Source organism: Microtus oregoni, unplaced genomic scaffold (assembly GCF_018167655.1).
Source record: "Microtus oregoni isolate MIOR12 unplaced genomic scaffold, Mior012 000092F_000, whole genome shotgun sequence".
NCBI classification, from domain to species: domain Eukaryota; kingdom Metazoa; phylum Chordata; class Mammalia; order Rodentia; family Cricetidae; genus Microtus; species Microtus oregoni.
Genome location: NW_024544601.1, coordinates 2,917,213 through 3,061,391, shown reverse-complemented (window position 1 = coordinate 3,061,391; position 144,179 = coordinate 2,917,213).

Below are 144,179 nucleotides of genomic sequence, written 5' to 3'. Positions count from 1 at the left end.
TTGTTGCTTTCATTGGTCTAATAAAGGGTTGAATGGCCAATAGCTGGGCAGGTAGAGGTTAGGCAGAACTTGTGGCCAAAAAGAGAGTCTGGGGAAGGACAGCAGAATTGCCAGCCAGATGTAGAGAAAGCAAGAAATGAATACGCTGTGCTGAAAAAAGGTACCTCCACATGGTAGAGAGCAGAGAAATATTATGGGTTATTTGAGTTGAAAGAGCTAGTTAGTAATAAGCCTAAGCTATTGGCCAAGCATTGATAATTAACAGTAAGCTTCTGTGTGGTTATTTGGGGAGCTGTCTGGCGGGACAAAAAAATTCCATCTGCAGCTGCTTGCATGGTTGGTACTGAAGTCTTCTAGGGGTTGCTTGAACTACTTGTAGATGTCCCACAGTGTCACTTCTACTATACTCTACAGGTTCTCTGAGTCCCTCAGGTCAGCCCAGGGTACAAAGAAAGTAGCTCTAGGTGACCTCTGACTCAAAGCATCTGAGAGGGCTCTAGGCAGGGGAATGACCTGATGGTTTAGGTTTGAGGAGCACTCTGTCTGTGTGTTTGCCTTCAAAAGGGACTCTGAACTACCCTGGAGCTTTTGTGACACAGTGCATTTTGGGGACTGTTGCTGTGTCCAACTGTTGACCCTACTTTGGCGAGAAGATCTTTTTCTTATCACAGGTGCTCATGTCAAACATTTCTGACAGAAACAGCTCACAACAAATACTTCCTAATCTAGGCATCCAGAAGGCAATCTTAGGACAAGCTACTTTGCTCAGGGATGGGCAGGGGTGGGGCCAGACTTCCAATTCTGCTCCCTGTTTCTGAAATTAGTACCTTGCTGTTGACTCTGGCTTGGGAGAGAATATCCACTATTCAACTGTTCCCAGGGTCTCCACTTCACTGCTCTGAGTTATGCTCACCCTTCCTTTGGCCCCCTACTACCTGCCCAGCCTCCACAGTCTTCCCTCCTGAAGCCCAATATTCTTTCTCTGCGCATAGCTCTGCTGTGATAATGAGATGTTCTCAGAGTCAAGGCTAGACTTCTCTAAGAATATTTATTTTTAATTTTCATTGGTACATATTCGTTATACATGATACTGGGTTACATAAAGCCATTTTCATACAAATATATACTGTATATTGAGCATATTCCCTGAATGCTCCCTATCTTCTCTGCTCCTATTAGTCATTTTTGTCCCCCCAGACAGTTTCATTTCTATTTTCATATCATACATACATTCATGATTTTATCTCTATAAAATCTAGGACCCACAAAGAAAGAAAGCATGCAACACTGAGGTTGCCTCTGTAACACACCTATTGTGAATAACACTGCATTCAACACTGATGAGCAAGTGTCTCTGTCACGGGTTGCCGTGGAGTCCTTCAGGGAATGCCCAGGAGTGGCACAGCTGGCTCATATGGTGTGTATATTCCTAGTTCTTTCTTTCTTTCTTTCTTTCTTTCTTTCTTTCTTTCTTTCTTTCTTTTTCTTTCTTTCTTTCTTTCTTTCTTTCTTTCTTTCTTTCTTTCTTTCTTTCTTTCTTTCTTTCTGTCAAGGCTAGCATCTTTCAAATGTCCTGGGATCCAGCCCCTGTGGTGATGCTGGTTTCATTCCTGTCCCCATGTTCCACTGTAGCCGTGCTGGCTTCCTTATGTGCCTGCCCACAGCGCTGCCTCAGGATCTTTGCGCTTGCTGCTCCCTCTGTGCTTCTGCTGCAGAGTCCAGTGAATGGAAGGCTTAGCTCCACCTCACCTCCCTCCCATTGTCTCATGATCTACTTTAATTTCCTATGCAGCACTCGCCCGCCCATATGTATTTCTTACTGTTCCTGTCTTCTTCATTCTGGGTGAAAAGAGGCCAGGTCTGTTGAACGACTGCATAGACTCCAGTCCTTAGTTGTTGTTTGTTTTCAGTTTAGTTTTATTTATTATTGTTGCGTATGGTGGATAGGCTCAAGAATAAGCATCAAGAAGTTGCTTAGTGCTCTCCTTCCATCCCCTTCCATCTGACCCTGGAACTTACCCACTCAGGCTTTTGAAACAAGTGCTTTTACTAGTAGTAAGCTGGCCCTGTGAGAGATGGTGTGTGTGTGTGTGTGTGTGTGTGTGTGTGTGTGTGTGTGTGTGTGTGTATGCATGTGTGTATGCACATGTCACAGCGCCAGGCCCTTGTGGAGGTCAGGGGACAGTTTTTGAAAGTCAATTGTCTTCTTCCATTGTGGGTCCCAGGGATTGAAGTCAGCTTGTCAGGTTTGAATAGTGAGTGTTTTTACCTGCTGAGCGATCTGGACGTTCCCCTCTGCACCCCCCCCCCCCCCCGCAGGCTTTTTTTGTTTGTTTGTTTGTTTTTTGAGACATAGTTGGCCTTGAACTCGCCGTGTAGCTCAGACTGGCCTTGTACTTACTATGTAATCCAATCTGTACCAAAACTTGAGATCCTCCTGCCTCAGCCTGTTGAATGTTGAGATTCCAAGCACATGTCATCTAGCTAATGAGGTCCTATGTTTTGAGGCAAGGGTTATCATAGCTCCTTGGCTTGTTTTGACAGGGCTCAGCCAGCTTTTTTGGCAGGAGGCCAGAGAACAAACAGGCTTGGTTGGCTTCATTGGTCATCAAGTTCTGTCACAGCTCCTTGACTTTGCCACAATCACTCGGCAGCAACTAGAATCAAACACACAGGTGTGGCTTCACTTCAGACAGGGAGCTATGTTTAACTCCTGAACCCATGACCAACACAGCTTTAGCTGTAAGCATGTTCTCAAATCCAAAGTGTGGGTTCAGCCCTTGGAGCACAGGGAAGTTGAGTAGTTGACCTGAGGCCATACAGCATGCTGAGAGCAAAAGTGGTCAGGAAACCCAGGTTTCCTGGTTTCCCACTCAGGACTCAGTTTACCTGAGTTGGTTCCCATGAACCATTTAGAAGCCCCGCACCCCTTCACCGAGAGGACTTTGTTAGCATAACAGAAAGGTTCATATTAAGTGCTAATTGCATTAGGTGCCAATTGCACACACACAGCCTTGGTGTGAAGAGATGGAAAGGGAAAGGAAGATGCTGAACGACTGGGAGAGAGGCCAGGAAGAAGCAGGCTTATGGCAGGATGGGCCTACTCCGTAGGATAGGCAGATTCTGAGAGGTCCCAGGGACTGAGCGAGGCACAAGTTGAGCCAGGCAGGCCTGGTGATAGCCTTGACCTCACACGGGGAGCCCCGAAGCAGGGGTTAGCCCCGAGGTGTGGACTGAGTTTTGCAGAGGCCAGGAGGCCTCCCCATCATCCCTGTCCCCCAGTTCAGTGCTTCATTTGGTCATCTACATTGACATCAATGGGAAGAAGCATAAGGTCAGGGGCAAGACCCTCAAGAAGACAGAATCCAAAAGCTACCTGCTGATGTCACGAACCACAGCTGGAAGAGCAAGCTCTTTATTTCTTAGGACTCCGCACTCTAGAATACAGAAGAGCTAGGAGGAGAACGGAGGACTGGTGGAACCTCCAAACTAACACTAGCTTATATGAAGCCGAAACCTAGTTCTCTGACCGTGAAGCAGGGCTCCGTTAAGTTGTTACACACCCAAGGCTACTTGCATCTCTTTGTTCCACCGTCTTCAGCGCAGTAGGTTCACATCTCAGTCCAGAATGGCTGCTGAATCTCCAGCCATCATCTCTGCGATCCAACCACCAGCCCAAAGGAGGCAAGGATAGTTCCTGGAAGTCACACCAAACATTCTGCTCTCGCTGGCTAGCGCCCTTAGTCATATGGTTACACAGAACTTCAAAGGAACCTGATAAATGTAGTTTTAGTCACTGCGTCCTTACATCTGGCTGAATGTTGAGAAGAAGGAGAGGACAGATGTTGGGGGCCATTAGCGATGTCTGACTCACCCTGACATATTCTTCACCTATGATGATCAGATTCTCAGGGAAACCCACGGGTTCCTCTTGTCCCAGCACATTGCTTAAGACACAGCTGGTGTTATTCTCTTAATTTCCTCAACGTGTTTGCACGTGTTTGCATGTCCATATCCAGTGTCCCCAAAGAGTGGGGAGCTGCCTGAGGGGGGACCTTGTGCTGCACCTCTCTCCTCAGCCCTCAGTGCTGAAATTCTTACATAACAGGAACTCAATAAATGCTTGCTGCACAAATTCTTGCAGCTCCCCACCATGCCCCTTCGGAATGTGCTGTATTTCACGCCTCTCTCCATTCCACAATAGCTTGCCTTTAAAGGTGCTAACTAATAACTTTCATCGGAATGCATATCTCACTGAGGAGTCCTTGTATTTTGAAAAGAAAAATGACAGCTGATTGGTGGTTATGGTTGGAAGAGCGTTTTCTCATTTTTATCAAAGCTTTGTTGAATGGGAAGGCGGCAGGAGAGTATAAATACGAGGCATTGTGCCTCATGTTGTCCATGGCCGGCCGACCCCTGAATGTAACCCAGAGCCCTTCTCTTGCTTGTATCAAAGAGGCACCAGGGAAACCTTGAGCTAATGACATTAGCATCTACATAGCTGCGGAAATGAGGCCCTTTATCCATCCCATTCCCATCCCATCCCCCATCCCATCCCTTGCCCCCATGGCTGCCCCATCCTGTGGCTTTCTCCTCTGAACATGCAGCCCGGTGGAAGAAACTCCAGCGCTTCCGCCCAGGGAGGCATGCTTTTGCTTGGAGATGTCTGCTGGGGGCTGTTTGCAGCGGTGTTGGCTGAGTATCTGGCCTCCCTCAGGTACTGGTGGCTTTTACCTCTCCAAGCAGCAGGCCTTGCCCTGTCAGCACCTTGTCCAGAGCCCCTTGGGCTGGCTGGTGCACCCATCTGTCTGGAGTGGGATGGGAGTTGGTGTGTCCTAGCTCCCAGTTGCCTCTGCCTCAGGGGATTGCCCTTCTTGGATGATTTCCACTTTATCTGGAGACAACTGAGAGATTACACCTTGGGCAGGGGGTGGTGGGTGGGTCTGGGCCAAAGACCTTTCCCTGAAGTATAGATATGGGGCCCCTTACTTGCTTCAAAGTGAAGGGGACAACCATGCAGTGCCTTTCACGCATCAGAGATAACCTGTGGGGTTGGGTTGAGGTGGGATGAACAACTTGTCTAGTCTTCCTGGACTTTCCATTTTAGGGCAAGCCTTCAGAACTGCTAGCCAGTCTATGACCGTCAACTTTAGCAGACCCTGTGTCTCCTTTTAAATTTGCGTAGTTCCCTGGCTGCCTCTTCTCACCAGGTGTATGTATTTTGGGATTCCCCCCATAAACCCTTTGCCCAGTGTGTCAGCTTTCTGTCACTGGAACAACAATCTGAGGAAGTCAAGGGAACGGAGTAGCAGACGGCTTCGCCCACTGCCTCACAGCTCCGGGCTCTGAGAGGCTGTGCTGAGGGGAGCGTGTGGTGATGGCTGCCCACCTCATGACTACTAGAAATGGAAATGATTTGGGTTCCCCAAGTGACCTAGTAACCCCACTTCTTCCCAATAGATTCCACCTCCTAAAACTTCCATCATCTCTTTATATGCTACAGGCTAGGAACCAAGCCTTTAATACACAAGAAAGCTACATACTTCATGGTGGTCAAGAAGCACACAGGGAGGAAAAGACCAAAGTTCCCTTGGAGAGCAAGGCCTCAGTGAGCCTTGAAGACCTTTCACAAGGCTCCACCTTTTAAAGATTCCACCCCCTCCAAGCCTTTAACATAGGGGCTTGTGACATAGGCATTTGTGTTAGCCCTGCTGCCAGGAACCCAAGTGAGGCACCCACCACCTACCCGAGACCATCCCTACCTGCCCCCGTCTCTGATTGGGCCCAGTTCACACCAGGTGCTTGACCACAAGCCAGAGGGTCTTATCTTTGCAAACAGGGATCTCTGTTAAAGCCAGATTTCCATTCTTCTATGCCGTATGACCATGCTTTGTGGGGCCCACAGTAGTTGCCCTGATACCCTAGGGAACAGGTCTGGACCAGGCTCTCCACCCTTGGTTGTGGTGGGGTAGGAGTTACAAGAGAAGTGACCTCTTCCATTTGAGCCCTTTTTTCTGGAGCCAAAGTCATGTCTCTCAGGTGGCTATGTCCAGTTTCTTCTCTCCGGAGAGAGAACACAAGCAGAAAAGAACTTGGATGGGCTCCTGGGGTGGGCTTCAAGCCCTGAACTTGTGTAGGTCAGGTTTCAGCACCTTAGAGAATTGGCTCATTGTGTTGTTAGGTAGGTCAGCAGTGGGTTAGGGATTATCCAGACCTGGTAGCGAGGAAAGTCACTGCTTCATGGCCTGTGATTTCAGTTTCCTCCCTGTGAGAAGAGATTGCAGGTCAGTAACCCCTAAGGCTGTGTTCTTTTCCATATATCAACAGTTCTTTTTGTGTTGGTTTTGTGTTTCCCAAGCTTCTTTGCCTGTTCAACCTTGCTGCTCACTTCTACATGTTGGAATTTTCTAGACGTTTGCTGCGTTTTGGGTCCTTCTTTCCCCTGTCTTGGACATTGCAGAGCCCTTAACTGAACCAATGATGCCAAATTTTCTCTGGTGTATCTTCCCCCCAAATGACACTCGCTTGTCTTCTCTCTCTTCAAGAACTTTCTCGGGCCTCCAATTAGGTACAAATCTAAGACTAAATATACTGGCAAGGTGCTCCCTCCATTGTAGAGCCAGCTCTGGCTGTGAAGATTTGACACAAGTCATGGTGTGATGGAATTTAGGGCCTTGTGTGATTTAGGGCCTTTTTAGTGAAGGTCTAAATGCAACATGAAGGAGCAGGTTTCAATTCTGAGTATTGGGGCAGAATATGCCTGGTAGTCAGCTGCTGGGGAGCAAGGCCTCTTTATCCATTCCATTTCAGTTATGTACTTACTTTGGGGACACTTAGGAGATAGAGATGGATGGATGGATAGATAGATAGATAGATAGATAGATAGATAGATAGATAGAGATAGATAGGAGAGAAGAGGAGAGGAGAAGAGAGGAGAGGAGAGGAGAGGAGAGGAGAGGAGAGGAGAGGAGAGGAGAGGAGAGGAGAGGAGAGGAGAGGAGAGGAGAGGAGAGGAGAGGAGAGGAGAGGAGAGGAGAGGAGAGGAGAGGAGAGAGTTTCCAGCTGAGGATTCATCTTCCAACCTCAGCAGAAATGCCTGGAGAGTTAGGTCTGAAATTGCAGACTGAAATGGAATGAAAACTTATGAAGTCCTTTGAAGCTTTTGTCAGGTCCTGTTCTGAGCTGTACTGGGGTGGAGCCGGAGCTGGAAGTGTCGAGGAGGATCCCTGAGGGGAATGGAGTGCTGAGTGGAGCAGGTGAGCTCGCTTTCACAGCAGCCATCTTAGGGATTGAGAGGCTCAGCACATCAGAGACGCAGTCGGCAGGGTTAAATGGGGGCTAACAGTGATGTGGTAAACACCGTTGTGTCCTCTCTGAGGAGAAGAGGGCCCTGTGTACCACTTCAGCCATGGGGGGAGGGGGCATCTGGAAAGTTGGATCTGAGCCACGGGATGCAGAGTTAGGCCTCCCTAGCTGGAGATGTGTTCAGAGATGGCTGGTTGTGGACATCTCTTCCTCTCGGCTCTTCAGCCTCAGGTAGCTTTAGAGACCCCTGGGGTTGGACAAGGGATTGAGAATGTGTATAGGCTAAAAAGGCCTACAGACCTCTTAAAGATACAAATGAGGGCTTTCTGTGCAGACAACACTCCCAAAGGGCACAGCTTCCCAACGGGCATGGTTGTCATATCGTTCACAGGAAGCCACCTCTGTTTTATGTCTGGTGCTTGGCTGTCCCTGGAGCTGAGAGATGGCAGCCTTCTCTACAAGCGAGTGTGGTGATGGCTGCCTGTAACTCGCTCCTGAGAAGAGCCAGAAGGTCTGCTCTGTTTTTCTCCCAAGACAGTGTTTCTCTGTGCATACCATGCTGGCCTTGAACTCACAGAGATCTGCCTGCCTCTGTCTCTTGAGTGCCTGGATTAAAAGCGTGCATCACCATGCCTGACTCAGAAGGTCTTCCCTTTGTATGTCACTTTTCAGAAAACATTCAACTACTGAGCTGCCTTCCCACACATCTGGTGCTCTTGCATGGCTGGAACAGACTCTCTTTGGTAGATCATCTTCTGAGCTTCCCAGAGAGGAAGAGAAGTGTGGAGGACTATGAGATTTCCTTGGGTCCTCTGGATCAGGATCCTTGATAGACTAGAGATGGGACATGGGAGGAAGACGGGTGCTCTCTGGAGGCTGCACTGCCGTGCTCTGCTTGCTTGTGTAAGGCTCTGCTCAAAGGTTCTTTGAGAGCCAGGCTCCCATGGGAGACACAGAAGGAAGTCTCTCTTTTTGAAGGCTCACCAGAAGGTGTTGGTCTTGAAATCCAGGAGTCACTTGGCTCCTAAGTGTGGTAGGCCCAACTGTTCAAGAGCAGGTCAGGGGAGTTTAATTTCCTTTGGAGTGAGATAAATCCTTTCCTCATGGGGCCTGGGCTACAAATGGACATTACCTTGGAGGGAGGCAGAGATGCAAGGCAACTTTGTATGAAATACCATTAACAGAGCCCCACAGGCCACCCCGACTGTGGCCACTTAGAGGCCATTCCAGCCTATCAGCTCATGTTCGCTATAGAGCATGTTACAACACTAGGGATCGATAGATGGATTCAAGCTGAGAAATTAAAGGCTGGGAATGGCTTCCGTGTAATAGCCCAGGCAGAGAGCATTCCAACTGATGTGCCTTCACTTTTACTTTTGGAAAAATTACTAATGTGAGCTATATCATCAGATAAAACACCCCAATGAAGAGTCCACGTGTCCCAAGTGCTCACTTTGTGACTTGTTACAAACTGAACACGCTCTTGGCACCGCATCTGGAGCAGGAAACATCCCATGGGCCACTGAAATGGCTCAGCAGGTAACGGGTACTTGCTGCTAAGCCCAAGAACCTGCATTCGATCCTATGACCCACATGGTAGAAGGAAAGAACTGACTCCCTGGGCTTGGCCTCTGAGCACCACACTCAGGCCACAGCGTGCATGCGTGTGTGCGAGTGTATGCGCACATACACATGTACACGCACATACAGATACACACACACAACACATCCCACATCAGGACCTTCTTCTACTCCCTATTACCTCAGAGATGAGCACTATCCTGACTTTGAACACCAGGATGTTCCAAATTTAACTGTTCTGACATTTTCTATCAAAGTAGATATGCGGTAGGCATGATTCTCTCCCTCCGCGTGATATGTATGTGAACTTCATCCAGTCTAATTCCTGTCCTCAGCACAATGTGTGTGAGCTCTAGCCAGTGTGTTTCTCAGCCTTGGGATTATGTGTGTAGGCTCTATACTGTTTGATTCCTCTCACTGCGGAATGCCGGGATTCCCTTACACATGTATACTTAAGGTCATCCATTCTCCCTGCTCACTGGTGTTTGGGTCAGCTGTTAGCCATCACCGACTGGACATTCTTTGTGTGGCTTTTTTTGTAAGTGCCCTCAAAGATTCCATGGAATGTGTCCTTCAGAGTAGAGTGACTAGGTCACAGGGTCTGCTGACACACAACTTCAGCTCAAGCTTTTGGAATAAAAACATCATTAAAACGTGATTTAGGACTAAGAAACAGTCCAAACAAAGAACATTACAAGAAGTAAGATGAATGCCCACAAACTTGCCACAGAGGTTATACAAATAACATTTTTGCCATCGTTCCTTCATTTCTTCCATATATTTAGAGAGTCTAGATTTACAAATGAAGCTAAGCCCCTTCACAATTCTTAGGTCAGCACTGGCCAAAGGCTTGTATATCATTGGATTCTACTTGCTAGGTGTATGTTTGCAGAAACTCATGCACCTCTGTCTGGAGTGCTTTTGCGTTCCACAAAGGCTGGACCATCCTGATGACATGGTTAGAACTTCTTTCTTTTCAACATATGTTTTCAGCAGCACAGCATGGAAATCCCACCATAGAAGGTTTATTCTTTTCACTGCAGGGATGGATACCTATTGATACAAGGGGATAAAACAGTGCATGCTGAAATATGTGTTTTTTCTGCCTTTTGGCTAGGTGAGAAAGGGATGTACATGTACCCTGGTACCTAGGTTCAGCAGGTCAGGCTGCTCTGATGAACCTGAAATGCCATGGATCTTAGAGACTGCTTGATAGCCAGAACAATGCCTACTCAATGAAGTACACAGCAAAAAGAAGGTTTGTGAAGGATCCAGAATGCAAGTCACATCAAACTCTGGGTCCCAGGAAGAGGCCCAAGGCCCAGCAACAAAGGTTCAGAAGATTGAATCTGGACCTGCCTCCAGTGTCCTGTGTCAGTAGACCCAGCATCTGTGCTTCTTCCTGGACCTAGAGGCACCTGAGACCCAGGCTCCTGGCTGTCTGCAGTTATTGAGGTGCTGGGGAACTACAATCAAAGCAGGCTTGTTTATAGAGTCTCACAGTTAGTCTCAGCTCAGGAACCAAATATGGTGTGTCCTCTGGTGTAGTTGGTTGGTTTTTTTATCTCTTTGGAGGCCTTACACCAAACTCCCAAATAAATACAAGAAGACTTATTTATGAATACCTGGCCTTAGCTTGGCTTGTTTCTAGCCAACTTTTCTAAGTTAAATTATCCCATATCTCTTTAACTACATTTTTCCTCTGGGCTTTTTACCTTTCTTTATTCTATATATCTTTCTTTCCATCTTATTCTGTAGCTGGCTGTGTAGCTGGGTGGCTGACCCCTGGCTTCCTCCTCTCCTTCTCCTTTTCTTGCTCCTTCCTCTTCTTCTCTAGATTTCTCCTCCTATTTATTCTCTCTGAATGATTGGCCCCGCCTATCCTTTCTTCTGTCTTGCTATTGCCCATTCAGCTCTTTCTTAGACCAATCAGGTGTTTTAGGTAGGCAAAGTAACACAGCTTCACAGAGTTAAGCAAATGTAACATAAAAGAATGCAACACATCCTTGCATCATTAAACAAATATTCCACGGCATACACAAATTAACACATCTTAAACTAATATTCCACAACACTCTGGGAACGATCCAGAAGGTATAACCACCATTGGTTTCTCTTTACCTCCTGGCCTGTGGTCATGCCATCTTACATACAGTATTTTGCTAAGCAATATTCAGGAGCCTAGATAATCTTGCCTTCCAAGGTTCAGTCCTTAAGTGTTTACATGGCTGATCTTCTACCTACCTATGTATGAGTTGACTTGACCAGACAGCCAGGTCCCATCCCTTCAGCCATGGCTAAGTTGTCTGGTGGGTGGAAACAGGCCATTACCAATTTCAAACTAGCATAACCGCACAGTCCCAAAGATTTGCATTCAGCCACAGATATGGAGCAAGAAGAGACTTCCAGCTTCAGGGACCTTTGCAGCCCCTAAAGTGCTGCCCCGAACATTGGCACCTCCCTAAGTACAGCAAACTGAAAGTGTCTAAGAGCTTTTTGTTCCCCCCTTCACCATTGCCTCCACCCTGAGGTATCCTAACTAGTGCCAAGTGTGCAGTAAACAAAACAAACACAACGCCCCCAGCTCGGGGCTGGGAGGATTGCCTAATCAAACGTGTCAGCTCCAAGTTTAGTGAGAGATCCAGTCTCAAAACTGAGATGGGGAGTGGTTGAGAAAGACACCGGCCACCTGCGATCCACATGTGTGTGCCTGTGCGGACACACACACACACACACACACACACACACACACACACCAATACAACAATAAAATATGGTGAAAAACAGGCCTAAGGCAGACAAACTCTGTGGTGTGCTTTGCCTTCTAGAGTCTCTCTTGTGGGATGAGGCTGAGGTGTGGCTTTGAGTTTGTACTCCATCCTGGCTTTCTTCAGTTTCCATTTTAGTGAGTGCATGCTTTATTGACTTCTCCCAGAAATGCTCTCGTAATTCCTGAATTCTTGCCTCAGCACTTTTCCAGGAGAGTTCCCAGCCTCTCTCATTTGCATGTATTCTTCCTTCCTTCCCCCACTTAATTGGGGTAGGGGAGCACACTATGACCAAGAGCCACCTGGAGACTTGGGTTCATCTTGCCACCACCTGTGAGATTTTCCTCATGTTTCTTAAGCCCTCTAAGATCCATGGTCCTCACGCGACTAAAATTGCTCACTGATGTGGGATTGGGGATGCAGTCATAAGGGGCAGCGTGGAGAGTGTCCCCAGCATGGCAACTGGGGATGTGAGGAGGGCACTTAGGAGCAGCCCATCCATTGCCCACCTGTCCCTGCCTTCCGGGGGCGGGGGGAGCAGCTCAGGAACTCATGGGCAATTTTCATGTGCTGATCAGCAGACATAGTGAAACTGCTTGTGCTGTAGCCATCTAAATGACAAAACAAGGGAAGGACAAATGCCAAGAAAATGAAATCTAGTGACCCTCCCCATAACTCACTTCTGGAAATGATTTTTTAATTTGTATTTTTCCCCAATAAAAGTTTTAATTAAAAACTATCTGAACCCTAGGGACTTACGATAAATCTGAATGCAAAGCTCCTAGGAGAACATGTCTTGGCAAAATACAAGAAACAGATTATTATTATTTATTATTATTTCCATTCCAAGAAATGGTGAACATTCTTCCACACTTTTCTTAGTGATTTGTGGCTTCAGCAACTCTGGTCTGCGTTATAGGGAGTGGAAAGCGATGCCATTTAGCTTTTAGAGATGCCCCGGGTTTGTGCTAATGGGGGGGAAGCAGGCCGTGCTGTGTCTGTGCAGATGTCTCAACTCCTCATTTATTACTTCAGTGCCCTGCCTTGCTGGGGCCTCTTCTGTTTCCAACCCAAATCAGGCAGATCCCATTGTTTACCTCAGCAGAAGGATCAAGGTTACACCCACAGTAACATGGAGAAAGGCGACCCTGGAGCTGGGCCCAGAGTCCAGCTCTGACTTTGGGGCTGCCTGCCAAATTATTCTCAGTCCTGGGAATTACCTTCCAGCCCTGGGAACTCGGGGCCTCTGTGCTGCCTGCAGAATGATTTATGTGCCTGAGGCATCCCTTGCGTCTTTTCCCAGGGCTTTGAGTCCAGGTTCCACGTGGTCAGACTGAGTCCCTGAACACTGGGGACAATGAGGTGAAGAATGGAGGGGGTGAAGAAAGATCAGAGGGGAATGGTAGTGAGGAGGGAGGAGAGAATGGAAAGATATCAAAGAAAGAGAGGAAGGGGAGGGGAAAGAGGAGGAGGAGGATGAAGAAGAGGAAGACAATAAGGAAAGAAGAGGCTAGGCAGTAACCACTTGCCTTTAATCCCAAGCATTCAGGAGGCAGAGACTGCAAGTTCGAGGCCAGCCTGGTATACAGAGTGAGTTTCAGGACAGTCATGGTTACACAGAAAAACCATGTATTACCCCACTCCCGCCAAAAAAAAGAGGGGAGAAGAGGAGAGAGGCCCTGGAGGGCTGTCAGAGACCACCTCTCGCTGCATGTCATCTCAACACCCACTCAAGTCAACACCTTAGAGGACCCTCTAGACTATCTGAGTGCTTTGGGTCTCTCAGGAAATTGGAAGATGGCTGGGCTTTGGGCTGCAGTTTAATTTTTTATTTATTGGGAGACTGGGCAGACCCCTGCAGGTCCAATGGCTTCTGGACACAGCCCAGCTCAATGTATTCTTACTTGCCTCCATGCTTAGAACTCAACTCCATTTAGGTTTATTTACTTATGTTCTTGTTATTTTAAAAATTCTTGCACTTATATATGTGTGGTATACAAGTAAGTATTTGTGTGAGCATCCATGTGTGCGCATGTGTGGAGGCCAGATGTAGACACTATTCTTTGACAGCTTTATATATTACATATTGAGACAGAGTCTCGCTTGAGCCCAGAGAGCCAGCTTTGGGTGGGTGGGGGTGAGGTGGGATCTTCTGTCTCCATCTCCCACAGGCTGGGAGTACAGGTGAGGAGCTGTAAACACAGCATTTTCATGGGTGTTGGGGATCTGAACCTAGGTCTTCATGCTTACAAATGCTTTGCCAACTGAGCTATTTCCCAGCCTTCATTCACTCACTCAGTCATTCACTCTTGGCACTGCTTTCCCTAAAGAGTTCTCTGAGGAATGCCAGTGCTGGGAAATGCTCCCTGGGCAGGACTGAGTCCGGGGATCAGGTGACTTTGGGAAATGTCAAAGGCTTTCTCATCTTTTGCATAGATGAGAAATAATACAGTACACACAAACTCCGTTAGGGCTTCTAGATGTCTGTCAGTGTTGAAACCTTTGGCTTTTGCCCTTCTGAACTTTGTCAAATGCAATGACCAGCACATCCCTCCCTGGAAGCTACATGTACTTCAGCTCTATGGAGCCAGTATTCCCTGAGGAACAGCCCAGAAAGGCTCAGGCTAGCATCCCTGTCACCATCATGTCCTAGCACTGCCTTTAGATTGTCACCTTATTGGAGAGGGGTGTTGTGGGAAGAATTTGGTGCCTGGAGATGGACTCATCTGAGGAGCCATTGATGGAACACAGATGTTTTACTCAGGGAATAGAGGGCCCGAGGAAGATGGACAGCTGCCTGCGAATGTTCAAAGAGGAAAGAGAGCACAGGAAGCTAAAATAGGGTGGGCCAGCTTCTTGCCCTGGGAAAAACTTGACCCAGGGGTTTCCAGGCCCATACTGTCTCTGATTGACCATGCGAGTCCTAAAGGCCTTGATCCCCAGTTAGATGGAGAGCTGCCTGAGCTGCCTGAGCCGTGAGCTGTACTCTGCACTTCCTGATAGTTCCCGCACTATCTGAACTGCTGCTGCTAGGCGCTAGGCAGGTCCCCAATAAAAACTTATCAGATGGCTGTGTACATGGATGAATGAATACACTGCCGGGCGGGTGGGGGGGGGGGGCTGCTGGCCAAGTTCCACTTTGGTACAGCTGAGGTGGAAGGCCATGCACTTCAACCCAAGCACCACACACTCAAGAGGCATGCTAGCCACAGGTCTGAATTTAGTAGTGTTTTCTTCCTAGTCACTGTGGGCTGCATGTGGTTAGGACCGTTTTCTTCAGGGAAAGACCAAAGCTTTGATGTCTCCGGACTGGTCAGTGGTGAGGCTGGGGTGGGTTCAGGAAAGCTATGCCGGAGACGCTCCACATGAATCCTTTGGGCCTGTAGCTCCTTTGGGGGGTTGTGTATGGAGAGGAGAGGAGAAAAGAGGAGAGAGAGAGAGAGAGATCGATGGTAGATAGTTATCTATGCAGATGACATACGGTGAGAAGGACAACACAACTTGGGGACAAAAGAGCTCCTAACCTGTGATGTTATTTTCCAGACCTGCATAGGTGAAGCTTTGTCCCCTCTAGTTACACAAAGAGAGGGGGCAGAGAGGAACTGAAGTTCTCTCTCTTTTGCTCTGTTTCTGTCCTTGTCTCTCTCTGTCTCTTTCTGTTTCTCTGTTCCTTCCCATCTGTCTCTGTGTGTCTCTCCGAGTGTCGCTCTGTGTGTACTTTTACATAGAGTGGCATGGTTTTCTGACCTTTACTGCATGGAGGCATCTGGACTGTCTGTATGCGCCTGTCACTTTTTGGGGATGCCCCTGTCACCATGAAAGGTTTGGGCCATGGCTCTCTTAGACTGCTTGAGAACATACTTCGGTAGGTTGCTCATTTCCTGCCCCTTGTCTAATCTAGAAGCTTTCCTGCATTCCCCAGTCATCCATGATAACCTTGGGCCTACATTAAAAATGATAACTAGAATACCACCCCCCCCATTGCATGTTGCTTCTCTCTTACTAATTGGTTTTATTTTTCATCAGGGTTTCATATGTCCCAGGTTTGCCTTGAACTCTATGTAGCTGAGAATGACCTTGAGTTTTTGATCCTCCTGCCTCCACCTCCTCAAATGCTAAGATTTCAGGTCTGTGTTACCACACTTGGTTTTTGCAGGGCTGGGGATTAAACCAAGGGTTTGGTATATGCTGGGCAATTGCTCTACCAACTGAGTTACCTCTTCTGCAGCTCCTCTGCTAACGTCTTGAAGAATCCCTGTAGTGGGTTGTTTCCCGTTACTCTTCCCTCCCTCTATGCTTACCCGTTGCCATGTCTCTCACCAGAGAGGTGTCTATTTTCCTTATCATTCTGCAGGGCTCTCCTGACCAACTTGATGTGGCCTGGAATGTAACAGCCTACCAGTTCATTCTAAGCCGAAGCTACAGACGTTTCCACTGGCTAGCCTACCCCAGGGAGCCAGTTGGTCTCAGAAAAGTTAGAAGACATTTCAGATTGGACTAACTGAGTTTCAGAAACAAAGCTGACCACCAGACCTGTGAGTCATGCTTAGGGTCATGCTTAGGGTCATACACTGCCGAACATTGGCCTGGTCTTCATTACTGGGAAGTGGCTGACTTAGTCAACTAGTGCCTACCTCTACTCTGCTCCTCGACATTTTGTCTCTGACATTACTTCTGGACATTTTGCCTGCAGAGCAACAGTCATTACAAAGAACAGGGGAAAGAAAAAGAAACAGAACATGGAAATATTAAGCCTACACCTTTCCTTCTGAACTTGCTTCTGCTAAATTCTCTAGTCTGTCCAGGAATGTTAGCTTAATTTCAGAGGTCATATTAATAACAGGCTCCCCGAGGAACATGTGTACCTTTAGTACAGGTGTGCCTCCAGTACAGGGGGGACCACACTGCCTAGGCTCAGCACCTCCTTTTGCCACTGATTTGTCTAGGTATGCTTGGAAAAATAACTTTTCTTTGCTAAACTCTTCAGTTTTTTTTAACTGAAAAATGGGTATTTTTTTCATAGCATCATCTGCAGGTTTATGTGAAAAAACTATGTCAAGTGTTTAATGCAGTGGCCAGCCATTAGCAAGTGTTTCTGGACCCTGTTAGCTGCTCTTATTTTTACATATTGTAACAGAAAAGGCATTGAGTGATTCTTTAAAGAGATGACTCATCCCCTCGTTCAAATTTCCATCCATTTTTCTCTATTATGCCTTTGCTAAAGAAGCCTCTCCAAATCATACTTTTGTGCAGAAAAATAATCATCTAGTAAGCTATGACCCTTGAATTGTGGCTCTGGTTCTTCCATTAGCTTGCCGAGTGACCTTGAAGAAGGCTTCCTCATTGTCTGGGTCTCGGGTCCCCTCTGGTGAGAGATCAGGGTTGAACTCATTTCCAAGGACTCTTGGCGTTCATCACTCTCCAAAGTTCCTTTGGAAAAGATCTGGAAGAGTTGAAAAGAGCTTTCACAAAGAAACCAATTATGGTTCTGGGATAATAAGGGAAGATGCTTTCTTCTCATAGAAGTCAGGTGTGGAATTGCCTCACAGAACGCTTGAACTGAAGGGACCTCAGAAAACTTCCGGTCCAATGATCTCACTTTACAGAAGAAAAAGTAATATTCCAGCATCACCAAATTGCTGATCACAAAGGCATTAGTATATTCAAAACATACTTGTTGAACATCTTGGACTTGGGGCGCTGATTAGGTCGAGTGCCTCTTCATAGCCACCATCCCTAGTTGGGGAAAACTGGTGAATATATGTTTGCCATACCTGTGCACACAAATGGTTGTGTTGGGTGCTAACGAGGAGCTGAGAGACATGCTTAATATGATCTTGGGTATGGGAAGGATATAACAAATAAGAGTTAGGTCCCCTTCATTGGAAGCCGGTCTTCTAACTCATCCAGTCCTCATAATGACCCTGTAAGTTCAGTACTCTCTTCACCATTCCCGTTGACTGGGGAAGGAACTGAGACCCAGAAAAGTTGTCTTCTTTCAGCTCCAGCAAGTGGCAAATGGGAAAACTGGACTGTGAGCTCCAGTCATGTGGGCACAGAATCTGTGTCCTCACCCCGTTATCCTGGCCTTCTAAAGACATCAACAGAGCTGTTACCTGCATGATAACTATCCAGGAGAGAAAACCGGGCCAGAGGAAATGCCACTGAAAGTGGAACCATCCTGAAGGGGAGCATGAGTGTCATGTGTCCCTTCAGCTACCCAATAGAAAGTGTGTGTGTGTGTGTCCATACTGGTAGGCCTGGGTATGGGTTAACCAACATGCTAGTGTGCATACTCATACGTGTGTGGTGTCTATGTATAGGGATGTATGTTTCTCTCACCATGCTTGTTTCAGTGTGTTCTGTGAGTGTGTCTGTTTGTATAGGTCTAGTGTGTTTGTTTCTATTCATGTATTGTCACATGTGAGTGTGTGGTAGTGATGGAGGTATAGATGGGACAGATAAGTGACCAAAACTCAGATTGTGGGGGCTCTCTATAACACAAAGTCCAGGTGAATCATTCAACTTATTGACACTATTTGCTCATTGATAACACTCATTGAGCACTTAGGTGTCAGGTACTGCTCCAGATGTCAGGGGTGAAACAGTGATCACAAACACTGTCCCTGTCCATAGGGAATTTACATTCTGGTGAGAAGAGCGATATATAACACCATGTAGAGATAAGCCCCTAAAGAAAAAATTCCATTCAGGGGAGAGATGATAGGGACGGCCATTTGGGCGGAGGCCTCCTCCATCATCTCCCCGGAAGTGAAATCATAAGCCTAGGGTATGAAAGAGGAGAACATTCCAAGGGGCGAAACAGCAGTGCAAAGGTCCTGAGGCGAATGTGAGCTTGGCCTACTTAAGGCCTGCACATTTGTCAAGAGCTCTGGGATGAGGTGGAGAAGGGCAGAGAGGAGGGTGCCGAAATTAGGGTCATAGCTGGAGCCCCTTCCTTTAAGGCTCTGCAGTCATGGCGAAGATTTTAGATTATGTCCCTTGGGCAATGGGGAGATACTGAAGAAACCACACTCCTGTGAAAAAAATTGGAAAGACTTTGGGCAGTTATACTTCTAAGATAACACCCCTTCCCTGCTTCCATTTAGAGAATGAAAATGAAGGTTGATTTTTCTTTCCAATGTCACATGCAATTCCTATTCCAAAAAAAGCAATCTGTTTTCATGACATTTTCACATACCAATTGATTATTCTTTTGTTTTAAAACCTTCCAATATAGTTAGGCTTGATCCCAATCAAGCAAGCCATTTCATAAAGCCCACTTAGGTGTTCGGTGGGAGGAGGCTATCACCATTTTATAGACTTAAGGAGCACACCCTACACGAACAGGTACGGTACAGTTTCTGGACAGCCGTGTCACTTGGCAAGCGTGCCTTATCATATCATTTAATCCATTCATGAGCTCTCTGAAAAATGTGCTAGGCATATTTTATTTATAGGGAGTATGAGACTTTGAAAGTTCACACAATTAGCCCAAAGTCACACAGCTACTTAGTGACATCTCAGCTCCAAAGCCAAAAGCAATTTCTAAAAGGAGTTCACGCTTTTGCTCACAAGTGCACACTCATGAGTGGTGCTCCTGAAATCAGTGGCTGGAGGAAGTCCACGGGAAGGTGGACTTGGGCAGACCATGGACAGTGCAGGTCGGGGGAGCGCTGAGCTAGAGTACTAAACAGTAGTGTCATGGTCTGTGTCGCCACTAATGTGCCATCTGTCTACAAGGCTAGGCTGGACTGGCCCCTGGGCTAGCCATTGTTGCTTCAGCAGTGTTCCTAGTGCGAGTGGACATGCAGCTGGGATCAGTCACAGGGAGACTCAAAACATCTGAGTATCCTCTTGAGAGGTCCCACTTACAGATATGAGTGCTGGAATGGTTAAGAGTTCTGAAGACCCTTGCTTCCCAGCCAACACCACTTTTGTAAGTTTCTGTGGACACTAAGATCTCTGTGAATGTGGTAAATTGGCTCTTGGCTATTAGTGGTTAGTGGGAGAAAAGAAGGCTGCCTCCTTGGCCGTGGGCCCTAGGGGGTTGGTCATGCCTTGAACTTCTTGTCAGAACAAAAGAGAAGGCCAGGTGGGATTTGAAGATAGCACTATCCCTTCAGACTGGCCTTTGGATTCTAACAGGCTGCTGTCATATCAGCTTCTTTGAAAGGATACCACTGACAATGCATTCATCAGGCATGCTTCTTTCAGGCCTGGGAGTCAGGTGATTGTATTAGGAAAGATGTGAAGAGTCATGATTATAAAACAGAAGAGAACTTTCCAGAGTTTTCCTCTCAGGGAGAAACCAAAATCAAACTTATTTAATCGAACCCAAATCAACCCTCTGTAATCCAATTAAATCTATTTTTTTAAAATTTCACTGTTTTTTATTGAGCTCTACATTTTTCTCTGTTCCCCTCCCTGCCTCTCCCTTCCCCCTTCAACCCTCTCCCATGGTCTCAATTTACTCAGAAGATCTTGTCTCTTTCTACTTCCCATGTAGATTAGATCTATATATGCCTGTCTTAGGGTCCTCATTGTTGTCTAAATTCTCTGGGATTGTGAATTGTAGGCTGGTTTTCTTTGCTTTATGTTTAAAAACCACTTATGAGTGAGTACATGTGATAATTGTCTTTCTCGGTCTGGGTTACTTCACTCAAAATAATGTTTTCTAGATCCACCCTTTTGCCTGCAAACTTCAAGATGCCGTTATTTTTTTCTGCTTTGTAGTACTCCATTGTGTGTACCATATTTTCATTATCCATTCTTTGGTTGAGGGGCATTTAGGTTGTTTCCAGGTTCTGGCTATGACAAACAATGATGCTATGAACATAGTTGAGCACATGCCCTTGTGGCATGATTGAGCATCCTTTGGATATATACTAAAAAGTGGTATTACTGGGTCTTGAGGAAGGTTGTTTCCTAATTTTCTGAGAAATAGCCACTCTGACATACAAAGGGGCTGTACCAGCTTGCACTCCCACCAGCAATGTAGGAATGTTCCCTTTACCCGACAACCTCTCCAGCATAAGTTGTCATCAGTGTCTTTGATCTTAGCCATTCTTACAGGTGTAAGATGGAATCTCAGAGATGTTTTGATTTGCATTTCTCTGATGACTAAGGATGTTGAACATTTCATTAAGTGTCTTTCAGCCATTTTATATTCTGCTGTTGGGAGTTCTCTGTTTAGGTCTGTACTCCATTTTTTAAATTGGGTTATTTGTTCTTTTGATGACCAATTTCTTGAGTTCTTTGTATATTTTGGAAATCAGTGCCGTGTCTGATATGGGGTTAGTGAAGATCTTTTCCCATTCTATAGGCTGTCGTTTCGTCTTGTTGACCGTCTCCTTTGTTTTACAAAGCTTTTCAGTTTCAGGAGGCCCAGTTTATTAATTGTTTCTCTCATTGTCTGTGCTACTGGGGTTATATTTAGGAAGTGGTCTCTTGTGCCAGTGTGTTTAAGTGTACTTCCCACTTTCTCTTCTATGAGGTTCAATGTGGCTGGCTTTATGTTGAGGTCTTTGATCCATTTTGACTTGAGTTTTGTGCATGGTCATAGATATGGGTCTATTTTCATTCTTCTACATATTGATATCCAGTTATGCCAACACCATTTGTTAAATATGTTTTCTTTTTCCATTTGATATATTTTGCTTCTTTGTCAAAAAATGAGGTGTTTGAAGGTGTGTGGATTAATATCAGGGTCTTCTATTCATTTCCATTGGTCCTCCTGTCTGTTCTTATGCCAATACCAGGCTGTTTTCAGTACTGTAGCTCTGTAGTAGAGTTTCAAGTCAGGGAATGTGTTGCCTCCAGAAGTTCTTTTCTTGTACAAGATTGTTTGGGCTATCCTGGGTTTTCTGCTTTTTCATATGAAGTTGAATATTGCTCTTTTGAGGTCTTTGAAGAATTTTGCTGGCATTACATTGAATCTCTAGATTGCTTTTGGTAAGATTGCCATTTTTACTATGTCAATTCTGCCTACCCAAGAGCATGGGAGATCTTTCCCCTTTCTGGTGTCTTCTTAAATTTCTTTCTTCAAAGATTTAAAGTTCTTGTCATACAAGCCTTCCTCTTGTTTGGTTAGTTACTCTGAGATAGTTTATGCTGTTTGTGGCTATTGTGAAGGGTGATGTTTCTCTGATTTCTTTCTCAGCCCATTTGTCATCTGTGTACAGGAAGGCTACTGGTTTTTTCTTTTTTTGAGTTAATTTTGTATCCTGTTGTATTACTGAAAGTGTTTATGAGTTATAGAAGTTCCTTGGTAGAATTTTTGGGGTCTCTTATGTAAACTATCATATCATCAGCAAATAGTGAGAGTTTGGCATCTTCTTTTCCAATTTGTATCCCCTTGATCTCTTTTTGTCGTCTTATTGCTCTAGCTAGGACCTCAAGAACTATATGGAGAGAGTGGCAAACCTTGTCTTGTTCCTGATTTCAGTGGGATCGCTGGGAGTTTCTCTCCATTTAGTTTGATGTTGGCTGTTGGCTTGCTATATATTGCCTTTATTATGCTTAGGCATGTTTCTTGTATCTCTGCTCTCTCCAAGACCTTTATCATGAAGGGATGGTATATTTTGTCAAAAGCTTTTTCAGCATCTAATGAGATGATCATGTGCTTTTTATTCTCAGTTTGTTTATATGGCGAATTACACTGACATATTTTCATATGTTGAACCATCCCTACATCTCTGGGATGAAGCCGATTTGATCATGGTGGATGATGGATCTGATGTGTTCTTGTATTTGATTTGCCAATATTTTATTGAGTATTTTTGCATCAATGTTCATGAGTGAGATTTATCTGTGATTCTCTTTCTTAGTAATGTCCTTCTGTGGTTTGGGTATCAGGGTAATTGTAGCCTCATAAAAGGAGTTTGGCCATGTTCATTCTATTTCTATTGTGTGGAACAATTTGAGGAGTATTGGTATTAGTTCTTCTTTGAAAATCTTGTAGAATTCTGAGCTGAAACCATCTGGTCCTGAGATATTTTTCTTTGGGAGACTTTTGATGACTGTTTCTATTTCTTCAGGAGTTATAGGTCTGTTCAATTTGCTTATCTGGTCTTGATTTAATTTTGGTAAGTGATATTTATCCAGAAAGTTGTTCATTTCCTTTAAGTTTTCCAATTTTGTGGAGTACAGGGTTTTGAAATATGACCTGATAGCTCTCTGTATTTCTTCCACATCTGTTGTTATGTCTCCTTTTTCATTTCTGATTTTGTTAATTTGGATATTCTTTCTCTGCCTTTTGGTTAGTTTAGATAAAGGTTTGTCTATTTTGTTGATTTTCTCGAAGAATCAACTCTTTGTCTGATTGATTCTTTGTATTGTTTTCTTTGTTTCTATTTTGTTGATTTCAGCTCTCAATTTGATTATTTCCTGCCTTCAAGTTCTCTTGGGTGAGTTTGCTTCTTTTTTGTTCTAAAGTTTTCAAATGTTCTGTTAATTCACTAGTATGGGATTTTTCCAGCTTCTCTATGTAGGCATTCGGTGCTATGAACTTTCCTCTGAACACTGCATTCCTTGTGTCCCATAAATTTGGGTATGTTGTGTGGTCATTTTCATTGAATTTTAGGAAGTCTTTAATTTCTCCCTTTATTTCTTCCTTGACTCATTTGATGATTCAGGTACGCATTGTTTAATTTCCATGTGTTTGTGGGCTTTATGGAATTAGTATTGCTGTTGAATTCTAGTTTTAAGCTATGGTGACCTGATAAGATAAATGGGGTTAGTCAATTTTTTTTTTGTATCTGTTGAGGTTTGTTTTGAGTATGTGGTCAATTATTGAGAAGGTTCTATGATGTGCTGACAAGAAGGTATATTCTTTTCTGTTTGGATGGAATATTATATCGATGTCTGTGAAATACATAGGAGTCATAGAATTTGTTAGTTCCCTTTTGCCTCTGTTAATTTTTAGTCTGACTGACCTGTCCAGTGGTGAGAGTGGAGTGTTGAAGTCTCCCATTATTAGTGTGTGGGATGTAATGTATGATTTAAGCTTTAGAAGTGTTTCTTTTATCTATGAGTGTGCACTTGTATTTGGGGCATAGATGTTCAGTATTGAGATTTCCTCTTGATGAATTTTTCCTGTGACTAATATGAAATGTCCTTCTTTGTCTCTTTTGATTGGTTTTAGTTCGAAGTCTATTTTGTTAGATATTAGGATAGCTACACCAGCTTGTTTCTTAGGTCTATTTGATTGGAATTTTTTTCCAACTATTTTGAGGCGATGTCTGACTTTGAGGTTGAGGTGTGTTTCTTGTATGCAGAAGGATGGATTCTGTTTTCATATCCAATCTGTTAGCCTGTGTCTTTCTATAGGTGAGTTGAGTCCATTTATATTAAGGGATATTAATGAATAGTGATTGCATTCTCCTGTTAATTTAATTTTCATTATTGGTGATGCCAATTTGTATGTTTTCCCCTTCTGTGGGATATGCTCCTGTGAGACCATCAATTGTCTGTGTTTTTGTTGCTGTAGCCAAATTCCTTGTGTTGGAGTTTTCCAGTAGGGCTGGGTATGTGGTTAGGTATTGGTTAAATCTGGTTTTATCATGGAATATCTTGTTTTGTCCTTCAATTGTGATGGAATGTTTTGATGGGTGTAATAGTCTGGGCTGGCATCTGTGGTCTCTTTATGTCTGTATAATGCTTGACCATTACCTTCTGGCTTTCATTGTCTTCAATGAGAAGTCAGATGTAATTCTGAAGGGTCTGCCTTTATATGTTACTTGACCTGTTTCCTTTGCAGCTCTTAGTATTATTTCTTTATTCTATATGTTTAGTGTTTTGATTATTATGTGGCAAGAGGACTTTTTTTTGAATCCAGTCATTTGGTGTTCTGTAAGCTTCTTATATCTTCATAGGCATATCTTTCTTTAGGTAGGGAAAGTTTTTGTCTATGATTTCATTAAATATATTTTCTGTGCTTTTGAGTTGAACTTTGTCTCCTTCTTCTATACCCATTATTATTAGGTTTGATCTTTTCATGGTGTCCCATTTTCCTGGTTATTTTGTGTTAAGCTTTTGTTAGATTTAATGTTTTCTCTGACTGACGAATCTATTTCCTCTATTGTATCTTCAATGCTTGAGATTCTCTCTTCCATCTCTTGTATTCTGCTGTTCATGCTTGCGTTTGTGGTTCCTGATCGTTTTCTCATGATTTCTGTTTCTCTAATTCCCTCAGCTTGTGTTTTCTTTATTGTCTCTATTTCAGTTTTCAATTCTTGAATAGTTTCTTTCATATATTTGATTGCTTTTTCTTGGTTTTCTTTAAGGGATTTGCTGATGTCTTCCATTTTTTTGTTTGTCTTTTCATTCATTTCTTTGAGGAAATTTCTCATTTCCTCTTTAAGAGTTTCAAACATTCTCCTGAAGTTATTTTTAGGTCATTTTCTTCTGCTTCATCTATATTTGGTTGTTCAAGTTTTGCTGTTGTAGGGTCTCTAGATTTTACTGGTATCATGTTGCTTTTTGTAGTGTTGCATGTATTCTTACCTTGTCTACCCATTTTTTCCTGTAATTGGTATGGTTGGGGCTGTCAGGGATTTTGGTGTTTAATCTTTTAGGTGCCAATGAATCCAAGGCTCAGATAGCTGTTTTTTGAGGTACAGTCAGTGCCACAGTTCTAGTTACCCCGTTGGTCACTCCATGTTCCTGGAGGTCACTCATTGCTCCCAGGCTTTGCTCTGTTCCCTTGGAGTTTACTGTTTTAGGCCTGCTCTGGCCTAGTTTGTCATCTCAGACCTGTTTCTGTAAATGTTCCTGTTCTGGATCCGCTCCTGCAGAGATCCCTGGTTTGGGGTTGGTCCTGCATAGGTCTCTGACTCTAATCTACTCTCTCGGAGTTCCCAGACTCAGATGTGTCCAGACCCACAGAGCACCTGGGTCAGGCCTACTCCCTCAGAGGTCCCAGACTCAGGCCTGAACCTGCAGAAGTTTCTGGTTCCTGCCTACTCCCTTTGTTGTCCCAGACTGACACCCAGACCCACAGAGGCCCTGGCTCAGGCCTGCTCCCTCAGAGGTCCCAGACTCACGCCTGGACCCACAGAGTTCTCCTATTCTTGCCTACTTCTTTGGAGGTCCCAGACTCATGTCCAGACATGCAGAGGTTCTAGCTCAGGCCTAGTTCCTCGGAGGTTCTAGGCTCATGCCTAGACCCACAGGTGTTCTGGCTCAGGTCTACTTCCTCAAAGGTCCCACATTCACATCTAGACCCACAGCAGTCTCTGGCTTTGGCCCACTCGCTCCGTGGTTGCTCCCCTGTACTTGCTCCTGTGGATTTCACTGTCTCAGGTCTGTTCTGGCCCAGGTCACTGGCTCAGTCTTGCCTCATCAAATTTCCCTGGACTAAATCTGCTCCTGATCCCATGGAGCTCACCATCTCAGGCCCACTCCGGCCTAGGTTGCTGACTCAATCCTGCTCCCATGGAGCTTACTGCCTCAGGCCTGCTCTGGCCTAGGTTGCTGGCCCAGTCCTGCTTCTGCAAATGACCCTGGTCTGGATCCACTCCTGCTCCTGTGGAGTTCACTGTTCCAGGCCCGCTCCAGCCCAGGTCATTGGCTCAGTCTTGCTTCTAAGGAGTTCCCCAATTAAATCTTACTTGAATCAACACAACTCTACCCAACTCAGCTGAATCCAACCCAACTCAGTACTAGAGATTTGAGAAGCTTAGTATTTAGCTACTATGGTTAACAGCAATTGATTGTGTGAATTATGGAAGTGCCAGATATGCTCCTTTGGGACCTGTGAGTGAGGTGACAGTGTTACGAAAAATGAAATGGGGAGGTCACAAATCTGACACAGTGGATATCTTCCTGGAATTGTTCTCTTTGGGACAGATCAGTATCAGCCCAACTTAACCCTACTCACTATGACTATCTCACGCATGCTTAGTGGATTAAAAAATTTTTTACACCCCATGCATGCAGAGGGCATGTCAGGATAGCTTGCTTTTGCACCCAATATCTGGATCTTTTATTGAAGGCTTTGAAATTTGGCATCTGGAATGTGGTTGTTTGAATGCAATTGTTCCCCATAAGCTCATAGGGAGTGGCATTATTAGGATGTGTGGCCTTGTTGGAGGAAGTATGTCACTATATGGGTAGACTTTGAGTTCTCCTATACTCAAGCTATGCCCAATGTCTCAGTTTATTTCCTGTTGCCTGAGGATCAAGATGCAGGACTGCCAGACCCTTTTCCAGCACCATTGTCTGCCTGTGCACTGCCATGTCTTGCCATGATGATAATAGACTGAACAGCTGAAACTGTAAGCCAGATGCTATTAAATGTTTCTCTTTAAAAGAGTTGCCTTGGTCATGGTGTCTCTTCACAGCAATAGAACAGTGACTAAGGCATGGGGATACCTGAAGGCAGATGCACTTACATCTTAGACAGTACATCCTGGCTAGTGATTGGGGCTTTGGCTCTTCTCTTCCTGTTGGACTCTCCATGGGCCATTTGGGTTTACTCACAGCATGGTGCTTGGGTTCTCAGAATAAGTTTTGGAGAAAGAGAGGAGCCAAATGGAAACTGGATCCTTTTTTATGACCTGGCTGGCCTTGGAAGACCCGTCACAGCATCTGCTCTATGATGTACAAGTCATAATAATTATCATCCCTATGTAGATTCCAGAGGAGGCTGTTTCTTTGAACAGAGCATCAGTCACGGTGCCAGACAAGCATAGAGGATGAGATATAAAAGTTTTCATGGTAACTACTAAAAAATACCATCTGCTACATGATCACAATCCGTTTGGGCTGCTGTAACAAAGTACCAGAAACTGTAAAGATTACGAATGATACAAATTTGTTTCCTATAATTCTGGAGGCTAAGGAGTCCAAGGCCAAAAGACCAGCAGCTTCAGTGTCTGGTAGAGGCCTGCTTTCTGTAGACACGGAAGCTGCTGCCACCTTGGTCCTGGCCTATTAGCCTCGAGAACTATAAGAAACCAATTTCTATCATTTCCACTGCCTCCTCCTCTTCTTTCTGTGTCTGTACATGGTAGATGTGGGTGATGCCACTCTACAGGGTTTCCCTTAGTAGGGCATTGTGATGATTGATTTTGGCCTGAACACTGACTCTATTCCTGTAGTTTTGCCATGAAGGGCTATGGCCCTAAGGTAACATTCCCTGCCTGAGAACTCTGGGTGGAAATAATCTAGTCCGTCAAAAGTGAGATGATGCCCCTCTTTAGCAGCCAATAAATAGCCTTTAGGAGCCTTATTCTCTGTGTCAACGAGTAGTATACAGCTTCTGCTGGAGGCCAGGTGAGGCTGTGATCTCACTAATGTCAGTCCCAGTCTTGTTGTTCACCTCTGACTGTGCTTGCTCGTCCTTCATTCTCTTTTTCTTTTTGTAGCAGTGAATTTTTGCCAAATCTCATAGTCCAATTACCTTTTGTCTAACAATTTTAAGTCAAGCTATCTAGAAGAAGGAAGCCATACCTTCCACATTTTGCTTAGAAATTACTCAAGCAAGTATCAAAGCCCATTATTCTCAAGTTCTGCTTCATACAAAACAAGAATGCGAACTCAGTTAGTTCCACCCCCCCCCCCCCCACCCCAACCCTTTGGGCCACTGTGTAACAGGGATTGCCCTTACTCCACCATCCAAGAATATGGCCCTTATTTCTGCCCATGACCTCAGGAGAATGGTATTCCCACTCGTATTTCTAACACTCTGTCTATGGTTGCCTAGGCATTCTCTACGGGGCCTCAAGCCTAACCTCCAGCTTGCTTCTTTTCCTCTGTGCTCTCGGCAGAGTAGCGCTAATCCTTAGGGCCCCACTTTTAGAAAAGTGGGCTTTTCCTAGAATGAACTACAAAAGCCTTTCAGTTCTAAAGATGCTGCCACCATCCAGCTCCCCATTTCTAGAGTCCCCATTTTTAACAGCAATATTACCACTTCTTGGTACCCCTCTGCTGTCTTGGTCCACAGCTGCCACACACTGGGTAACAAATGAACAAGAGAACTTCCTCTCAGTTCTGGGCAGTTCAAGGTCAATTTGCCGAGAGAGTTGCTGTCTGGATAGGCAGGCCTTACTTCCTGTTTCACAGGTGATGACTTCTTACTGTATCCTATGTCCTTCAGTAGTGGAAGTAGAGGGAGTTCTTCAGCCTTTTAAAATGTTTAAATTGTTGATTGATGTGTATTAATTACATATAGTAAAGAGATTTGGCGTGATATTTCAATACGTATAAATACTACATACTGATTAAATCCAGCCTCTTTTTACTCATTTCCTCTTTCCCAACCACTAGTAATCACTATTTTGCATTCAGATTTATTTTTAGCTTTCACATGAGAGAGCACATGTAATATTTATCTTGCTGTGCCTAGCTTGTTTCACTTCATAGAATCTCTCCCACTTCCATGCATTTTGCTGCAAATAACAGGGTCTTATTCTTCATGGATGAATAATATTCCAATATTTCTCTTTCTCTGTGTGTGTGTGTGTGCGCATGCGCACGTGCACACACATGCTCGTGCACATGCATATATGTATGAAAATTTTCTAATTAGTTCCTCCATGGCTGTGCACCTAGGTTGATAGGTCAATGCTATATCTTACCTATTGTGACTATTACCACAATACACATGGGCATATTGGTGTCATTGCATTGGATAGCCATGAAATGTTGGGAGTAGATGCTCATGCAGAGGCTATTGTGAATTTTGTGAGGAACCTCCACATTGCCTTTTTATAATGCTTGTTTTGATTTGCATTTCCACAAAAGGCACAAGAGGTTGAGTGGTCTTTTTCACATGGAGGCTTATCCCACTAGTGAGGGCAGAGCTTTTCTGGCTTGATCACCTCCCCAAAGCCCCACCCACTAATACTGTTACACCCTGAATTAGAGTTTCAACATAGAACATGGGGCGAGACAAATCCTCAGTATACAGCATACACCCTGAATGTAGTTAAGCAGGGTGAAGACTCTCCCAGGAGATGGCAGAGAGACAGTCCCTCATCCTTCAGGCAGCTCACTTACCTAATAGTAGGCCTCTTTTCTCTGGGTGAAATGAGGCTCTGTGGGCCCTAACTGTTCACACTGCAATAGGAGGAGAACCAGGAAGCCCGAAGTGGTCAAGTAATATGTTATGACCCCTGAAAGCTTGGCTGGGGGGAGTAGAGTACAGACTCGGTGACCTTCACAAAGACAGCTTGGGTGTCTGCAAGTGCTTCATCCTGAGGTCCAGTGGAAGCTTGCTGGAGGGAGAAGTGGAGAATTCCAAGAGCGCAGAGGGCCTGAGGATGATGGGCTGGGAGCTCATGACTAAGGAGTAATATACACTGTGACCAGGGTGGAAGATTACCAGGCATGCCAGACTCTGCCTCGTGTGAGTCCCTCCCTGGAATGACACTATCCCCAAAAGTCTTGAAGCAGGAATTGCATATCTAGCAATCCTTTCTCCTCTGGAAAGTATTTGAGGAAGAGCAACTTGTGTGGTCGGTGATTTCAGAAAGTCCTGGTAGGAGGTGAAGATGTGGAAAAACAGGAAGTTGGAACATTGTGTCAAGCAAGTGACTGTTTTGAGTGACCCACAATTCAACAGTGGGACTGAAAGAGTGCGCACAGAATTCATGCCTTACAGTTACCTCACTCATGGCGCAAGGGGAGTGAGGGGTGCTGGCATGTCCTGGGCATGTCTGACTTGCCAAATGGGTCATCACAACAGGTTTCGGCCACAGAAGTCCTGACATCTTTGAATCCAGACCTTGTGCTCTGGCAAGGAGAACATGGGGAAAGAGAGGCAGGATGTATGTAGTCTTGCTTCAAAATCCTTTAGCCTAATTCTAGTTTTGCCCATTTGCTATTTACTCAACTCTGTCTTACACTGTTAATTCTGTTCAACAACCCTTCCCTAAGCGTCTCCCCATGATAGTCAAAGTCCTTAGCTGTGGGGTAGTGAAATGCGGGGGTTGCACAGGCCAAACCCAATATGGACTCTGTTGGGATCACAGTATCAACTTGTTCATACTATGGACTGCCCAGAGAGATGAGGTGTGTCCAGAAGGATATTGCTGTGCTAGAAGAGACTAACATTTGAATTGGTAGACTTGAGTACAGCCCTGAGTCCTTCCTAAAGCCAGTGGGCACCATCCCATCATCCATTGAGGGCTTAAAGGGCAGATGAAGAATGGATTTGAATTCCCTCTGCCTGACTGTTGAGCTGGTCCATGAATATTTCCCTGCCTTCAGTGGTCCTGGTTCTCTGGGAATCCTATACCTACATTGTAGTTGATACCACCTCTCCTTCAAGTTTTAGGCCTTTCAATTATTCCACTAATTTTCTTTGGTCTCCATTTTTGATGGTGGGATAGCTCAACCCCTATAATCCTGTGGGCCAATACTTATCAGTAAGATTTTTATAATCTATCAATTATCTATCTATCTATCTATCTATCTATCTATCTATCTATCTATCTATCTATCTATCTATCTATCTATGTATCTATTACCTATTTACTTATTGCCTATCTATCCATCTATCATCTATCTCTATTTATCTCTCATTTATCTATCTATATATCGATTTATCATCTAGCTATCCATATATTCATATATCATCGATTTCTGTTATTTATCTTCCTGTCTGTCTGTCTGTCTGTCTGTCTGTCTGTCTGTCTGTCTGTCTATTAGCTCTCTCCTATTGGGTTTGTTTCTCTGGAAACCCCCAACTAACACAATCAGGAATAGAATGTAGCCAATTAGATAACTAGCCTCTATCTGGACTTTTGAGTGGCCAAATGTATTGCTCACCTCTGTCTTAAGAGGGGCCTGGCTAGGAATATCCAGGAAGCAATCTGTGGCTATCAGCTTCGAGAGCCACACACAGCCATCATGCTCTAAGTACACCAGCAACAGTGTGCTCCACCCCAGACCTGCTTGTTTGGGCATCCAGAACTGGGATGATGATCCACTCAAGAAGATCCAGATGCTGTCCTGGCCTTGAGTTGTGCTCCCTTCCCTGGGCACATTCACATCATTGTCTACTGTGTGTCACTTGGCAAGGACCATCAAATAAGTGCCTTTGGGGAAATACCTTGATTGACATGAGCTAAAGGATCCTCCCCCATCTACAAAATAGAACAGATTGTCCTGTCATACCCCAGGGAGATACACAGCAGACTTCTGTGTCAGGAGATGACAGGTGTACTGGTTGGCATTGCTCAGTTTCAGCAAGGCACCCTTATGCACACAGGAGAATGAAACAGTTTTCTCTTCCTTCCTTCCTTCCTTCCTTCCTTCCTTCCTTCCTTCCTTCCTTCCTTCCTTCCTTCCTTCCTTCCTCCCTCCCTCCCTCCCTCCCTCCCTCCCTCCTTTCTTCCCTCCCTTCCTTCCTTGCTTTCTCCCTCCTCCTTTCCCCATCCCTTCTCCCTCCCTCCTCTCTTCCCCCTCTCCCTCCCTCCTTCCTGGGATCAGTTCTTAGGTCTTCATGGTGGTGCGGCAAGAGCTCCTCCTAACTAATGACCTATTTCTCCGGTAGCAGAATTGTTGCTGTGATACTATTCAGTGTTCAGTTCATTAATGAGACCAGGGTTATATGAAAAACTATGCAAGCTTTGTCATGCTTACCATTGTCTCACAGGGATGTCAGGGTAATAGTAGAAAATTAAACCCGAGATAGAGCTTAGATCCAAGTATCTAAGATAAAGTGAAATAGGAATTCTGGTCACCACAGCTGAGATGGTAGGTTGGCTTCTGTCCTGGTTGGTTTTTATGTGTTTTCTTTTTGGCCAGCTTAACACAAGCTGGGGTTAAATGGAAGGGGAACGTCTATTGAGAAAATGCCTTGGTCATATTGACTGCTGGCAAATCTAGGGCGTTTTCTCGGTTAATGATTGATGTGGAAATGGTCAACTCACTGTGGGTGGCACCACTCCTGGGCAAGTTGTCTAGAGATGTACAAAAAAGCAGGCTGGGCAAGCCACGGGGAACAAGGCAGTAAGCAGCACTCCTCTATGGCCTCTCCATTGCTTTCCGCCTCTATGTTTTTGCCCCAGCTCCCCTCAGTGATGCTGTGAGAGAGTTGTATGCTAAAAGAAATGCCCCCCCCCAGTTGTTTTTGGTCATGGTGTTTATCACAGCAGTATAAAGTCTATTTAAGGTAGGTTATATTAGAGGCTTGCAATGGTAGCTAGGGAAGGGAATACCCGCTGGAAATGCCAAGAGAGTGATTCACAGGGCACAGTACGCAGCATTTTCCATATATTTTACAGAGGTTTGCAGAATCGCAGAAAATGGGGTTGCAATCAGGAAAGATGAATCAGCCCTTGGTCTTAGATGGATGGCGAGCTCTACTTCGAGCCCCAGCCCTGACTCATCCTGTAGACAATAGAGTAATCAGCTCTATTCTGGCCTCAAGATGCCACTGGTCCTTTCTACTCAGAGCTTGGAGCTCTTGCTGCACTTGCCATAGTGTCTTTCTGGAGCAAGGGCCAGGATTGGACCCCTCCCCAGGTGTCATTTTTCTTTCCAAGGACAGAGTGAGCTGGCTCCAGTCCTCAGCCCCAGGCTGTCCTTCTGCTCAGCTCAGTGCTTTTGAATCTTGATGCCTATTTAGCATCAGCCTGCCATTTTGCTGCCACCTCAGCTCTGTGACCCATCGGAGCTTCTCATGGAGATGGGGGTGGCTGCTCTGGGGACAAGACGTAATCCACCTTGTTTCACTTTACCAGGAGCCCTTGCAGGGCCATCTGTGGCCTCTCCAATAATAAACCATTTGGACTGTAGCAATGGACAAATTCTGAAGACCTGGTTTGTAGGTGGTTCCAGCAACTGGCCCTCCTGATCTGTGTGACTGCCATAGTCTTTTCTCCTGAGGAAGCTCTTGTGCAAAGACTCCCTTGGGAGACCTGCTGTTGGCCTACTAAGGGGCTTGACACATCAGCTAGAGACTTGGGCTAAATCTTGTGAATCATCAAAACAAACATTATTGGGCTCATTCTTCCCTTCTTTTCTTTCTTAAGACAGGGCCACACTATGTAGTTTTGGCTGGCCCAGAACACACAGAGACAATGCTCGCTTCTGCCTCCCAAGTGTTGGGATTACAGGTGTGTGCCACTGGGACTTTCCTGAGCTTTTAAAATAGTGCTTTGGCCAGCAAGGTTGGGTTAATGGGGTTTGAATTCTCAATGAGTAATGCGGTGGGCTTTAAACAAAGCACAAAATGGTCTTCCCTGGTCCTATGACACCTGTTTTCCTTCCTTCCACTTGGTACCATTTCTGAAGTTAGGATGCCACCATTCATTTTTTTTGGACAGGGTTTCTCTGTAGCTTGTAGACCAGGCTGACCTCGAACTCACAGAGATCCACCTGCCTCTGCCTCCCGAGTGCTGGGAATAAAGGCATGCACCACCACCACCCGGCGCCACCATTCATATTTGATGAATTCTCTAAATATGATAGTTCACCTCTCTCCTTCTCCCCACCCTCTTCTTCCTTCTCTTTCTTCCTCCTTCCCGCCCTTTCCTTCTCTTTTTCTTCCTCACCCTTTCCTCGTTGGTCCTCCTTTCTCTTTTCCTCTCCCCTTCCTTCTTAAGCTAGTCAATGACATCTTATGACCGAGGAAATCAGGGGTTAACTACCAAGGAAACCACTGAATATACAGATGGCTTTCTTTTCCGAGAATTTTGGTCCTTCCCCGCTTCCTGATGTGGAGGTATGGAAGTCCTCTTTTTAAAGGATGATATTGCCTCTCTGAATCCCTAGTTCCTTTCTAGAGGGTAGCATTGTTTTTGCCTGGAGCTGCACATTTCTTTTGGGCTAAGCCTCCATAATACATCAGATGCTCAGGAAATCTGGGATGAATGAATTCATAATAAGGTATGAATGCCCTTGGCCTAAATAGGGGCTTGGCTCGGCTTTATCAGACATCTTTCAGGGGTTGCTGCCTCCTACCCAGATTGTTGCATATAGGCAAGCAAGCATGGGAGGAGGGTATCATTACTTTACAATGTTTTGAGTTGGGTTTGCTCAGGGCTCAGATTTAGGGGAAGCAGCCACTCCGAGGAAGCTTGTGCCACAAGATGACGGAAATACAAGAGAATGAACGCAACTGGCCATGTTTCTTGAGGACTAAGATTGGGATGGGCACACTGTCCTACCTACCTCACTTCCTGGGCCAAAGGAGGTCAAATGTTTAAATCCAAAATAAAAGGGTAGGGAAATGGACTTTGCCCCTTAGGGAGAAGAACTACGAAGTCTCATCAAAGGGCCAGCACTACAAGAGGTGGCGAGGCGTGGGGGCTGATACTGAACTCCATCTGTATTCCTCTGCTTTCTGTGGCTGTACTGAAATATCTAAGGCAAGCCAGCTTTACAAACAAGGGAGGTTTAGCCAGCTCCAAGTTCTGAAAGTGTAAGGGCACAGAACTAGCATCAGATTGGCTCTGGTGATGATCTCACAGGTGTCCTGGTGGGAGTAGGCAAGGGAGATAAAGAGCACATCTTAAACAGAAAGCCACAGAGCCATTCAGGGCTTGTTGGCTTATAGTACTCATCGTGAGAGCTCATGGTCAGGAGAAAGCCAACTTAACTTCTTTGGAAACCTGCGTTCCCAATGACTTTAGCACCTCCCACTTGGTTCCAACTCTTAAAGGTTCCATCGCCCCCACATTGCTACAGTGGAGACAAAGACTCTAATACTTGAAACCCCGTGGATACATTTAAACTGTGTACAGAACACGAAAGTAGTCCATAAAGCAATGTTTTCATTAACTATTTATTGCCTAGCTCTCAGTCCCAGGAATGAGCTTGGGAATGGAGGGGAGCAGAACACACAGCAGCTCTGAACCTGACATGCTGTGTTTGGGCCTTCTTAGAATTAGAACCCAGGCTCCCAGGCCCCGGCCAATTCCAATGCATTTGGTTGCCTTGCCTCTACAAGTTCATCACACGCCGCGGCAGCCTGTCAAATGCAGACAGGTCCTGTGGCTATTTTTTTCCTGCTGACTTTTCACCAGGGCTATGCCAGCCAACAGAGCTGGTGTCACAGGCTTGACGGGTGTCAAACCTTGTGTGTGAAGAACGTCCCCGTTATCCTGTCTCCCGCATCCCCCAAACACTTATCTCATTATTGAAGCAGGGGGAGCGGGGGAGCCGGGAGGGGAGGCAGGCATCTCAGGAGTGTTTGTTCTCTTCAGGAGCGAGTCTTTCTCCTAATTAGTAGGTGATTCTGTGAGATGGAGCCCAGGTGGGGAATGAACATGGGGTCTGGAGTGGTGCTCCAGCCGTCCCTGATTACCCAAATCCCCAGCTGGGGTGAGGACCCCTCATGTGGGGTGGGAAAGCGGGGGAATATTAGTTTCCGATACAACGAGAGACAAGAGAATAATTCTACGAGGCCGTGTAGAACAAGCAGAGAGAGAAAAGCTCTTTGAGTGCAACAAGGAGCGGGGTTTTAAAATTTCATTTGCACAGCAGCAGGTCTTGCCAATTGGATCCTTTCCAGAAAGCAATCTGCTAAGTCTGACAGTCGGAAGAAACGCCGGGCTGCTGAGCGAGGAGAGGCTGGGTTTTTTTAAGGGTTTATTTTTCATCCAGGTCCTTTGTGAGCAATGGCTTTTTTTTAATTCCATTTTAAAAGAAAAAGACACGCAGCGATCCTCTTTGTGAGGCGGGAAAGGGCTTCCCTGACCATCTGGGCCTCAGAGGGACTCGGGGAGAGGCGGCCTTTTGTGTTGGGGCATTCAATGCCCGTGCGACCGCCGTTTATCTTTGCTGCCACTCACACCAGGCTGGCCTCGCTGCCGGCTGGCCCGGGGCACACGAAGCAGCTTGGAGCAGTCCTCCAGGTCCTTATCTGTGTCATGGGCAGGAGGTCGGGGGCTGGGGAGGGGGGGGCTCTCTGAGCCCACCCAGAGGTCCATTGTGTTGGCTGCTCAGAGCAACAGATCAGCTCGGCAGACATCTCTGCCCAGCCCTATTCTTCAGAGAACAACTCTCTCTCTCTCTCTCTCTCTCTCTCTCTCTCTCTCTCTCTCTCTCTCTCTCTCTCAACTTAAATCCATTCCTCTTCTGCCAGTGGAACTGGAGGCTTTAGGGTAAATATAGATTCTTCATCGAGGCCAGCTATTAGGAGAGCATTTCTGCACATGTGCATGTACACACACACACACACACCCTCACACACACACACATACACACACCCTCTCAGCCCTGCCTGTCAGCTAGGCTCTAAAGCCTGAGCAATCTTTTTATAGAAACGCTGAGGTGACGAGGCTGTCTTGCAGTGGTGGGTCCTTGCCCAAACAAGCACTGGGGATGATGTTTTTGGCTTCAGAACATTGCACATTGGCAATGCCGGCCAAGGGAACAGGCCAAGGGCATGCTCTGCCCCACAAGAGCACAGAGGGTTGTCTGGGGGCAGACTTGACAGTGAGGGTATGTTAGCCATGAAGGGGGCGGGGCTAATAAGAGGCTCATATGGAAGGTCGTCTTTACAGACCAAGGTATACACCATCACGAGTCATTTGATCTTCCCAACAACCCCGAGATGTAGGAAGGATGCACATCCATCCCATTTCTTTGATGAGTAAACTGAGGCCGAGAGGAATCTTGCCAGTGTGATTGTTCCAGTAGGGAATACGAAGCAAGAGTGAGGTATACTGTATTTCCACTCCAGTCCACAGAATTTCAAATAACAGGACTCATGTCTTTGTACACATGCTCAAAATGTGATGGTCTCAGACAAAAGCGACCAATGGCTGGAGAGCACCACACCTTGTTGAGGTGGTTAAGTTGCTTTGTAGCAAAAGAGCAAGGCCTTCAGATCTCATGTCTCCTGGTGGTGATATCCCTTGGACCTCCAGAGACCCATGAGGCTAAGCTAAAGCGGAAGACAGGGCTGACAGCATGGGGCGCTGGGGAAGCTGGCCTCTTAGTTTTGGTTGCCATGATGCTGTAGCAGTAAGAAGTGAAGATGGAAAGACGTGGAGAGGGGAGGAGCTCTCAACAACAGGATCCCTGCCAGGAGCCTTGATTTTGTGAGCAATCTTAGAAGACCTGGCCATCCTATCCAGTCTCTGTGGAGACATGGCGCTCTGTCCTCAGCTTTTGACTCTGCACAGGTAGCCAGCTGGTGGCTGTCCTATACATCAAGAATAAGGCCCTGTTAGCCATCTGGGGTCTGGAGCCTACTTCAGGAAGGGCTTTATGACTGGCGTTTGGAACACCTGTCCTACTAGTATCTGGAATGTTGAAATGTGTCTCTGTCATTGCCCCCAACTACCTATGTTCTCCAATTGAACTGCCTGGCAAAACGAGAAAATCCCAAGTCTCTGCTTCTACAGAAAGGCCCCAGTTCAGGCTGTCCCAGTTGTTAAATATTTTGAATGTCAGCGCTGTAGAGTCCCGTAGCTTTCTCCCACAACCAGTGTGGGCTTTTGTTCCCACCCATCCAAGGCCTCTGAGCTCAGAAATGCCAACCTCTCAGCGAATTCGGGTTAAGCCGGCCTTGCTGCGTTCTGTGAGCTGCGCCGCCGGGAGGATAATAGCATCTCCCAGGATGTTAGGAAAGCAGCCCCTGTTGATTTTCCAGCCCTTGAATAGCGGCTTCGTGGCAAACGTTTCTGATTTGTGCCGCGGCTCTCCCCTAGCCCGGCCCCCGAGAGGCCGGTGTAATGCTTCTTTTCATGTGGCAGGATCGGATATGACCAGCGTGGGTTCTGTCAGATATTACGAGTGGTTATTACCGAGGCAGCCCAGCTGCGGTGCGGGGCTCGGCCCTCGCTTGGGGTCTGGCGAGACGCGGCTGTCGTATCTGAATTTCTTCATCTACAAGATCTGAATCCAATCTAGTCGCTGGGAGCCTGTTTGTGTAGCTTTGGGGAGGGGGGAGGTGAGAGAGATGGGGTGGGGTGGCCCACGTGAGGTCGCTCATCCGAGAGGCTTTGCTCGTTAATGAAATCTCGGATGTGTTGGCTGGGAGAGTCCCCCTCCCCCTGGCTGACCCTGAACAGCTGATGGGGACATCGGAGGGTGTCGGGATGCCAAATGGTGACAGTTTGGATCTGCACCAACGGGAACAGGGGCTTTTCCACTCTGATTGCCTTCAGTTCAAATGAGAGTGGGCTTATTTGAGTCAGGTGGATCTGAGGAACAAAGAAAGAGAGAGAGAGAGAGACCCTCAGAGCCGCACGCCTCTGTGTGTATTTGTGGTATGTGTGTGTGTGTGTATTGGACTATCATCTGTGAATCCACAGTTATAGAATTCACAGGGCTGCGTGGGTTTTTAAAGCTTTATTTGAATCCTGATGCTCTATAGACAGGCCAATTATTTCTCCCCTGGGGAATGCAGGCCCTGAAGCACAGTGCCCCACCCCTCCTGAGGGGGGTTGTGGAGCAGAGCTTTGTATGGTAGATAAGGGTAGGGAGGAGTTTTTCTCCAGCTTGTCCCAGTCACGTTGCAGTGGGGGTGTCCCTTACACAGTGGCGTGTTGAAGCCTGGGATAGGAATGTATGATTCTTTCATTTGCTGGGCAAGAGAGAAAACTAGGGAGGGCGTTTCAAAAACTATGGTTCCGCAAACATTGCCTTGCTATCTCAAAGCCCCTCAGGGACAGGTGGCATGCTTTGAAGAAAGGGTTAGAAAGAGTCTGGCCCTCCCTGGTTCCCCTCACCTATCTTGGGAGGGCAGCAAGTGGACCGCAGTAGGGGGCAGGGAAGGCTTTCTCAACCAAGTGCACCTTAGCGCTTGGATTTATTTCAAGTGAAAGCCGGTGGCTATATATACCCCTGGGTTAGCACCTGTCCCAAACGCACACCGGACAGCGTGGTGATGAGTTGATCAATTCCAGTAACGTATCAATCCAAGGTGGCCACATCCTGAATGCACTGTCACTGACCAGGAAGGGTGAGGGGACAGGGAGGGGGGTTTGGGGGTGCCCCTTCTTTGTACTGGGTTGTGGTGGGAAGGACTGTTTTCTAGTCTTTTCTGGGGTCCTAGTGAAGTCAGTTAGTCCATACCACTAACAGTGCAGGGCATTTGAGCGGGAAGGGAGGTGAGGGAGTTTTGTTTCCTTTCTGGATGTTGCGAGTCTTAGGAATTCAGGAAAATTGGGCAAGTCACCCACCCCATGCTGTTAGGATGCCTTTGCTGGCTCCAATTCAGTGCTTTTCTTCTAGCCTCATTTTTCATTCATTCATCTGGGATTAATCTCATCCTGTGACCGATACAGAAGGGGAAGAACAGGGCACCGTCCTTGCCTCCAAAGACATAGAGGAAATGGGGGGCAGAGGCTAAGGGCAGTGAGTACCATTCACAAGGCTGGCTCTAAGTGGCCTGGTCAGCCGAGGAAAAGGCAGCTTCTCTGATGAGGGTTGGGAGCTGAGAGTGGGTGGGGGAAGGGCATGAGAAGCCGACTTTGGCACTAGGCCTTGAAGAATAAGGATTTCACAGTGGAAAATGACATTCCAGGCGTTAAGCATGAAGGAACCGTTCTGCAATGAAGAAGGGAGAGCTGCTCTAATTATAACTGACACACTGATTTAAACATTTATTCACTCCAGCCACACAAATACACACGTGCACGCACACTCGCAGCACAAACAGCAGGGAGGGGGCCTTCTGGGGGCCCCACCTTGAGTTGCAGCTGCAGTCTATCCTAGAAGGCCTTTTTCTGACTGATTGTAAATCCGATGTGACACAGTTGTCTATGGCACCACACATGTCAGTGACCTGTGGCCGAGGACTGGGGACTATGCCTCTTGGCTTCTCCCAAGTTGGGGGTCCCAGGAAGAAGGCACTGGTTGGAAATTGGGAAAGGGGGAGTCTAGGATTCACCCCTGTGAGAAAATGCATGAGGCTGGACAGATAAAGTGGTTGGCCGGGGGTGGGATTGCTCTAGAGGGTTAGGGACCAGAGTAACCCTGCTGAGTTGTTACAGAATTGAAGGGCCCCTTAGACTCCAGCACTGGTTCTGCCTGAGAAACCTGCTGCCAGTGGGTGTAGACGTAACCCTGGATGAAAGCAATTTTTCTTTGCAATCCTAAGAAGGAGCTCATCTGAGCAACTTCAGCTGCCCCCAGCAGCTCGGAGATTGCAGGGGGACCTGGGAGATGCTGCAGAGGGTCTACTGTGGGGTGGTTGCAAAGAATATGCTTCTTGTGACTGGAGGGGTGGCTCAGAGGTTTGGAGCGCCCATTGCTTTTCCAGAGGACCCAAGTTCAATTCCCAGCACCCACAACAGATGGCTCACAACTGCCTGTAACTCTAGCCCCAGGGGTATTCAATGCATGGGCACCTACACTCACCTACAAATGCCAACACACACACACACACACACACACACACACACACACGTGCAGAATTTAAAAAGAAATAAAAAAAAGAACTAGCTGCTTTAGGCTAAGGCCTCTGGATGGAGAAGGGAAGACACATACTTTCTAGGTTTCAGCAGCTGGGACATGATGGCTCATGGCACTGCCTTGGGTCTGTGAAGGACCTCTGTTGCTCTTTAGTATTTCCCAATGACACACAGATAAGGTGCCCACAGTGACCATTGTATCCCTATCTGTCTGTCTGTTTTCCTTTCTTCCTCCTGCCCTCCCTCCCTCCCCCTCTCTCTTTCTTTCTTCAAACCCAGAGACTTGTACGTATTAGCCAATCACAGAACTCACTACTCCCTGAGCTACATCAGACATTGGGCTTTTGTTTTAGTTTTTGAAACAGTTTCTTTACAAAGCCCAGAATGACCTTGAACTCATGGTCCTCCTGCCTCCACCTCTTAAGTGCTGAGATTACAGGGTTGTGCAATCATGCCCAGCTGTTTTTGGATTTGATTCAGCTTCATCACATACTGCAATGATTGTTCTGTCTGAGTCTAGGCAGAGAGAAGGCACTGTGAACCATACACTCAGTTCCTCTCCCCAGTTCTTGAAGATTGGCTGCTTAGAAATTACCACCCCCATTTTATACTCAGGGAAACTGGAAACAAGAGGCTTCAAATGGCTTGCTTGTGAACCCCATAAACAGCAAAATTCCTTTATTAAAACCACTTGAAAGAATAATCAATCCTTAGGCTACAAGGTAATAGCACCCAACTTTGATAGATTAGATGATTGATTCTGGCTTCCTATCTGAAAGAATGATAGAACGATACATCCATAGCTTTTGCCATGGGTGCTGGTTAAGTTTTTTTTTTTTTTTTTAAACTTGACACAGGCTAGGGTCGACTTGGAAGAAGGAACATCAATTGAGAAAACACCTACCTCCATCAGATTGGCCTATAGGCAATCCATGGGTGCATTTTATTGACTAATGATCAATATGGGAAGGCACAGTTCATTGTGGGTAGTACTACCCCTGGGCAGGTTGTCCCCAGTGGTACAAGAAAGCAAGCCGAGCAAGCCACGGGGAGCAAGCCAGTAATCAGTGTTCCTCCATGGCCTCTGCATCAGTTCCTGCCTCCAGATTCCTGCTTGAGCCTGTTCCCTGACTTCCCTCTGATCAGGATGTTTAAGCCAAGTAAACTCTTTCATGCCCCAACTTGGTTTTGACCAGTGTTTTGTCACAGCAACAGAAAATGAACTAGAACACCATGTAGCTGGCTCTTCCCTCATAGCGTCAGATAATATTTATTGCCCTATTCGTGCTGGGCTTGACTACAACACTCTTTAACTAATGGAATGCATGCGTGGTGTGAACAGAGGCTTTCTGTGCGCTTTGCATGATCTGACTGGATCTTTTCTGGTCCAGCCATCACCCTGTACAGCACTTGCCGGGAAAAGCTGTCTGGATAAGATGAGGTCCATGGATCTGAAGCAAATTTACAGTCTAGAGCTGGGTCCAACTTAGCTTAACTGAAATCAGCTAAATTGTAGCCGACCCACTGATCTGTGAGTGAGAAAGCCAAATGTTTGCTGTTGGAGGCTACTAAGATTTGAAGGTATGTTTATTACTCAGTAGTATCACAGTGAAAACTGACTAATACATTAACCCTGTTAGCCCTGATGTATAGGTCCCAGAGCCCCTTACTGAACGCATTTGGACTATGACCCAGGCGAAGTACTACTTTACAGTCTCTAGAGGATTGTAGTCTAGCAAGTGTTGAGAACCATGAGTTAAAGCGTGCCTATAAGTATTAATCATGGCCAGATCTTCACAAAATTATAACCTCTCTGCTACACACCAGTGCCCATTCCTCTTTTTCTTTAGACGGTTCTTTTCTCCATTGTCCTTTAAACCTCAGTGTGAATTCAGTAAAGAAGCTGCATTTCCGGGAGTTATTTGTAGCTGAAGCATCATCTCTACACTGTAGAATAAAAACCTTATCCCATTCAAAGATCTGTGGGCTAAATAACCAACAAGCAGACAAGTTATCTCCCATTCCACCCAAGCCAGGAAACAAGATTTCCTAGAAGCAGGGTAGAGCATGGGATGGAATGGGAGTTCTGGCCCCAAAGTGGGGGGTGGGCAGTCAACCTAGGACTTGGAGGGACACTTGAAAGTTGGGCTCCTCATGAGACATATAATGCCCAGAACAGGGTGGGATCCAGCTGTGGTGGTGTGGGGGTCCTGTGTGGGGGTCCTCTGGAACATTCCATGGGGATGTAGCTCTATCGTTCTGGGCAATTGCACAGTGCCTGCTATGTACATCCACAGACCATCTGCTTGGTCACAAACCAGCCCTACAGCAAACTAGGGAGGCCCCTCCCCTACTGTGCGGCCTGAAGTCCTCTCCTAGCTCTTTCTCTTGCCCCACGGTGGCTCCTGGGGATGCGTTCACCCTCCACCCTTCCTTTGAGTCCTCTAACCCCAAAGGACTGCCATTATCCTCTCTGTCAGTCAACAGTTGACTCTCTGCAACTGGGCTCAGACCTCTAGCTCACACCCCCCACCCCTTTTCATGCTCACTTTAGGGAGCCTCACAGGCCTGGCAACCCTCCGTTTTTCATTCTTCCACACAGAAGGCCTATTTCATGTTGCTTAGAGGGATGCCATGCGTCAACGGTGACTCATACTCCCAAAGGGAGTCTTGCCCTTCTCTAAATAAAGAAGGGTGAAAATCCTAGTCTGATGTTTGTCAGGGAATCCTACTACCTTGCTTCTCCAGCGTTGCAGTGTGACAGGAGATGGCACAGCACTCACGGCCTTTACAAATGCCACCTGCAGCTCTGACTCCGTTATGGAGCTTACATTTTCTTCCTTTTCGGATAGGTGCCTATGGTGGCGCTTGGAATGATGCCTTAACGTGGCTCCCGGGTTTCTTATAGTGAAGGACAGGCCGAGTCAGGCTTGATGTACTGCTAGGCCTCAGCAGGTAGTGTTTTCAGTGACTGACTCTGTGACAGGGACTCTAGACCCTTCTGAAAGCAGCTACTTGTCTAATGGCCGCTATTCAATGGCCATTTCCCCACAATGGGCATCAACTCAGAAGGGTCATGCTAGTTCTAGATTTTTCTCTGTGGACTCAGAGCCCCCCCCCCCCCAACTCCTTGGCTGGCGGGGGTCAAAGCTCCTCATTTTTTCTAACTTTTTAAATAAACTCACACCTTCTTTTCTTTCTCCTTATTTCCATCCTGTTCCAAGGATATGGTATTGCCTCTTCTCAGCTAAAGGAGGTAACGGTGTCTTTGACAGTCAGGGATTTGTCATTGAGTTCCAAGGCACTTCAATTCTGCTTGCCGTTTGAGACAACAGTTCGTGGAACTACGGCCACGAAGTTCACTGGACACAGCAGAAAATGCCCCTACCACTTAGCAATCATCGCTTCCTGTGGTTAAATTCTGTTCTGGCAGTAGAAGGATAGCCTTTGTAATCCTGCGGAAAGTTACTTTTCTTCGCGTGGATGTGTGTGCACAGGTGCAGGTGTGTGCAGAGGGTGTGTGTACACAAGCGAGTGCGGATGGCTAAACGGTGGCCTTGGGTCTCCTTCCTCAGAGCTGTCCCCCTTGCCCTTGTTATTGGCCTAGAGCCCTCTGATGCGTGTCAGGGGACCTGTCTCCTCTCCAACGCTAGGGTGGCAGGTGTGCGACATCACACCTGGCTTTTCTTTTTAAATGTGGGTTTGGGGGATTGAATTAAGGTCTTCATGCTAGCAAGGCAAGCATTTTACAGACTGAGCTGTCTCCCCACCCGAGTCCTGAGGAGAATTAATTCTTGTTAAAGGGAGGCCTCAGAAATGACCAGGTAACACGTTTGAAAAATGAAGGTAATAATAAGTTCAGCAAAACAATTGAACACTGTTTATTTTAAATGGCTGCTTGCCTTCTTTGTCGTGGGAATTAAAGCAAGGGTTTTATTGGCGCATGGAAACCTTCCTGATTTGAGCTTTGCTTCTTATCTTGTCTTCTGTAAGAAGAGCACAGAGATGGTCAGAGCATCATGGGGTGCCTGTGGGAGCTCCTAGAGGAGGCAAAAGTGGTGTGGGGAGGGTTGCCAGACCACTATTCATTTCCAGACCCCAGTAGATGTCTGTGTTTTGTTCTTCCCTTTATCCAGTAATAGCCTCCCAATTATCGCTGGAAAAACTGGTTTGCACCCATTTCGGTTCTTGAGGCGCTTTGGGTAGATGCCCATCCACTTAGCTCTGAAGAGAACACAAGGTTTTAACCATCAGTTTAGGCCAAACACAGTAATTTGTTCACAAAACTGGCACACGACACAAGCCTGGCCAGTGTGTCCTAATTCTGGGCTGGTGATTGCAGCCACTTGAACAAGGAAACTCTAGCTCAGGGATAGAGTGTAGGACTAGAGCATCTTGGCTACCATTTCAAAGAGGCTTTCCTGACAGTGGCGTCAACAGAGGAAAAACCCACCAAGAAGTGAAAGGGAGACAAGAGGAAAGGAGTTCATTTCTGTATCCAGATCCAGCTGTTCCCGAAATCAGCAATTTCTGAACTTTGAAGGCGTATGAAGCCATCATCTCAGCCTCGTGAGGTAGTTAGAGTTGGGGTTTTGTGACTCAGAAGCGTTTCCATGTAGTGTGTCATGCTGAGTGGCCAAACTCCCTGGGAAAGGGTATGTGGGAAGATGATGGACTGGCCTTAGCTTCTTGAATTAGCTGTCTCAGGAGGTTGATGCTGGGTCTGCATGGTTGACGAGGACGCCTTGAGAAGTTGAGTCCTCTGGGGTAGCCTGTCACCTTGGTGCCCCCAGTGAATTCCAACTCTCTGACTTCGTATGCAATCCCTCAAGACCCTGATTCTGCAGATTCGTCCCATGACCTGTCACAGGAACAGCAGGAAGTGCTGTGTGACCAGAGGCACGATGGAGTCTTTTCTCTAGTGGAGCTCCATTTGACACATAGCAGCTGTGTGGTTCATGTGGAGGGATCAAATGGAAGGGAACCACGGCCCTTGTGTCCAGAGCCTGTAGCTGCTGCTGTGACCCTGAGTGAGGTTGTCATGGCTATTCTAAATACAATCAGGCTTCCACATGACTTCAGGTGTGTGTGTGTGTGTGTGTGTGTGTGTGTGTGTGTGTGTGTGTGTGTGTGTGTGTGTATGTGACCCCAGCTGTCAAGTCAGCCTGTAGATACCTGAGAGAAACAATCTCTAAATGCTGGCTGGTTTGTTAAACGACAAGCGCTAACTGGGTGTTGGTAAGAGGGTAATAAAGACAGGTGATACTAGTTCCACCGGGCTTGGGGACCTGCCTCACCCACAAAAGCTAACAGTTAGGAGAAGGGGTGCTGAGTGAAGGGGGCACCTTATTGCATACCCAGTAAAGCTTGCCTGGGTTGGCTAAGCTTGCACAGGAAGTTCAAGGAGGCTGGTAAGATTCCACAGAAGCCAGCGCTGCCCTTCGGGGTTTTTTCTCTGCTTTGAAGGACTTGACAACTTGTGGTCTTGGTCCTTGGTCACAGAGAAAAACAAAGGGGTGTGGTGGGGAGCCATAGGAAGAACGCGGCTTCTAGACTTGATCTCCTCCAAAGGTGAAGCCACTAAGAGAGAGCCATCTCATTTTTGTCTCATTTTGTGAGTGAATTCTAAATAAATGAATGACCAAAAGAGCCCATATGCACACTGGAAGGACTGTGCTCGGAGGATTTTGAGAGTCGAATGATGTTCTTCACTTCTTATGTGCACTAATGAGAGAGTTTTACAAAGTTATTAACTGGTTAATTGGTTGCTGGGTGGAACGGGGCAGAGGACAACTGCCCAGGGTTGAATTTCCCTGTCGTTTCATTGAGAGGGTCTTTCTCGTTTCAGCTACTACACTTCCTACTGCAGGCTGGCTGGCCCCGAACTTGCTGCTGCTTCTTTAGTCTCCGCCTTCTGTCTTGCTGCAGGAATCATGAGATGACAGCTGTACTCCGCTGCATTTTGACTTTAAAAACCCAAACCAAAACAATGGGTTCTGGGGCTCGAACTCAGGTTGTCAGGTGTGTGATGGAGGAAGGTCATTGGCTAATAAAGGCACTGCCCTGGCCCATTTTATTGGTTAGAGGATAGGTGGGAGGAGTAAACAGAACAGAACGCTGGGAAGAAGAGGAAGTGAGGTCAGAGACGCGACAGCTCTCCTCTCAGGAGCAGAGCTTGAGAGAGACGCCATGCCCCGCTCCCAGCATGAAGCTCCGACCCAGGATGGACATAGGCTAGAATCTCCCCGGTAAGCGCACCTTGGGGTGCTACACACAGATGATTAGAAATGGGCTAAATTAATATGTGAGAATTAGCCTAGAAGAGAATGGGCCAAGCAGTGTTTAAAAGAATACAGTGTCCGTGTAATTATTTCTGGGCATAAGCTAGCCAGGCATGCAGCTGGGATGTTGGGGACGCAGCCACGCCGCCCTTATTACTTCAGGTGTGTGTGGCAAGCCTTTCAAGCCACTGTGCTGCCCCACCCACCAGTGCCAGAGCTTGCGGGGGTTTATCGGGTGCCGAACAGTGTGCTGGCTGCTCCCTCCCATTCTCTCCTCCTTTTTGACTCCTATCAGCAAAGGGCCCTGATGGCCATCTGGGTACCATGGTCAGCTGGAAAGGGACTCAGGTCGGGTCTCTGCAGAAACATGTTCCAAGTCAAGACTTAAGTGCACATGGCAAATGAAAAGTGTTGGCCTCAGAAAGTGCCAGCAGGATGTGGGTGGGGGCAGGGAGGAGTGGAGAAGGGAGAGGCAGCAGGTCATTCTTGTAGGCAACTGGGACTTACTGGGTCATGATGGGAAAGAAGGGGGAATTCGTGTCGAGATTTCCTAACCCCATGGCAAAGGAGCCCGAGCTCAGCCTCTGAACTCTTTCCTGCTCCTAACCGGTGGAAGGAAGAGGTAGCTCCCACAGCTGGAGAAAGCCTGAGGGTTTCTAGCAGGTTCTTCCAGTAAGAAGTTGGCAGCTTACAAAGGCACAGCCAGCAAGGCTGAGTGCATGCTGCCGGCAGTGGCAGCTTCTGCTCCAGTAAGTACTTGGCGGGGTCATCTCGATGGTAAGTGGTGGAGCTGCAGTTTGAACCCAGTGGCTTGCCTCCAAGTGTGTGCCTTTGACCCTCGTGCTCCTCGGCATCACTGCTGGTGGAAAGAGCACACAGAGACAGCTCCTTTTCTGATGACCCATTTAAAACGGTGTTAACATAATTATTCATTCAAACGCGGACAAAGCCACAGCTTGCACACCTTGAAAGGACACAGGCCCAGAGTCTGTAAAATAAATGCATCGTGACATGGCCTGGGCAGCTGCTTTAGAAGCATACTCCCTGCAGATGCTGCCTGCTGCTCTGAAGCTGCTACTGCTGCCCTGGTTCTGCCCTGGCTCTGCCCTGGCTCAGTTGGACAGCATCCCTCAGGACATGCCCATCTGAGGGGAGTGAGACCAAAGGCTCAGGGCAGTTTCTCACCTTGCCCCGTGTGGGAAGTAGTGCCATGGTAGAAGCCTTTAGTGGGCTGCAGTAGCCAATAATTCTGGTAAGACTCACTGTGCCTGTCATGCCCCCAGCTTAAAAGGCGGGCAGCCACTGAGCAGGGAGAGCAGGGGACAGGGCTCTGTGCCGTGCTAGAAACCCTGAGGGCCTCCGTGAACTGCAAGCTGGATGGAGCCAGAGATTCATCCGGTTTCTCTTGAGAAAGTTTTTCCAAGCCAGCCTTAGGCTACCACGATCCAGAAACTGCCTTTGCGTGTTCAATCTGTAGCGGGCTGTGGTGGAGTGCTTGATAGAGGCAGCCCCCAGGGCACGAGGGGTTCTGAGCAGCACTGAACCTCAGTGCTGGCCAGACTGCTGGAGATCTACAGTTTGGCCTGTATTCTCAGCAGGGAGACTGAGGCACAATTGCTTAGAGGTGCAATGGTGGGAACTCCAAATTCATGGAAGGAACTTGAGCTGTAGCTCGGGTGCTAGAGTGATTGCCTAGCTCGCATGAATCCCTGGATTTATTTCCCAGTACCACATAGACCAAGCATGATTGTACATGCCTGTAATCCCAGCTCAGGCGGTGGAGGCAGGAAAATCGCAAGTTCAAGCTCATCCTTGCCTACATAGGGAGTCTGAGGCTGGCCTGAGCTGCTTGAGACCTCATGTCAATAACTTTTCTGGCTTGTTTTATGTCAACTTGACACAAAATAGCATCATTTCGAAAGGGGAACCTTAGTTGAGAAAATATCCCCCACTAGATTGGCCCGAGGGCAATCCTGTAGAGTGTTTTCTTAATTGGCGATTGATGCGGAAGGCCCAGCCCACTGTGGGTGGTGCTGTCCCTGGACTGAAGCTGCTACTGCTGCCGGCAGTTTTGGGTGGTGTGGTTCTGGGTTCTAGAAGAAAGCAGGCTGAGCAAGCCATAGAGAACATGCCAGTAAGCAGTGCTCCTCCATGGTATGGATTTGATCAGTTCCTTCTTTCAGGTTCCTGCCCTGACTTCCTATGATGATGAACTGTGATGTGGAAGTATAAGCTGAAATAAGACCTTTCCTTCCCAAGTTGTTTTTGGTCATGGTGTTTCATCCCAGCCACAGGAACCCTAACTGAGATATCTACAAATGGAAAACTAGCAGCAGCCAGACAGGTCAAGCAGAAATCAATGCTAGCAGCTAGCATCTATGCCCTCTTCTCTACAATAGCTCATCCCCTCCCTCCCTTCCTCCCTTTCTCCCTCCTTCTTTCCTTTCTTTCCTTCTTTCCCCCTTTTCTTTTTCCTCTCCTCTTCTGTCCTCCCACACCCCCTTTTTTTGCCTATGCTTTCCTTCCGTCCTGAGAAGAAGCTATCAGTTTCCTCACTACTGAATTTTGAGTAGGGAGGACCGGTGTCACCCAGGGCTCTGGCAACATGCATCCTTTGAAGCAAGCTCATCAGTATGATGAAGAAAGAGAAATAGAGAGCGGATCTAATCTATTGGCCTGTTTTTCTAATTACCAGATTGATTTAGCAGAGAAATCTCCCCAAGAATTTGACTTCTCGGCAAGGTCTTTGCAAGCTGTAAATTTGTTCTCTGGGAAAAAAAGCCCCCACGAAATCCATACAGATTTGGGGGAACCAGGGTCCTCTAATCAGGACCCAGAGCTTATTTGTTTTCTAATGGAATCTGAATAGAATTTAACGCACAGCCATTCTGCGCGGAGCGCATTCATAATTTTAATTAACAAATTAGGAGCTATTTTGCTCCCCTTTGAATGGCAGTCATGTGGGCCTGCTTCCTTTTCGGCCAATTTAGTCAACTCGGATGATTTTAATTACAACAGTCACGAGCACCAGAAATTCCTGCGTCTGACAGATTCGCGACCTGGTCCATTGACTCATTTAAAAGCAAGTTTTCCATGAACAGAGATCTCCAAGGAGGCTGGTGGGTGTCGAGAGCGGGGGGGGGGGGGGGGGGGGGGGGGGCTGGGCTCTATGCCCTGGGGCACAGGCAGAGAAGAGCCTCATTTTCCATTCTGAGACCCATTAGTCATGATTAGGAGGTGGCCAGTTCTCCGTGGCCCCGCCTTCGCAGTGTGAAGAAGCAGCAGAAGCGGTTTCGTTGCAAGGACATGGAGCCAAGCAGTCCCCATAGTTGGAAATTTGGCCTGGCTCCCATGCTTCTCAGATGCTGACATGCCCAGAAATCCCCAGGGGTCTTGTTAACAGGCAGATTCTGATTTAGTATGCTTCTGTGTTGAGGGTGTGGCCTTAGAGTCTGCTTGCCACTGCTGTCCGTCCTTGAACCACACTTTGAGGAGCAAGGATTTCTCTGGTTATGTGTTTCCAGAAGGTTTCAGAACCTAAAGGGAGCCTAGTTGCTTGAAACACTTGCACTGACAGGGGCAACAGGGGATGGAGACCCTGCTCCACGGTACTGCATGGTCCCATGGTTTTGTAAAGACCTCCGTTCAGGTGCAATCCGATTCTTGACTTTGTTGTGGGAAAGAATTTCAGAAAGAGCCAGTAGGAAGCAGAGTTGCAGTTTATTTAGGGATTTAAAGTTCTTTATGTGTACTCAAGTATCGTGGCACATATGTAGAGGTCATGGGACAATTTGCAAGAGTCACTTCTCTTCCACCATGTGGCTTTCATGGAGTGAACTTAAGTCATCAGGCTTGGCAGCAAGCACCTTTACCTGCTGAGCCATCTTGTCAGCCCAATTAAGAGACTTTTATATAGATTGTAAGCACCAGCATTATGAGAATGAGAAGCAAGAGAAAGGAAGGAAGGAAGGAGGGAAGGAAGGAAGGAAAGAAGGAAGGAAGGAAGGAAGGAAGGAAGGAAGGAAGGAAGGAAGGAAGGAAAAAAGGAAGGAAGGAAGAGCAGCAATTAAGGGTCTTTATGGTAGCTAGATACACTGTTTTGATGGCTTCAGAAACTTGAATTTCACTGTAGCACCTAGGGTGCTGAAGAACCAGAGACACCCTAACCCCTCTTTGAATACCTTTCTCATCTAAAGCATGTGTCTGAGCTCCTGTCACCTCTGAAGTAACCTTGGCTGACCAGACACAAAGGGCCTATGAGAGGGTTCGCTGAGCTGGGAACTCTGGGTGAAGTCAGGGACTTGGAAGAGGGAAGGTTGATGGTATCAGCAAACTCTATTGGAGGCAAAGAGTCAGTTCTGGAACCTTCTGTTCTTAGTCTTCTCTGTGCCAACACAGTCCATGCTGAATTAGCAAAGCTGAGAGATCTCGAGTATGCACTATTCCCTGGAGGTTGCTATAAAAAGAGCTGGTCCCCGCTCCCCACCCCCACCTGCTGTGGAGATGCCTTGGAAATTTACGGTGTGCCGATAGTTTGAGACCCAGCACATAGCTGGGTGATGGGTTACAATGAGGAGAGCTACGCCAGCCCCTTCTTTCATCAGATATTTATAGCATTTATGTTCTCTCAATGATGTAGGAGTGTCTTCTGTTTTGTGTTGATTTCATTGGTTAAATAAAGAAACTGCCTTGGCTTTTTGATAGGGCAGAAAATTAGGTAGGTGGAGTAGACAGAACAGGATGCTTGGTAGAAGGCAGTGTGTCAGACACCATGGCTTTCCTTTCCGAGACAGATGCCGGTTAGACTCATCCCGGTAAGCCACAGTCAAGTGGTGATACAGATTATTAGAAATGGGTTGAATCAATATGTAAGAGCTAGCCAATAAGAGATTATAACTAATGGGCCAGGCACTGTTTAAATGAATACAGTGTTGTAGTAATAAGAGCAGCGGGCTGCGTCCCCGGCACTCGGCCGCCCCCACGGCTAGCTTTACCCGAAATAATTACACAGAAACTGTATTCTTTTAAACACCGCTTGGCCCATTTCTATCTAGCCTCTTCTAGGCTAGCGCTCGCACCTGGACTAGCCCATTTCTAATAATCTGCTGTAGCCCATGAGCTGGCTTACCAGGAATGATCTTAACCTGCATCTGCCTGGAGTGGGAGAATCATGGCGACTCCCTGACTCAGCTTCTTTCTCCCAGCCTTCCATTCTGTTTACTCCACCCACCTAAGGGTGGGCCTATCAAATGGGCCTAGCAGTTTCTTTATTGCTTAACCAATGAAATCAACAGATTGATATATGACACTCCCCCATCACTTCCCCTTTTTCTGTTTAAACAAAAAAAGGAAGGCTTTAACTTTAACATAGTAAGATTACATATAACAAAACAGTTATCAAGCAAGAATTACAGTTACAATATTTATATCTATTTTACCTTTTATCATAACAATGGAAAACTATAACTATCTATCCATTCTTCAACTCCATCAAAGACTCCAGAAGGATATAATATTACCTAACAAACACGAAGTCCAAAACTTTAGAAATAACAGAGACATCTCGCTGCCTGGACAGTCAGTCACCCAAAGTTCTTTTGTACCGTTGGGGCATCCATCTTCAGCCTTCAGGCCCAAAGTATCCAGCAGACATTTTCATCAAACAGGAAATTCCAAAGACAGTTCAGTCACTTTCTGCTGTGTCCTGCAGAATGTCTCGCAGACTCTTTCATGAGTCAGGAACCCTGAAAGACCATCTCACCTTTAGGCAAGTTCAGCAGTCCTCTCTCTGTGGGTTCTTTGTGTCCAGTTTATGCATCAGTCCAGGCAAGAGCAGTTTCTTGCCCAAATGGCTATCAAACTCCATAAGGATCCTCTTCGATGCCCATCTTCTTCTTGAAGTAGATTGGTGCTGCCAGGAGCAGAGTGTCTCATTGTCATGAAAAGTCCTAAGTTATTAAAATATTTTAAATGCCATATTCTGCAGTCTTTGAAAGATATGAAGAATGTCTATCTAACTGAAATGTATCTCTATATATCTAGAAAATCTAACTAACATGACTACAAGCTTGACTATTACTGATGATTATCCATTAACCTATATTTCTTAATTATACATTACATTTTTTAATGAACTACACAATCACAATATTTTAATCAATAGCAGAAATATGCATATACATATAACAAAATTGACCTTAAATCTCTATCAATAAAGCAAAATCTATACTAATAAAAATTATTCATATCTATATCATATCCCCCTTTAAATGTAAAAGAACGTTTATAAACCATATTTGGGAACATGGGCGCAGTTTTTTCTCTTCAAACTGCTTCCTGCTGAATGGGGGCATCATTAATTAGGTCTTTCATGGTATAACCTGTGTGCTAGTTTCATCTCAGTTGGCAGTTGAGCGAAGCAATTTTCTGAAGATGTTCACACCAACCCTTCAGGAGGGCGTGGTCCATCATACCACATCGGAATAGAAGAAATGAACAGGGTCTCATCCTCTGTGAAAACAAAATAAGAAACTCCTTTCCAAAGCATCATGTCCTTAGATCCAAATTTCAAATTCAAGGCATTTTCAAAATATCTATGTTGGATTAGTTCAGCAGCATTTATAAACAAATATCTTTTAGCAGCTGTTGCTCCTTCCTCAGCATTCAAACAATTCAAAGAGAGCATAATAGCATACAGTATCAAAATTCTCTGTCTATTTTCCATCTTTGTACAGCTTTGTTTTAACCTCTATTTCGTTTATTTTTACTTTTAACTTTTTGTTTTTTTGAGACAGGTTCTCTGTATCTTTGATCTAGAATAACTCTGTAGACCAGGCTGTCCTTGAACTCTCAGAGATACCACTGTCTCTGCCTTCCAGGCATTCGGGATTAAAGGTGTACACTACTACACCTTGAACTCACAGAGATCTGTTTGTCTCTGCCTTCTAGGCACTGGGATTAAAGGTGTGAGCTACCACACCTTGAAGTCACAGAGGTCAATCTCCCTCTGCCTGTGTAGGGATTAAAGGTGTGTACTACCACACACAACAACTCTCTTTTTCTTTTTTTTTTACTTTAAGAACTTCAACTTTTAGCTTGCATATATTTTTAACACACTGTAAACCATTTAGAAATTTTTTGTCTTTGAATCTCTCTTTACTGTATATCTCTCTTTTTCTGACCACATGAGTCTTTAATTTACCAAGCAATATCAGTAGGACTAAAGCCGTGGCTTTGCCAGCTAGATCCAGTCCATTCCTTAGCTTTCCAGCCTCATGGCTGAGGTACTGGCTGTAGCCATGTTTACTGCCACAACTCTATGGCATTTCAAGGTTCCTGCCAGCAAGTAAGTTGCAGCATTATGTCCACAGACAACATACAAGTCTTCTCTCTGTAGTTGGCCCTCCTTCCTCAAACAGTCAGACTTTGCCCTGGCAGGACGACCCAGAAAGCTGGCATTTTAAAACAACACAGGTTTTTTTCCTGCTGCTGAGTCAGGAAAATTTCAAAATGGAGGACGTACCATTTTGTGCTAGCTCTGGGGCCGCCAGGTAGGAGCGGCACTCAGCACTTTTATTCTGAGACTGAGCGTGTAGCACAGAAATTCTTTTCATCCAAGTTACGTCCAAATCTGACACACAGAGCACTGCGCAGTCTGAAAACACGTCTCTGTATGCCATGCTCTTCAGCCTGCCTAAGCCTGATTCGGCCTTCTGCCCAGGCACAGTCTCAGAGCACTCTCCTTCCGATCCCAAGTGGGAACACAAACATCCAGTCCCATAAAAGCCATTGAAATGCTTTAAAGCCAGAGTTCACACTGGCAGCACAGCCCCAAGAAGCTGTGCTTTAAAATGACGCAGCGTTTTTTCTGCTGCTGATGCCGAATCAGGAAATCTCTCTACGGCACGCCACCAACAAAGAGCAAAACTCTGCGATAAACTCTGTTTTTTCTCTGTTTAAAATTAAGCTCTCTCAGGTTTTTAAGTGGATTTAGCCCATCACGTCTGGGCGCCACTCTGTAGTAGGAGCTGTGGGGCTGCATTCTGCCACCCAGCTCCTGCCACCGGCTAGCTTATGCCCAAAATAACAACACACAAATTGTATTCTTTTAAACACTGCTTGCCCCATTTCTATCTAGCCTCTTCTAGGCTAACTCTCGCACCTAGACTAGCCCATTTCTAATAATCTACTGTAGCCCACGAGGTGGCTTACCAGGGAGATTCTAGCCTATGTCCATCCTGGGTCGGAGCTTCATCGTGTGTGTCTGCCTGGGAGTGGGGCATGGCGTCTCTCTGCTCCAGAGAGCAGAGCTGTCGAGTCTCTGAGCTCACTTCCTCTTCCTCCTAGCATTCTGTTCTGTTTACTCCACCCACCTATGTTCTAAGCTATGAGTCAAGCAGTTTGTTTATTACTTAACCAATGAAATCAACAGATTGATATATGACACTCCCCCATCAATACAGTTTCTGTGTTATTATTTCCAGGGTTAAGCTAGCCATGTGGGAGCTGGGCAGGACGAAAAGCAAGCCTGCTCACCTCATCACTACATTCAGCTAGGTGAATGTGTGCACATTTGGGGCAGGAATTGTAGAACTATGATGTCATCACCACAAGAGAGATGGCCAGGAGAATAAGAAAGAATAACAGCAGTCCAGATGAAGTGACAATCCCCAGTTTACTTGGCTATGGATTCCAACAAGCTTATCCATCATACATAAGCATTTTTATGATAGTTTAAGGGGGCTGGATTTTTGATCATGATATTTTTGGTGACTTCAAGGATGACAGGTTAATTTGGGGATGTGAGTGCAGTATGGTACCTATGTTAAGTAGAGAGTTCTTGTTTTTCCAGACTTGTATTGAAATACTTCTGGGAGAACAAAGCTGCTGTCTGGGCTTTGCTTTAGAATTGTATGGGGATGGAGGTTGGTGAGAATTTGAGAACCTGATCCTCACTGGTGGTTGTTCAGAGTTGTGGAATGGGGTCATTGGAGTTTGTATTTGGTTGGAACACATCCCCGAAGTCTCACATGTCAGAAGCATGATCCCCAGGGTAACGGTATGGGAGGTGATGGAGCTTTTAAGAAGTGGGGCTTAGTAGAAAGTAAGTAGGTCATGGGGGTGGGGCATTGTCTTTGGGAAGAAAGGGTGTAGTTCCCATGGGATCCTAGTCAGTTCTCTAGAGAAGGCTGCTCTAAAAACCAAGACAGGCCCTATTGCTCTTTGGATTCCTATCTCATTATTCAATATCTCTTTTACAATAACCCCCTTATGATGCCATCTGCCACTAGGTGTTGGATTTAAGGGGTCCTCATGAGAGTCCAGAAGATACTGATACCATGCTTGTTGACCTCCCTAACTGTGAGTTTAATAAACTTCTCTTCTTTATAGGTTATCCAGCCTCTAGTATTTTATTATACCAAGAGAGGAGATGAATACACCATCCCATATCCCCTACACATTAAAAATAATCAGAGCAAGATGAACCCATATGATGATAACTTTGTAATGCATTGTACAGGAAATGAACATAACTGCATTTTGTTGTTACTGCTGTTGCTCTTGTTTTTGAGACAGGATTTGATACATAGCCCACGCTGTCCTTAAACTCAAAGTTGCCCTGCCTTAGCCTCCAAAATTCTAGGACTGTAAGCGTATATCACCACAAGGAACATTGTGTAGCAATTTCATCCTGACCTTTGGAAGGAAGGTATGGGGAGGCCCCTTAACCTCACCAGAAAGTTACAAGAACCTGTAAGAAATGTACAAGACTCACAGGCCCTTTCCTGTGGTTAAATAAGCAGTAATGATTGTCATAGAGAGGAGACTCTTCGGTGGAACTACCTTCAAGTTGGGCAGAATACTCCAAGAATGCAGTTTTCATGTTGGGGTGAGCTTTTTGTTGGTTCAGTTGTATGAAGCATCAGGGCTCCTATAAGAAACCCTCACCCACATTCCCGTAAGTAGCCTCAATACAATAAACTCATTGGCTCACTAAGCTAAATTTGTGTGAGATTGTTTCTTTGGCTGTCTCAGGATCCTATTTATCTGGGTAAATAGACATTTGGTCCTATCTCCTCATGAAAAAGAACTGCAACACCCAGCAAGACTTCTCTTTTAAAGAGTGTGTGAGAGATTGGTATCTCAGTCTTTCTAGGGAGAAAATCCCATTCTATTTCTTACGTTCCACGACATAAGAACATTCTTACGGTGTCTGTCTGTCTCTGTAGATTTTCTTCTGGTTTAATAGGGTCTTGGGGACATTGTATTGAATTGTTTGACCCCTATTCTCATCTATGATGGGTACACTAGCAAGCTGACTTGGATCCTGGTCTTCAGAGTGTTCCAGATAAGATTCTGAGTTGAGAAAGCAGGCTGTACCTTGTTCATCAGATCCAAAGGTGGCCAAGGTGAGAAGTACTCAGCTTCAAATTGAGTTTTACAAGGAATGGTGGAGAGGGGGATACTCAGGTGACCAGGTGAGAGAAAACTGGATGAGCTAGGAGATGGATGGGGCAGGTGTCAGTAATGGTTCCTCAGGATCACCAAGGTTCTTAACAATTGTGTTGACAGCAAAAACAAACCTCCTTCTGCTTTAAAAGTAACAGTTGAGCAGAATCCAGAGCTGGGCTACCACTTCAGGGGACTGACATCTTGAAGGAGGTGTCCATATCATTCCCATTTTCTAGTTGAGAAAACTTTGGCTTGAAGAATTTAGTCAGGGGTGGGCAAGATGGCTCAGTAGGGAAAAGGTGCTTGGTGGCCCGAGTTTGATCCCTGGGACGCATATGGTGGCAGGAGAGAACAGAACATACTATGGTACTCTCACTCACACATGTACACACACTAAAATGACTAACTGAATGAACGAATGAACACACAATACATGTAATTAAGAGTTTAATCAGTATGTCCACTTTTGCTCCACTCCTGATAAAAGCTGACACCTAGGCCTACGCAATGTTAGGCTATTCCTCAACTAGCAGGGTCTTCTCTTCTTTAGAAGGAGGTCAGCTCCACAAAGCTCTGATTGAACACACAAGATCCCTAGTTGGAACTAGAATAAAAGGAACAGAAAATAATAAATAATCTCCTTGCATGCCATTGTCCTTGGGCTTGTTAGGATTATACACACCATTTTCTGTGTTGAGGAGCATTTACTATCCCATGAAGTCAAGTACTAGAGATTGTAAGGGTTTGAATCCCAAATCTTTGCAATCAAAACATGATAATCTTCATTTCAAAGTTGCCAATTTGAATTTCAACTTAAGTTTTACCAAGGATTTCAACATCAGTGGTACCAAGAATTTCAGCATCAGTGGTACCAAGGATTTCAGCGTCAGTGGTACCAAGGATTTCAGCGTCAGTAGTACCAAGGATTTCAGCGTCAGTGGTACCAAGGATTTCAGCGTCAGTGGTACCAAGGATTTCAGCGTCAGTGGTACCAAGGATTTCAACATCAGTGGTACCAAGGATTTCAGCGTCAGTGGTACCAAGGATTTCAGCGTCAGTGGTACCAAGAATTTCAATGTCAGTTGTACCAAGGACCACTTTTGGTAGTTGGGGACTTCCTCTATGGTTTGTCAACAAAGACCTTTGCTTAGGCCTTTTGCTCTGTCCACTGCTGCTAGGAACCAGATCAGATCAGAACCCTTGAAGGGTTCTTTAGTTCTAGTTACTAATAGTAGCTCAAAATTGACCTATAAGCAAACAATTTGACCTATAGGTACATGCCATTGATATTAAGGATAACAGATTGATTTATAATGCCCCCAAACTTGAAACAATCCATATATCAAATGACATGAAGATACAGAAACGAACTGGTATATTACACAGCCACAAAAAGGAAAGACTGACTGTGTTGAAAAAATATTCAACAAGGAAGCTAGACACATAAAAGAATATGATGTCTGATATCTTCCACTTACAGAAGGTTCCCATAATATACAAACTTTATCTACAGTGATAAGAATCTAAGCTGTGGTTGCCTTGGGCAGTAACTGATTGGGACTGAGTACAAGGGAGGTTTTTGGACTGTTGGTCTTAATTCTTGCATTTCCCCAAATACATTAGGTTTACCTTTGGGGGGGGGGTGAATATTTCAGTTCCTTCCTCCAACAGCTCAAGGTTCTCGCTCTCAAACAAAAGAGATATTTTGAGATAGTCTAAGCAGACAGATTTATTAAAGGATGTTAAATGGTTACTGTACTCTAGGGAGGGCCAAACATTTGACCTTGGCTGCTTTGGGGCCAGAACAGTGCAGCCAGGATAATGTGGTGGAGGGGAGGGGGGAGGAAATACACCTCCAACAAACAAAGAGCTTACTAAAACCACCCTGACCTTGCCTGCAGCTCAACACCTTTGGCCTTGGCATCAGACGGGAGAAGTTCAGCCCCAGAGGTCCCAAAGTGGAGACTCTGCCTTTCTTTCAGAAGATTTCTGTCTTTTGTGGGTCTGACACTGCACACAGTTCTGAATGGAATCCAGGTTTTACAGTGTGTTGGATTGGTGGGACAAAGGTTGTGTATGTAACCCCTGGTTACAGAGGATCCTGGCAACTGAAACCCGTAGGTTTCTGTCTCTGTACTATAGGAAGACAAGCTAAAAGCCTGTCTGGGCCACTGTCTATGCCCCACTTTTGCATCTGTGTTCCAACGGGTTTGGGGTAGTGAGCACTAGGGAAGTGGTACTTCAAAGTCCTTATCCCCAAAGTGATGGCTGGATAACCGTTTCTGGGAGTTGTTTTTTTTTTTTCTTGAAAATTCTATTTATTATTACTGTGGATGGCTGTATGATGTGGGTCAGGGAAAATATTCTGGAATTTATTCTTCTATTCCATCTTTAAATGGATTCTAGGAATTGAACTCATGTCATCAGACTTGGTAGCATGTGCCTCCACCCACAGAGACATATTAGGGCCATAGCAGGGGTCTTTTCCCTATTTATTCACCTAGCCCTGCAGAACTCTCTCCCATGCCCTGAGGCGGGCCTCAGCTGGCTGCAGACAAACTTCCTCCCATGGTTTCAGAGGAGACTAACATCACTGAGTCAGAAAACACAGTAGAACCATGAGCCAAATTTCACCCACAAGAGAGAAATAAGAGTAACTCCCATGATATCGCAGGGGATTTCTACAAATGTGTTCTGCTATTTCCTGAAAATCCCAGAGTCTTGGTGACTTAGAAATGATAGTAGATAGCGGCGTCTGATTTTCACCAATGCAGTAATATGGATAAGTTTCTTAGTTGTTACCATGCTTCTATGGGATTGGACTGTATTTGTGTGGGAGCAGCAATGGGCCATGCCTTGTGGGATAGGAACTGAGTTCGGGGTGGGAAACTTCCAGGGAAGAAGAGAGGAGTCCCCCTGAACATCTAAGAGGGGGTTTCTTTGAAGGATAGAACATTGTGGAGAAGGCCAACCAAATGGCAAAGGGCAGAGGTGGTGGGGTTGAGCGCCACTGGAAATATGACTTCCTCGGCAAGAGACTGGAAAGAAGAATACTCAGGTAGCTCTGAGGGTTCAGACGCATTCTCCTCTGCTTTGGGGAGGTCACGGTGTGGAAAAGCTGTGCTAAAATACTGCCCCAAAGCAGTTTGGAGAGGGAAGGATTGCTTTCAGTTTGCAGCCCATCTGTCATGAAAGGAAGTTATAGAAGGCAGGAACTCAAGGTAGAAACCTGCAAGTAGGAGCTGAAGCAGAGGCCACGGAGGAGTGCTGCTTACTGGCTTGTTCTTAATGGCTTTCTGAGCCTGCTTTCTTATACAGCCCAGGACCACTTGCCCAGGGCTGGCACTACTTTCAGTGGGCTGGGCCCCACAACCCATCATTAACCAAAAAAAAAAAAAAAAAAAAAGTTGCCGTAAATTTGCTTACAGGCCAATCTGATGGAGGCATTTTCTCAGCTGAAGCTCTCTCTTTCCAGATAACTCTAGCTTGCGACAAGTTGACAAAAAGAAACCAGGATAACCTAGGGAAAATGTTGGCACTATTAGAACTCTTTTAAGTTGGCCTGCTTCTAAGTCACCTCCAAGTGTATTTCGTTTTTCTCCTAGGAGACTCGCGAGAGGCCGGCCCGTCTACTTTCCTCCCCATAGTGAGGTATTCCAGAGAATGATGTGTTCTGCAGACATGGTGAGTCCAGAAGAACAATGCTATCTGTTTTAGTTGCTTTTCCTGTTGCTGTGACAATAAAATACCCTGACAAAAGCCACACAAGGAAGGAAAGTTCTCTTTTGGCTCACAGTTACAGGGCCTGGTCCATCCTGTGTGGGCCGAGTCACATGAGCAGAAGCTCCAGGAAGCTAGTCACACTGCACAGGAGGTCAAGCGGAGGATGAATGCTGTGCCCAGCTTATTGCCTCCATTTTATGCGCGGCAGGACCACAGGCCAGAAAGTGCTGCTGCTCTTACTTAGTGTGAGTAGTCCTGCCTCAATTAACCGATCTCCATAATCCCTCACGAGCATGCCCAGAGGCTTCACTTTAGGTGACTCTGGATTCTGTCAAATTGATGATCAATCAATATACTCTCAGAGTGATATGAGGAATTTGTTTTTCTGCAAGAAACTGAACAACAAACCAAATCTGGCTCAAAGAATGAAAATACCAAGCAAGAAGTTTGATGACATGGTTGGCTAATTCAACTTTTTAGACAAGTCATAAAAGAAATGAAAGATTTTTCTACTCTTCCATTCCTTACCTGGTGTGGTGGTTTGAATGAGACCGGCCCCCATATTAGGTCCCTAGTTAGTGAAACAGCTTCTGAAGGATCAGGGGGTGTGGCCTTATAAGGGGTGGCATGTTACTTGGAGTAGACTTTGAGCTTTGAAAAGCTCACCTGAGGGCAGTCTCCCTCCCTTCCCTCCTACTGCCTGAGGATCAGGATCTAAGCTCTGAGTTAATACTCCAGTGCTATGCCTGTCTGTCTGCTGCTATGCTCCCTGTTATAACGATCAAGAACTAACCTCAGGAAACTATAAGCAAATCTCCAATTAAATGTGTTATTTTATAAGCTGCTTTGGTCATGGTGTCTCCTTGCAGCAATACAATAGTAACTAAGACATCGGCATTTAATCTTCAACTTGCTTCCTTATGGTGACAAAACAGTTAACATAGTTCCAGGTATCATATCTTCGCCCAATGGCCCAATCTAAAGCAGAGTATAAAGCAAAGTTTCTTGGTACACATTCTTTTTAATTAGGGAGGATTATTTTCTTAGACACTTCTTTCTCAGGCTCCACAAAGTTATATGGGCCATGATCTAGCGGCAGGGGAGCTGTTCTTAGGGGTGAAAGTGAACATCTAATGGTTTCAGCTTTTTAGGGTAGATAGAACGTAGTAAGAAGAAAGGTAGGAGGGAGAGGCACAGGCAGCTAAGAGCATCTTCCATAGCGGCTGCTCTAACTGTCGTCTAAAACCTTTCAGAGGTCTATGAAAAGTCCACCTTTCTCTTGCTTGTTGCTACTGTTCTGAGACAGGGTCTCAAGTAGCCCAGGCCCACCTTGAATACACTGTGTCGTCTCTGATCAGCCTGCATCTGTCTTCCTGGTGCTGGCTCAGTGAACCCTTTACATCAAGATCTAGGCTCTGAGCACAAAGAGAACATGCATGATATGAATTTCTTTCCTAATGTTCATAGCTTGGAGAATCCTCTGATGAGAGCCTCACCCTTTCCTGCTAAATAAACACCTTCAGAAATCTTGTCTTAAACATCCTGCCTTCACTGTGGGGCAAACTTCAGAGCCTAGTGCCCCTGAGGGCTTTGTGTTCCTTCTCTGGCTCTCAAGTGGCAGCTGGCATGTCTTCTGCTGTCATTTCTCTTGCTATGACCCTTTTCTATTCTTTTCTCTCTAATTCTGTTCTGGGCTGACAACAGACAGTCACGCTTGTAAGATATCTATGCTGAATATGAAGCAGTGAGCTGGGGCTTAGGGTCCTGGGGAGTGCTGTTCAAGTTAGTGTGGTGGCCAGAGTAGCATCAAAACTTCTCTTCTGCTTTCTTCTGTTCTGCTCGTCTCTCTCCTCTTCCTTCTTTTTCCGTCCCCCACCTTGATGAAGAAGATAATGAATAAACTGATGAATATTTTAAAAACTTTTATATTTGAAAAATATGAAACTTATAGAAAGTTATCTAAACAGTCTGTGTGTGTGTGTATACACACACACAAACAAATCATTAAGAGCCAACAATTATAACTTTTTTTAACTGAATCCTGTATTCTTTCTGCATGATGGACTTACCCCCATCCATACATGCTTGTTATAGTCCCCATAAATTGAGATTAGGAGCTATTCTAATTTCAGATTTGAGGAATTTTGTTACATTTATATCTGCATAATGGGATAGCTCCTTGAGGGGACCCAAGTCTAAATGCAAAATTTAAGTACGTTTCATATACAACTTATATACAAAGCCTGAAGGGTGTTGTATGCAATATTTATGTCCTTTTTTTTTTTGAGACAAGGTCTTGTGTAATCCAGGCTGGCCTCATATTCACTATCTAGCCAAGGATGACCTTGAACTACCGATCCTCCTGCCACCATCTCCTGAGTGTTAGCATTGCAAACATCCATTACATGCCCAGTACATGTGGTGCTGGGGATGGAACCCAGGACCTTTTGCACGGTAGGCAATTGCACTGCCAACTGAGCCACAGGCCCAGCTCCTCGCTTCATTTGATTCTGAACCTCCACAGCAAGTCAAGGTATAGGGTTTTCCCCTTGCTCCCTCGAGTTCAGGATGAAAGAGGTCTCAGGCTTTGGATGTTTTGGTATGATTCTGATTGTTCCCACGTAGGCGAACCTTAGACACTCTCCTAAACTGCAGTCAACAGGACACCTGAATTCTAAGTGGTTTTGCTCTGACTTCTTAGGAGCATGCTCATTTCTCGATGGAGCCACAGTGCAATGTCCAAATGCAGCAACTTTGACATTGATTTAGTACTGTCACCAGCTATCCCAACCTTATTGATGATTGCCATTTGCCCCAATCACATGCTTTAGAACATCATTAGTCTTTTGATTGAGGCTCCAAACCAGGATCCTACATTGAATTTAATCAGACGTTTCAAAGCTACGATCAGGGTCGGGGTCTATGTTCTGAGGGCCAAGGGTTCCAGAAAATTCACCTCTGGGTAATTAGTCCCCCTTCAAGTTGACAGCCACAAAAGACTTTCAACTTTTCAAAAACTTTTGTCCCTGCTTTCATCCCCCTTGATCCTTACATCAGCCCTGGGAGGGGAGGAGGGCACAGGTCACCGTCTCCATTTTCTGGATGAGGAGGCAGCGATCCTCAGGGTCACTCAGGGGGTTCAAACTGGGAGATCGGTGTCATGGCTTCTGGTTTTGCCTAAATCCCTGGCCCTTTCCTGCAGTCCCCAACAGATAAAGGAAGAACAGTCAAGGGTTCAGCTGAAAACACCTCTTGTGTCCCACTTGGCAGGTGTCCCTGTGGAGCCAGGGAGGAGGTGAGCACCTTTCTCACTCCGGCTGTGTTCCTTAGTTCACTGGCCTCTCCACCTTTGCTGTGGCTGTCCCATGCCGACCCCGTTAGCTGTTACCCCACCACCGCCCAGTGTGACTCTGGGTTTCCAGCAACCGCCACTTCTACTTCCTTTGTGCGATGGCTTTTTCTATGTTTCAGAAAAGAGAATTAGTGCCCCTCCCTGGGAGGAAGGCCCATGTACCTGGGGAGCTCCTGCTACCTTCAGGTGGACTCATGGTGGCACGTATTCTTAGTGTAACCTTGTGCATTTAGAATGTGTGTGTGTGTGTGCGCGCGCGCGCGCGCGTGCGCGCGCGCGCACACACACACACACACACACACACACACACACATATATCACTGAGGCTGATATTAGGTATCTTCCTCAACCTCTTCCCATGTCATATTTCTTTCAAGGCAGCATGTATCGCTGAACTCGGACCTCATAGGTTTGGTAACCAGGCTGGCTAATTAACCCAGAGGTCTGCCTGTCTCTGCTCCTAGCACTGGGGTTACAAGCATGCACTTCCACACTTAGCTTTTCTATGGGGGTTGGGACTGAACGCAACTCTTCCTGCTTACATGACAGTCGTTTTACCAACTAAGTCACCTCTTCTGCCCTTTTTTTGTTATCAATTTGCAGGAAGTACAAAAACTGAGAGTAAACATTTGAGAACTCCTGTATTAATTTTATAAGGTATACATTTCTTAAAATGAAAAACGAAGAATTGGGGCTTTCATTGTGGTTTTTAATTTTTTTCTAGTAATTCTTGTTTATTGTATATTCAAAAATATTACGGGTAGGGAAAAGATGGCTTAGAAATTAAGAAGAAAACCACCAATTCTTTAATGAAGACAGTTTGAGAACCGTTTTATACTCTGTTCTGCTCTATTGCCCGCTGCTGTTCTATTATATGCCTTGTTGTTGCTATGGTTTGACAGTGTAGCGTGAAGCTTCCTGTGTTGGGAAGTTAATCCCCAGAATTCTATGCTAGTGGCATTTCCAGGTGGAGCTATTGAAGGTCATGATCACCAGTGAGGTTATTAGGATGGGGCCCACATTATGAGATTCGTGGCTTTTTAGGAAGAGGAAGAAAGAGGAGAACCAGAATTACTCTTGTGTTTGACCACAAGATACCCTCTATCAATTATGATATAGAAGGAAGGTAACCACCAGATGCTCAGCGTTCTGATGTCATGGTCATAGGCTTTCCAGACTCTAGCAACATGACTTACACAGATCTCTATTTCTTTTATTTTATTTCAATAATTTGTCCTCAGGTTCTTTTCACCGTAACAGAAAGTCAAGAAAAGCAATTGCTTCTCTTTGTATTTCTGTTTGATTTCTCCAAGACGGTGCTTCCTGGGATATCCTCTTCCCACTGGAATTCTCATCTCAGTCTGTTTCTGGAAAGAACCCAACATGATACACCGACTTCCCTTTCATTCCGATTCTAGAACCCAGTTGGACCTTGTATGAGTATGTAAGCCTTTGAAATGAAATACATAGGGGCTGCAGAGGTAACCCATTTGATCCAGTGTTTACCTAAGGTCTCAGTTACTTTCCCATTGCTATGAAGAGATATGACTAAGACAAGTTATAAAAGGAAACATTTGTTTGGGGGTCTGCTTACAGAAGGCCAGTCCATGACCAGCAGGGTAGGGAGCATGACAGCAGGCAGACAGGCATAGCGCTGGAGTAGTAGCTGAGAGCTTGCTTACATGTTGAGACAACAACCAGGAGGAAGAGAGAGAGAGAGAGAGAGAGAGAGAGAGAGAGAGAGAGAGAGAGAGAGCAAGCTAACTGAGCCTAGCGTGGGCTTTTAAAACCCCAAAGCCTGCCCCTAGTGACACACCTCTTCCAACAAGAACACACCTTCTTAATCCTACTCAAAACAGTTCCACCAAATGGGGACCAACCATTCAAATATGTGAGTCTCTGCGGGCCATTCTCATTCAAACCACCATATCTAGCATAAGTAGAACCTTGAGTTCAAATCTCAGTACTGAACGAATACAGAGCCATGCCTATCATCCTAGCACTCGGGAGGTGGAGGCAGGAGGATCAGGAAGTTTAAGGTCATCTTTGGCTAATTTTGAGGTAAGACTGGACCACAAGACCAAAAACTCAACCCAAGATTTTTAAAAAGCTCACCTAAACTTTCTACACAGAAGTCTATTTAAAAAAAAATACTTCAAGACTTTAAGATCATTTAGAGCATTCAAAAGGTATTGAAAAAAATCTACCCATATCTTAATTCATTTAAAAAATAATTATGAAAGAGAGAGACCTCCTGAGACATGCTCACCTGTCCCTGTGCACGTGTTAACTTCATGAGAGCGTGGAATCGTGCTCTGCCTCCTCCCTTTCTTCGGCTTCACCCCCATAAAAGGCTCAAAGGTTGCAGAGGCTTTGAGTCTGCCTTCTCAGCCCCAGAGTCCAGGGAATCCTAGGAGACAGCAGCGCTATGAAGTGGGATCATATTCATTCTCAGAGTCTTCCAAATACATTGGATTTCAAAGGAGCTGATCGCAAATCAAAGTAAAGAGTCTTGGCTTTGCTCCCTGTCTGCTGTTTGTATATTTTATATTATGCATAGGCGGGAGGGGAGCACGGTGGGGCCTGCTGGTTATAACCACAATCAATCAATCCCAACCTATTTTCAGGACCTGCCAGCCATTGGGACAACTTCCAGAACTACCAGGGCCTCCTTTTCATTATTTAAAGACTGGCGATAGAACGCAAAAATACTTAATGAAAGGGTCAGGCTGACCAAGTAACAAGGTAGCTTAAGTTTTGAAGCCCAGGCAGCCTTAAACGCATCAGCATGTTGGAAGCCATGCAGTCAGCCTAAGCCTCTGGGCATTATTTTCATGCCAGGAGTCAGGTAGGGCACTGCTGGGCAGCACTTGGCTCTAGTCTAATGCGTACCAGGCACCAAATGGGCCAAGGAGAGGTTTCATTCAGCTTCTTCACTACCTTTGAAACCTCTGGCTTTGCTCTGAGCCAAGCTTCCCACTGCTGGGGAGAAGATGGCCCCTAGCAACCAATGCCCCCATAGGCAGACTCTGCTCGGCAACAGTGTCAGGCAGCAGAACTTGAAAGCAAAGGCTTATGTCATCAGCCCTGTGTCCTGAGCCTCTGTGAACGGGGAAAGTGGGCCGCTCTGCCTTTTCTCTAATCACGTAAGTAGTGCTCAGTACCGCACCACATGCCTTTAGGCTGGGGCGGGGGCAGCTGAAATCCGGCCAGCTACACTTGGATTTCAAATAAATACACACTTTTGAAAGTCTAATGATGTGCCCAGTAATTCATGGAGCTCTCTCTCGGACAGGGAGAACACTGAAGACAGAATCCAGGGCCTCATGCAAGTGCTCTCCCATGGATTGAACCACCAGCTTTGCCTGAAGTTTGAATGGAATTAATCACCCAGGATTTTTGTTTGCTTGCTCCTGCGAGCTGCCTAGGGTCGGTAATCCTGTTTATAAACACCTCCTTTGAACTGGATTTTTTTTCAGTCCTGCTTTTGATCTGCTGTTCGGCTTCCTGGCCTGCTCTAGGGTGACAGGTGCACATTGCCATGCTTTCTTCTACTTAGAAGATAGGGACCTGAACTCAGATCAGCTTCCTTGTGTTCCAGGCGCTTTATCGGATGAGCCCTAACCCCAGCTTCAGGCATTGTTAAACAACAACCAAAAACAAGCAAGCAAGCAAGCAAACAAACAAACAAGCAAAAAACAAACAAACACAAACAAACCACAGACAGTCCCATAGGTTCCTTTTGCAGCTGGTGTTGGGATCTATAGGACCAGAAAGTTCAGTGCCTGAATGGGAAGTCACAGGGTGCCTCCAGTGAAGCGGTGGTGTGACAGGGTTGAGGGGAGTCAGCTTAGTTAACTGGGCACCATCATTTCCTATTCTTGTGGCCCTGCATTCCAGAAGGCAGTGAAGGCAGCCGGTCTGAACCTGAGCTTCCTGGGGGCCTGCTCTTCACCCCACAAGGGCATCAAGAGCACCTGCGTGCTGTGTGCAATTGCAGGTGGCTGGCCTTACCTTCAGGCTTTCTGCTGCAGTAGCTCTCACACAAGTCTAACAGTGTAACAATGTGCAATTCTAGTAAGTTCCCGGGTGAGAAGACTGCTGCAGGCTTGGGGGTCCACGTTACAGATGGCTAAGTACGAAGCAACAGTCCCCCTTTAGTCATAGATTTGAAATCACCTGCAACCAATCGTAACTGAAATATACGAATGTGGAAAACTCTAGAAATAAAAATTCATAAATTTTACATTTTGTATTGTTATAATTGTTGTTGTAGTTTTATTATTAACTGTTGTTATCAATCTCTTACTGTGTTTGGTAAATTAAACTTAGGCATGTGTGTACAAGAAAAATAGTGTATATATATATATATATATATACACACACATAAATAATTCAGTATCACAGTTCTATACATTCACAGAATATCTTGGAGCGTATATGCCTTCAATAATGGGGACCATTCTAATGTCAACTGTAGTCAGAGCAGAGCTGATAGTCTAGAGAATGAGATTGACATTCACTCATCCATTCCCCATTGGCTTAGCACTCAAAAATGTCATAGAAGGACTGTGTAATAGGCGAAATTTTTATTCATTGGTTCTGTGCAACAAGCAAGCTCCTATGATTGCATACCTTACTGCTGTAAATATCTATTTCATGACCCATGGTCTAAAGGTTGGCTAAGACTCAAGATATGCTAGATTTGAGTGCAGGCTTCAGTTTGGGTTCACATTTGCCCCATGCAGGATCAATCTAAGATTGATTCATGATGAAACAGCAATGGATGTCTGGGCTGTGGTCTTCTTATAATAAAAGATGGAAACCTCCACATGCCTGGCAGATACTCAAAGCTTTCATTGTTAACTGACACACTGCCATTTTCATCCACGTTCTGTTAGTCCAAGCAAATCCAGTGACCAAATTCAAAGTCAGAAGACAAGTCCTTGGCCCACCTTAGGGTAACAGGTGTACATTGCCATATATAGCTTCGCACGGGGACTAGGAATTTTTGGAAAGAATGCCTGGGCTTAGGGAGATGGCTCATCAGATAGAGCTTGCTACACACATGTGGTGGCCTGTGTTCACATTTGAGTTATATTCTGATGACATTAAACAGTATTAGAGACAAGAAGTGTCACATAAACTTCCAACGACCCCCAGTAAGAGGAAACAGGTTTACAGACTCTGAGAAAGAGATTGCCACGAGAGGCAGAGGAGCGAGGCTTCACTAAGGTACCATCTATGAGATGTAGAACCAAGCTGCGGCAGAAGGAAGTGATGGCAATGGCTTAAGGCTGAGTGTCATCTACACGCCTATACCAAATACCCAAGGCACTTGGCACTGGGTCCAGCTGCATTCCTACAAAGCAGGGTGGAGTGTGGGAGCAGCTGAGCTAGACTACAGTCATAAGATGTGGAGCTGGGGCAAATTTGTTCGAAATGTCCAAAACATCTAATCCAGTGCAGAGAAGAAGACAGGAGAACTGGCTTTTTATGCTGTTGCTGTCGTTATTCGTTGTGTGTGTGTGTGTGTGTGTGTGTGTGTTTGTGTTTACTTGCTTGTGCATGGGCTTGTCGAGGCCAGAGGTTGACATCGACTATTTTCTTCAATTGCCTATCATCTTATTTTTTGAAACAAAGTATCTCCCTGAACCTGGGTAGCCTGGCTGACCAATGCCTCACGTTGGGGTTATAGGCATGTGCTGCTATGCCTTGCATATTACTAGGGTGTTAAGGATCTGAACTCAGGTTCCCATGCTTGAAGGAGCAGCACCTTACCTACTGAGCCATCTCCTCAGTTTTGAGACCTGGTTTTTAAATCAAAGGGCTTGTGCACACGTGCGCATACACACATATACAAAAGAAGAAGAAGAAATATGAGTAAATCGCTGGAAATTTGTGGACACATGGAACTTGAGAATGAGCGCTTTCATTCAGTAAGGTCCCTCCTGCTCTGAACTTCAGGCGGCAAAAGTGTCTTCAAGAAGGCATCGAGTTTCAGAACAGAAGAAACGAAGTGAAGCCAGGCAGCCTTCTCAGGAGGGAGGCCCGCCAACTGGGGGCATAGCTGGTGGGCAGGGGGCCACATGGTGGAAAGGAGAGGAGAAAAAGTTAGTGTGGTAGCCTGGTGGCCGCCAGAGAGTCCTCTGTTCTCCATAAAGTTCATATGGGCTCTTCCCTAGTCCCCTATTTACCGAGAGCCCCATCTACTTTCTGGCACCTTGCCTGGTGCTTTCTGCTGCCCTGCTGCCCCCAGCTGTCTTTGTATTTCCAGGTCACTAACACTTTATTGCCTCTGAGTTTCAAGGCTATTTTCCCCCTCAAGTAATTACAACTGAAATTATGTGGTTTGATCCTGGGTTGATTAAAAACAAAACAAAGCAAAGCAAAGCAAAGCAAAACAAAAACCCTCCTAAGAAGTTGAAACTACTGAACTTTCTGGGGACAGGAACCCCAGAACTATGTCCAAATATACTGTCTGCATCCCCGGCTCTTACTCTGTGTGACTGATATGTGCTCTCCAGGGATTCTTGCCGAGCCAGTCCTCAGTCTCATAGGACAGGCATTTAGGATGAGAGGAAAGGGCAGCTCCAAGTCCTAAGGAGTAAACTTGGCTGTGGGGCTGACAGTGATCAGCTTGGGTCAGGCTGAGACGGCCTTGCAGATGGAGCCTACAGCTCCAAGAAGGGATTTTGCTGGTGGCCAAGAAACTTGGACTTGATCTTATAGGCAGTGGTGACCATAAATGCCCTTAGGAATGGGAAATGTCAGCTTGCAAATTCTCTCAGGTTTTCACTAGAAAATCCTGGTGAAGATACAAGATCCTGGAAAGAGTCCATTTAAGATTTTTTTTTTGAAATCCGAGAAAAAATTGTGTTTTATACAGGGGTTACAATGTTTATCTCCTAAATGCTAGGTCAGGAATGAGCAGTCTGCAGTCTGGCTTCAAAACCATGAGGAGTGGGGACTAGGGAGGTAACAGTAATGTGTCTGCTGTGTGTGCTTAAGGAATTTAGCTCTAGCCCCAGTATCCATGAAAAAAGCTGGCCATGGTGACACACACCTGTGACCTCAGTGCTGGGGAGGTGGTGGCAAGAAATCTTCAGTATAGCTGAATCGATGAGGCCAGGTCCCAGTGAGTCATCTTGTCCCCAAAGCAACAGGAATGACACCTGAGTTTAACCTCTGACTTACACACCATACACACATACCACAAACACCATACACACATATTACATGCACACATACCATACACACATACCACACACACACACCATACACACATACCACAAACACCATACACACATATTACATGCACACATACCATACACACATACCACACACACACACCATACACACATACCACAAACACCATACACACATATTACATGCACACCACACCACATGTCACACAAACACCACACATCACACAAACAAGCATATACACCACATACACACCACATATGCACACACAACACACATAACACACATACACACCACATACATACCACACACACTTCACATCACACACCCCACATGCACACACATACCACATACATACACATCACACACACATACCGCACACACACTACATACATACACATTACACACAAACACCACACACACATGCACACTACATACACACACCTTTTTTCTCTGATGTTCTCCTAGGCTTTGTGGTGTTCTGCATGCAGAAATTTGCAGAGTAATTCTGTGACAAGAATGGACCCTTTCCATCAAGATGCATGTTCATGTCCACCCAGTTCGAGAGTCTCAACCCTGTCTTTTCTACACCTTCGTTAGGGACAAGGGGATAAGAAAATTTTCACTCTCCTCTTCATAATGCTGTACCAGACCCTCAGAATGAAAAGAAATAATTTGTGGTGACCAAGATCTGTTCCCAGTGGCAGAGAGTGATAGGGGGACATTGGGGCTGTAGAAAGCTACAGGACAACCAAGTCCCAAAGGCTGACACAGCTTCTCTCCTTCAGCAGGTAAGGCCACATTCCTTCATTTTGCAAAATAAATACTTTAATATATAATCTTTCCAGTTTTAGGCATTGGTGTCATTGTTTGAATGTGTCCCCACCCCAACTCCCATGCCAACATTTAATTGTCCTGTGATGATATGGAGAGGGTGGTGAGTCCCACCCAAACACATATGTTGATAGAACTGGGAGGGGGACATGTGGAATGCGTTATGATTTGGCTAGGAAAATGTCTACAAAGGCTCATGTGTTACAGGTTTGGTTCATTCTTTCTCTCCTCTTCTCTTGCCTTCTGTGGTATGTGTGTACATGTGTGTATATGCTCACCCAAGCAGTTATCTCCCTCAATTGCTTCTCTACATTATTACTGCTATTATCATTATTATTATTATTACTATTATTTGGTGTCAGGTCTCTCACTGAACCCAGAACTCATAATTTCAACTTCACTGGTTGACCAGCAAACCTCAGAGACATGCCTGTCTCCACACTCCAGTGCTGGGGTTACAGATGTGTACCATCACATCTGCCTCTTATGTGGGTACATGGGACCTGAATTCAGGTTCACAAGGCTACATGGCAAGCACTTTACCCACTGAACCATCTCTTTAGACTCATTTATTTATTTATTTATTTGCAACAGGGTCTCTCTCACTGGGATCTGGGGCGTAAGAGTTAGGCTAAGCCGACTGGCCAATGTAGGCTAAGCAGACTGACCAATGAGTTTCAGGGAACTACCTGTCTTTGCCATCACAAAGCTGGGATCATAAGCACACACATTGGTACTAGGGATAGAATTCACATCTTTATGTTTGCTCGAAAGCCATTTATTGATTGAGCTATGTCACCAACCTGCAGGCTTGGTTCTTGATACAACAGCGTTCAGAAGTGATTGGATCTGGCGGATGCAAACTTCATCAAGAGATTAATCCATTGGTATATTGAAAGCTGAATGGCCTATTAGGAGGTAGGTTCTAGTTGGTGGAAGTGGGCCAATGAGGTGTGTCTGCAAGAATATATATCGTCACAGGTCTCTTTATTCTCTTGTTCTCTTTCCCAGCTGCCATGGAGTGAGCATTTCTCCCCACTAACCCCTCTCCACAGTGATGTTATGCTCCACCACAAGTTCAAAGCAATGGCACCAACTAACTATGGACTCAAACCGTTGACACTTTGAGGCTAAAGAAAGCCTTCCTCCACGAAAGTGTTTATGTCAGGTGTTTTTGCCACAGTAACAAAAATATGTTACCAATTCGTAAGATCTTGAAGGTGGAGCACTTGTGGTGGCATTGGTGGCTTTATGACAAGAGGAAGAGGGATCTGATCTGTCACGCTTGGTTTATCCTGCCATTGATGCCTCTACCATGCTGTGAGACAGCAAGAAGTCTGTTGGGTGCTAACACCATGATCTTAGGCTTTTCAGCCCAGAACCATGCTGTGAGACAGCTAGGAGTCTGTTGGGTGCTAACACCATGATCTTAGGCTTTTTAGCCCAGAACCACAAGCTAAGTGCGTTTCTATGTTTTTATACATTACCTGGTCTCAGTTATTTAGTTACAACAAGGAAAAAGGATTGAGACAATTGGCTGCCAGCTCACATTTGCTTTGCAGTACTGTGGAGGCCAGGAGACTAGGGGCCTGCATGTCGTATCTTTCCCTCACACCGTCTTCATTGGGTATAGTGCTCTTAGGTGTGGCATTGTCAACTTTCCCTAAGAGTGACACCCTCAAGACAGTAATGCCCACATGCTAGACTGGTATGAAGGGGCTGGAGGACATGAAGAGTCTGAGGGTCACCATGGTGATTCGGTGATAAATGAAGGAATTAAAAAGCCTAGACTACCGGTTGAGGTCTGTCCTGATTAGTATTTTGTCAGTCTGACACAAGCTAGAGTTATCTGGGAAGAGGAACCTTAATAGAGCAGCCTCTTGGCAAAGTCTGTGGGGGCATTTTAGTAACTAATGATCGATATTGGAGGGCCCTGCTCACTGTGTGAAGTGATGACCCCTCTGTGCGGGTGTCTCTGGGCTGTATAAGAAAGCCGAATGGGTAAGACATGGGGAGCGAGCCAGCAAACAGCATTTCTTCACGGCCTCTGCTTCAGTTCCTGCCTCTCCGTTCCTACCTCGAGTTCCTACCCCGACTTTCCTTCATGATGAACTGTAAATTATACAGTGAGATACAGTCTTTCCTCTCCAAGTGTTGACCACGGCGTCTATCCCAGCAATAGAGACTCAGGGTTCACACAGCCCATCTTAGAGTCAGGACAGAGGGTGACTTCTGTGTCACTGGAAGGTGTTGCCACTGGTTCATCTGAAGGGCAGGCAGGAATCCAGGGTTTTCTGAAGGAAAGGGGGGCTGTGGTAAGGCTGGGATACTCATAAGAAGGCTAAAGGGCAGGTGGTGGAGGCTTTGGATACCTAGTGTCCCCTCCAAGAGCACACGTAGAATGCGCTTTCTTACTTACCACTTCAAGTTAACACCAATTCTCAATTGTCTGCAGCTGCCAAACCATCCTTCACCACCCTCCAGACCCAGACCGCAGCACTGATCCTCGCCCACAAGCCTGTGAGCCCACTCTAGACTGTAGCCACAGCATCTCTGGTCCCTGTAGACAGAGGAACTGTTTGCTTCCAGGAAAGAAGACAGAGGTCTCAGGGAGCACAGCTCTGTTCTTGAATCTCAGAGGTCCACAAAGGTCAAACCTAACCTTCTCCGGGTCTGGTAGTCCTTCCTCTCTTTCTGCAGACACGCCCCACAAGTGCCCAATTCATTTCTCAACAGCTCTAATCTCGATCAGCTTCACCCCAATGCTGAGTCAGAATCTAGCTCCTCCTTAATGCAGGCTTATCCGCTGGGGTCCCAAACTCAAGCATAAGTCACCAAGTCATCAGCTGTCAGAGCTGGAGACCACGGAGGCCAGCGACTCACACATTTCAGATGCTGTCCCTACATGTGCCAGCCTTGACCGGAACTATCTGCCTTCAGCCCTCACTCACCTCCATCTGGAACTTTCCACAGGGGTTTGGTTCATTGCATTGCCAGCCTTGGGTACCCTTACTGGAAAATCAGGGTGGTCTTGTGAGCCCACAAATAAAGGGAGAGTGGTAAATCTACTCTATCCGCCTGTGGCCACACTTGAGAACCCGAAGACTACAGCAGACCAGCAAGATAGTCCATATTCACCAGAAATGTGGCAAGCGTGGCGGGCCTATCCACCCTCCCCCATTCCCACATCTGTATATGACCCGTGGTCTCAAGCATCTGCGGCTCCTCCCTCCTCCCCACCCTGATATAAAAGGACACCCATCATAGTATTTATAGAAGTGGTAAATAAAGAATAAAATAGCAAGTGAAAGTGGGTTTTGATTGCCTACGTGTTGGTAGAGCCCAGCTGGAATAATTAGATTCCTGCATGGAAAGCTGCCTCCCCAGCAGAGCCTTTTGTAGTGTGCCCAAACGGAATCCCTTCAGCCGCAGATAGAAATTTCTGCTTCTCTCGTTTGGCTCCAAGACTAAGAATTAAAATCTAAAACGAGATTCCAAGAGAACTAATGATTTGATCCCTTCAAATACACCAGCTAGCCATTTTCCAGTCTTGCAGAGAAAGCTGCCGAGTGAAGGACAGGCTCTTGGCCCCGCTGGCACCTGGCCTCTTTCCAGGAGGGAGGTGCCTCCTTAGCCTCATCGGTCAGACCTCTGGACATGGCCCCAGGACACAGAAAGCCTGTATGTTTAGTCACCAGGTGAATTTGATTTCTGGTCCTGGTATCAAAGGGTTGTACCTAATTTTATATTCCACGAGTGTTTTTCTTTTTCTTTTTAGGAATGAAAACTCTAACCTTTCTAACCCCAGCTGCCCATGCCTTCTAGTAAGGGATTCCCTTTCCCAAGATGCTAGATCCCTTTGCAGACAATGTCCCTCATTCGTCTGTCACTGAAGCCTCTCCTTAAGGAAGCTGGGGCACAAAGTCAGCTTAGAGAGGTGTCATGCTTCAGCTTCCGGCTTCATGGCCACTGGCCTTGCTGATTTCCTGCTGGCTGCCTAGAGACTTCTTTCCTGCATATGATGCCCCTCCGCCAGCCCCAATGTGGCAACACCAACGCTAGTTAGGAAACTCCTTCGGTTTTAGTAGCTGTGATGGAAAGATGGAACAGAAGCTACAACAATTAAGGTCTATGCTTTGGGGAGTTGATCCCTTGAGGCAAATTTCCAGAAACCATCTTTTCACTGTTCTTGACAGTTTTTCTCTCACTTTGATTCATGATCTACCAAGGAGACATTTGATGGAATTTCTGAGATTTACTTTTTAGAATATGAACACTGAGGATGAAGGTATTTCCAACCATTCCCATTTTAGTGCAAATTAGTCCAGCAAAATTGCTTATTTCAGAACACCTTTTTGTACTCAGCTATACTGAGATCGTGTTGTTTAGCGTCAGAAGATTCTAGCAGTACTTTACTTTGGAAAGAGAAGACCTGAATAAAGTCACAATTAAGAGGAAAATGAGAGCTGCAAAGTGGATAAGCAGATGCCCAAAGACCAATGTCCTGTCCTATTACATTGGATGGATTTCTCCATTCTGCTTCCAACATCTTCTGGCATTCAGATGGCTCTGGTAGACTTTGGTGATTTGTTCACAGAGAATGGCCATGTTTTTAAATATCACCTTCATGGGAGATATTTGTTCTTAGTTCTGAAAAACATGTCTTTTGTTTTCTCTTCTGAGTTAAGTTAAGTTGTGAAAACAAGAGTGATATTCAAGAAGGCAAAAATGACACCGTGTGTGTGGCAGAGCAAAACCCAAATGTTCTTCCGAAGGTAGGATAAGTGCGCTCATGGATCGGTAAGGCTCTCAGTAAAACAGGTATAGGAAGACAAGCATCAGGGGTCACAGTCAAGGGCTTTGTTATTATGGCTCCTAAATTCCCAGTCACCCCTTGTTTTCACCTCTACATGACAAGGACTTTCTGAGTTCTGACTTTTGAAGCACTCCAAACCCTGTGCGCTGTCGAGAACATTGATAGTCATGTTGGTTATTCCCCACCGGGGACTTCTGTGGAAGTCTCAGTCCAGTGACAGAGAAGATGCCAGCAATGGAAAGGATGCAGTAAGAATGTTGAGGGCGGAGTTCTTTGCTCCAATGGTGTCAGGATTGAGGGGACAGAGAGCAGGTCAAGAAGGAAAGAAGACCTTCATGTCACCTAGCATTTGGAGCCATTGTTGCCTGGTAGAAGTGATGGTCACACACGGCTTTGGAGAATGCTGGAGGCTCAGAGGTGGTGGCTCAGTCGGTAAAGAACTCGCCCTGCATGCACAAGGATGGGAGTTCGAGCCTCAGAATCCATGGGGAAAGCAGAGTACGCTGTGCTCTGTAATGCTGCTGCCGGGGGAGGAGACAGAAATGGATGCATCTGTGAGACTTGCTGGCCAGCTAGTTCACTCTTTTCAGTTTGCTCTTGGCCAGTAAGAGACACAGTCTTAAAAAAATGGTTACTAGATGGTGATTGACGAACAACATGATACCTGAGGTTGTCCACATGTTTACATGCACCTACACACACATGAACATATACACAATTGCATTTGTATGCAAAATTCCACATGTGCGTACTTGCATGTTTGAATAGAGGATATCCCTAGCTTGACTGGCTGTTCAAAGGGGTCATTTTACCTCCCCATAGTGAAAAACAATGGTATAGACAACAATTTGGGCCTTGTTGTAAATGCAATTGGCTAGAAACTTCAAAAACTTCCTTCTCCTTATCACAAAACACCCTACAGAAGCAACACAAAGGAGGAGAGCATTCTTTGGTTCCCTGTTCAGGGGATATGGCCTTTCATGTTTGGAGAAGGCATGGTGACTGGGGTGGCAGGAGCATCTGGCCACAGCCGGTTGACATCTTTTCAGATCACGAAGCAGAGAGCTGTCAGCAGAACCAGATGTAACTTTCAAGACCCTCTCCCCAGTACCTCAGTTTTGCTATCTAGTCCTCATGTTCCATAGGCCCCACAGCTTTCCAAATTAACACCACAAGCTGAGGACCAAGTGTTCAAACACGTGAGCCTGCGGGGCACGTTTCACATTTGAACTGTTAACGATGGTGTGCGGTAAGATAATTGCATCAGTCCAAACAGGCAAGACTTTGCTGCGTGGGGCGTATGTGAGCACCCTGCCTTGGGAAAGGAGGCTCAGTTCTCACTCATGTTCTAATAGGAACAGGGGTACTGGGGTGGGGGAATCTTCTCACCGCCACACCCCAAATCCAGGCTGAGGAAACCTTTGCCCCTGTGTAATTTTGCTGGATCATTAGTCCCATTCCAGAAGTGCTCATGTTTCATTGGCTTACATAAGCAACAGGACCACTAGTCACAAAACAGGTGGGGACATCTGATCCAGTGACGTGGCCAAAGAGAGAACAGGAATATTTGTGAAAGGTCCCCATGACTACTGGTGTAATTTTTAGAAAAATTAGAAAAAAAATCCATAAAGTGTTTAGCTTCTCTGCTTTAAAAAGTAAGGCCAAGGTACATAAAGCTGTATTCAAAAAATACAGCACACAGTAAAAAGAATTTTATATCCATGTTATGGGGAATTAAGATGGGAAAAGTAGGGAGTAGAGAGTGAGGAAGGAAATGCAGGGGACTTTTGTTGGGTAGGGGCGAGGCCACACTCCACAACTAAGTCAGTGTTTTCTGCAATATGAACTCTGTAGCTCATAGTATTCCCCAGGCTGTTGTCCCAGAAGACTAGCTCCTCAGGAAGGAGGAGCAACACTTCCAGTTCCCCAGCGTTCCCTCTTTTCTGGAGCTGTTCTAGTAAACATCAGGGCTCCAGAACTCTGTACTGTGCTCCTCACAGGACACCCCCCCCCCCCCCCGCCTCTGCACTTCCTGGGAACAATTTACTCCAGTTCATTAGAAAGCATTGGAAGGCCAGGCATGTGTGGTCAAAGCCAGACTCCAGGATTCCCTTCATGCAGAAAGCCACCTACCTACACACAGGCTGCAGATAGTTCGAGGGGTGTCAAACACAGCAAAGGGGATCGCCTCTCTAATGCCAAGACTCGATTCAGTGCACACATTGAAAGATGGCATGAATATGCTAAGCACACATTTTTATAATAGAAAAGACTCATCCTGTCTCTCTGTATGTCTGCAGGTCTTTAAAAAAACCAACTAGCTCCAGGAACCGGGTGTCTTCCTCTGCCTCTGCTCCTCCTCCTGGGCTCTCCGCTAAAAGCTGTGCGTGGTGCTCAGAAAGCCACGCTGACATGGCTGCCATCTTGGGACCACTCGCAAGCCTCACTCACTGCTCATGATGGAGGAGTGGAGAAGTGGCCTGGTTACAGACGGAGGAGTAGAGAAGTGGGCTGGTTACACACTCCCAAGTTTTTGTGAGAAGCACTTGTCTAGCTGGGTAATGGACCACATTTGAAAAGAGCCAGGGATAAAAGGGGAAATCTTGGGAGTGACATAGAGCTAGACCGTCTTGTATTGGCTGGACCAGTTTGGAATCCTTCCATTGTGCCATTGCCTGGGGAACTTTGACCTTCAAAACCACACCCCCATATCAGTCAATTCTTGCCATCCTCAAATTACCCTGAGACCAGTGGTTCTTCTTACCTAGGCTCCACAGGTCTTCTTCGTGAGGCTTGCTCACACATCTGTTCACAGCTGGTATGATGGCTGGGGCTGGTTGAGACTTCTTTTCCAGTGGTGTGATGGCTTCTGTTAATCACCAGTTTGGCTGGATGGAGAGGCATTAGGGAATGTGTAGCGCACATTTGTGGGTGTGTCTATGGGGTAGGTTTCCCAAGAAGACTGGCCTGGAGGCCAGCAGGCTGAACGCTGAGGCCCTACCCTGAGTGTTGGCCACTATCCAGGAGAAACAAGAAGTGGAAGAAAGGGGAAACTGCCTTGTGTAGTAAGCTCCCTTTTTCCCGAGTTCCCTTGGTTCGCTGCTACCCCTGCCCATGGGTGTCACACCCTCTACCTCAGCCTTTCAGCTGGTACTCGGAGGATTTGACCCTCCCTGGGGCTTCCAGGCCCCCAGCCCCCAGCTGAGTTAACACCATTAACACCATTTCACTGGTCCTCCTTGCACTGGGGCTCCAATTTTCTCAGCCCGAGCAGTTTCTGGTGCCCCGAGGCTGTATACGACCATATGCAGCAGTAGCCATCCTCTCCCAGTCCTGTCCAAACTTGGGGCACTCTATCGTCATGGACAAAGTTTGTAGTTGAGAAGTCACAAAAAAGTAGTTTCAGAAAAAAGAATCTCCTAATGTTGTAGGTGAGTTTATGATTCTGTGTTAGGGCACATGCAACTGGCTGCCCCATGGCTGGCATGTGTGTAAGCCAATCTAAGAAAATGATGCCCATGTTCCCTTGGTTCTGTTCCTCTAGGGAACTTTGGCTGATGGATGTAGCCTCGCATTCTCCTCTACGACGGCTGAGCTCGTTCATATGGTTACCTTAGTACTCCAAGAGAAACAAATTAAGTTACACTTGTAAGGGGGAAGATAGGGTGAGTGCCTGTGTTCATTTGCATCCGACCACTTCTGAAACCAACCTTGCCAGGGCACTTCTCTGTTCGTGTTTTCCTTGGTGCTTCCCTTTCCACTCCACCATCCAGGATGCATAGCCATCAGGGGCCCAGTGTGTATCATCTTGTGAGAGATCTAGGGCACTATTACTAATAGGCAAAGGGTAACCTCTTTTGGGATAAGTTTTGACTACATAGGATGGGGGAGGGAGTCCAGAAGTATTGAAATTAAACAAGACAGAAAGTTTTCTTTTTCAGGCTAAATATGCAGTGTAAGAGCCTTGTCGATATCACCAGGGACCAAGGGACCTTCCAGCCCATCAACTTGCTACCACCACCAAATGACTCCTTTGTCTTCACAATTTAGAAGGCTGTTCCAGCTCCGGTCTCTACTTCTCCAGCCGGTAATACAAGTGTCTGAGTGCAGGATCCTTTTCTGAAGGAAGGACTGTCTCTGTTCTCAAGAACAGGTGATTTCTCAGCCATGTTCCTGAGTGTAGGACATGACTCCATCAACCACGTAGGCAGGAAATCAGGACTCAAGGGTGAGGTGGCTCAGGAAGAAAAGAGAGGCACGTGAATGCTTCAAAGAAGCCATCTGTGAGCACGGGCAGGAAGCAGCATAGATTTTGTGCATCGGATGGGGGGCTTTTTGCAGAAATAAGTTTTCCCCTTAAGAGATGTGTGGAAAATTGCACACATCTCAGTTGCTTACTCATCATGGGCAGTGGATTCTGGATCGTGTTATCTACCTAGGTCTGTCAGGGCAGAGATAGTCTCCTGTTGCAGCCCCCAGGCAGTTCCATTCTCATGGGACTTTATACTAACCTCCTGGGCAACGCCTGGGAAGGTCTTGGGATTGGCTCAGCTACTCAGACCCAGCATTGGGGCACATTGAAATTTCTTTCCATTGGGATGAGCCAACTGTGTAGTCCAAGCTTATGAAGCTTAAGCATACAGCTTGATAGCTTTTTACATAGAACATACCTATGCAATCTTTGCTCCCTTAACACACCCAGAGGGTTTTCTCATGCCTCTCTCCCATCAATATCCACCGCCCCCCCAGAAGTAACAGAGACTTTGAAGTCTATTATCAATCCAGTCAATGGGATTTTCTTACCAGCCTACTGCCTCCCAGATTATTCTGGATGGAACCTGTGCTCTTTTCTTCTGTTCTCAGTGTGAACTTTTGATCAGCCCTCCTCCCTGAGTCTACAGCAACCAGTCAAAACAGAGGAGCAAGGGACCTGTGCTTAAGGCTCTGCAGCTATTTCGAGGAAAAAGCGTGACATGGTTTTAAAACTCTTCCTGCTGAGGTTGAACATAGCTCCAGTCTCCTGGATCCTGGTTCAAATGCTCCTTGTCATCTGTATGGCTGAGACCTGCTGACACCCGGGTTGCAGAATAGCATTCAGCAGACACACAGGCATCTTCCCTCTCCTCTCATGTAAGCTTTCAAGTCCTAGTATCTCTTTCGATGTCTCTCCCGGGTCCAAAGTGCTAAGGCTGTTTTTGTTGGTGTTCTCCTTCCTTGCCATAGCCCTTACCACTCAGGTTCTCCCTCTGGGCCTTTGGCCAAAGGACTTTAACAGTTTATAGGACAATTTGGCAAGCTCTCCGTGGTTGACATGACTGATGCATGGACCGTACATAAAGATGCACTTTAGTTGTAGTGCTTTAGGGTGTTATTGCTCAAAACAAAATCCCCGAGGAAGAGGCAGCCACCTCACCAGGCACTGTGTTGGAAAGGCAGAGTCTAGGACCCCACCTATATTAACCTGTTTATTGTTACTACAGTGAAGTGGTCACGGCATGTTAACTTTATAAGGAATTTTGTTTGGCTCACAGTTTTGGAGATTCAAGGGTATCGCAATGGTGGCTGAACTCTTCTGGTGAAGATGCTCTTGGTGGTACCATCTCATAAATATGTGTGAGGACTAGATTGTAAGACAAAGCAGCAAGTCAGTGAACTTCTAGAGTCCCATTGTCTCCTCCTAAGACAATCCTCAATGACCTAAGACTTTCCACTGATCTCTAGTTCTTAAAGGTTGGCATCTTAAAGATGATCCGCTATCATCTTTACCATGACTAATACTAGGCTTCTGGCGTGTGAATACTGTGGTGAGATGGCACACATTCCGCCATATCCACACCATGGCATGGCCTCACACTGATACAAAGCAATCGATGTTTGCACAGATGACTCTCTATGTGTGTAAACAGTGACTCTGGGTTTAAGTGGCTCCTCATGTGTGGTCATTATGTCCCTGCAAAAGCTAATGTGTTCTTAGTCTGTGGAGGCTGCAGCTTTTTGCCTGTAACTGCCCGCGTGTGACTTCAGGGGCTTACTTTTCCTTACTAGTGGCCCACAGTTGCTTATCCACAATGGAATCTTTCTGATTTTATGCAAATTCAGCACTGGTGTAGTTAGCAAAAAACCCTAGTTTGACTGGCAGCTATAGTGAGGCTTTTTAGCATCTTTTCCTGCTTTGTGTAACTAGTCTTGTATCTTGGCAGAAAAATATCACTTCCAGAGGCTTGACAGCAGGTACCTTACCCCAGTAAACCACCTTGCTGGTTCTTCTGTATTATTTTTTAACACAAGGTCTCTCACTACTGACAGCTTGCTATTTAATCTAGACTGGCTGGTGACCCAGCCCCAGGGATCCTCCCATCTCTGCCTCCCAAGTGCTGGGACTATGGTTGCTGCACCTGGCTTTCTATGTGGGCGCTGGCAATGGATGCCAGGGATCCATGCTTGCGATACAAGTGCTTTAGCAATTGAGCTGCCTCCCCAACCCCTCTTCAAGCCTTGTCTTTCTAATATCCAGAGACTTTCAACTGTGAAGTTTCTTTGTCCTGAAGGTTTTCAGATGCGGGGCATGAACTTTTATTATCCCCTTGTCTAGTAGGTGATGTGTTCTGTCTTTAGCCTTAAGTTATTAGAACCAATTACAAAGGTAATATTTGTTTGGAGAAAAACTGCAGCATACGGAGTGAGATGCCCTCATCTTGCTCTTCACCAATCAATGCTCGACAGCCGAACATTTCTGTCCTTTATTCTTGTCTTCCCCACTTAAGCTGGGTGGCAGGGAACCACCACAGTATAGTCACAGGCCACGTGCCTTGCTTGACAACAAGTTGCTTAGAAAATATTTGTTCCTTAGGATTCCAGTGGAGCTGGAAATTTCTGTCACTTAGTGATGCCCCAGCTGTGGCATGCTGTGACCCAGTGCATGGCTTCCAGGTTTTTGGTGATGCCAGCATAAAGAAACCTACTGCACTGCTAATGGCACACTTGACAATGACACTGAGCCACCGTGGTGCTGGTTTATTCCATACTATGCTAGACTTTTAAAATAAACTTTCTTTTTATTTATTCTTTGTGTTTCACATTGTGCTTCTTGATCCCATTCATTTCCCCACCCCTTTGGATCCCCCACTGCTCTTGCAACCTCTCCCCCAAATAAAATAAAATAAAAAATTAAAATAAATAGTAGAAAAAAAGAAACTCAATCTTGTCATGGAAGCTTTCGTGTGACACAGTGAGTCGAGGAGTGAATGCTATTGTCTGTACATCTTGTAAGTGTGCATTGCAAAGTGTCATGGGTCTGGTTTGAAGTCTCTGCTTCCTACTTCACTGTCAATGCTGGGCCCTCCCTGGAACGCCTCTTGGATATCCTGATGTTGCCCTGTGTCGTGGAGATCCTGCAGCTTTGAGTTTACAGGACCTGTCCCTTCACCTGCTCCAGCAGATCACAGATGGGGTGGATGTTGGGGCGGGCCAACTCATAACCTTGCTTCTGGGCCTGGGTAGTTGCAGGGTTGGTCAGTGTGCCAGTTCTTCTCCATCCTCAGCACCTCAGGGTGAGCGCTCAACATTGCTCCATTGCCCTGGCTAGTTCAACCCTTGCAGTGATAAGCAAGGGGAGGGGCCATTTCTGCTTTTATGCCCCAAGAGCCACCTCTCTCACACCTACACCATCAGGGCCGGCTCTACTGTGTTGCCCGGATGAGGCACTGCTTGTGACGGACAGGAACAGCTCTCCCACTCTTATGACCTCAGGGTCAGCTCTCCCACCTGCCGCAGGCAGTGAGGGGTTGGGGAGGCATCTCTCCTGCCCATGTCACCATATAGCAGATGAGGGGTGGGGCCAGATCCCCCACACTCACGTTCTTGGCTCACCCGCACCTCCATCAGCTCTACTCTGCTGTCCTGGAAAGGTGCAGGGCCCTCTTTCCCAAGTGCTGCAGCTGGTAAAGGGGTTAGCTCCCTTGTCCACCTCAGATGGTAGGGCCAGCCGGGGGAGGAGGGCATCTTTCCCTCACCCTCACCATTACATGGCAGATGAGAGGGGTGTGGCCAGCTGTCCCACCCTCACACTCTCAGGGCCAGCTAGCTCACGTGTGCCTCCACTAACAGGGTCATCTCTACTCTGTTGCCCAGGTGGGGAGCAGGGGTCACTTTCCTGAGCGCTGCAGCTGGCAAGGGAGAGGGTCAGCTCCCTCATCTGTCGCAGGTGGCTAGGGGCAAGGGGTGAGGGGGTGGCAACTCCCCCCTCCCAAGCTTCTACATGACAGATGAGGAGTGGGGACAGCCCTCTCACAGTCGCAACTTTAGGCTGGCTCACCCACACTTCCGCCAACAAGTTCCGCTCTATTGTGCTTCCCCGGGCGAGGTGTAGGGCCTGCTATTCTAAGTGCTACAGTTGGTGAGGGGCAGGAGCATCTCTGCTGTTCTTACGGCCTCAGGGCCAGCTCTCCCATCCACCTCAGGTGTGGAGAAGGGCGGGGTCGGGGAGGTTACCTCTCCCCTGCCCGTACTACCATGTGGCAGCTGAGGGGCAGGACCGGATCTGACATGTTCACCTTCTCCTCGAGGTAGTCTCACCTGCAGTCCTGTCAGCAGGGACAGTTCAGTCCCTGTTGTGTCAAGTCCGTGCTGCCCAGATGAGGTGCAGGGCCTGTTCTTCCGAGTGTTGCAGCTGCTTAAGGAGAGGGTCAGCTCCCTCACCAGCTGGGGGCAGTGGGGGTGGGGGTCATCTTTCCCTTCCCCCACTACTATACCACAGATGAGGGAGGCCGTACCCTTCTCACACGCTCAGGGACTATGCTGAACTTTTGTTACTTTATATTTTTAAATTTATTTATTTTTATTTAATATGTATGGATGTTTTGCCTGAGTGTGTGTGTGTGTGTGTGTGTGTGTGTGTGTGTGTGTGTGTACCATATGCATGCCTGGTGCCCTTGGAGGCCAGGAATAGGGCATCTAATCCCTTTGGAACTGGAGTTATGGATGGTTGTAAGCCACTTAGGTTCTGGGAACCCACCTCCAGTCTCCTGCAAGAGCAGGAAATGCTCTTACCCAGCCAAAGCTCTCTAGTCCTTGAGTGTCAGTTCAGACTCTATGAAGACAATCCCGACTAGCTGCACGTTTCTCCCGTTTTCTCACTTGATGCATATTTAGGCAGCGCACTACTGAAGTTACACTGGGAGATGCTGTTGGTACTTGGGCGGCAACCCTGGAGGCTGACAGTTTCAGTGTGTCTCTAACTACTAGAGCCTGCATCCATTGCTTTCCTTAAAGGAATAGAAGCTCTGAAATTCCAAGGAGGTTCGAGAGCCCCTGCACCACGACGCCAGCTCCCTCCACTTGGCTAGTTTTCTTAGAGCCATTTCCTTAGAAAGCCCGGCGGCATTAAGCACCAGTTACTCACCATGGTAACTGGATGCCGCATTTACCTTTCATTGCACACCTTTCCTGCCCCGTGTGCCTGCCACTTATATTTGCACCTCTCCCTTGCTGCCTTTGCAGGCAAGCCTTGGTGGTCTTTGCTCATCTCTGTTTCAGCAGACATAGAGACCATAAAAACTTAAAATAGCCCATGTAATTTAATAATTTATTTTATTTCCATGAGCATTTGTGTTTGTGTGTGTGCGCGCACACGCTTGATGTATTTATGTGTGTGCCCATATGTGTGTTGGTCCTTGTATGTGAGTGTGAATATCAGAGGTTAGTGCCAGGTGTCTCACCCTGTCTCTCTCTACATTGCTCTCACTGAATCTGGAATTCTCTGACGGGCTAGACTGGCCAGCCTGTGAAGCCCTAGGATTTCCTTGTCTTCACCACCCCAAGTGCTGGAGATCCCAAGTGTATAGACAGTCGCTACCATACTTGGCTTCTTGTGTGGGTTCTGGGAATTCGAACACCAGTTCTCGCTCTTGTGCAGCAGACATTTTCCTCACCGAGCCACTTCCCCAGCCCCTCACTGCTCTTCATAAACTGTCGCATGTGCCACAGGTCGCATGGGTCCTGTAGCCTCTAACCTTTCCCCTCTCACTGTCTTATCAGTGGATAATTTTGGAGCTGTGGAATTTGGGGTGCTTCAGATGCTATATGGAAAACCCCTTTACATGTATTTGGGGGTGTATGCCTATGTACTCCAGAAAGAAAAGCTGGTAGCGGAAGAATTTCAGGATGCACGTAGGTGTGGAGCAGGGAGACAGGGCAGGGGCGGTAGCGCATGGATGATGTGTTTGCCTGCTAGTTATGCGGTGTTTCAGGTGTTCTGCTGACAGGGCTTAGGCCCCACGGTCACTGCAACTTGCTTCTTGGAGTGGGCTCTCCTGGGCTGCACCGAGTCAGTATTTTCCTGGGGACTCAAGGCAAGAGCTGCTTAGAATGAGCAACTTCTCAAGTGTGTCCTGCACACAGGGTTTCTCAGGACACGGACTGTCTGGTGATTTAACTGGGAGAGTCTCAGGCGGATTGAGATAGTTGGTCACCTCAGTGACACACCTTTGGCAGATTCCCCTTTTCTGGAGGCTGCTTTCCACCTTCTCACCCCCTCGGGCGCCACACTGATTCCTCCTTTTTCTTTGCTCCCACCGACCACCTCTGCCTCCAAATACACACGCACCTGCACACTTGTGCCGCAGGCTGCCATGGTACTGTTCTTCTGTAAAGACGGCTCTGTGCCGCTGAATGCCGGGAGCACCCCCGAGAACCGCATCACTAGGCAGTGCCATGTGTGTGCGAACAATATGGAGGACACCTCTGTGAACTAAGAGCACTATGTTTTTGCCAGGAAACAATCTCTCCAGGACCATGATAGATAGCCCTTGGCTGCCAGAAACAGCACGACGAGTCACATGACAAGATCTCTTTCCCATCCCAAACATGTCTATGCCATTTCTGGAATCTTCTCGTCCTCGGTGCATAATTATAAGTCAGGCATCAAGGTTGAGGATTTCTTCATTATTTCCCTCTCCTCCTTCAATAAAATCTCACGTAGTCCAGGCTGGCCTCAAACTCACTATGTAACCGAGGCTATCACTGAATTCCCAATCTTCCTACCTGCCCCCTGAAGACTGGGGTCATAGGTGTGTCACACCACACCCAACAATGGGAAGCATTCAGGCCTTGTGTTCCTCTGCTTGGTTCATTCATTTTTGTCACCTTGTGGCTTTCTGTCATCTCTTTTTCCAGCTCTTTTTATAGAGGATACTCAGTCTTTACCCTGGGGATGAAGTACAACGTCTATCTGTGTATAAACACTGAAGTCATTTATCTTTCCCCGCACTGGGGATGAGTGGAAGAGGGAGCCGAGCACTGGAGAACATAGCCCTCGAGTAGAAGCGTAAGCACCAAGAACTAGCCAAACTTCAAACCTCACTATTTCCCTTGGTCTCAGTTCTCTGAAACAGACTCCGAGACAAGGATTCCATAGCAGTTTCTGTGTGAGGTGGCCCTAGGAAGTACACATGCAAGAAGCAAGAAAAGCTAATAACAGCCATTTTTCTAAGGCTTGCTGTCATTGGGGAACTCTGAGAGACAGGTGAAGCACACAGTTAAGATAGCCACACAGGAGCAGGGCTTCTGGAACCTTTTTCTGTTAACTTCTTGACTGGTCAGTGGAGAGTTGCCTCTGGGGCCTTCAACTCTCAGAAGCTTCTGCCTGGCCCTCTATATAGGCCAGGGTCCTGCTGTGGCCTTGCTGTGCACCAGTCAAATTTGAGTGCAGGAAGTGCTTGTGTATTTCATCAGTCTTGTCCCTGTCCCAATGATGTCATCGTGTGCTGCATTTAAAGAGTTGCAGCATTAGGAAGGTGAAGAACCACTGGTCTGGAGTGGATAAAGCAAAAGGTCTGTGGACTGGGAAAAAAACTGAGCACAGTAAAGATTTCTATCTCTATTATCTTTATCTCTGTCACCTCTATCTCTGCCATCCCTATGTCTATCATCTCTATCATCACTATCTTTATCATCTCAATCATCTCTATCTCTACCATCCCTATCTCTATCATCTCTAACTCTACCATCCCTATTTCTGTCACTTCTATCTCTATCATCCCTATCTCTATCATCCCTATCTCTATCATCTCTATCTCTATCATCCCTATCTCTATCACCTCTATCTCTATCATCCCTACTTCTCCTATCCCTATCTCTATCATCTCTAATTCTACCATCCCTATCTCTACCATCCCTTATCATCTCTAACTCTACCATCCCTATGTCTATCATCCCTATCTCTAATATCCCTATCTCTATTATCCTTATCTCTATCATCCCTATCTCTATCATGTCTAGCTCTATCATTCCTAGCTCTATCATCTCTATCATCCCTATCTCTATAATCCCTATCTCTGTCACCTCTATCTCTATCATCCCTACTTCTCCTATCCCTATCTCTATCATCCCTATCTCTACCATCCCTATCTCTATCATCCCTATCTCTATCATCCCTATCTCTATCATCCCTATCTCTATCTTCTCGATCTCTATCATCCCCAGCTCTATCATCCCTAGCTCTATCATCCCTAGCTCTAACATCTCTATCTCTATTATCCCTATCTCTATCATCTCTATCTCTAACATCTCTATCTCTATTATCTCTACCTCTATTATCCCTAGCTCTATCATCTCTATCATATCTATCTCTATCATCCCTATCTCTATCTCCCCTATCTCTATCATCTCTATCATATACCTTGTGCCAACTTGAGTTCTGTTTTTATGGCTGGAAAGCACAAGAATCCTGATCAGTATATCTTCCCTGAATGCTCTGTCCCTTTCACAAGCTCCTGGGCACTTGTTTTCTATGCCCTTGGCTCTGACAGCCATTGTCTCCCAGAGAATTCTAAGCCTTTATACTGTGGAAGTCCCCTTGCTCAAGAAAGAGAGAAGGCTTACCTTACCAGATAGAAACTGGATGTTGGGCCAACTGTACCCCTCTCACACACCCTGTGAAGAGAGCATTGGAATTGAATGTGCTACATGGACAATGTTCAGAGAGATCAAACAACTTCCTAAAAGTCACAAAACTGGAAGAGGACAGAGCAAAACACTGAGCTCAGATCTGGGTGGTCTTGGTTGTTGTTTGTTAGATCCTTTGTCCTGTCTGTGTTAACTTCTTTCCAGCCCCTGAATCACTTGATCTTCTTAATTAAATCATTTTCTACCCTTATGGCTTGGTCCAACTGTGGTTTGAAGACTGGGACTTGCTACTGCCTCATGGTACAGATAAGAAAGCTGAGGCCCAGGAAGACAGCATTAGGCCACACAGCTGCTGTTGGCAGAACCCAACCTGGAATCCAAGTTCATCTGCCCATCTTGGGCATCTCTGTCACCTCACAGTTTACCAATGCTTAATGATCCAACCCACTGTCCAGGCTCGCATCAACAGGAGCACACACAGCTTCACCTGAGTGTCAGGTTATGGTTGTAGTTCTTGTAAAACATCTGGCAGAAGGAGTCTCTGCCTCCCCAGATGTAATTCTGCAGAAGACTAATAAGAGAGTGCCTCCAGAAGCTAGGAGCATGAGCAATATCTCTGAGCGGATCAGGCCCCAGTAACGACCCCATTTTCCAGGAGCTGGGCACTGTTCGTTCTGGGGCTTACACGGCAGTGGCAGCACAGAGTGTTTCCAAGGTCCACAGAGGAAAGGCTCCATCAGGAGCTTAGGAGCCGGGAAAATGCAAGCCCTGCTCAACTGTCGCCCAGCAACGCCACATGCAAACATTCGCTGACAGGAAGAGTAGAGCGGCTTTAAAGCTGCCTGACAGGGAGGTGAGCAGGCAGCAGGGAGAGGCGGAGGTAGACCTGTGTAATTGCCAGGCCGGAAGGCTGGCCTGTGGCCAGTGTACTGAATTTAACCACCTGAGTCACTGCCCTCCACATTCAAGGAGGAGATGCCCGCGGCCATGTTTCCAGGCCTAGTGCCCTGTCAGGCACCAGGCTAGGTTGACACTGGGAGGACATAGTGAGGTCAGCTTTCAGCTTGCCTCTCACTGAGGGACCCAACCAGCTCTGGCTCGTAGGTGCTTCCTGGACCTGGGCCACCCTTGCTTTGTCTCTGCACAGCTGGTTGTCCTCAAACCTCTGCCAGTTCATAGCTCTAAAGCTAGCCTGGAGGCAAGAAGTGGGGCCCATAAGTGTCTTTTGGCAATGGCAAGCTTCAGCTGTTCAGTTTAAGGCAGAAGAAAAGAACTTGTGGCTTCTAGGTCAGTTTAGGACTTCTAGAAAAGTCTTCCCTCGGAAGTCTGAAGATTCTCCTAAGCTCTTTCTCCCACAGTTGCCACTCAACCCTGATTTAACCATGAAGCCTCTTCAAACACGTCCCCAGTGGCTGCACAGTGGGAACCAGGCAAGGGCTGGAAGCAGGGAAAAGCAAGGGGATGCTAGCCCTATGAAGGCAGAAAGGCTGCAGTTCCCTGGCCTATAAGGTCACTGGACAGGGAGCTGTGAAATCTGATAGCACTATCATAATTTCCAAGAAACAGTTATTCCCATGGAAGCATATTCAAGCCGTTAAATATAAACTGTTGTTTAAGAAGCACCAAGAACAGTCAGAAACAGTGGCAACTGTCTGTGGCTCCCCCCATGGCCTGTCATTACCCATAGCCCCCGGAGCTGAAGGCTACATTCCAACAAGCTCCCTGTTTATCAAGGCATTAGCCCTGACATCTGTGGACTTCTGCCGCAGGGAGGACTGTGGGTTCTTCCCAAGGGAGGGCTACAGATAAAGCCACCAGGGCAGGTCTGTGGCTCCCTTCCCAACACTGTCTTTCTCCGACAATGGAGTGTGAGTCCCTGTGGTGATACATGTTCCTCTGTGTGTGCATTCCTGTGTGAGTGTGACTCTGAGTGTGACCCTCTGTGTGTGCATTCCTGTGTGAGTGTGACTCTGGGAGTGTGACCTTCTGTATGTGCATGTGTGTGTGTGCATTCCTGTGTGAGTGTGACTCTGAGAGTGACCCTCTCTGTGTGCATGTGTGTGTGTACATTCCTGTGTGAGTGTGACTCTGAGTGTGACCTTCTGTGTGCATGTGTGTGTGTGTGCATTCAGGTGTGAGTATGACTCTGACTGTGACCTTCTGTGTGTGCCTGTGTGTGTACATTCGTGTGTGAGTGTGACTCCGTGAGTGTGACCTTCTGTGTGTGCATGTGTGTGTGCATTCCTGTGTGAGTGTGACTCTGAGTGTGACCTTCTGTGTGTGCATGTGTGTGTGTATTCCTGTGTGAGTGTGACTCTGAGTGTGACCTTCTGTGTGTGCATATGTGTGTACATTCCTGTGTGAATGTGACCTTCAGTGTGTGCATGTGTGTGTGTGAATTCCTGTGTGAGTGTGACCTTCTGTGTGTGCATGTGTGTGTGTGCATTCCTGTGTGAGTGTGACTCTGAGAGTGACCCTCTCTGTGTGCATGTGTGTGTACATTCCTGTGTGAGTGTGACTCTGACTGTGACCTTCTGTTTGTGCATGTGTGTGTGCATTCCTGTGTGAGTATGACTCTGTGAGTGTGACCTTCTGTGTGTGCATGTGTGTGTGTGCATTCCTGTGTGAGTATGACTCTGTGAGTGTGACCTACTGTGTGTGCATGTGTGTGTACATTCCTGTGTGAGTGTGACTCTGACTGTGACCCTCTCTGTGTGCATGTGTGTGTGTGCATTCCTGTGTGAGTATGACTCTGTGAGTGTGACCTTCTGTGTGTGCATGTGTGTGTGTGCATTCCTGTGTGAGTATGACTCTGACTGTGACCTTCTGTGTGTGCATGTGTGTGTGCATTCCTGTGTGAGTATGACTCTGTGAGTGTGACCTTCTGTGTGTGCATGTGTGTGTGTGCATTCCTGTGTGAGTGTGACTCTGAGTGTGACCTTCTGTGTGTGCATGTGTGAGTGTGACCTTCTGTGTGTGCATGTGTGTGTACATTCGTGTGTGAGTGTGACTCTGAGTGTGACCTTCTGTGTGTGCATGTGTGTGTGTGCATTCCTGTGTGAGTATGACTCTGTGAGTGTGACCTTCTGTGTGTGCATGTGTGTGTACATTCGTGTGTGAGTGTGACTCTGACTGTGACCTTCTGTGTGTGCATGTGTGTGTGTGCATTCCTGTGTGAGTGTGACTCTGAGTGTGACCTTCTGTGTGTGCATGTGTGTGTACATTCGTGTGTGAGTGTGACTCTGAGTGTGACCTTCTGTGTGTGCATGTGTGTGTGTGACCTTCTGTGTGTGCATGTGTGTGTACATTCGTGTGTGAGTGTGACTCTGAGTGTGACCTTCTTTGTGTGCATGTGTGTGTGCATTCCTGTGTGAGTATGACTCTGTGAGTGTGACCTTCTGTGTGTGCATGTGTGTGTACATTCGTGTGTGAGTGTGACTCTGTGAGTGTGACCTTCTGTGTGTGCATGTGTGTGTGTGAATTCCTGTGTGAGTGTGACTCTGAATGTGACCTTCTGTGTGTGCATGTGTGTGTACATTCGTGTGTGAGTGTGACTCTGAGTGTGACCTTCTGTGTTTGCATGTGTGTATGCATTCCTGTGTGAGTGTGACTCTGACTGTGACCTTCTGTTTGTGCATGTGTGTGTGTGCATTCCTGTGTGAGTTTGACTCTGAGTGTGACCTTCTGTGTGTGCATATGTGTGTGCATTCCTGTGTGAGTGTGACCTTGTGTGTGTGCATGTGTGTGTGCATTCCTGTGTGAGTGTGACCTTCTGTGTGTGCATGAGTGTGTGTGCATTCCTGTGTGAGTGTGACTCTGACTGTGACCTTCTGTGTGTGCATGTGTGTGTGTGCATTCCTGTGTGAGTATGACTCTGTGAGTGTGACCTTCTGTGTGTGCATGTGTGTGTGTGCATTCGTGTGTGAGTGTGACTCTGAGTGTGACCTTCTGTGTGTGCATGTGTGTGTGTGCATTCCTGTGTGAGTATGACTCTGTGAGTGTGACCTTCTGTGTTTGCATGTGTGTGTGCATTCCTGTGTGAGTGTGACTCTGACTGTGACCTTCTGTGTGTGCATGTGTGTGTGCATTCCTGTGTGAGTGTGACTCTGAGTGTGACCTTCTGTGTGTGCATGTGTGTGTACATTCGTGTGTGAGTGTGACTCTGTGAACTTCTGTGTGTGCATGTGTGTGTGACCTTCTGTGTGTGCATGTGTGTGTACATTCGTGTGTGAGTGTGACTCCGAGTGTGACCTTCTGTGTGTGCATGTGTGTGTGCATTCCTGTGTGAGTATGACTCTGTGAGTGTGACCTTCTGTGTGTGCATGTGTGTGTGTGCATTCCTGTGTGAGTGTGACTCTGAGTGTGACCTTCTGTGTGTGCATGTGTGAGTGTGACCTTCTGTGTGTGCATATGTGTGTGCATTCCTGTGTGAGTGTGACCTTGTGTGTGTGCATGTGTGTGTGCATTCCGGTGTGAGTGTGACCTTCTGTGTGTGCATGAGTGTGTGTGCATTCCTGTGTGAGTGTGACTCTGACTGTGACCTTCTGTGTGTGCATGTGTGTGTGTGCATTCCTGTGTGAGTATGACTCTGTGAGTGTGACCTTCTGTGTGTGCATGTGTGTGTGTGCATTCCTGTGTGAGTGTGACTCTGAGTGTGACCTTCTGTGTGTGCATGTGTGTGTGTGCATTCCTGTGTGAGTATGACTCTGTGAGTGTGACCTTCTGTGTTTGCATGTGTGTGTGCATTCCTGTGTGAGTGTGACTCTGAGTGTGACCTTCTGTGTGTGCATGTGTGTGTGCATTCCTGTGTGAGTGTGACTCTGACTGTGACCTTCTGTGTTTGCATGTGTGTATGCATTCCTGTGTGAGTGTGACTCTGACTGTGACCTTCTGTGTGTGCATGTGTGTGTGTGACCTTCTGTGTGTGCATGTGTGTGTACATTCGTGTGTGAGTGTGACTCTGAGTGTGACCTTCTTTGTGTGCATGTGTGTGTGCATTCCTGTGTGAGTATGACTCTGTGAGTGTGACCTTCTGTGTGTGCATGTGTGTGTACATTCGTGTGTGAGTGTGACTCTGTGAGTGTGACCTTCTGTGTGTGCATGTGTGTGTGTGCATTCCTGTGTGAGTGTGACTCTGAATGTGACCTTCTGTGTGTGCATGTGTGTGTACATTCGTGTGTGAGTGTGACTCTGAGTGTGACCTTCTGTGTGTGCATGTGTGTGTGTGCATTCCTGTGTGAGTGTGACTCTGAGTGTGACCTTCTGTGTGTGCATGTGTGTGTGTGCATTCCTGTGTGAGTATGACTCTGTGAGTGTGACCTTCTGTGTGTGCATGTGTGTGTGTGCATTCCTGTGTGAGTGTGACTCTGAATGTGACCTTCTGTGTGTGCATGTGTGTGTACATTCGTGTGTGAGTGTGACTCTGAGTATGACCTTCTGTGTTTGCATGTGTGTATGCATTCCTGTGTGAGTGTGACTCTGACTGTGACCTTCTGTGTGTGCATGTGTGTGTGTGACCTTCTGTGTGTGCATGTGTGTGTACATTCGTGTGTGAGTGTGACTCTGAGTGTGACCTTCTTTGTGTGCATGTGTGTGTGCATTCCTGTGTGAGTATGACTCTGTGAGTGTGACCTTCTGTGTGTGCATGTGTGTGTACATTCGTGTGTGAGTGTGACTCTGTGAGTGTGACCTTCTGTGTGTGCATGTGTGTGTGTGCATTCCTGTGTGAGTGTGACTCTGAATGTGACCTTCTGTGTGTGCATGTGTGTGTACATTCGTGTGTGAGTGTGACTCTGAGTGTGACCTTCTGTGTGTGCATGTGTGTGTGCATTCCTGTGTGAGTGTGACTCTGAATGTGACCTTCTGTGTGTGCATGTGTGTGTACATTCGTGTGTGAGTGTGACTCTGAGTGTGACCTTCTGTGTTTGCATGTGTGTATGCATTCCTGTGTGAGTGTGACTCTGACTGTGACCTTCTGTTTGTGCATGTGTGTGTGTGCATTCCTGTGTGAGTTTGACTCTGAGTGTGACCTTCTGTGTGTGCATATGTGTGTGCATTCCTGTGTGAGTGTGACCTTGTGTGTGTGCATGTGTGTGTGCATTCCTGTGTGAGTGTGACCTTCTGTGTGTGCATGAGTGTGTGTGCATTCCTGTGTGAGTGTGACTCTGACTGTGACCTTCTGTGTGTGCATGTGTGTGTGTGCATTCCTGTGTGAGTATGACTCTGTGAGTGTGACCTTCTGTGTGTGCATGTGTGTGTACATTCGTGTGTGAGTGTGACTCTGAGTGTGACCTTCTGTGTGTGCATGTGTGTGTGTGCATTCCTGTGTGAGTATGACTCTGTGAGTGTGACCTTCTGTGTTTGCATGTGTGTGTGCATTCCTGTGTGAGTGTGACTCTGAGTGTGACCTTCTGTGTGTGCATGTGTGTGTGCATTCCTGTGTGTGTGTGACTCTGAGTGTGACCTTCTGTGTGTGCATGTGTGTGTACATTCGTGTGTGAGTGTGACTCTGTGACCTTCTGTGTGTGCATGTGTGTGTGTGACCTTCTGTGTGTGCATGTGTGTGTACATTCGTGTGTGAGTGTGACTCCGAGTGTGACCTTCTGTGTGTGCATGTGTGTGTGTGTGCATTCCTGTGTGAGTATGACTCTGTGAGTGTGACCTTCTGTGTGTGCATGTGTGTGTACATTCGTGTGTGAGTGTGACTCTGTGAGTGTGACCTTCTGTGTGTGCATGTGTGTGTGTGCATTCCTGTGTGAGTGTGACTCTGAGTGTGACCTTCTGTGTGTGCATATGTTTGTGCATTCCTGTGTGAGTGTGACCTTGTGTGTGTGCATGTGTGTGTTTGCATTCCTGTGTGAGTGTGACCTTCTGTGTGTGCATGAGTGTGTGTGCATTCCTATGTGAGTGTGACTCTGAGTGTGACCTTCTGTGTGTGCATGTGTGTGCATTCCTGTGTGAGTGTGACCTTCTGTGTGTGCATGTGTGTGCATTCCTGTGTGAGTGTGACCTTCTGTGTGTGCATGTGTGTGTGTGCATTCCTGTGTGAGTGTGACCTTTTGTGTGTGCATGTGTGTGTGCATTCCCGTGTGAGTGTGACTCTGAGTGTGACCTTCTGTATGTGCATGTGTGTGTGTGCATTCCTTTGTGAGTGTGACTCTGGGTGTGACCTTCTTTGTCTGCATGTGTGTGTGTTCACGTGTGTGTGCATGTACATGTGTGTTAATATGTATGCCTGAGGTGTTCATGGCATGCTTTAGCTCTTTCTGTCTTGGTTCCCCTTTCATTTTCCTCCCCTTTTTTCCCCATTCAGGACCTACCTTACACAAAGCTCTGGCCCCTTCTCTAGGTTGAGTTTCAATTCTGCTGACTTTCAGTGTGCTCCTTGGAGTTCCATAAGCCAGGGTCCCCAGTCCTTTTCAGGTCAGGAAGCCCACCAATTGCCTTTTTCTGAGGATCTGAGCCATCTGGGTTTGGAAACCACCAACCCTATTGCCAGTCTCTTTCTGTTCTTGGCTCTGCTCTCAGCATTGCAATTAGTGAACTCCCTTGACTTCTGCTGAGTATTTGGGGTCTGTCTTCAGCCACATCCTTCGGCTCATCACCTGTAGGTACACACGCCCGGTTCTTAATCTCCCTCCTTTCTCTCTGTACCTTCAGGACCCTGAGACCCACAGCTCTGGTAGTGGCCTGTGGTCACTTTCCATTCGAATAGAATCAAGGTTCTCCTCGCCTAGGTGGCCCTCCATTTCTCTCACTATTCTTTCTGCCAGTGCAAGAATCACCGGAATCCTTCCTCATCTACTTCCAGTTCCCAGAAGTGCACCCACCTATTCCTGTGCCAGCCCATGCCCTGACACTCATTCTGACTCTCCTGCTGTGGTACCCTAGGACTTTCTTGAGGACTTCAAAGAACAGTACCCTCACCCCAGCCTCTACCCTTACCAGGCTCTTGACATTTTGTTTGATTTGATGGTGGTGATTCTGAGGAAGGTGGGCACGCCTGTAAGAAACACCTGTGATGTGAGAGTCATCACCATCCCCGGTGCCCAGAATTGAATATCAAGGCACAGAAAAATCACTTGACTGACATAGCATGGGGAACTAGTCCTGTAGACCAGGTTTGACCCCAGGAAGGCCAATTCTCCCCTATTCTGCCCTGCTGGCTTTTAAATGCATTACCAACACAGCATTTGTTTTCCAGGCCAGGGTATTTTGAATTCCCATGTCGGGCCAGTGTAGGAGTATCATGATTGCACTCCAAATTTATGTCAAACCTCTCGTCTGAGCATGCTTGAAACAGCTAGAGAGCATAGCTTCTTCCTTGCCTTTCCCAGCTGTTCTGGAAAGAGTTCTAGCCCTATCCCTGGATCCTGTCTGTGCCACACAGCACCTCCTCACCTTGGCAGCCATGCCATGAAGTGGATGCCATCCCCTAAGCAAATGCTCTGTCTGGTTTATCATCTGTGCCTTCAGGGCTGGAACTCTCTGGAGAGCCTGTATCTGCTAGCCTAGATGGCCAAATAGTTTGCATTTCCGGACTGGAGAAGCTGGCATTAGGGCTACCCTTGGGACACAGCAAATTGTCCCTGGGCCCACACTTTGGTGCCTGCTTAATTTTGCAGAACGCTGTAGCCAGAATGTTTTGCGTTGAAAATGGTTCCGCACAGTTACAGACTTAGACTCCAGTAAGAAAAGCCTGTCTCCTTTCTCTAACACGGGTTTTAAAGCCACACAACAGCCTCGTGTGTATTATTCTTCCCATTGTGTGGTTAAGAATGCTGAAGCCCTGGGAGGTGCCTAATAAGCGATATACAATTGAGGCCCACAGCTGTGTTTCCTGACCTGGGGTGAATAGTCTGCCTTGTCTGTGTCATGAGGAATTGGTCTTGTCCATTTCCGTGTCAGAACTGGCCATTTTCCATGTGCCAGGCACTGTGCCGAATACTGGAGGAGGCAGAAATTATGGTAAAATTTTTATCCCAGAGAAAAAGTCAAGGTCAATGTGGTAAGAGCCAGGATTATGTGAAAAATAGAAGACTTTGAAAACACGGAAGACACACTAGATGGAGAAGGTTCTGTGAAAGAAGGTTCTGGAGCAGCAACAGTCAATAGCTTTTTAAACAAAATTTTAGTTTGTCATCATAATGATCATCATTATTATGTTGTGTTTATGTGTATTATGATGCATATGGGCACTCATGCCACGACACACGTGGAGGTCAAAGGACGTTGCAGAATCTTTTCTTTCTTTCCACCATTATGTAGGTTCTGGGCGTAGAACTCAGATCATCAAACTTGCATACCAAGAACTCTACCTACCGAGTCATCTGACTGCCCCTGCCTGCTTAACGAGGCACAATTCGTTGGAATAGTGATGTGGGTTCCCGAGATGCCAGCCGAAGTTCTTCAGTCTACCTCATGCTAGATGAGACTGTGTTCATCTGTGGGCCGGGTCTTTCTTGCTTCTTCTTCTCCTTCTTCTTCTATAACTTATTTATATTTTAATTTTATGTGCATTGGTGTTTTAACTGCATGCATGCCTGTGTGAGGGTGTTGGATCCCCTGGAACTGGAGTTACAGCTGGTTGTGAGCTGCCATGTGGGTGCTGGGAATTAAACATAGGTCCTCTGGAAGAGCAACCAGTGCTCTTAACCTCTAAGCCATCTCTCCAGCCCCCATATTGCTTCTTATCCTGATTATAAGCTCCAGATCAATAACATACACACTTTATGGGTGAGAAAGCTGAAGCCCAGTGGTTCAGAGGCTCTGACCTCTTGCTTTAATTCAAAAGAACTTTGAAGGGCCATATCCACTTTGGGGGTCACTGTGGGTTCCGCCAAGGCCATAGCTGTGACCATGTTACTATTCAGTTTCTCTTGTGTTTGATCTCCCATCACCTTAGCTTAAGAATTGACTTTGAATAAAGAGACCGGACTCTCTGAACATGGCGGACAATGAAGGCTAATGAGAAGCCAAGGACAATGGCACTAGGTTTCAATCCTAATGCATGAACTGGTTTTGTGCGAGCCTAGCCTGTTTGGATGCTCACCTTCCTGGACCTGGATAGAAGTGGGAGGACCTTGGTCTTCCCGCAGGGCAGGGAATCTGGACTGCTCTTCAGTCTCAAGAGGGAGGGGGAATGGAGTAGGGGGAGGGGGAGAGGAGTGGGGAGAAGGGGAGGGGAGTGGGGGGAGGGGGCGATGTGTGGGAGGAGGGGGAGGGAAATGGAAAATGGGGAGGAGGCAGGAATTTTTTTCAACAACTAAAAAAAATAAACAAACAAACAAAAAAAAAAGAATTGACTTTGAGATTAAACCCCACTAGAATCCTCACCATGTTAGGCATCATCATCAGTGAACAATAAAAGCTCCAAAATTATTTGAATCTACTGAAAACTGACTTCTTCTGTAAAAGTCTGGGCAACTGGAATACCAGGATGTGAGGATGGTTGACATCAGGGCTGTAAGACGTGAGTGTAAAGATGCTCAGCTTCCTTTGATCACATCGCTCTGCCCACATGGCTTTCAGTCCCAAAGTTACCTTATGGTTCAAGATGGTTGCTTGAACTGCCAATCATAGCTTCTTTTTAGAAGGCAAGATGGAGGAAGATGCCAAGAAAGGCACATCCGGTCCCTTCGAGGACTCTTTGCAGCTGTTGCTTCTACTTATATCCTACTGCCCAGAACTGGTCATATGGGCAAACCCAGCTGCAAGCTGAGGCCAAAAGAGATCCTCTTTACTAGAGAGGAACATGCTCCTGGCTGACAAGAAGGTTTCCATGCCTAATGGGGAGACGAATGGACATTGGCTTTAACCAGCCAGCTCTGAGTGTGCGACCCTGTGCTAAATAATCTTCACTGTCAGCCCAGCTGTATTTAGAGTCATCTAGGAGGCAAAGACATGCTGTGGGCAGATCTGTGAAGGATTTCCAGATATTAACTGTGTGACAAAGACCCGTGCTGGGGTTGTACAGCATAAAGCGGGGCCCGAGGGACCATTCCCTTTCTCTGATTCCTGGATGACATGCTATAAGATGTTTCGTTCCACTATGCCTTCCCTTCCATGATGGATTGACACCCTGAAACCATGAGCCAAATAAGCCATTCTTCCTGCCAGGTAACTTCATAGCAATGAGAAAAACAGTTAACATATAGCCCAAAGTTACCCAGGCAGTGTGGCCTTCCAGGGATGGCCAAGGTTACTTGTGGCCTGGCTGGTATTGGGGTATTGCTACTTATCTTTGTAGACTGTCTCATGTCTCCGCTTTCTCACTGAACTGGGAAAGGCCAGCCTGTCCTTGCTTCAAGTATCTTTGGCTTTTTCTCTCTTTCCCAGGAACTCCTAAGGAAAAGATGGAATTTCCTGTTGGTTTCTTTCCCTTTCTTTTTGGTCCTGTGCTTCCTACACTCTCTCCCAGGGTAGAGGCATTCCTTGCTTACACACAAATAATTAACTGTTATTGGCTTCTAACACACACACACACACACACACACACACGCACACACTGAGAGAGACAGAGGGGGGGGAGAGAGAGAGAGAGAGAGAGAGAGAGAGAGAGAGAGAGAGAGAGAGAGAGAGAGCACTGCCATGACTACAGGTAATGTGTTGTACAGCAGGCTCATGGGATAGGGACAGTTTCCCACTCAGCAGTGCCTGAAACTAGAGGGAACTATTCTGGTTTTATTCCTGCTCTCTCCCCTTTGTCCATTTCCAGCCCTTTCTTCACACCTGGTGGGCGGGACACCACGATCCTTGACCATGAAGCTATGATAAGCGGCTCCCCTGCAAGTGTACCGATATTGTCAAGTTCACCCTCTGGCCCAGGCTTTTTGCTGAGGCAATGGAAATGGTGTTTGGGGAGTGCTGACAGAATAATTGCACAAAGGAGACGAAACAACTGAATACAGCGGAGAGAAGGACTCTGTGCTCCCTAAAACTCATAAAGCAAAGCGAGTCCAGCTGTGTGGTATACACGAATCATGTAGGGCGAAGGCTCACCCTGGGTGTGGGGTTGCAGCTTTAGACCCAAGGACCACACTTTGGGCAGTGAGGATTTACAGTCGTTTTCACATTCGCTCTTTCCTTTAATCCTCCCAGTGACCCTGTTTTACAGAAGAGGGAATTGAAGATTGCAGATGCCAAGTAACTCGCGTGAGGTCCCTGGCCAGCCAGCCGGCGGCTTTCTGTTTAGTATGTAGAGCCTCATCTCCAAGTGAGCTAGAGAGAACATTTCCTCATGTGGGGGCTGGGGAAGATGGATCAGGCTCAGAGGGTCAGAGGAAGCCTACGATGTGTCCTGGATGAGAGCCCAGAGGCCTTGTTTTTCAAGTACCACGAAGCCGAGACGTACAGAGGAAAGAAATGGTTTGGGGGAGCGTAAAAAAGGATAGGATTAAAAAAGAGGGGTTGAATATATCATCTTCGAGGCCCGGCCAAGCTGGACTTTGTTACTAAGCCATGTGCCTGGAATATCTCAACCTGGGCAGCAGTTGTCTTTGGGAAAATGCTTGCACTTGCTGAGGTCTGATCTTTGTGTGCTGCCTGCAAATGTCTTGATTCCAATTCACAAAGGAGGAGGGGCTCCTGAGGGGGAGCAAGCAATAGAGCTGTCATTTGGAGAAGGGCATCCAGTCTCTGGGTAGATGGATGGGTGAGTGGTGGGGGACGGCTTCTCTTGGTGGTGGAGTGCGTACCCAGAGTCAGGCCCTAGATAAAGTGATGCGAGGATGAAGCCTCACACGGAGCAGTGAGATCATTGTGCAATAGTTGTTAATTATATTAATAAATCAGAGGCTCTTGAAATATGATGGGAGAGTTTGATGTCAAGTGTCTCCCCGCCATGGGTCAGCAACATCTGCTGAGAGCCACCATAGTCAGGAGCCTTGGGGATGCTGTAAGTTGTTACAGTGCCTAGAGTCTATCAGGGAGACTCAGAGTGCATGAAGAGGCTCTTAATGAACAGGCTACCACAGGGGGCTGCAAGGGGTCCAATAGATAACAGTGCAATCCTCTTCAAGAATCCCTGGCTGAAACCAACAGGACGTTCCATCTAAACAGTCTTTGCAGACGGAGGAGGGAAACAGATGCAGGGGTAGGACTGGATGGGTAAGGATTTGATTAAGGAAATACCCACAAGAGCCGAAAGACTGCATCTCACCTGAGTGAAGGAGAGAGGGCACAGAGGGTAGCAGGTGGCAGCATCGCAGAGTGGAGTGCCTTACTTTCTATAGAAGGTTCAGCAAGTCTTAGAGACTGGGCTGAAACCAAAGCTGGCTGTTAGAAGACTCTCGTGCCTTCAGGCAGACCTGCCTTTGCACGCTAGCACACCCCGGTATAATCTGGGAAAATTCAGTGGGAGCTACAGTCTTGGCCGAAGAGACCTCATAGATTTCAGAGCTGCAGCTGGGGCCATGGGAGCTCACTGTCTTATGTCCCCTAGAGTCAGAGGTCCGGGAGGCAGCTTCTGGCAGATGCTGTAATTCCCTGTGCAATTACTTCCCAGTAAGTTGCCTTATGGAAGAGAAAAAGACATAGAACTTTCGCGGGACAAGGACTCAAGCCAACTGCAGTGCCTAGCCTGTGGTTGTTACTCTATAAATACATGTTAAATGACTCAAAGGCAAATCAAACCGAACCCTGGAAAATGAATCCAGTGCTAGAGTACTTGTTTTCATTTTGCTAGATGTACTCCTCCAAATGAGATGGATTCATCTCCTTCCTAAATATTCCCCTATTGTGGCATCAATCTATTTTGGCAGTGGACCCCCAGGACCTCGCAATGCCAGCTGTGAATGTCTTGCATGGTGAGTGGCCTGGTGCCCTGGCCTGCTGGGCTCTTGAGGTCTTTCCAGCAGCGTGTGGACAGCAGGGTTTTGCTGGGTTAGCCCACTCAGAGACAGCTTTGGTCCAGCAGAGCCACCTTGGGGTCAGATTTGTCACGAGAACGGAATCTGAGTAGAGGTTCACTTTGCTTCTGGAAGGCATGGCTGTGTGTGTCTTTCATCACTGTGGCTCCCTCCTGTCTCTGCGCCTCTGTCTGACAAGCACTGTATTTGTCCCCTTAGGAGACTGTGCCTACAAGCAAGCAAGCCTGCAGCAGACTCAACAGGCAGCTGAGGACTGGAGCTGGCAGAAGCGACAAACATTGAACGTTTGGGCTTAAAGAGAGGGGCAGAAGGAGGAGCAACCTACAGGACGGATGGGGTCAGGCCTCCGGGGATATTCCCTGCTTGGCTTCTCCGGGGCCTGCAGAGCCATCCCTGATGTGTGTTTTCTTCTGACAATGCAGGCAGATGCTCCACATCCATCTTCCCCACACAGGCTTGTGCCTGGAGAGGAAGATAAAGCAGCTTGTTCCTCCCGCACTAATGCATTACCGCAGTGTGGCCTGTGGCAAACAAGGACCAATTATTGAGTGTGGGTGTGGGTGTGAGCGTGTGCGTGCCCACGTGAGAATTAGGAAGCAGAGCTAAGGCTGCGGAGAGGTAATGAAAGAAGGGTAAATATTTTATCTGACAGTTAGACCACGGATAACATTTTAAACAGGACCTGCTAAAGCCAGAAGCCTGGAATCACAAGACAACAGTAGGAATCAGTGGTGGGTAGCACTTCTGGAGCACATGTACCCAACAGGCTCTGCTTTCAGCTCTTTACATATATGAATTCATTTAATCCTAACATTGTCTCACGGAGAAAATCCTCCTGCTGTCGCCATTTTAGAGATAAACAAAACAAGGGCATGGCAAAGCCCAATAACTTGCTTCAGGTCAGCTCAATTCCAACACATTCCACTTGCATCCCATAAGTTCGGCAGTCCCCTTGCTGCTCCACAGCACACCTTTCAGCTTGAGTGAGAAGAAAAAGCCCAAGTCTATCCTCCGTAGAAGTGAAGGCTTGCAAACTCCCTCTGACATACTGCTTAGACCAAGGAGAAATTTAGTCCTCATGTCTGAAAGCAAAAAAAAAAAAAAAAAAAAAAAGATCCACACCCCTCACTGTCAGCTACCCAAACTCCTTGTATTGGTGGAGGGCACCAGTCTCGGCACCAGGAAGGTTTGGAAACGTTGGAATAGATGACGCATGGGAATTGCTTTGGGGGACAAATGTTGCCTCTGTACTACACGCTTGTTCTTTACTTCCCAGGAGTCAAGTGGCAAACAATTGTAGTCACGTGTGCTCTCCAGTGCGGGGCTGTGAATGAACCCATGCAGGGCCTGGGAGCTGCGCAGGCTTAGACACCTCTCTCTGATCCCCGGACACCATGCAATGAGAATTGATACTCAACACGCTGTGCTCTGCAATGCTGCAAATGCCTTTTGATGATTAAAGAAAGATTGGATTGTTGCGCCTTGTTTTGGCATTACCGTATGTCTTATTGTATTTTTTACTGTATTAAGACTCATTAACCTTTGAAAACTGGTTTTGTGGACATGAAAGCTCTTCTGGTTCCCTGTTGTTGTGTGACAAATCACCCCACAGTTTAGCGGTCTGAAACAAAACCAGGCATTGTATTATCTCCCGCCGTTTTGTGTGCGTCAGAAATTGTATGAGCTCTGCGGGGCCCCGGACAGCAGCTGGTTGGAAGGGAGCTGGGGCTGGGGTACCTAGAGAGCGACACTGGCTGGCCATTTCTTGCAGGCCCTCCGTGTACTCTTTTCAAGTCAGCTACTTTGTTTTTTTTTTTTTTTTCACAACTTGGGGGCCTTGTGTAGCGAGACATAACCCATGCGAGCTCCAGTTCTGAGAAGTTCAGAAGTTAATTGACATATAGGGTCACTTTTGCCACAGTTAGACTTCAGGAAGGGGAGCCCAGACTTCACTTCTCCATTAATAGTGTCAAAGCCACCTCACAGGAAAGGGTCGTGGGCTCTAAGACGTTATCTGGAAAACCAGAGTATGAGAGGGGACCCTGATAGGTACACCTGGGACACTTAGCCATTGAGGACGAAGGCGCTGGTAGCACCAGCTGGAGGGTTGAGTGGAGACTTTCTTGTGGGAGAAATCCTGGGACGTTAAAGTGGAAGATGGTGAGGGGTGTGGGCGGACTAGAGTAAGGGGGATGGGGCGACAGAGCAGCCAGCACAGAAGTAATCTTTCAGGAAAAACAGCAAAGCCAGTGACGCAGGCCTCCATTTCCAGAGGAGAGGAGCAGCGACTAGCAGTGGGAGTGAAGTTGGAGGGGGAGGGCAACATGGTTCAGGGCATCATGGCCTGGGGAAGCCTCTGGTTCAGATTTGGCGATGAAAGGGGGCTGAGGGTAGGCAGCTGAGACTAGTGCAGCTAGTTAGTGTTGAGGGTGGCTACTCCTCTTGCAGAAAGCCCTGGGAAGAGTTTTGTAAAGGGGGAGGCCTTCGACCTCCCAGGCGTTGCTCCTTAGTTTTAATGTTGTCCAGCCACCTCACCCCCACCCACCCCATTGCCTTCACCTCAGACACATGGGAAAAGTTCCTCTCCTAAGGGGTGCGGACAAGGACTCCAGGAATGTAGTAGGTACAGGGCTGTGTCCCAAAAAGCCCTGCCTGGGAGCACATGGCCCAGAGCCAGGCCTACATGAGAAATTGATTACGTGGCCAACTCGACCGCTTAAGGCCTCAGCAAGCAGAGAGCAGCATCCATAAAGTGCCGCCCCCCACGCTGGGTGCCTCAGCGGCCTCTGTTTGAAGGTAAATCCATCCATAAGCCTGCCGTCACTCCGGGCTTAATGTACATGATTTCTGGCATTTACAGCAGCGCAGCTCCAAACGCTGGAAGAAACTCCAGCAGAATAATTTGCCGGGGGAGGTGAGTGGAGTAGCAATTGCTCACGGCACATCTGAACAGCTTCAGCTCCGGGGAAAACAAGTTCCCTGACAATGCTACCCTACTGGCCCATCTCTGGTAGTAACCCTGCTGCTAAGGAGGCCTGTTCTGCTACATGGAGGGAGGGCTTCGTCGGCTTTGCTTGATAGAAGGGTGTAAGCCCCAGCTTGGCTCTGGGAACGGAAGCATGGGGGAGTGGGCCAGGGAGGGCCTGGCTTAGACCTGCAGCAGGGCACAGGGTTGGACTGGGCCTCCAGAGCCCTGAAGGTTTTGTTAGACCCAGGTCAAGCCCTCTGTCTGGACAGGCTGTGGGTTTGCCACTGTTCTTACATTGGGGGCTTTGCGTTGCTTTAAAAGCATTCTCTGGCATCTCTCGGACTATGCGACCTTTCTCTCCTCCACCCAGTCTACCCCACATTTTTCCTGTTGTTTACGCTGCTTCTGTTTCTCAAAACTGTCTCTCTTCCAGTCTCTGCATCTCTTTCACTCTCTCTGGATCTGTCTCCCCCCTCATTCTATCTTTCTCCCTCCCTCCCTCCTTCCCTCCCTCCCTCCCTCCCTCCCTCCTGCTTGCCTTCCTCTCAATCTCTCTCTCTTTCCAAGACGCTGTTAAATATCCAATCTGCGAACACTCTCCATTGGCATTCTCATTCCAACCAGGCGCTGTCTGTTGAAGCAAGTGTTTTCCCTTTCCTGGCCCAGCAGCACCTTGGGCTCCTCTCTGCCTCCCTCCCTCCCTTGCCCTGAAGGTGTTCACAGCCAGGTAGTTAGAGGTCCACAGGGCAGTTAGTCCAGGCAGCTTCTCCTCACTGCTCCACGGTCTATTTTTACGGAGGCTTTCTCTCTGGTCTGCTGGTTCGTGGCTCGGTTCTCTGTTCAGGTTGGAGACTTACATATGCACACTCCCCAGAAGCCAAGCCTCCAGGGGCTGCTCTGTTGCAGCCCATTTCCCTGCTGCAGGGATTGTATCCTTTCCTCCCGTCTCCCTTAATGATCCGACTCGAGAGTGCTCAGCAGCTGCCTGATACTGGATTCAGATGGTGCAAAACTCTTGTTTTTATGAAACAGACTGTGAGGGAGGCTTTCCAAGCAAACCCCAAGATGAAGGTTCACATATGGGGGATTGTTGAAGGAGGTGTTTCCTAGTGCCTGGTCCCGGAGGAGGGGAAGAAACTAGGGAGGAAGGGAGGAAGTCCAGCAGCCATGTGGTCTCAGGCAGGGGCTTGGAGGGGAGCAGACGAAGTCCCATCATGCCCCTGAGCTATCCAACCCAGGGTAAAAGATCACAGGCCAGTCTTTTGTTAACAGCTGTGGGGTCCTAGGGAGAGGACAGAAAGTCCCGGATGTGGGTAATTCCCCATACATGCAGATGTAAAGGTTCTGGGAGACAATCCTAGGAAGACAGGTTGCGAGTTCATCCCTTCGGCTAACTGGTCCCTACCTTTTCAACAGTCTCCTCCACATATGCGTGCTATAGTGGGCCACAGGCATATCCAAGAGGGTTGGTACAAAGGGCCTTCCAGGAGAAAAAAAAGCTATGTCCACCACCTTCAAACAAAAATGACTGGTCTTTGGGACTTTTGGAGCAGGAGCTAGTGAGAGAGTTCTTTGGTGGAGATAGCCATGGTGAGGCATGTTACTGTTCAACAGTGGCTTGCCTGCGATTCAGGGGTTTTGAGGCATTCCTTGCATAGCTTCTGTAGGAGATCAGAATGTGGGAGAACCCTTCTTTCGTGGCTACCTGGTTTCATTTCGTGGAGTTTGGCATTAGTGACTCCACTTTGTTCCTGCTAATGCTCTACCAATGCCACCCTATCCAATCGTAAGCCTAACTACCCAACCCCAGTCCCTATGAATCCTTATAACAATTATAATGCATCCACATAGAATTTACATATATGTCAGACATGAATCTATGTCTGCTTCATAACTCATCAAATCCTTACAGTCTTGTGAAGAAGTTGCTGTGGTCGTTTCTATTCTACAGACATAGAAGACACACTCTAAGTAGGTAAGATCACTTCCTGTGTGAATGTGAGTTTGGATCCCAGCACCCACACAAAGAGTCATGCACGGCTGTGCACATCCTAACACTGTGGGGTAAAGACAATCTAAGGTCAGTTGCTGGCTGCCGGGCTAGTTACTGGTTCAGTGAGAGAGCCTATCTCAATTGAGTATGGTGGAGAGGATTAGAGCAGGATTCCAGCCATGCCTCCCTATGCATATATACTTGTGCAGAATAAGTGTGTATGCTCAGCATCCTTTCCTCCTTTTCCTCCTCCTCTTCTCACCAGTCTCATCACATGGACACTCAGGGTCTCATCTATACTTAATTGCTACCCAAAGACTTCAACACTTAATATTATCTTGTGGTTTAGACTTTAGTGTAGATATACGGGACCCATAGATACTCAGTCCACAACACATCCATCTGGGCTGCAAGGGCTGTGGGGACTTCAAGGGTGCAGCTAGTGGTTCTTTGGGACATAGGACACCTGGATTCTGTGATGCCTTTTGCTCTCCTCTTACCCCTTCAAAGCGAAGGTCAGAAGCAATCTGCAAACTTTAGACAATCTACAAAAAGGACGGCCAATGTTCTGACGAGATCCTCCATGTCTCACAGGCAATCCCTGTTGCCACAGTGGCCAGAGCCCTATGTAACATGGGCATAGGAAGGAAGATGGGACCGAATCTCAGATGTTGTATGCTCATTAATGGAAATGATGGGAAACAGTGAAAAGAAAAGCAAAATAATAGACATAAGTTACACAATCAGGGGGTCCCTCTATTGATGGCATGGTACTTGCCCCGAACGGCTTCTGTGGGACCCTGAAGATCTGAGGGTCATCATGAATCTTATGTTCCATAGCAGCCTTGAATGATTATGAAGGCCAAAGGCATCCCAGAGTGGAGGAAAGGGTGGTAGAGAAGAGGCACATCCTGGGGACAGAGCCACCTAGCTCTCCAAGGCACCCCAGGCCTAGATCAGCAGCCAGGAAGACACAACCGAAGAGGTAAAGCTCACCCTGGAGGTCAGGGAACAGGCTCCTCCAGCAACTCCGGCTGTCAGGCCCTGTTTTCTGTGCCAGAGCAACTCATTGGCCATCTCCGTGTAGGCCCTGCTGCTAGCTGCCTTCCCCAGTGCTGAATCCCAGCCTCGGGGCTTCTTGTAGGATCTCTCTCTCTCTCTCTCTCTCTCTCTCTCTCTCTCTCTCTCTCTCTCTCGATTGTCACAGTTTGTTTTTCTGCTGGCCTGAAGCAACAGAGCCTGAGGACCGCTGTTCCCTGCAGCTTGCAGAAGGCGAAGAGCTGCAGGCTGAGTGTGAGGGTCAGTGCATAGTCCAACTGTCATGCTGCTGGTGGCTATGCAACTTTGATTTGATATCCTCTGTCCCCAGAGTTACCCAATACGGAAGTACACCTATTGTCAGACTCTTGTTCAGCCTCATTTTCCCCTCAGGTCCCAGCCCCATTTCCTTTTTGTCCTATTGGGCATTGGTAAATGTATTTATTAGTGGTGTGGTGGTGTCTGCCCATAATACCAGTACTCAAGAGTCAGAGACAGGAGAATTGCTGCAAGTTCAAAGCCAGCCTGAGCTATAATAGTGAGTGTGGGGTCAGTCAAGGCTGTATGGCAAGACTCTGTTCTTCTTCCAACAAGCCATTTGCTAAGAATCCCTGTTTCAGAGCCTTTGGCTATGGACTAAGACCTATAACAGTTTTGTACTCTGAGCCCCTTAAGAATCAATTAGCCCCTTGTGTTTTCCCAACAGGCAGGCCCAGCACCAATGAGGAACGAGATCCAGAGAAAGCACATCTCGTCATCCAGATGTACACACGTGTTGTTTCAGACTAACAATGCATTGCAGGCACCCCGTTTCCACATGTACACACATTCCTCTCTCCACAGTCCTACAGAGGGTTCCCTGGCTCTCTGAGAGATCAGCATTCCCCCAAACAAACACCACACATCAAAGTTGTACCCTGGAGCGGGACTATCTCTGGAGCACTAATGTATTCCCTCAAGCCATAAGGATGTCTGTTGAGCACCTTGTAGAGCCCGAGGTGAGAAAGTGGCCAGTCAGCCCACACTTTGACTGGAGCTGACTGGTCATGTGCGCGCCTTGCTCTCCTGCCCCATTTCTTTATTTTGCTTATGTTAGTGCCTCAAAGACAGACTTGGCCACACAAGACTCCTTCTCTCTTTTTTTCTTTGTTAAAAACAGGCTGAGAATTAAACTTATTCGTGCCTCAGACATGCTAAGCAAATGTGCTATCACTGAACCATATTCCTTGCACAACTGTGCTTCCCAATATGGCCATGTTGATCGAATCTCTTTCTGCTTTTCACCTTCTCTTATTCTTTTTTTTTTTCGAAATGAAGTCTTAATATTCTGCCCTTGTTGGTCTTGAACTTGCTATGTAGATCAGGCTGGCCTCATGCTCACAGAGATCTGCCTGCCTCTGTGTCCTAAATACTGAGATTAAAAGTATGTTCCTCTTGATCTCTTTCTTATTGAGACAGGGTCCTATGTAACCAACGCTGGCACCAAACTTGCTCTGAAGCCAAGGGTGACTTTAAACTTCTGATTCTTCTGCCTCCATCTCCCAAGTGCTAGGACTACAGGCACACACCACCATGCCTGATGTACATCATGCTGGGAATTGAACCCAGGGCTGCGTGTATGTCTGGCAAGCACTATGCCCAGAGAGCTACATCCCCAGCCTTTCCCTGGGTTTCTTGTTCTTAGTTAGGGTTCTATTGCTATGATGAACCATGACCAAAAGCAGCTTTGGGTGGACAGGATTTGTTTAGCTTATACTCACTTCCATGCCACACTGTCCTGGAAGGAAGTCAGCATGAAACTCAAACAGGGCAGAGATTCGGAGGCAGGAGCTGATGTAGAACGCTTGGAGGGTGCTGCTCACTGGCTTGTTCCTCAGGACTTGCTCAGCCTGCTTTCTTAGAGAACCCAGGACCCCTCCTCCAGGGAAGGTACCATCCACACTGGGCTGGGTCCTCCGCCATCAATCACTAAGAAAATACCGTACAGCTGCGTCTTGTGGAAGCATTTCCTCAAATGAGGTTCCCTCCTTTCAGATGACTCTAGATTGTGTCAAGTTGACATAAAACTTTCTACCGACTCACTAAAAATTATTTTAATTAATTTATTATTACTTACAATTTTAAGTACTCTTCTGACAGTTTCATAAACTCACATAATGAATTTTAGTCATTTTCATCTTCCATCTATTCCCCCTCCCACACACACACACACACACACTGGGAAACTTTGTTTTAACCAGTCCCCTCCTACCGTCATGTCTTGTTTTTGTGTGTGGCCCACTGAGTTGAATTACAGTTCCTTGCCAATCATGGATGGGAGGTTATTTACAGCAGCAAGGGCAACTTCTTAGCGGCTATTCCCCCGAAGAAAACCACACTGCCTCCCTTAGCAACTGTTAGCTGCCAATGGTCCCTCAGAGAGCTATGGGGCCTCACCTCACAGGTCACCCTCTCATCCAGGATGAAATGTTGATGGCCCCAATCTTGAGCATGCCCTGTGAAGATAACCACAGCTCCAGTGAGTTCCTTAGTATAACGGCTTTGTGCACGGAATAGCTTTTTTTTTTTTTTTTTTTTTTTTTTTTTTTTTTTGCTGTGCCTCTTCCCATAATCTGGCTCTTTCATCTCCGAGCCTTGCTTGGATGGGGTGATTCTGCTGTCCCATTGAAGTTCAAGCACTCCACCATCACTTATTCTCGGCATCTCTGTTAGTTATAGGTGTCTGCGTTACCACCACCTGCGGCAGCAAGTGGCGTCTCTGCTGAAGGCCGAGCATAGAAGTCGTCTGTGGATACAAACCTGACTATTTAGAAGGCGGCTTCACAACATGACTATTTTGGCAAACAACAGTAGGAGGTTTCCTCACTAAGGTCTTAGAACTTCCCCAGCTATTGGCTCTTGACAGTTTTATAGAACTAGTGTGAGCTCCCTCCCATGGAGCCCGGCCTCAAAACCAACCACAAATTGAGCAGTTATCTCTCTAATGGCCTTGCCATTGTTGCACTAGCAGGGATATTTTGTGGTAGCTCACAGGATTCATACACAATTGGATAAAACTGTTGATTTAGCAGCCTGAATAGCTCTTTCTGGAACTATGAAGCTTCGGTGTAGGGATAATGCCTCTAGTTCACCTCCAATTTGATGACTCTATGCTCTGGGGTCAAACTTTGTGGTACCTTCAGCAATAGGGTCTTCTCGTCGAGTACTGGTGGGCAAGTGAGAGCAATTGCAACGGACCATATTGCTTGGTGTGGTGGGGGTGGGGGCTCCAGGGACTCTCTGGCCAACAGCTCTTACAGAAATATCCCACGCCTAGCCAGCAATGCTTAGAGACATATCTCCACACATTTAATAACCCAGGGTCTCTGTGAGAATCATTATCCGTCTATATAGGCTACCTCTGTTCAACATCAAATTCTTTTCAAGACAGAGTTCTCTGTGGAGGCCCGCTATCCTTAAAGTTGCTCTGTAGACCAGGCTGGCCTCAAACTCAGAGATCCACCTGCCTCTGCCTCCTGAGTGTTGTGACTGAGGGAGTATACCACCACCACTGGCTCAAATTCATTTTTATATAAGTTATATTTTTAAATAAGCTTATGAAACAGTAAGCTTCCTTATGACTCTTTTACATATCCTTAGTTTTGGTTCCCTCTTCTTCCCCCTCTTCCCTGCCTGCCCACTCCCTCCATTCTTAAATCTCAGTATTCTCCATCTAGTTTTCTATCTAATGTACTCTACCATCTCCTTACTCTAATGGCCACCCTTTATCTCATCTTCCTGGTTGGTATATTGAAATGGATAACTGAGTCTAGCTTGATGGGGCTGCAGGAGCCCTTCCTTTCATCCCGAAATTCCAGTAGCGTATTTTCCTCCAGCTTGAGGAAAAGATGGTCACGCAAGTGGGAAGTTGTAATGGGAGGCACAGGCTGTGGTGACTCACAGGAGCTGATGCGTGGGATGGAGTGGATGATCTTGGGGATGGAGAGATGTTCAAAACGGAAATCCTCCTGTGGGCACCGGAATACTTGGAGAAGGTCTAGTCTCTTCCCGGAGGCAGCTTCTCTTCTGCTCACCTGTTGGTTCCAGTCTTCCACAGCCTGTCATCATTGGGTGTGCTTCTCAGACTCTTCAGCCTACTGTTTGCCTCTTGAAACGAATGTTTGTAAAGTGGGGGAGTCAGCCTAGCTCAGAACTGAAGCGGGGTGTGTGTTCTGATAAGGACAGAATGCTGTGGGCACAGCAACTGTCCCAGTTAAGGGAACTCTTGCTGTGATGAAACACCATGACCCAAGCAACTTTTGGAGGAAAGAATTTGTTTGGTTTATACTTCCATACAGCTGTTCATCACTGAAGGAAGTCAGGACAGGAACTCAAACAGGGCAGGAACCTGGAGGCAGGAGCTGATGCAGAGGCCATGGAGGGGAGCTGCTTACTGGCTTCCTTCACATAGCTTGCTCAGCAATCTTTCTTATAGAATCCAGGACCACCAGTTCAGGGATGGCACCACCTACAATCAGCCAAGCCCTCCCACAATAATCATTAATTTAAAAAATGAAGCCAGGTTGTGGTGCACATGTTTAATCTTAGCACTTAGGAGGCAGACGCAGGCAGATCTCTGAGTTTGAGGCCAGCCTGGATTACAGAACAAGTTCAAGGACAGCCAGGGCTGCTACAAAGAGAAACCCTGTCTTAGGAATCACACACACACACACACACACACACACACACACACACACACACACCATTAAACGAAAGACAAAACAAAGAAAGAAAAGAAAATTCCCTACAATCTTGGTACAGTCCAGTATTATGGAGGCATTTTCAGAAGTGAGGCTCCCTCCTCACTGGGGACTCTAGATTGTGTCAAGTTGACAGAAAACAAGCGGCACAGCACTCACCCACCATATCCCTCCATGAAGGAGTTGTTTGTACACAGTTGGTGTCTGGAGCTATCTCACATTTCTGTAGCTTTTGTGTGTGTGTGTGGTGCATGCGGTGTGTGTGTGTGTGGTGCATGTAGTGTGTGTGTGTGTGGTATATGCGGTGTGTGTGTGTGTGTGTGGTGCATGCAGTGTGTGTGTGGTGTAAGTGATGTGTGTGTGGTGCATGCGGTGTGTGTGTGTGGTGTGGTGTATGCAGTGTGTATGTGTGGTGCATGCAGTGTGTGTGTGTGGTATATGCGGTGTGTGTGTGTGTGGTGCATGCGGTGTGTGTGTGATGTATGTGATGTGTGTGTGGTGCATGCGGTGTGTGTGTGTGTGGTGTGGTGTATGCAGTGTGTGTGTGTGGTGCATGCAGTGTGTGTGTGTGTGGTGCATGCAGTGTGTGTGTGGTGCATGCAGTGTGTGTGTGTGTGTGGTGTATGCAGTGTGTGTGTGGTATATGCGGTGTGTGTGTGTGTGGTGCATGCAGTGTGTGTGTGGTGTAAGTGATGTGTGTGTGGTGCATGCGGTGTGTGTGTGTGTGGTGTGGTGTATGCAGTGTGTGTGTGTGGTGCATGCAGTGTGTGTGTGTGTGGTGTGGTGTATGCAGTGTGTGTGTGTGGTGCATGCGGTGTGTGTGTGATGTATGTGATGTGTGTGTGGTGCATGCGGTGTGTGTGTGTGATGTATGTGATGTGTGTGTGGTGCATGCGGTGTGTGTGTGTGTGTGGTGTGGTGTATGCAGTGTGTGTGTGTGGTGCATGCAGTGTGTGTGTGTGGTATATGCGGTGTGTGTGTGTGTGGTGCATGCGGTGTGTGTGTGATGTATGTGATGTGTGTGTGGTGCATGCGGTGTGTGTGTGTGGTGTGGTGTATGCAGTGTGTGTGTGTGGTGCATGCAGTGTGTGTGTGGTGCATGCAGTGTGTGTGTGTGGTATATGCGGTGTGTGTGTGTGTGTGGTGCATGCAGTGTGTGTGTGGTGTAAGTGATGTGTGTGTGGTGCATGCGGTGTGTGTGTGTGTGGTGTGGTGTATGCAGTGTGTGTGTGGTGCATGCAGTGTGTGTGTGTGGTATATGCGGTGTGTGTGTGTGTGGTGCATGCGGTGTGTGTGTGATGTATGTGATGTGTGTGTGGTGCATGCGGTGTGTGTGTGTGTGGTGTGGTGTATGCAGTGTGTGTGTGGTGCATGCAGTGTGTGTGTGTGGTATATGCGGTGTGTGTGTGTGTGGTGCATGCAGTGTGTGTGTGGTGTAAGTGATGTGTGTGTGGTGCATGCGGTGTGTGTGTGTGTGTGGTGTGGTGTATGCAGTGTGTGTGTGTGGTGCATGCAGTGTGTGTGTGTGGTATATGCGGTGTGTGTGTGTGTGGTGCATGCGGTGTGTGTGTGATGTATGTGATGTGTGTGTGGTGCATGCGGTGTGTGTGTGGTGTGGTGTGAGTGTGTGGTGTGTGGTGTGTGTGAGTGTGTATGTGTGATGTGTATTGGTGTGTGTGACTGTATGTGGTGTGTGCGTGTGAGTGCGCATGTGTGATATGTATGTGGTGTGTGGTGTATGTGTGTATGGAGATGTGTATGCCCTGCCTGTTCCTGTGAAGGCCAGAGGCCTCTGTTTTTTGCCTCCCTCAATTGTTCTCCCACTTAGTTATTGAGACAGAGCCCCTCACTGAGTCTGGAGCTCCCTGACTGCGCTAAACAGGCAGGCTACGAAGCTCTAGCTGACTCTGCCTATCAGTGTTCTACCACTGCTGACTTTTTGCATGGCTCTTGTGGATTTGAACTCAGGTCCTGACGCTTGCACATGACTCACTGAGCCACATCCTTAGATCCCTTCTGCAGCTTTTCAAAAACATATCCAGTTCATTTTTACGCAACTGGCTTACTGATTTGCTTCTAATTTTTTGTTGAAAATCTAAGTGCGAGGCTGGGGGATGGAGGGCGAGGTGGCGAAGACCACCACAGTGTGTGTGGTCTGTGTGTTTGTCATTATGGGATGGCAAATGCACACCATGACATCTGGTTCTTTGTGCGGGTCCCAGGGATTGATGTCAGGTGTCAGGCTTGTATGACCTGAGCCTGTATTTGTTGGGTAGTCTCCTCAGCCAGGGCTGGTTTTCTCCCAGTCTTTCTCCTGGTTATTATCAGTACCCCTCCCTACTCACCGTTGGCTCAAATCTGTGTTCTAACTGCCTTGTGAGGATCATTATTACCCTGTAGCCCCCCAGGTCCTCTGCTTCTCCTTTGGTTGTGCCCAAAGAGAAGCACCCACAGGAGTTCAGAGGGAGGGAGGCGGACGAGATTGGGTATCTCTTTCTAACTTGAACATTGGCAGCGGTTGCCTAACAGACCTGACAGAAAGGGGGATATTCTAAAGAGCCCCTGGTGTGTCTCAATCTGACTATCAGACTATTCAAACAGTGGACCCCAAAGAAATGGGAATTTTCCTGGGAACCTCATGCTGGGAGAGGGAAAAGGCACCACAGGGAGGAGGAACTTGTCTCCCAGAAAGAGATTTCACACAGGTCTAACAGCTTGTCAGACCCTCTTACAGGGCGAAGCTGAAGCCCAGACAAGGATTGATGGGTCAGTGGTGGGCGGGGCCACACCTTGGCCGAGACTGCTTAGATGAGCAAATCCTTGGCCCCCTATTTTAAACTTTGATCTCACTTAAGAACTCCAAAGACTGACTTGGGGGGTTTCCCTGCTGGATCTCTTTATCTCTCTTCTGAATGTGACCACACCGAATAAATTTTTGATTGCTTTCCACTTTTAATTTGGTTCTTTAATCAGCTTAGTGAAGACAGGTGGCCAGATCTGATTTTGGGCACGCGCTGTGACCCCCAAAGTTCCATAACAGTGGTAGCATTTCTGTATGTAGGGCGCAGCTTCTGTCTGGTAGCCGGTTTCTCATAATTGCCTTGCCGAAGGGTGGCAAAGCCGTTGGCTCCCAGCTCTGGTTCAGGGCGGAGCTTGTTAAAAGCCTCTGGATGCTTCACTGCTCTCCTGCTCCCCTCCGCGCCGCCCCCACCTTCGTAAACAGCCTGTCCTTGGAGCCACTTCAGTTAAATTTTCAGAGGATGTGAATGGCCCCTGCTGGGTCCCAGACATGTGCAATTTAATTTTCTTGACTTAGCTCATCATGCAAGTTCGGCAAAAGATTTTTGAGGCTTAATTTTTCATCCATCTTAATAGCTTTTCTTTCCGGCTTTGTCTTACCTGGAAACTTGCTGAACAAACTTTTCTTACTGCCTAAAAGCCAGCCAAGTCCACACTGCACCCTGCTGCTCACCAGGGGAGGGGTTTGAAAAGCCCACACTCTAAACTGGGATTACATTGCCTGCAGGAGTCTGATGTCTGCCTTCTCCACTCAGGAACTATTGGGGGATGGCAAGCTAAGAGAAACATTCACCTGTAGGCAAGAGGGGGAGTCCAGGAAGGTAGAGGAGTCACAGCTACAACCTGGCCCATTGTGTGTCTGCATCTGGGGCACTGCAAAAGAAAACTGCTTAGGACAGGGTGGGAGGTGGAGACTAGCTTGTCACTGCAAAGCTCCCTGACGACCTGTGTTGGTGGAGATGGATACTTGGAGAAGCCACTGCTAATGCTCCCTGATAGCTACCTGGCTGGATCTCACTTGCTAGCCTTCCCTCGCTTGCACTTAACTCAATCCGAGACAGTGTGGAATGCTGGGGAGATAATACCAGCATGCAGTTTCTAGAAAACTTGGTGGGCCTAAGTTGAAGATGGCAACATTGTAAGATGAAAAGACCCTTGTGTAGAGACAACGACATGAAAACCTAGGCCCCTGTTACTGCTAGCATTTCATGAGGATGTAAGGAAGAAACTTCACTGTTTAGGACATTTGATGTTGGGGTTAGAATAGTTAGTCTACCCTGAATAATATAAGTGGTACTGGAAGTAGGGCTCAAACCCACATAAGCATACAGTTAGTCAACCAGCTAGGAATCAGCATATTATAGTACTAGCTAGCCCATTTTGGTGTTTTCTTTAAAGGTAAGCTGTGAGATTTTGAAAAAGGCTTGCTTAGATTAAGAGTACATATATTCTCTCATCTCCACCAGGCAGCTCGCTCTGATTTATCAACTAAAAAGATGTGAAATTTGGTTGGTCTGGTTTGTATGCAGTGAATCCATAATTATCTTCACGGATCCTTCCTCATTCCTTTCCTTCTCCCCCTTTCTTCCTTTGTTCATTTATTCCCTCCCCTCCCCTCCCTCCTTCCCTCCCTCCCTCCCTCCTTCCTTCCCTCCTTCCTTCTTTCTTTACCCTCTCTACTCTTTTTCTCCCTCCCCTAGGAGTTTGGCATGTTTCTCTAATAGTCAATTTAAATTTCTTTGTAGAAAACATCCTCGACTTTATGGTTCTATAATTCTTTTAAAAAAGAACTCTGCTTTTCTCCTGTTTTTTTCTTCTTTTCAGAAAACAAGACATTTATTCTCTTTTAGTAAATTTGGCTTCCACAAATGTAGAATAATATGTACTTCTCTACCACTTCACAGAAAATGCCAGAACTTTATGAAAATTTAACTCCATTCACTCCCTCTTACTACAATAACTTACACTCAGCCAGCTATGTGTGTGCCCGTGTTCTCAACACTGTACTTACTGGTACAATGAATGCTCACCCTAGTCTGCTAATTTATCGGCCCAATCCTGGAACTGGGGAGTGGCTCAGCTAGTACAGTGTTTGCCTTGAAAGCAAGACAACCTGAATTCCATCCCCCAAACCCATGGAACATTGTCAGTTGTGGTGGCCTGCCCTTGTATTCCCAGCCATAGGGAGGGAGGTGAAGACAGCCAACACCCCGAGACTCAATGTGGTAAACTCCAGATCCTGTAAGAGATCCTGCTTCAAAGGAGGTAGATTGTGTTCCAGGGAATGACACCTGAGATTGTCCTCTGCTCGCCCCTGCCACATACACATGTGCACATAAAAAATTAAAATATTCTACTTATTCTGGAGCGGGAAAAGTGACGCACAAAGAGGCATTGCATCAAGGGTGTCTCAGACTATGGGAAGCACAGCTAGGGTTCTAAGCCAGCTTTCCGCCATCGGAGGCCACCATGGCGGTGTCAGCTGCTGCCAGCTAGTCGGAATTTGCTTGGTTCTGCCTGTGCTCTGCGTCCTTTCTCACACAATCATCTGTACTATGCCCTCCCCAACAGCATCCAGGTGAATGCAGACAAAGTTCTGCAAGTCAGTAAGATTCCCTGACTACTCAGGGGCTAGGAAGTCCAGGCCACTGGGCAGTTTAAGCCAAGTATACCACACCCAGAGGGATGAATGGGGTGGGAAGCTGTCCATGACTTTCTTGCCTCTACTCAGCCCTGACATTTATGGAACCTGACAAAGCCACCTTCTTGGACACCCACTCAGATGCTACCTGGTAACTTCCCTTGGAACACTTGGGGGGCAAAGGAGAGGCAACATGCCTGCAATGTAATTAACACTATAACAACTTGTTTCCCCCTTGGAGAATTACACCATTAGCTGCTTCAATTGTGCATGAAATATAAATTACATTACTCGGAGGCATCATGTCGGAGCAGACGCGATGCTAAGTGACGAGGCTCTCCAGGGTGCATCCCACTCCCCAGCCAGCAGGTCAGAAGAAACATGGACCCTGAGGCTGAGTGCCAGCCCATCAGCCTGTCATCTCCTTGGCTGTTCCAGCTTAGAGAACCCACTATGGAGAATCATTCCTGGGCCCTCTTGGGCGTCCTAGCATTTTTCTCACTCATTCACTGACTTGTAATTTCAGACTTTCTTTTTCTCTTCCCGGTTCCCACACCCAAGCAGAAAACAGAAGGGATTTTCTCGCTTGTTGGTGTGTGCATGTGTATGCATGCTTCCTTGTATCTTCATGTGTGAGTCTGCTTTGGTACCTCTTATGTTTCTTCATTTTAAAATGGTTTCTTATTATTGTGTGTGCAGGATGTATGAGTGTGGGCATGTATGTGCCCCAGCGTGTGTCGAGGTGAGAGGATAACTTTGCGAAGTCCGTTCTCTTCTCCCATCTTTATAACAGTCCTTGAGATGGAAGTTGGGTCATCAGCTTGCAGGACATGCTCTTTACCTTCTGAGCCATCTCCGCTGCTCATGGATTCGCATTTTAACAGGTTGGGGGAGTCGGTCCACAGGAATAAATACTTGTCAGAGCAGTAGAAAGAAGATGGGCAGATCCACCTGAGAGTGGATGGAAGGAAGTAGGGTTTCACCATTGGGTCTAAAGGACTCCCTGGTGGTCATTCTTTGAATCTTTAGAAAATACTGCCAATTCCCCCATGGACCCCTGAACCCTCTCACCAGACCCACACAACGTACCGATTTCCGCTTCAGCACTCTAGGCATGGCCCCTAGCCAGCTTGAGAGTCATGCTGAGGTGAGCAGTGTTGGGTTGGAAAGGGCTGAGAAACAAGATAAAATGCTCGCTTTGACTCCCTCATCCTTCTTGAAGTACAGTGAAGGGACTCTCCAAACTCTGGTGTCCTGAGGAGATGCCATTGCCTTCTCAGAGGCATGGGCTAATTTGTGTCTTTTTCCACTCTGAGAGAGGAGGGACAATCAGCAGTGACCACCAATGTGACTTTTATGAAGCTGCTAACCTTCAATCTAGAGCTTCATTGGGCCCCTCTTCTCAAATCCCGGTGCCTGGTCCCATGGCACTACTGGAGGAGACTGCCCTTGGGTGCTGTTAGCAGCTGCTAGCAAGGCTCCGAGCCAGCTTCTCTCGCCAGAGCCCATGTTAACAGGCAGGCAGGAAGTTTGGAAAGCAAGCCTGAAGCTGCAGGAGAAATTTGGGAAAATATCGTGCAATTACCCTAATGACAGCTGTACAAATCACACAACCGCTCCTCAAATCCCCTGCCTGCAAGCAGAGCCAAAACCCACATATGGATTCGAGGAGACCTGCAGAGGGCCGCAGAGTGGGGGAGGGAGAGCCAAAAGACTCCAGGGGCTCTGCTTCTGCTGGGAAGGAGGGGGGGTCCTCCCTCAAAGCCCTCTCCAGCTCTGTCCTATTCAGACCAGGCACTTCCTATGGAAGTTCTTCCATCTGTCTGTCATTTTTCTTCCTAGCCCCCTCCCTCCCTCTCTCTCGCAGCCACTTCCAGGCCCAGAGACACTGAACAGGGGCTCGTGGGCGAGGGTGACAGCTGTAGGCTGTTATTGTCCTGGCCTGGGAAACCTCCTCCTTTCTGGAAATCCAAATATTTTCTTGGACTGAGATCAAGCCTGGGATTGAGCCCATTTTTTCTGCCTTTCTTCCTTTCTCAGGGAGCTGTCTGTCCCCCTACACCCTGGGCACGGTCACTATTAACAGGGTTCCTTCTCTCATGTGGCTACCTACTGTGAGAAACTCCAGATCTGCTGGATGGGGACAGGATGTTGCAGATTGTCCACCCTGACTGTACCACAGGCCTCCAGTTGGCTTCTAATCATAGCAGGGAGTTGGGACAGATTGTTCAGCTATCTGATTACAAAGGCAGAGAATCTAGGTAGGTACTGGCATGCCCATTATACAGAGTGGGAAACTGAGGCTTGAGAGGCACACAGATAGTCAGTAGGTGTTTCTTGGGCACTTATTCCAGGCTCTGGGTTCTCTACTGGTGGTATGAGCTGGAGTAGGTTGTTCTTCCCGGATCTGTTCATGGAAGCAGGTACCAAGGGCATGGGAGTATAAGAGGAGGCAGATGAGGCTTTTGCTTTGTGGGTCTAAAGGAATCAGAGTTCCAGAGAGCAGATCCTGGGAAAGTCGAGTGGGTAGAGACTGCTGGGGAATCCCGACCAGGATCCCGCAAAGGGGAGACAAGAGCAGGAAAGCTCTGGCTAAGCTCACCAGAAACGATGTTTCTTGCCTGTAGGTCAGGTGGAAGGACATTAAAGGCCACTGATCTGGGAAGGATTGGGAAATGAACCATTTTCTCAGGACTCAAGACCTTCTAATGGAAGGCGTGACAACAAGGGTTACTATTTGGGGAAGTCACTCAGTGGCAGGTTGGGCACCAACGGCTGAATTCACATCCTCTCTGCAGCAGAAAGTGTACTGGCTACAACCTATGTAGCTAGACTGCCTCAGGTTCCAACCGAGGAGACCTTGGGCCAGTCACAGGACCACTTCATGTCTCCTGATTTGTCTGGAGAATGGGGGTATAAATGGTTGTAGGAGGGGAGGAAGATTAGCACTGTGAAGGGCATGAAAACGGGGTAGTTTTCAGAGTGTGGTTAGTGACCAATGCCATCAGCAGTCCCAGGGATCATTAGAAATGCCATCTCAGCCCCTCTATCACATCCTGTATATTAATAGACCCCCTGGGGCTCAAGTGCGTGCTGGAAGCCCGGGACAGTAAGAGTGCCAGGACTATGGGACGTGCTCTCTGCTCTTTGGCTGCCATTCATGTGATTATTTCTTATTCCACATGATCCTGAGGCATGCTCACTGGGCAGTGGCTCAGAAACAGTCAGAAGCCTGCCTCAGTTCCCCAAGCCAGGGAGAGGTAGGGTTTCTGGGCAGGGAATTAGCTTGAGGTCTGTTGGGGTGGCTAGCGTCAGAACTTCAGTGCTGAAGACCACAGCCCTAGAAAACCCAGGCTGGTTAATCACCCCAGTGCTGGAGACATCTTGGCTCTGGTGCCCTTGCTACTAAGTGCTGTACCTCTGTTCCCGCTTGCATCGCATAGCTGGTTAAGGGGCTTGGGATGCGGCTCGGTTGGTAGAGCTCTTGCCTAGCATACACAAATCCCTACATTCCATCCCCAGAAAGGTGGGGACTCGTGAGCATGCACCATGACTGCAATCCTTGGCGAAGACAGGAGAATAAGAAGGTCAAAGTCATCTTCCGCTACACAGGGAGTGGCCAGCCTAGCAGACATAAGATTATCTCAAAACCAAACCAACCAAAACAACTGTGGTTAGGTTGCACATCAAATTGACCATTACAAAGTACGGTTTGGTGGCCTTAAGTACATCTCGCAGGCGCTGCAATGGACGCCACTATGTATTCCTGACGTTTTAAATAATCACCCTTAAGGGAAACTCCAAAATAATGAGCAGCTGTTTGCTCTCTGCCACCCACTCCTCCTTGGCAACCACGAGTCAACTTTCTATAGAATTGCCTGTGCTGGACATTTTATAGAAATGGGATCATTAATGCCTTTCCCCAGCATCACGTTTTTTTTTTATTTATTTGTTTATCTTTGCTGTGTCCTTGGGGAGCAGAGTGCACATGATGAGATGTGTGTGTGGAAGTCTGCGGACAGTTCTGTAGAGTGCATTCTTTCCCTCCACTTCTACATGGCTTTGCAGTTGGAACGCAGTCTGTCAGGCAAACACCTTTACTGGCTGAGCCATTGGCTGGACCTTTTGAAAGGTCATCTGAGTAGTAGCATGGATGAGAATCCTATTCCTTTTCAGAGCTGGCTGATACCCCATTGCATATACAGACCAGGTTTGCTCATCCATTTATTTGCTGCTGGGATTTGGGCTGCTATGAACAACGCTATTGGAAGTCCCTGCTTTTGGGAAGGGGCCATTGCTGGATTCTGTGGTAATTCAACCTTTAACAACAAATAGGGTTTTTAGTTCTGCTCCTTATCAGTGCTGAAAAGGCCCTTAAGGTCCAGAAAGGAACAACTCAAAATCTTGCCCTGGCTCCTGGGTTGAGCTGGTGTGCATGCCCACAGAGGCTTTGTCTAGGTTGATGAGCCTCTGTTTTACTTCTCTATACTTCCCTGCAGAAATGTGTTAGGGTGAGGCAGCTTTAGTCTGTCATTCAGTCGCATGGATAAAATGAAAGTGGACAAAGAAGACGGACAGGAAGCCTGCAACTGTGTTGAGGACCCTGAATGTGGCCTGTCTAGGTGTTAAAGGTTAGAGAGAGCCCCTTTCCAGATCCAGCCTTTGTGAAAGAGGAGTAAGGTCACAGGCAAGGGGTGAGAGTCCATCTGCTTTTAAGGGGAGAGGACACCTCTTGGTAGGGCAGGTGCCAGAGAGGTGATGCTCAAGTCTAGCGTGGGCTTTCCAGCTGGTAGGTGCTGTACACTAGAGGGTGTGTCTCCATCGGGGGCTAATTAATAATTCATGTCACCCTCCTCTTACTATCTATGCCCCCCACCAAGGAACAACTCTAGAGGGAGGCCAGTATGCAAGCAGGAGGGTGGACCTGAGACCCTGCCCCAGGCTACAGTAGAGATCAGTGATCCCTCACCCCCCGACACACACACATGCACACATGGTTTTCTCAGGTTAGAAGCTTGGCAGGAGCTAAAGAAGCAAGAAGAGAGAGGAGGAGGGGTGGGGGGGTGGGGCAGTGTGGCAAATAAGACGAAGGGCAGTAGGCCAGGTGAACTGGCAGACACTGCAGCTAGTTGGCTGCTTGGTGAGCTAGGAGCGCAGAGGGCAGAGGGCAGAAACCCTGCTTCCAAGTGCTCTCCGCCCCCGTTCCCACTTCTAAGCCAGCTGCACAGGAATATTCTGCCCGTCTCCACACAAACACCAGAGCCTTCACCTCCATTGTGCACTGAAGCCCAAAGTGGGGCCCTTATCTGCCTGCCCCTCCCACCAACCTGTCCCTGTTGCCATGGAAACTATCTCCAGGGTAAGGTGATCTCTCTCTACTTGCAACCTCCCTGCTTTCAGCACCAATCAATCAAACCCCCCAACCCCATCTCCAAGGGGGAGGTCCTAGGGGAGGGTAAGGAAGGCGAGAAATTAAACACAGGAAAAAGAACAACAGCAATGAAAAATGAACAAAGAGAGGGGGTGATGTAATTCTGGCAGTTGATCAATTCCCTTTGTCCCTCTGGTGACCATACCCTTCCCGTGCTTAACTCCTAGAGGCAGAAGCAGTTCTTCTCGGGGGATTTCTAGGGCTTCAGGATGGGCCTGGGGTAGTTTTTCTAGCTATAGAGGCATTGCAAGATAGAAAGAAGTGAGAACTTTGACTATCCATGCCCCGACCTCAGAAGGAAGGTCACAGGAAGAACAGATCAGCCTAGGTGAGGCTAATTTGAGATGGGCTGCAACTTACACGCCAGACTAAGCAAGGTCATGGCTGAGCTGAGCACTGAGGATTTATTTGCTATGGCAGATTGCATGTTTCACAAATGACTGAAACATTATTTTTTTTGCCTTGCATGCTCTTCTGGTAACTTGTTTTACCCCATGTGAAGATGGAGCCTGTGTTCCCTCCCTTTTAATATAAGTGGGACTTCAGGCTGTATCTCATTCTGGTATGGAAACACTACTAAATGAGCTTCACTCCAGCCCTTCATTCCCGATTTTATTCCTAGTGGCATTGTGCTAGAGTCCAGCATTAGAGCGCCAGTGGAAATGGTGCCACGGAACGTCTGAGCTAGATACAGAGGGCCACTACAACTTCCACTCAGCTCACACAGAAGGCCCAGTCCCTGAACTCCAGGTGCCACGCTATGAAAAGCCCAGACCACATAGAGAACCATTCTGGTTCTGACACATGTTCCTGACAGAAGCCCCTACTGAAGTTTGGCCAACAGCCAGCACCAGCAACCTGACAAGCAGATGATGGGACTGTTGTGAGGCCTGCGCCTTCTGAATAAGACTATAGGAGCATCCCCTACTCATGAAGAGCAGATCCCAGAACCATGGGCGATACTAATGCTAACTGATGGATGGACCTTCAGATGTAAAGCCTGGGCTGGCAGTGTAGCTCAGCTGGTAGGGGGTTTGCTTCACGTACATGAGTTTCCCTGGGTTTCATCTCCAACATTGCGTAAGATCTTGTGTGGTGTCCCACCTCTGTGATTTCAGCACTTAAGAGGTGGAGGCGGGAGGATTAGGAATTCAGGGTCATCCTTGATACTTACGTTCAAGGCCAGTCTGGGCTAAAAGAGACCCTCATATCAAACAGAACAGAATAAGCCCCAAAGAACAGCAGCACCAAAGTAAAACAGGTAAGTAAACAAAGAAAAAAGAAAATCAGAATGAGGTTGGGCATTAGGAATTACTATTTTATTTATGCTGTTTAATTTCTTTGCATTTATCATGCTTAAGTTGAGAACTTTATGTAGGAGCTAGGCCATCCCCCTCTCTATTACCAAGCTAGAGCCCCATTCCCGGCCAAGAGAAATCAGACATTGCTATTCTCTGGCCAGATTTGTGTATCAAGCGTGCTTTGCCCCTCAGCTTGCCAGCCTCTAAAATCACAGAGATAGGAGTCCATACGTTTCTCATGACCTATTTGATGGCTGTTTTCACACTGCTTCCCATAGCCATAATCAATCACCACTCTGTCAAATGCTGTGAGGGACCTGGGTGAAAATTAGGATTCAGGTGATGCTTTTGTGTTTCCAAAAGAAACAGATGTGTAATTGACACTGGGAACTTTCCTGAACAGTTGGCTTGTGGATGTCAGTCATAACCCGGGCAGCCGCACACCTTAGACCTCTATTCTTCTCCACGGCTACCTGGCTGTTCTCCTAATACCTCTTCCCATTTCGGCCACACTATCCAGTGTGGCTCCTTTGTAGGAAGCTGTCACTTTACTTTCTGTTCACTAATTTCATTCAAGTTGCATGTGTCCATGGTTCTCAAACATGTATCAGAATCACCTAGAAGATCAGTTAGAAGAAATTCCTGAACTTCAGCCTCAGAGATGAATTTCCTTCCCACCTCCTTCCTGCCCTCCATTTCTCTCTCCCTCCCTCCCTCCTTCTCTCTTTCAGTATGTGTGTTGTATGTGTATATGTGTGTATGTGTTTGCATATACATGAATGTCCACATGCGTGCATAGAAGCCAAGTGGTTGGCTCCTGGCCCATAGTAGAACAAATACTTAAGACAGAGATAACTTGCAGCGAGAAAGGATGTTTTTGGGCACATGGCAAAGGAGGTTTCAGTTCGTGAATGAATGGTGTCCTTTCCTTTGGGCCTGTGGTGAGGTGCCATATCAAAGCTGGAACACACAATGGAACAAAGCTTATGGCCAGGATGCAAAAAGGAAGAAGGAAGCTTTGGGGGCTCTGCTACCACTTTTAAGAGCATATTCATGATGGCCTAAAGTCTTTCGCCTAGGCCTTAAGGCTTACAATTCTACCACCTTTCAATGGTGTCTCCTTGGAGACTCAGCCTCTAACCAATAAGCCTCTATGGCGAATTTCAGAATCGTACTATGACATCATATACCTCAGGATGCTGGGGCGGGATGGTAAATTCAAGGCCTACTTGAGGCACAGATCTAGTTCAAGGTCAGTCTGGACCAAACTTAGCTGAGATTGGAGCTACTCTTGGCCTTTGAATAGTTGGTCACTGCAAGTGTGCCAATTACTGCAGACTCATGTGCTGGGCAAAAGTGATGGTCACGTGCGCAGCCATTAATGGGACACTAAGGAAGACTAATCAAAAAGGATGTAAACGCTGGAGGAAAGTGGGGGGTGACATGGGGACACTGTCTTAATATTCTCTTCCATGCGTGAAGTGGCTGTTGCCTTCATGGACTCTTGGCTACTGTGGTTAGCCTCAAAGGTCCGGCATAATATCAGATCCATTGTCAGTTCAATGTGAGTTAGGGATGGGTTCACATGGCTCTGCCCCTCCCAGAGGACTTGTTAATGTCTGCTGGGGAGGGAGATGGATTTTCTTCAGTAGTGCAGCCACTGCTAAGGTGCCCGTGCCCTTTTAAACAACAGCTCCTCACCTGGGCTTTTGCCAGCAACCCTAATTAAACCGTCGGTTCACAGACAAGCAAGGCACAGAGGCAGAAGGAGGAGTAGCTGGGAAGATGAGGGGATCAGCAGAAGTGGGAGGTAACCAGGAGAAGGCAATAGGCTAACGTGATCAGAATACATTATATGCATCTATTAAAAACATCATAATGAAGCCCATTATGTAATACATGCTAATACAGAAAAACAAAAGAAAATGAGTAAAGGGGGCTGGGGTGGATGATCGAGTGCTTGCCTGGTATAAACGAGACCCTCGTTTCTATCCTAGCACCGCAGACACACACAAGACCTAACGACCTACAGCGCGCTCAGGCATGTTTATAAACAATTCCCGTCCTTTCCAGCATCTCCTCCCATCCTAGCCTGGCTTTCCAGTAGCTTTGCCTGGGACCATTGCCATAGCCTCACCGCTAGCTTGCTTTCCCACTGTCTCCTTCATTTAAACAGTTATCAGATTCCTAACTCAGAAGGCAGATCTCTAAATTCTCCCCCCCCACACACACCACACACATACACACATCAGGAAACATTTTAATATCTTACCTTCATTAGAGAGGATGTTAGGGGTGCCCTACCAGATGACTTATTTGCCTTTTGGGTGGATGTTGACTCCAGCTATGTCTGTACTCTTGGTGGCTGGTTTCTTGGTACCAGATCTGTTTCACCCGAACCACAGAATGGGAACAGTCTTAAGTGTTCGAGGTAGCTCTGACCCAGGGGCTGACACGTGGGGCTCTCTAGCTCCCTAGTTCCAATTTGGACGTCTCTGAGGCGAGACTTCGAGAGGGTCCAGGCTTTCCCTGCAGGATTAGGCAGAATACAACCTTTGAGAGTTGTGCTTGAGTACTGCCCCTTGGTTTGACATTTACCCTTCTCTTCACATCTTTGCTGGCTTTTCATGGTGATCCTTCCTAAATAAAAACCTTGCCCCAAGAATCTTTGTTTGCTTCTGTGGACCTTGACCTAAGAAAAGTACTTATAGAAGGACAAGAGAAAGCATTAACTTGGAAGCCAAGGCCGTTTGAAATTGGTTGGAGAGATGTTTGTGGATGTCTCTTTGCTGGGTCTTACCTGACACTACAGCCACATCAAGGACTTGAGCTTCAGGAAAATGCCACGCGCTCCCAGCCTCTTGTAGGTCAAAGGGGATGTTACTCATTTGGGGAATGTCAATCCAACCTATCCTTCAAAGTTGAGCAAACATGTGAAACCTTTGGCAGTCCCCCTTCTGGTGCAGCCACCCTTGTGCCTTTAATCTTTGCATTTTATGCTTTTCTCTGGTTACTATGTCCTGATTCATGCATACATGTCTGTTCCCCACATTTCAGCACGATCTTCTGCAAACATGACTGTGCCTCCTTAATGTCTGTGTTCTTAGAGACATGCAGAAGTTGTTAGAAGGTGCTTGTCATGGGAGGAACTGTGTTGACTCAGAAAAGACGGGCTGAAATTTTGACTCGAAGTGCCGCAGAATGTGACTTCACTTAGATATAAACATCAATGCAAATCACATGAAAAAGAGGGCATTAGGGTGGTCCCCAATACAATATGCCTGGTGCCCTTATAACAATGGAAGATCTGACCCTCCAAGGACCATAGTATTCACATGTGAATATGAAGGCAGAGGTAGGAATGATGTTAAAGAACAGCCGGAATGACCTGGAAGCTGCCACAGGTTAGGAAAGAGGTAGTGATGCCACGGCCCCAAGGAGGGCCAAGCCTGTGGACCCCTTGATCTCAGATTTCTAGTCTCCAGAGCTGTAACACTTCATGTTGCTGTTGGGAGCCACAAAGCGTGTAGTGCTTGGTAAAACATAAAATGTCGGAAATGGGTTAATGCTAGCTGTAAGAGCTAGCTAGCAATACACTTACGTGATTGGCCAAGCAGTGATTTAATTAATACAGTTCTGTGTGGTTATTTCGGAAGTCCTGGTGACCAAAAAACAAACAAACAGCTTCCTACTACAGAGGCCTTATTGTATACTTATACAGAAGGCCCTGCTCTGGGCTCCATACAAATATTATCCTCTTTAAATTTCATAGCATCGCAATGAAGCTGTACCATGGTTATTTCATTCCACAGAAGAAATTGAGATACAGAGAGGTTGAGTAACTTGTTTGGAGCTTAAGAGTCTCCTCACTACATTGTGCTGAATTAAACTCAGGTCCTCGGGACCGGCAGCCATAGATAGCAACGGACATAGAGAAAGCAAAGTTGTTGAGCTGCGTGACTGGCGAGAGGTAGAAACAGAACTCTTTTTTTTTTTTTTGCCTCATTCTTCCTCATCCAGTACCCTCTCCCCTAACCAGAAGAGATGAGCCTTGAAAGCGTCTCATGATAAATACTCACATTTGAGAGTCATTGCCACCAGTCTGGGTACCAGCCAGTAAAAATGGGGCGGATAGTTGTTGTCAGGGAGACCTGGCTCCTGGGGGAGGATGCTCTGGCGCTGGTTATGGGCTAACAGTGGTCGTGTAAATTCTCATTCTCCGGGAGTGTACTTTCATGACTGATGGTCACAGGTAGAATTGCTTGGGCTTTAGATTTGTGGACCTGATGCCCATAAACCACATTTTCATATAGAATACATGTCTGAGGAGAAGCGGGCATGTTTTAATCTCATGAGTTACGGCATTGCCTCCCTCTAAAACCTCTGAGGCCACCTCCAATGAGGGAAGAGGATGCTGGGGTAAGGGAAGCTCCCAGCACTCTCCAACTCCCTGTACCACCCCTCCAGATGAGCTTTTATTTACTCTCTAGGAAGGGGGGAGTTCTAATCAGTTGTTAAGGGTCCTTGCTGCCTGGGAGTGGTAAGAAGAGAAGGCATGTGCAAACGTATTTTTGCCTCTTCAGTCACGATTCCCAATAGCTGTTGACAGCTGAGTGGCTCGGCAATGGGTTTGGCTGCAAAGGATAATGGTGGTGGTGAAAGTGTGTGTGTGTGTGTGTGTGTGTGTGTGTGTGTGTGGTATCTGGACTTCTTCATAGTCAAGTGGGCTCTACCCACCATGTCTTTTATAAATGCTGGGCTACTTTGGGGTTGGTCAGTGGGAGGAAGGAACGTGAGCTTTATAGAAAACTTGTAGGACTTGCCTTAGATGGGTGGGGCCTGCTGGCCAGCAGAACGTGCTAATCACAAATAAGCACAGGTCGAGGAGAGGACAATATGGAAGCTGTGATGGGTGACTGGATGCAGATGCTGGATTGAGGATCATAGATGGCGGGCTGAGCACTGGTGGGAATCAGAGCACATCTGGGATGGACACACACAATCTGGGATTTGGAAGTTCTTGAAGGAAGACTTAAAGACAGGGTATAAGAGAGGAGGGCAGAAACCCGGCCTGAGGCCTGAGGAGCAGCGTGTTGAAATTGACAAAGAGAAGGCCTTTGGAAGCCCAGATTTAGTTTTCTCTGAAGTAGGAGCAGGGGATGGCCTAAGGCAGGCAAAAAGACCCAGAGGAGTTTGCATTCCTGAGACCATTTTTTGCTGTTACCATGAGGGGGATTTTTGAGGCAGTGTAATTCACCCTGCTCCAGTGGCTCCCAGGGCTTAGCCTCCTGTATGTCTCTGTGTGGTGCACTCTGGCTCCATCTTTTCTGTTTGCCTCACCTCTAGGTGGTCTCGCTCATTGTCATGGTATTGAATACCATTTCTAAACCCTAGCCTGCAATATCCGAGGGCTAGTTGACCTCTCTACTTAGACACGCACAGTTTCCCACTTCCAGTGTCTCCTTGGTCCAGCTTGTTCCACCCACAACCTTCTGAATCTCGCTTTTGGCAGCTCCATTTTTCTGTTGCTCAGGTCCAAAACCCAAAATTCATCCTCCTCCACTTTTTTTTTCCTCTCATCTACCCTGGCGGCAAAGCCTGCTGGCAATACTTAAAAACACACATTCAGAATCTGGTCACTTTCCACCCATCACATTGTGGCTCTAGCTCTGTCTCCAAGTGTCCCAGGTGACTGTTCAATAATATAGTCTTTTTTTTTTTTAAAAAAAAATTCTTTACTGTTTGGAGATAGGATTTCACTCAGAAGCTCAGCCTGACCCAAGACCCACAATCCTGTAATAGCTTGTAGAGTACTGGGATTGCCTATGTGCACATCCATGTACCGCGCATTAGACTGCCCCCCTCTTTCCCTCCCTCCCTCCCTCCCTCCCTCCCTCCCTCCCTCCCTCCCTCCCTCCCTCCTTTCCTCCCTCCCTCCCCCTTCCTCTTTTCTCTCTCTCTCCTTCCTTCCTTCCTTCCTTCCTTCCTTCCTTCCTTCCTTTCTTTCTTTCTTTCTTCCTTCTTTCCACTCGATCTTTCTCCCCCTCTTAAATTTATTTGAGACAGGGACTCACTAACTTGCCGAGGCTGGCATTGAACCTACTCTGTATCCTAGGCAGCTTTTGAACTTGCAGTCTTCTTTCCTTAGCCTGCCAAGTAGACGGTATGACAGACCTGCTTGCCAGCCCCAGGGAGCTTGTCTTAACAGGCAACTAAAATGCTCTTTAGACCATGAGTCACACAACATCACTGCGCTCTTTGCAGTGATTTAGTGACTCCAACTCATCCCAAAGACAGCTAAAGCCATCATGGTGATCCACACATCCGCACCCACACTGCCACTGTACCACTCTTGTCTATCAACCTCTTGGGTACCAGTCACTACAGCTCCCCTGTTCTTTTCACAATAGGTCAAGCCTTTGACCCTAGAAGAGGGGCTCACCTAGGAGCCCTTTGCCCAGGCTCTTCCCCTTCTCCTCTTCTTTTGAGCTTGACTCCAAAGTCACCTCGTGTGACATCTTCTCTGACCCATAAAATCTGTGCCTCTGTCACACTCCCCAAACGGTCCTGGCCCACTTGCTTGGGTTATTGTCTCTAGCATTTTGCAAAGTTGCTGTGTGTTTTCTCCCCCACTAAAATGTAAGTTCCATGAAAGCAAGAAATTGGCATATTTAATCCAATACTGAATCTTCATTCCAAGAAGAGGGCTTGGATCAAAGTGAGATGCCTTGTAACAATGTGAATACAGCTAATTTATTTTTGTCCTTAGCTACTATTCTATGCCCTTAGTACCAGTATGTTTTTTTCTCTCTCCTCTTCTTCCTTGTCTTTTACCTATTCCTTTCCCCTCCTCTTTCCTTTGTTTCTTAATTAAATAATGTTGATTGTGCCTTCAATTTCTGTAGTGTCTCATAGGTTTAAATATCATTTCCCACACACGGTCTCATCTGATTTGGCAGCAGCCCTCTGATGCCCAGTGAGCAAGTCTTTTCCATCCTCTTATAATTCAGGGGTCAGTCCGAGGGAAAAGAAAATGAAGCAGGTGTTCTAGATGAGCCACAGTGGACTCTTTGGGCTCAGATGCTCAACTGCTTACCTGCAGCTGTGGTCCATGCTTTCCAGGCCAACTGCTGCTAGTGTTTTACTCCCAGCACTGCCTGGGCATGCTCGGTGAAGCGCTGGGGGAAGCACAGGAGAATTCATGACCTTGGGACAACCTTGAATTATATAAAATGGGCAAGTGGTAGATGCATTATCTATGTCCCTCTGAAACTGGTTTCTCCTTTTTACATTTGTTTACTGTCTCGTGTGCGTGCATGTGTGTGTGTGCATGTGTGCGTGTGTGTGTGTGTGTGTGTGTGTATTCGCTCTAGCATGTGGATGGAGAACAGGAAATGAATTGGAAGAATCAATCTGCCCTCCTCTCATGTGGGTTCTGGAGATTTGACTCACACTTGATGAGTCAGCTGTCAGCCTCCACCTGATTTCTTCTCTTTGAGGCTCTCGCTCCTAAAGTGATGGGTTTTGAAGACCGGGCCTTTCCATGGCGAGTAGATGATGTTCTACAAAGGAAAAAGAGGCTGAGTCCAATTCTAAGGTATGTTCCGCATGATCTCTGGGCAGCTCCCTGCAGGGATCAAGGTCCAGTTGCCCACAGGTGCAGTCCCCTCAGTCCTGTGCCTATAGCTGGCTTTTCTACTTTCTCTCCCTCCCTTCCCCGACTCATGGCTGTGCCTCTGGGAACACCTCGCAATCAAACCACTGGGCAAAGTCTTTTCTCAAATTGTCTTCCAAGAGTCCCTAAATTGGAAAAACAGAGCTCCAGGCTCTAGAGACCCTTCTGCGACCCCGAACAAGGTTTCCAAATTTTATACGTACATACAAGATGCCCGTTGACATTCAAATTTTAGATAAAGACATGTTTTGGTGTATGTTCTACACAATATTTGGAGTATACTTATACTAAAGGGATTTGTTGTTTACCTGCAGTTCATATTTTTCTGGCAACCTGAACCAAGGCTGTAAACAAGGGTGCACTAATTAGGGAACTGGAAATGATTATAGAGGCCTGGGTAGGCTAAGGCAGATCTGTGACCCTTTAACCTTTAACATTCCTAATCTGGGACTGGTTTGCCTCCTGACTCCTCATCCCCATCTCCATCCTTTTGAGCATGCTATACAGCCCGAGTGTGTTCTGGGTGATGCGAGAGAAATATGACCTGAGGGCTCTAAGGGGATGAGAGTGATTTAAGGGTCTGTCCCCCGAGGTGGAAACCCTACTGGTCACAGAAGGAGCAGCAGCAATGTTGGTGACAGCAATGGCATGGCTGATAAAAGCCCTCGGCTTGGGGACTGCGTGTCATCACAGAGTCACTAGCTGAAAATGGAAAAGTTTAGTCTCACTGCTTTCTTCAGCTGCCATCTGTATGACAAGGGTGAAATTGGGCTTTCAGGGCAGCCCAGCGAACTTCATTCTGGTCACTTCCCCAGAGGTCCAGGGGGCTTTGTTGGCTGAGGCAGATCCAGGACTATGAGTGCTGGCTGCTGCTTCTGTGCCCCCCTTTCTCTGGGAACATCACAGATCGTCATGCACTGAATCCACAAAGCTCTCCATCAGGTAGCTAGAACCCCATTTTCCAGATTAGGAAATTGAGATACACTGCCACTTACCCCAGATGTGGAAAGTCTAGCATCCAGAGCCAGGTAGTGTGATGTGGGGGTGGCTGATCTCAGTTCCTGTAACACAGGCCTCGGGACTGTTCTCCGGGACTGCAACACTGCTTCTAAGTACAGGAAACAAAACAATCCTAGAGCCATGAAATATTGATTTGAAAGGACACAGCTCAAGGTCACTGTGCAGCTAGTGCCTGCAGGTAATCCATTCTTGCTATTGTAATTTGGACACTCGGGGCCTCCTCTTTCCCTATGCACTAAAAGAAGCCAGCCTGGAAGGAAGGTTGTGGAGGGGCCAGGTGGGTCTTGCTTCTCCTGGGGACACTCCTCCTAGTTTTCCCCCAGACTCTTTAATCATCCCCTCTCTTCACGTGACTCTACTCAGAACTGCCTCTAGTTAAGTAGGCCCAGAGTTTATCACACAGCCTGGAAGCGATGCTTGGCACCAATACCAAACAAGCCTGTGGAAGAGGCAAGAAGGCAGCTGCAAACCCTGGAAGCTGCAGGTGGGAGCGAACCTAACAGTACTATGAACCACGGTCAATAAAGCCAGTCAGTGTCTTGTCAGAGCTGACAGCAGGGCTGGGGGGTTGTGCACTTCTTTAAACAATGCCTGGGTGCTTTTCCATGAGAGTAGACTTGGAGTGTCAGGAAAGGCAGAGAAAGGACCATTATTCAATATGACTTCCTGCTAGAGGTATCCAGAGTGAAGTTCTGACTGTCTGAGCACCTCCACATCTGGGTACTCACATCTGCTCTCCACTTGTTCCTCCTTCAAGTCCTTGAGCATTGCTAATTGGGGGGAGGCATAAGGAAAAGGACAGGTCGGGGTCCCTCGGCAGCTAATGCTGTTGGAATTGCGCCTTTCCCCTTGGCATGTTCAGGCCGACTCCAGACGGCCAGTGTGTGCATTTATTTGATGATTTTTCTAGAAACCCTGTCCATGTAGAAGAGAGGATCATACGCTCAATCAATACCCTGTACACACTGGTGTATAGAGGACCCGATTCTGTGCGAGTGAGAACTCGGAATGTGTTCTTTGTGCCAGTGATACTCAAAGCAAGGTCCTCCAATCTGGCACATGCTAGGGCATATTGAGAACTTGAACATCTCAAGATTAGTACACAGAGGAAAGTTAGCATGTAATAACTTTTCTAGCAATTTTACATCACTGGGACATCTTAGCTTTATCTGTGTGAAAGGACCTATTTGTGGTGGATTGATGACGCCACCAGCCAAGCGGGTCCTTCCCCCTGAGGCATGGTGGAGCACTATTCTTGCTGGGAATATGTCCTTGCTGCCTACAGTGACAGCTGGCTCGATGGCATGCCCTGTATTGGGTGTCTTCCTGTCCTGGTCTCATTTCCCCACTCCTCTACTGATTTTTATTTTTGTTTTTCAATGTCCTAGAGAAGCATGAATGCACTCATTTCTTTGTTTCTGGTTGGCCGTCAGGGCTGTTTGGATTCAGACTCTTTCCCCTGCATGAAGCTGTCCATGATGCCATCTTCTGCCTGGGGCATGGCACTGGGAGCTCTTCGATTTTGCCACCAGGAATTGAGTAGCCCATTAAAGATGATAGAGTCATCTGTCCCCTCTGCATGATTTTCTTGTTGTTTCCATGGTTTAAGGTCAGGAAGTCACTACCCTCCACGCCCTTTGCTTCATTAGAGTCATACAGACTGGCCAGAGCTGATGACAGACTCACTTTTAGGCAGCAGGAAGCTGAGACTTGCCAGTATTCTGGCTAATATTGAGCAGTCCCTACACTGCCTCCAAGAAGGTCTCTAACAGGGATATCGAAGCTCCAAGGTAATGAATAGTTCAAAGCCTTCATTTACAGGCCAATGAAGGAAACCAGACAAACCTGCATTTTTGGACACCACTTTTCTGTGCACACAGAATGCTCTTGTTCAGACCTCAAGCCCACAAGTGCGCTGCGTTCTGCCGGCAATCATTTCCACGTGGCTCCTGGACCCTCTGACTCCAGTGGTAGGCCTTGCTCTGCACACCACTTGCTTGCTTGTTCTTTCCAGAACCATCCTCTTTATTTTCGGTAGTTTGCTGTTGCCCGCTCAGTCTGAAGCAGGCTCCACCACCTCTGAGTCATCATTTCTTTCTCTCTCCTCCCTATCTCTCACTCACTTACCTTCTCCCCCTCTCTTATCTAAGTCAGTCCATCTTGAAATCCAATATTTCCTTTCTCATCTTGTGACACGTTTAGACATACCAGTTGGTGGCCAGGTCTCTGAATCTGGTGCCTGCCCTACTCAAGGTGGGGAAGAGAAGGGTTCTTTAATTCTTCCCTCTCCCATTTTGTAAATACTAGGCTGTTGTTTGGGCCCAGGCTGAACTCGTCAGTTGTGTACCCATGTAACTAGAGGCCTGTGAAAGCCTGCAGTCACTATACAAATCACTTGCATTAGTAAGAGCTTTGCTACTCTGACAAATGTGTGAGAGAAACAATCTAAATGAAGAGAAAGGGTTATTTGGGCTCAGGGTTTCAGAGATTTCAGTCCAAGGTTGGCTGTATTCATTGCCTTGGGCCTGAGCTGAGGGAGAACGACATGAGGATTGGAACACGCAGTAAAGGCTGTTTACTTTATGATGTCCAGGAAAGACAGTGAGACGATGGGGGGGGGGGGGGGGGGTGAAGGAGAGGAAGGGAGTGTAAAAACAGGGGTAAGATAGCCTTCAAGGTGCCACGTATGGTAGCACACGCCTTTAATTTCAGCACTCGGCAAGCAGGCAGGGAAGATCTCTGAGTTAGAGACTAGCCTGGTCTACACAGCAAGTTCCAGGCCAGCCAGGGCTGCATAGTAAGAATCTGTCTTAAACAAAACAAACAAGGATATCCTTTTGGACATGTCTCAAGTGACCTACTTTCTGAAGCTAAGCCACATCACCTAAAGATTTTAGCATCTCATAAAACAGTATCGTCTGGGGTAACCAAAGCTTCAATACATGGGCCTTCGGGGAAGGCACCTTATATCCGAAGCATGCCAAAGCCTACCTCTTCTGAGGCTACCATGTGGAGATTATGCTCAGGCTGCTTGGTCCTTCTCCTGTAGAGGTGTCTATCTGGCAGTCCCATACCCAGTTCCATCCGGCTCCTGCACAGCTAGCTTTACACCCGAAATAACAACACACAAATTGTATCCATTTAAACACTGCCTAGTCCATTAGCTCTAGCCTCTTACTGGCTAATTCTCACATCTTGATTAACCCATTTCTATTAATGTGTGTAGCACCATGAGGTGGTGGCTTACTGGGAAAGATCCTAACCTACATCCGTATGGGGTCGGAGAATCATGGCGTCTGCCTGACTCTGCTTTCTTTCTCCCACAATTCTGTTCTGTCTTTCCCACCTACCTATGTTCTGACCTATCAGGACAAGCAGTTTTCTTTATTAATTAATCAATGAAAGCAACAGATAGATGGAAGAAGCCCCTACATCAATAGAAACCTTTAGATCCTTTGAAAATATGCATACCCAGTGGTCCACAAGGCCCTGAAGTCCAAGGCTCTTAAGGCTGTCTCCTCCATCTGCTCCTATTCTGAGACCACGCTTTACCGGAAGCTCAGAGGCCATGTATTAATTTGAGAATCTTATTTAGAAAGAGCACAGATGGAAAATACTTTATATCTGATGGCAGAGAGTTCTGGCTCCTTTAGAATTCATCTAAATTCTTCTTGAAAATGAAGCAGTGCTTTTGCTCTTCTTGGTTCTTCTGGACTTACTTTGTTGATGTTTGTCTGTTCTTTAAATTGTTGGTGGCTGTGATGGTAGAGATTTATGATAAAGCAGAAATAAAACTACATGCTCAGTTTGCTCCTATCAGATTAGTGTATATCAAATGGCAATATACAGTATGTATTAAATGGAAATATTTGGACTTGTTTCCACCATGCTCTCTAAACATTCATGTGTTGAAGGGTGTTGTTCCCAAGGGTGATGGTGATAAGAAGCCATATAACATTTAAGATGTGGGACCCAGTGGGAGATAAGGTGGTTGGAGATGTGCCCCCCTCCCCATGGCATTGATACGGTTCTTTGAAGATACTGGTTAGTTTTTATGAGAATGGGGTTGTTCTGAAGGAAGCCTAGTCACTTGTGATGATTAATCTTGATTGTTAACATGACTGAGTTGAGAAACACCTAGGAAATGCACCTCTAGACATGTGCACGAGGGTGTTTTCAGACAGGAGTTGCTGAGGCGCAACTGTGGGTGCAGCATTCTGTGGGGTGGGGTTCCACACTGAATACAAAGGAGAAAGTGAGCTGAGCTCCAGCATTCGCCTCTCCTCTGCTTCCAGACTGTGGATGCAGTGTGCCTAACAACCTTTTGCTCCTGTTGCCATGGCTAGGAGAACTCTTGTTGTCATACCTTACTTTCCATGATAGAAGGTGTCTCAGGTACTTTTTATTGCCATGAAGACTTAACATGGCCAAGTCAACATATAAAGAATTATTAGGGCTTTCAGAAGCTTAGAACCCATGATCCATCATAGCAGGTACCACGGTAGCAGGCAGACAGGCGTGGCACAGAACAGCAACTGAGCACTTCCATGCTGATCTACAAGCATGAAGCAGAGAAAGATAAAGAGAACAGGAATGGTTTGGCCTTTTGAAACCTCAAAATCCACCCCCCCCCAGTGACACACCTCCTTGAACAAGGCCACACCTCCTAATCCTTTCCAGATAGTTCCACCAGCTAGGAACCAAGCAATAAAAAAAAATGAGCCTATGGGCGCCCCTCTCCATCAAACCACCATAGACTGTGTCTCCTTAAACAGTGAAGCAGAAGAACCCCCCTTTTTTTAAATTATTGATTTTATCGAGCTCTACATTTTTCTCTGCTCCCCTCTCTACCTCTCCCTTCCCCTCCAACCCTCTCCCATAGTCCCATGCTCCCAATTTACTCAGAAGCTCTTGCCCCCCTTTTTTTTTTACCACTTATGTAGATTAGATCCATGTATGTCTCTCTTAGGGTCCTCATTGTTGTCTAGGTTCTCTGGGATTGTGAGAATTGTAGGCTGGTTTTCTTTGCTCTATGTTTAAAAACCACTTATGAGTGAGTGCATATGATATTTGTCTTTCTGGGTCTGAGAACCCCCTTCTTTAAGTTGCATTTCTTAGGTAATTTGTTGTAACAATGAGAAAAGTAGCTAATACACTGCTCAGTTCCTCTGGTTCCCTGTGTCACTGCGTGTGCTTCTGCCATGTTGATTCCATCCACCAGGAAAACCTTGGCGGGAAGAAATAGATGGGACTGACGATAGTGGGCTTTTAACCTCCAAATCTGTGAACTCCACCAATCTATTGATGAGGCTCCCCGCCACAGTTCTTCAGGGATTTTGTTTGGTGTGTGTGTGTGTGTGTGTGTGTGTGTGTGTGTGTGTGTGTGTACATTCATGCTGTGCCATATGTTGGGAGGTCAGAGAACTTTCTAGACTTAGTTTGCTCCTTTCACTTTGTTGAGTCAGGGTCTGTGGCTACTTCTGCCATGCTGTGTACTCTAGACTACCTGACCCTCCAGCTTCTGGGGAATGCACCTTGTCCCTGCTTTCTGCCTCCCTGCAGGAGTGCTTGGCTTGTAGATGCATGCCACCCCATCTGCTTGATCGTTTGCATGAGTTCTGGAGGTGGAACCCAACCTTGTATAGCTTGTGAAGCTCATGCCGTTCCCACTCTTGGGTCTTTTATCATTATGACACAGACTGAACTAATACCACAGCCTGACTATTTCAGCACCATTTTTTGGTACTTCTTAAAAATACACATCCAGAGGAGGCAGATAAGACCCAATCAAGTCCTCAGGGTGATTTAGAGGGTCTTGCATCTTACAGACTTCAGTATGCCCTCAATGTGAGAATACCATGCCCTCAATGTTAGAATACCGACTTACACACAGCTCTGGAAGCATCCACTCTTTCCACTTGGCCCCATATTCTAATCCTAAAACTGATCTTTCTGCTTTTTTTTCCAAGTTTGAATCAGTCCTGCCATAAATGGATGGCCCAGTCTAAGAGGGTCATTAATAATGAGACTGCTTACAGGTCCCAACCAACAACCAATGACAGCTAAGGTTAAGTAACGGAGGAAAGGGGCTGCTCCCCGCTCCCCCTGAGCTTGGAGAAACTCAACCACCTTTGGCTTCTTCCCTAAACCGTTTCTTTGATATGTCTGGGCTGTTTAGTGGGAAACTGCTCGTCAGGGGCGCTCTGGTGTTGGAATAGAATCCTGATTCAGAGGGCCAGGTCAGAGACTTGTTGGGGACAATTTGGGCACTCTGTTGGCCCCAAATTGTTCTGTCTTCCTTATTGCTAACTTTCCCAGGACTTTTCTGTCCTTTGTGAGTTGCTCCTCCCCCAGGTTCTCCTAGCTATGCAGGTGGACCCAATAGAAACCAGTTCACACTCAGGTGTTGAGGACGGGATAACAATTAATTCCTTGCAAGGGCAGTTGCCCTGGTGGAATGGAGAGAGGAGAGTTGCTTACAATTTCACTCCAAAGACTCTCTCTTGGATGAAGGCTCTGCTTTGACCGCAGAGCAGGAGCCGTTCATAGACAAAGATGCTCCTGGACTCTTGAGGACAGTGGTCTCTTCAGCATGTTCTCCATCAGACAACCATGCCTTTCTACTCGTGGAAGCTTCGTGAGGCAAGAGAGGGTTTGGTCTGTGGGTGTATTCTCAGATACTGACAAGAAGTAGGCCACACATAGGCATCTGCTGAACGAATGAATGAATTCCCTCCTCGAGATCCTGCCTCCTGTCTCTAGCAAGACCTGCTCGGCACCTCCCCCTCCTCCTGGCCTGCCTGGGATTGAGCTGAAAAGTGATTTTTCATACCCGTCGCCCTCATTATAACATCATCCCTCAGAGCGCAGCTCTCTGACCACCCTGAAGACCTGTATTTAATGTGATGAAAGGTGATTTAATGGAGTTGAGGAGAACAGAGCAGAAAGTGGATAACATTTCAGAAAAGCAGAGCTGGCTGTCCCTCTGAGGGCAAGGACCAAGGAAGAAAAGAAACATGGTGGTAGAGGGGAGAGGCTGGCGCCTCCCTCAGAGGAGCCTGAAGCAGGAAGATGGTTTGGTCAGCAGGGTAGGAAGGCCAAAAGGAGAGCCTGATAAGCAGAAGGGCCCTCCCTCCCCTCCCTCCCTCCCTCCCTTCCTGTCTGCCTGCCTACCTTCCTCCCTTCCGCAGATAACTAACTTACCATTTATTTACCTTGGAGCTGATTATGTACCGGGTTGAGGCAGGCGGGGAGATTTTATTGACATTTGGTCTCCCTTCACACATTTTTGCGACAGCCAGACATCAGGGACTGAGCTGCAGGATATTAAAGGATTTGGAAAAGTTATCAAGGAGCGGGACATATTTATCAAAGCCACAGTGATATTAGAAAGCTGGGCTGCTGCTACACCTGGGCCTGTTACTTGATTAAAAAAATAATAATGATTCATCCTCTGGCTGCCTTTTGCACCTGGGTGAATGCTGAGCCGTGCTCAGGACCACCCTTGGCCGGGAATTTGCACATAAAGACCCTCTTTGGGTCTAGCAGACAATCGAGGATGACAGATCACACCCATGGCTGGTATGGGTGCTTACACCCAAGCCTGTGGACGTGTGTGAGGTGTGCTACTACCTCTCGGGCCAGCTCGGTTCACACGACAATCTTCAAATGCACCTGTCAACGTGAAGACATTTTTCAAAGAATTTTTATATTATTATTATTGTGTGTATGACACACATGAAATGATCGGAGGCGAGTGAAAAAAAAAAATGAGACATGAACAAACCCACTTAGGAGTTTATTAGAGAGGAAAGTGCACACAGGCCTGGGAAGTGGTATACAGAGAGAGAGCAAACATGGTGGGTCCAGCTTTTAAAAGCTGCCTAGCACATGCACACAGGGGGTTGGCGTGGCTATATCACACATTGATGACGCAGATGATGGGCGACCCATGCATGTGTGCAAGGGTTTTAGTTGAGTCACAGGTGGAGGTAACCACATATGTGCGCATGTGGGTCACGCAGAGCCCTTTGTTTCCAAGGTTCTGCCCACATGTGCCTGCCTTTAGAACCCAGAAGTGCAGTCTTATCTGTGGCTGAATAATTACAACACACACATGGAGAGAGAGAGAGAAAGAGAGAGAGAGACAGAGACAGAGAGA